The sequence below is a fragment of the Camarhynchus parvulus genome, chromosome 8, assembly GCF_901933205.1.
Source record: "Camarhynchus parvulus chromosome 8, STF_HiC, whole genome shotgun sequence".
Lineage (NCBI taxonomy): Eukaryota > Metazoa > Chordata > Aves > Passeriformes > Thraupidae > Camarhynchus > Camarhynchus parvulus.
Window position 1 is genome coordinate 21455546 of NC_044578.1, and position 130151 is coordinate 21585696.

Here is a 130151-nt window from a genome sequence, read left to right on the forward strand (position 1 = left end):
CAAGTAAATTTTACTCTGAGGCTTTCAAAGTTCACAGGAAGGTTTTGTCTGAAAGGTCATAGAGGAACCTTAAGTTTAGCCACAAGTGCTGCAAGAATCTTGCTGCACAAGGAGCTAGGAGATAGTGATCTACCCAGGTTACAGTTATCATTCTCCAGTTGCACCAATTTCCTCTCCATCAGGGGTAGAGCATTTATGAAATCCCTAAAGCCTGTGTGCAATATTTATTCTGTTAGTCTAATTAAAGGTATTACTATGTACATAGTTACTGAAGCTGTCCCCAGTGCTGCTTCACATCATAAATAACAGATGTGAAATATTCTCCTATTGGGACAAGCACTAGTATCATGCTATTATGCTATCTCTTTAACCATTACATCACTTCACTATTTCTAAGGATTTTTCTTAAAAGGAGAGACAAAAGTACCATGAAAATAATATTAGTCTGGGACAATTAAATTTGCTAGATCTTCATGGGACCATATAAAGACATAAGCATTTTGAAAATGTGAAATTACACAAGTGAGCAGTACCAAATTTCTGATGTTTAATTGCATAGGACTGTCCCAAAGATTAGTCCATGAAAGATGGGGGAAGGGCCATATGTTTCCCCAACATACTGGCAGCTCCCTTTTCCCAATTTTATCCCTAATTCTAAAGCTAGCCAAGATACTCAAATAAAACATCAGGTTCTCAGAGATCTTGTTGAATAGTCCTGACTTGGAACAGAAACTTTCACAGCCCACTCAACAGGTTCTTATTTGGAGGGCAAATAACTGATAACTGAACCTCACTAGCACAAGGCTACATTATTGCTTCTCTCTTTTCTCAAGACCTATTATCCCACTGTACTGGAAATTTTACAGTTTGCTCCTTACAAATCCTCAGTATAACTCATTCTCTTCACATCCCTGGAGATTTTTAGAAATTGGACCATTTATTCCAATATTAAGCCAAGAAATTTAATTTCAGTCTACAGACAGACCATAATGTGACTCCCCTTACCCTGTTCCCACTTCTTAAAGATGTAAAAGATGGTTCCTCTTTCCAGGCATCATCAGTCCTCAATTAAACTTTTCAATCTTTCCTTGGAACCACATCTTCCAGGCATTTTTTTCAGGAAAAAGTTTGCAGAGAAATTAGAATGTTTCACATATGATTGACACTCTCAGCACCCGGACACTTGGCAGTAGAAAAGAAAAACTCCTCTAGCAGAAGTATATCAGAACTGAAGAAAGACTCGTAGACAACAGTACACGTCTCCTTTCTCACTGCAGACCAATGGAATGGAACAAGAGACATGTCCCGTGGTCAAGCCTGCAGGCATCATTGCTGGTCCCTAGGCAGTTGTGCTTTGGGACAGTAGGGATGTGCTCAAGTGACTCAGGCACTGTGGACACCGATGGCACAGGTGCATGATGGTGTGGATTAGGTCAGGTAGAAATGGGAGGAGGAGGATTACAGAATTGCAGCACTGATAGATGAGAAAAGAGCACTTCATAGACAGATTCCAGTGAGAAAAAGTTTAGAATGGTTGTGTGAAATGAAAACTTGAAAAAAAATGTAAGAGAGACTACAGAAGCATCAGATGATGTCTCAGCATAGATTAAAAATATAATTCAACAAAAGGAGGTGAGATATTTTGCAGGAATGGGGAAAATGGGCCAGTACATGTCTCAGAAAAAGGATCATGGAGGGATACCAATAACTGGCATGCAGCTGTTGGACCTCCTTTCCTGCTAACAGCCCTTTGCAACCATTAATGCCCTTGGTTTAGACAAAGATGGCATAATGACAGTCAGCTGGGCTTACCCCTGAAGCAACAGCCCTCTGAACCCAGGCACCCATCTTTTCCAGACCCTCATGTTTTAAGCTACCAATCTGGGCCCATTGCCTTGCTGTGACTCTGGACTGGAGTTCACTCAAAGGTGGATTTGTACTGGACCAGAGACTGGCAGTACCTGGCATGTCACTGGCCTTATTCCCCTCCACACAGCCAAAGGCACCTGTCCTGCTCCCCCTGCTCCCTGGATAAGATATTAGTGATGTAGCACATAGAATCCTTGCTAGCTTACTCTCAAAACAAGCTTTCCTACTTCCAGTATTGCAATAGGAACTGAGAGTTAGAAGTATCGAAAATGTCAATGCATTTTCCTTTTACAGCTACCAGGTTTTCTTCCCCTCCTTGTGGGTATTTTTCAAATTTGAAGGAGTTGGCTGTTTTGAAGGAAAATAATGTCTGAGAAATGCATTGTAAATTCTGGCAAATCACTATTAGTTCTTTTGTAGCCAGACCAGGATAAAAAGCCTTAAGCTTTTCATTGCTCTATTTATTTACTGAAATGTTTTTGTCTCTTGGTGGAGTTTTTGAGGATGAACATCCCATTCCTGCCAACATGCTCAGACAGCCATGTCCATGCAGAGCTGCTGATCCCATGTCACACCAGGCAGTCGCCTGCACTGCCATATCAAAACAAATAGTCAATTTTTTGTTCTCCACTTTGGTTAATCAAGATTTCTCATTTCTTCTGTTTTAAGAAATGTTCACAAGTTATATTTATGCTGCAGGAACTCTACCCTGTGTGATGTTTTTATATGCACAACAGAATGGGCCTCATCCAGGAGGCTTTAGACAACAAGTCACAGCAGTACCTGGCTGAATTCTTTCATCCTCTTGAAATACCACTTTGAAGTTTCTTTGTCCTAAGACAGCCATTGTCAGACTGCTTTTGCTTTCTGCCTCAAAACTTAGTAAAAATATAGAAACAAAAGAACAATAAAGGCATTTGTGATTTTCTTAAAAGCAGCAAAAACTGTTTTCCGGGAGGTAATTTTTTTCATCTCAGTTCTCTTTTCTTTGAGCCAACTTCTTTTTTTCCCCAGACTGTTAGAGTTCATAAAAAAATCTTCTGGCTTCTAGCAAACTTATGTTCTACTTTCATCTAGAAAGGCATAAATGTGTTGAGCCAAAACCACAGTATTCACCACTATTAGAAACAATCTGTGTAGGTTTTTTACATCCCTGTTTGCAGTGCCATGTACAAAACTCAGTACATAACCACAGCACTAACCTTTCCAACTGTCCACACACGTCATGCTCTGGGTAAACACTCATATATAGCAGCACTCTGTGCAGGGGTTTTTTATGACTGGGATCAAAATAGCTCCCTCAACTTGTATGTGTGAATATTGCCTTTATCATATAACCAAGACTCCAAAATTAGAATTACAGTGGGTATTTCTGCTGATCTGAAAGATTTAGCAGCTCTTTTCTCATAAAAAATTCTATTTGAAATAAAAAATTAATGCTCCCAAATCTAGTACTACTGTATACAATGTAGGAAAGAGACAGTAATTCGGTATCTCAATAAATTTTTTAAAAGAATATTGAGCCAAAAAACTCAATACCCACAAATGAGACATTGGAGAAAAATTTTAAAAGGCTGTGTGACATGTTCATTTTTGTATTGTTTTATATGGACAGACCTGACATTCAGTGCAACTCTGGTTTAGAAATCATTCTTCCCTCAGATGCTCTATCTTGAAGAACCTATAACAGCACTTAAACATTCAATAAAGTCCAAACATTTTGTGTAACTGGACTTCCCTGTCCTGCTCTCCCTCAATAAAATAATGGATTAACCATAAAATAGTAGAACAAGTCTTTTGTGATTTCTCAACTACATTATCTACAAATCAAAATGGGGGGAAATTGGGATCTCAGATTAAATTTCATGCATTATTTTCATGGAAATACATTGAACATCTTAATCTAAAAATCTCTCTTTTAATACAGATTAAACAAATATAAAATAATTCTTAAATTAATACATTAACTTCAGACTATGTATTTGAGTTCACAAAAAAAAAACTGATAGGAAAGCTAAGCTCCACCTTCTTCCATCTGGTTTGGTTTGTCCTGAAACCATTTCCCCTCTCGTCCTTTCAAATGCATTAATTCAATCACTGAACTGTAAAGGTCTGGCTTTATTTAACATCTGTGCTCTGATGCATGTATATAACTGGAGGATTGTAAAGCTTTTTGCTAAGCAGTGTTTATATTGCAAAGACCATCTTTAAATTTGTTAGGAATTTATTAGCTGTTGTCAGAGGTCACACACTAAACTGATAGGCTGGGGACAGAATCCATGCTCATCTTCTGTGCACACCACTGAAGAGAAAGTTTGATGGGGACAAATCATCACTTTAGGGACCTGGTGCAGAATTCAGACAGACCCGAGGCACTTTCTTGCTTCCTCTACATACCTCGCACTCTTGTAAGCTCAATTGCTGTTCCCCATTTAGAAAAACTAAATATTATATTCTACAACTTGTCTCATTGGATCCAAGGACTACAATTGAGGAAAAGGAAATAGGTGTCTGTTTGATTTATAAACATTACATACAAGCACAGGAACACGAGCAAAAAGAGAATGTCCACACAGAAAGCATTTCCTGCACTGCTTCAACTTTCCTTCAGACTGAGGCATTACCAGAATCGATGGGTTTTTGTTCTACACACAGAAATAGTATTTAATCATAATAGACTCCAAGTAAAACGTGCAGGAAAGGTGAAGTTATCACTGTAAATGACAACACTCAATCACACTCCTCACTAATTACAACTCCCGCTTCTGAAAATCTCCAGGCATTTTGAGAAGCAAGTCTCTTCCTTCCTGAGGGAATCTACATAAAATCTGAGTAGCCTGGTCAAAAAACATAGCATCTTTAACTATGCTGTATGTTCTCAAGGTTAAAGGGAGGTTGCATGGCACTAAGTGACATAGAGAAGCATTTTTATTCACTTGCACCTTGCTCAAAATTAACTTGTTTCCTATGTTTGCTAATTTTAAAAAGTTGGTCCTTACTAGAGTGAACTAAGCTTTTATCTTTCACAAGAAGTAATATAGAAATATGCCTCATAATGGTATCTGCAGGCAATCCAGGTTGCTGTGCTACATACAGAATGAAATAAAATGTTGTGGCAAATTAAAAAATATTTTGGAGTGTAATTTCAACTGTGTGAAACACAGAAAACTTGCTATTGGTTTGTTCAGTTACTGTCTGAGCTTTGATTTCCAGTGTTCTGGAGTGAAACTGAATACATGACTTAGTCACCTTTGAACATTCCAAGTAGTAATAAAACAATCAAGGAAAACTAGATAAATTAAATCCATTATTTTAGCTCCAAGGATCCAGTATTTGTTTTCTTCCAGGTAACTGCTCAGGTACTAGAAACCTGGGGACATGAGATGCTTGGTCTCCACTACAAAGGAAAAAAAGACCACCTTATTCAGTCACATTCCAAAGCTGTTACCTTTTATCCTAAATTTGGAAACTGAAACGAGATCAGTAATACTTTTCATCATTGTTTCTGGAAAAGGGGTTTTCCTTATGTGAAATATCCAATTCAATATTCTATCTGAATACATTTGATATGAAATTGCCAAATGATAGTGCATATGAGCACAGAGCAACTAAACCTGCACAGCAGAAGACAGAAGAGAGCATGGACTGGCATCAGAAACCCAGGCTGGAACGTACATCTTGGTTAATGTAACTTGCAGTTCACTTTTCAGGGGTGTGAAGTCGGGGGAGGAGAGAGGGTAAGAAGGTAAGAAGTTGGTGTGTTTTTAGGGGTTTGAGGGTTTTATGATTAAGGAATGAACAAACATGAGACTGTAGGTACAGATTCTTTGGCAAATGTAAACTCACAATGGTTCAGAAGAGAATAAGAAATCTTAGCTTCTTAACACATCCTTACACATCAGATGTGCATAACGTGGCAGAAGTCAGACATGAACCCAGGTGGCAATGAAGATTTTATCATGCACAATATGACATTAAATTAGCTGTGAGGTTCTCCAAACTGACGCAGGATAACATCTTTAAAACATTGATTTTATTGATGGCTGAGACTCTAAGAGTAGCCCCAGGAGTGAATGAGAGTGCCTGCACTGGTTTCACCTGAGGCAGCGGCATCATTTGACACCCTGCCTAAGCTCACCCTGACTGAGCAAGTCAGCACCCAAATACCCTGGGCATCCAGGGAAATGAAAGATGCAAGTTTGCAGTTTAGGCCACCTTAATGAATTTGCAAAGGAAAAGAAAAATTCATCACTCTGGGATCACAGCAAGCAGTGACCTTATTATGAAAGAGGGCCTGAGAGAACCTGAAGCAGGATGTCACAAACAGGCACATTTAGCCCTATCACAGCTCCCACATGAAACAAGAAAGGCTTGTGCAGAGCCTGTCAGTCCATCAGGGGTGCCTCAACACCTTGGGGGTTGCTGACCTCCCAGCCAGCTCTCAAACCACGAGAGGTGAGGGTGAGAAAGTTGCCAGCTTGCACTCCAGACTGGAGACTCTCCAAAGCTCTTTAAGCAGAAGCTGCACAATTGTGTAACACAGATGATGCTAATGGGAACCTCAAATGAGTCAGACTTATCAAAAAAAAAAGAGCAAATAGGAAATCTGAATGCTAATTCTGGAAACAGAGTACCTGTGGCATACACTATTCTTAAGCCTATATTTTGACATGTTATTGGAAGAGAAAGATAGTCCCAAACAGTCTTTCTCTACAGAGGGGGATGAAAAATACACATGGAAAGCAAAGTTGAAAAGAAAAAATTAAATTGGGGCTTTTTTTTAAGTATCAGCTACAGCAATTTTAATGCTATGCAAGGTTTAAGGAAAAAAAAGTTCAATTTCCAAGTTGAATTAGTCAGGTTCAATAGGGTATGGAAATTAAAGTCTGAAGTTTCAAATCATACTTAATGATACATAAGGCTTCTTCTTAAAAAATAAATTACTGCTCTTTGATAAATCTAAGAACTTTTCAAGCAAGAAAATGACCCTGTTAAAACACAGATATAATACTGATCACCCAGCTTTCAAATATTATCTAAATACACAGTGGGTTGCACTGGTCAAGTGGGAAGCCAGCTCTTTATCAAATTGCCTACCAGGATTCAAATAAGCATTACTTAAAGTAAACCAAAAAATAATTAGGTTAAGTCAAAGGGCTGCTAATTATTAGCAACCCCAGATATTAGGTTATGCAACATACTGAGAAATCTTTATTTAAGGCTCACTGGTTCCTCATCAGGCATTCTGTTAGGTGCTAATCAAGTAAGTCCTCACTAACAAAACAAGAAGTGTTACAACTTTAAAAAAAGGTCTTTAAGAAGAGAGAATTCTCGCTTAGTATCCTTAGGCAGCTGTTAAAAACAGGGTCCCATTTCTAAATCTGTGTTCTCAGCTCTCGGAAACAGCCACTGGTACTTTGTATCCTATACTAGAAAACTTTAGCCCTTAAAGCAATCTTTCACACATTGCTTCCTTACTTATCTATAAATATAATGAGCAATCAGCCCCCACAGTGGTGCCTTGCTGTCTGTCTAGAACTACTCCTCTATTGTAAAATGTTCAGACAGTGCTTTTGCCCCCTAATAAACAGGGCAGCAAAGCTTGCCTCTGAGAGTTTAATCTCACAATATCTAAACTGCACACTTACCCACATATCTTTATGAGCAGATATTTGGAACAGAAACAAGCTTTAGCAGACATCTGCATTTCAGCATTTCAAGCTACAAATCAGAAATGCACTTTTTGATGACCTCTCTTTATATACATAGAACAAAATACACTATTAATAAACAAACATATGCCCTAAATTCCCAGAGTCAGCTTTACAGCAAAGCTGTCCTTATGAACACAATGTTAGGTCTCCCTCAAAAACCACATTTGCTTAATAAAGAAAGCTGTGCAGCAGAGTAGATCTGCACCCATACCAGAATATACATCTATCAATTGGAGACTGTAAATGTACATTCACAGGCCTTGTGAGAAAATGCTTCATTTCAGTTTAGCCATCTGCCCCAGAGGGACATAGCTGTGGATCTCTTGTTTCTCTGGAGTTTTTCCATCCATGTTCTAAATCCAACACCTGCTTTAAATCATGCTGTATTGAGTCTACTAGAGGTTGAGAAAGCTCTTAGGAAGACCCTGACTAGCTTTAACTGCTGGAGCTCTTGTAGGTGGCATTTTAAAGAGTTACAATACCAGACACGGACATAGTTCTGAGTCAGAAGCTGGGACCAGCTACAGGAAGATGCTAACGGGCAGCCAAAATATCTGGATTCAGCAGGGCAGACATGCATTGCAGCTTTCCACTCCTTGCAGATGCATGTAGGAGAGGCACCACCTGTTTGCCCAGATGCTTACATGCTCCTTTCACAGAAAAATCATCAGCCAGCCAATCAACCCTGATTGTGTTATGAGAATTTTACAATTAGTGGATATTCCACATAGAAAACAACACCCAAACTTATTGTATTTCATCTAGCTGTAAAAATTACAGTTGCATCTGTGCTTAAAGGAAATAATCCTGATGAACCACAGAAGAATACAAAATGAAGTTATTGAAAATTTTCAGGGAAGTTATGCTCCCTCTAAGTTATTTTACAGCTTGACCTCCTTTTTTTCCAAAGGGGTTTCTCAACCCCAAGACAAGCACTGCTCTGTTGGCTTTACAGAGACTAGAATGACACTATTGCAGTCATGCAGCCCAAACTCTGTGACATTGTTCAGGTTACATAGCTGCCCATTTCCTTAGTTCCTGGTATTAAAAGCAACATAAGTGTGATCTAATGGAGTAATAACCTTGCCTTACATTACTAATGTAAGCAGAAATACCTAAAGAAAATACACCATAGATCAGCTAAACAAATCTTAGGCTTACTACACATAGTTCAATTAAAGTACCACTTAGGCAAAAGTTTGAGGATATTGTGTAGTTTAGGAATCTGTACAAATATTTCCAACTCATATAATGAAATAGGCAACTTACAAACAGATATAACAAGAACTAATTAATATATGGATACTTGTAGTTCATACACATTTTCTAGCTCATAACAGAGAATCTGAAATTAACTAAATGTATTGCTTTCCTTTACAGCAAACAACAATATGTGATGTTTAACTGGTATTTGGCTTGGGTTATTCTTGTATGTGTTGATAGATTGGTTCAACTTCCTGGCTAAAGCTTTTTGACCTTCATTTACTAAAAGGGGCTTGCATGCTGACATAAACTGAATGCATATCATTTCCTCTGCACTTATTTTGTATGTTTGTAATCAGTTTCTAGTTGGAGGGAAACTAACAACAATTATGGAGGAAACAGAGCCTTTTCTTTCCCAAAACCTGGTTTCACAAATACAGAAATATTCCATTTGCCTATTTGGGTGTTTTTATCCATGTCCCCTATATTTTCAGGACCCTTTTCTGTCATTTTTCAGAAACGGGATTCTGCTAAGTGGGAAAAGAATTTACTTGGTTCTGCGTTTGGGTCTTTAAAAATCTTTTTAAAGCCATCATCACCAAAGTGAGCTGAACACTAAATAAGAGTTAATTACCAAGAACATATATTTTCTTTCAGTTTTACATTAAAGACCCACAGATTTAACACACAGAGGTTGTTTGTCTTGCATGTTACACAGAGCAAGGCCTTCTTTGAATGTTAATTTCATATGCTGGTTTTTATTTGTTCCCATGGTATACACACACTGATGGCCAAGAGCATAAGTTTTTGCAGTTTTCTCAGACTCAGAGTTCCCTCCCTATGCCAGTAACTACCATATTACTTTTGCTTCACTAATTCATTCTGTAACCAAATTCCTCTATCAAGAGAAAGTGATCTTCCTGGGAAAAGAGTAATATGTGGATAAACACCACCTATTCAAGCTTTTGATTATTTCAAGACTACATTCTTAAACTTAACTTTATTTTGACCTTACTCTCAGTGTATAAAAATTCCATAGACAGATTTTAACTTCACAAATTGGAATAAACTTGCTTCCCCCTCCCCCCCCACCACCCTCATTCCAAGGAACAGCCACTAACTAGTTTCAGGTGCAGCTTCTGATGTAAAGTAATTGCACACTTATATTCTCTTTCTTTGTCCATACTGCAGAGGGAAGCAATAATTTTTTTTATTTCAAGTAGAACTGGTAAGGAAAAAAAAACCAAAAACCAAAAAGTCTCACTAGTACCAAGAAAAATTGTATGTATAATTGGATTGTCAAAAGTACACACCTTTCAGAAAGAAAGGCATGCCACTAAAGATTTCTCCTCCTTAAAAAGCTTTAAACATTTTCACATACTTTTATGAGTCCATATGGGCATTAAAATATCTTACCTGAGCTAAGGATCTGTGACAGCACCAGAAAAAGAAATCCTTGTGAGACAACCAGGGATACCAAGAGCACATACAGGAGGTGAGGGCACATTCAAACTTCCCTCATGAACACTTGTTAGGAATCACTCCAGCCTGCAATTTCCTTTGAAAAACCTTCCCCTAGTTTCCCTGTCCACATCCTTTAAAAGCCCAAGCCTCCTCTCTGTGTCAATTCTCCAAAACGCAAGCACAGTTAAATGAAGAGCCTGGGGCAAGACAGCAGAGCCTGGGTTTACCCAGGGAGGTTCTCCCCAGCACACAGAGCAGCAGCCTTATCCAAGTGTGAAGCCAGAACCTGTAAAACCTCCAACCCTCTTTCCAAGAAGAAAAGGAACCTTCCCCTCCCCTGCACCCACCACCCACGGAGATTCTCCGGCAGCAGGGCAGAGCTTTGAGGGAAACTAACAGGAACAGCCTACCTGAGTGCACCAGCTCTTCACGGGACACTGCCTGGACACCCTCCACAAAGAGTCTGCTGCTGGCTGGAAACTGGTCTGGAAGAGCTCCTGCCGGAGCCTGAGGGTGGGCTGAGCGCCGGTGCATCCCCTCAGGTCCCGGTGCCGCCCCTCAGGTCCCAGGTGCATCCCATCATGCCCCGGTGCCACCCCCTCAGTCCCCAGGTGCATCCCATCAGGTCCCAGGTGCATCCCATCATGCCCCGGTGCCACCCCCTCAGTCCCCAGGTGCATCCCATCAGGTCCCAGGTGCATCCCATCAGGCCCCAGTGCCACCCCCTCAGTCCCCAGGTGGATCCCATCAGGTCCTGGTGCAGCCCCTCAGGTCCCGGTGCTGCCCCTCAGGTCCCAGACATTCCCTCAGTTCCCCGTGCCACTCCTCAGTTCCCCGGTGCAGTCCCTCAGATCCCTGTGCCACCCCTCAATTCCCAGTGGCACCCCTCAGGTCCCAGGTGCCTCCCCTCCGTTCCCAGGTGCAGCCCCTCGGCCCTCAGGTGCATCCCCTCAGGTCCCTGTGCCACCTCTCGGCCTGGGCAGCTTCGCCCCGGGCCGTGCCACCTTGCACATCCCTGCTGCGGCTCCTCCAGGCTCTTTGCACACCTCTGCTGCGGCTCCCCCAGGCTCTTTGCACACCCCTGCTGCGGCTCCCCCAGGCTCTTTGCACACCCCTGCTGCGGCTCCCCCAGGCTCTTTGCACATCCCTGCTGCGGCTCCCCCAGGCTGTCTGCACGGGCACGGGGCCTCAGGGTTGCTCCCCGAGTAACAAGAACTGTTCCCAGTGGATGCCGGTGAGGCTCTCCCAGGCATCACCCTCAGTTCCAGGCCCGTGGCAGGGCTGTGGATGAGGATCTGTGCCCTGAGATGCCTCCCCAGGCTAGAGCCATCGCGCAGCAGGGCTTTGATTGACCACAAAGATTACTTTTTTAATATATTAAAGACAATTACAAAACCTAATGTCTCCTATACTGCAAACTGTTTAGCTGCCACATCCCTACTTGTGCTCCACCTGGTCTTGCCAGGAGCAGCTGTTCTCATAGTGGCCAGCTAATGGGAGATAACCAGTAAGCTTTTTCACAATGGGAGTTCATTCTGATATTAAACAGCAAAAAGAAATTACATTAAACAGCAAAAAGAAATTACATGGGCATAGTGCAATCTTAGTAATTTTCAGAGTACTTTCTGATTAGTGAAAATAATTTTATAATTTTGCCTCCTGAAAAACCACAGGTTTTTTGAGTGGTGTGATCAATCTTTTGAGTTACAGCAATTCTTAATTATGTCTGTAAAGAATCCGCATTGTCTAGCAGCTCTATCCTACTGTGGCTTTAACAAATATCAATTCCAAATTTCTTGAGCACTGTAAAAATGTTTCTGCATCTAATACTCAGCATCTGTCTAGGAAACATATCAATCAATCATATGATCACAAACAGCTGTTGCATTAGACTTTTAATCAGCCATGATTTTCAAAGGAGACAAAGAATGTTGGATGCAGTGATGGAAAGTTATTGCAGAGAATGCCCTACTTGGGAACTAAAAATCCAGTCTCAGGGACTCAGAGCTATACTAAGCATTGCAAAAGCTCTTCCTGCATACAGACAGTAGAGTTATCTGATAGAAATTGGAATGAACTACTATTACACAATGCACATACAAGCTAAAGTATAAAAGCTGCTCCGGGCGGGTATTTTGTTATTATATGTAAAAGGTATGTATCACCAGCTTGCACAAATTACAAAGAATAAAGTTGTTGCTCAGCAGTCATAGTTTCATAAATCTCATTAATGAGGGGTTCTGAAGCCCTGTTGGAGATATGTTGTATCTCTTTGCTTAGAAATCATTGATGTCCAAAAATGGCCAAATTCTCCTCTCAGTAATGTTAGTGTAAATCTGCATTAGCTCTGTTGGATTCAGGAGGTATTACAGGGTAGCTCCTGACTCATTTTCAATAGAATATGCCAGTATGAAATAGTAACATGGCTAACTCTGTGTTATCCATCTGACACAGAACCACAAGACTGAAGAAAATAAAGGCTACTTCTAGAATTGCTTTGGGGTTTTTGTTTGGGTGTTTTGGTTTTTTAATCCCTAACTCCTGGCATTCAACCACTATAAATAGCTTCATGAAGTACTAGAAAGGATATATAATGCAATCCCTTTAAAATACTTTTAAGTTCAGAGCCGTAAGGCATTCTAAACACATCCACACTGGGAACATCAGGCATGGTGTTTGCTCCACAGGCATCCTGCATAAGCTTTCCTAGTCTTTGACTTGATCCTGCCTCACCTCCTGACCCCTGCCTGACTTAGATTTTGCCTGCTGATGCCCTTTTTTGCTGAGAAACAGGAGCTGGGTGTCCTGGCATCCCTCTCCTGGACTGCCTGTGCCTGCACAGAGGGGATTGTTGCAAAGGCTGGAGCAGCTGCTTGGGAGCTGTTGTCTCTGAGTGAGGGAGAAACCCTGGAGCTAAGGTCCATGGGCAAACACTCAGCAGACATCATGTCAATCAGCAAGTGATGCAAAATTCCTGGCAATAGTCAAGAGCTCCAACTTCTGTCAAAGACCTGTACTTTTGCCTTCCTTCCTCATAGGCAGGTGAGGGCTTTCCTTCATTTTGGGCAGTCCAGGCTGCTTGAGGGAGCTCACAGCAGACGTTTCTTTGCCTGCCTTTTGCCTCCTTCTCCAGCTGCTCATTCTTGCTGTGCCCAAAGCAGTTCAGGGTCAAAACACCCTGAACAGCATTTTTTGACAAAAGCTTCTGTGAGATGGGCAGTGCAGACCCATCATACAATTGTATCCTGCAGCAAAAACATAAGTTTACTCTGTCACACTATGATTTGTGGATCCATCTAAAAGAATAGCTATGGGACCATGAGGTTCTGCAAGCCTGACATTGAAACCAGAAACAGTCACCCATGACAAATGTTATGTAGAAAGTATACAAGAGGAAAGAGTGGGAACCAGAAGTCTTCTCCTGTCTATCTTCCTGAGACAACGTTAGCAAATTCTTTTTAAGTGGTCAGAGACATATGTGCAGTGGGTTGACTCTGAGCACCAGGTGCCCACCAGTGCCACTCAGTCACTCTTCTCCTCAGCTGGGCAGGGCAGAGAAAATGTAATGAAAGTCTCCTGGGTTGAGATAGGACAGAGATCACACAGCAGTGAGCACTGTGACAGGCAGAACAGACTCAACTTGGAGAAATTAAATTCTTAGTAATCAAACTGGAGTAGGATAAGGAGAAATCTTAAAACGGCTTTCCCTCGGCCCTTCCTTATTCCCTTCACTCCTGATTTCTCTACCTCCTCCCTGCCAGCAGTGCAGGGTGATGGGGAACAGAGGCTGCTTTCAGTTCATGGCACGTTGTCTTGGCTCCTACATGCTCCTCAGGGGAGGACTCCTCACACTCTTCCCCTGCACCAGTGTGGGTCCTTCTATGGGATGCAGTCCCTTGGGAACAGGCTGCTCCACCATGGGCCCCAGGGGGCTCAAAACTCCTGTCAGCAAACCTGCTTCAGTGCGGGCTTCTCTCCCCATGGGGCCACTGGTCCTGCCAGGAGCCTGTTTCTATGAGAGCACAGCCTCTTTTGGGCATCCATGTGCTCTGTGTGAGCTCCTCCATGGGCTGCAGGTGGATCTCTGCCCCTGATGGACCTCCCTGGGCTGCAGGGGCACAGCTGCCTCACCATGGGCTGCAGGGGAATCTGCTCCAGTGCCTGGGGCACCTCCTGCCCCTCCTTCCTCACTGACCTTGGTGTCTGCAGAGCTGCTTCTGTCACATGTTCTCACTCCTTTTTCCCCTCTCCATATGCAACTGCAGTGTTTCCCTCCCATTTCCAAATACATTATCCCAGAGGCACTGCCACTGTTGGTGGGCTTGGCCTCAGCCAGCAGCAGATCCATCTTGGAGGTGGCTGTCATTGGCTCCAGAGAAGCTTCCAGCACCTTCTCAGGTAATATACCCCCAAAACACTGCCCCACGCTCCCCCTACCAACCAATGCAACACAGTGGATTGTAATTTAATTTCTGATGCTGTCTCTGCCCCAGAAAAAAACACAGATACAGGTGCCATAGATTCCTTCATATTGCAAACAATCATGTGAAAGAGAGATGGAAAACCCATGGGAATTAATGTTCATATGTCCTTCAAAGATTTTTCCTAAATAAGGTGCATTTCCAAACAGTTCCCAGACACAATGTTAATTAACATTGTAAATCAGACACATAAAATAAATGAAATAATAAATTAATAAAACCCATATGATTACATAAGCATGGAGTACAGAATGATTGCTTAAAAAAAGCAATAACAAAAAAGCCCACCAGCATTTCTTCAAGCCTGATTACCATGGAGCTGACATTACCTGCTCTCTTTGCTGGCAGAGTTCTGCTACCAGCACCAGTGATTGACAGAGTGCTTTCTAGAAAAAACACTTCATGCATTTCAGATGTGGTCTGGAGACTTCCATTTTCGAAGTCTGAGTTGCACCATTTTCACCTGCCTTGATGCCCTGCTTTGTGAACAGGTCAGCTCTTTATAATTACCATGAAAACACTTTAATGTACCAGAAAATGTTTTTCACTATTCAGCATCATGAATCAGTCTCACATCTTTGGATGCCATAAGTACAGCTAGGAGTGGGGTTGCTTGTTGAAAAGAAAGTAGCCAAACTAAGTGTCACTTTAAGCTTTTCATGATAAATATTGCCAATAATAAGCCAATAGGTAAAATAAACACCCTTGAACCCTGTCTCAATGTTTAGCATCAAACGTTTTACCTTTTCTCTTCCACCCTTACTAAAGGTTCAGCAAGATGAAAGGACTGAATGCCCTTTACTAGCAAGATACTTAGAAGTTATTAAAATACACAAATAGCTGTTTTCCTTCATGTCATGTGCTTAAATGTTCTACCACTGCAGATCATTGGCTACTAACTATAAGAAGAGATTAGTGAAGTTGAAGACCTTTAAATTCTTTAAAGTCATGCTTAATTCCCATTTCTGCTCCTCAAAGCAGCCCTACTGAAATAGAAAAGTAGTTTGCTCAGGCATCAGTCACATTCAGGAAATAAAATTCTGTCAAGTCTTTGGCACCTTTGCAGTACAAAAATGGGTCCATAAATTAAAAGAAATGTAGCACTCAGAAAATAAAAATGGTAAGAGAGCATGTGTACTTTTTTCCCAGGGAAATTATAATTATTCTAAAACATATCAAAAGAAAAGCAAAGAAAGGATGATAGGAATTGCCATAACAAACAAGATCCAAGATCTAGTGTCAAAGACAAATGCTTGACACAGAAAGCTAAAAGTTCTGCAGTAGGATAGTGTGAGGTGGTCTTTCCACTTTCATCATTCCTGGTTCTTTTTCTTAAATCAAATCACTTGATTTGGACCCCATCATGCCATTTATGTGTTCCCTGCCAATGGCCATTCCTCTGCATGTGTATCCTGAATGTTCTTCACTTCTACCTGCTGTTACCACTTCCAGCTAAGCCTCCATATTCAGCAAGAAATTAGCAGTGCTTTTATAGCTGCTAGTACTCACTAATAGTCATCTTGGAAATTTGTTACACCTGGGTTGCCAACACTATGAAACACATGTCTCTGACAGCCTCTTAATTCAGGCGTGTTCTCAAGAGAAGCATGTTCCAACAGATCTTTCCCTCTCCACGGTTACTGCCTGCCCACATTAATGATATGAATCAGCACTCCTGTTAACATGTCCCCCCATTAGTGCTGCTCCTCATAAAAATGTTTGGGTTGTTCTTTTTCTGGGTTGTTCTTTTTTTTTTTCCTTTAGGTAACACTGAATTTTTACAGCACATTTTTCCACAGAAAACTGCAGACAGTATCTTCTCCTTTCTGAGCTACCTAAATCTTACCTTGTATTTCTCCAGGGATTCATAGTTGAGATCTTCAGTCTTGGATTTTTATTCCATTAACTGAATTGAAACAGACATGTAAATTTAATGGATAGCTCTGAAAGCCCTAATTCCTATTCTGTACCCACTCTGCCAAACTACAGCAGCATCTGGCCCTGAGCACTTTGCACTTTGTAATGCAGCAGCAGCAGCTGTGTGTGGTATATAGCTATACAGAAATCTCACCTGTGAACACACAGACTTTGTTGTAGGATCAAGCAGTAACTGTACAGTGTGAAGGATGCAGTCAGAGATTAGCCTACCAGAGCAATGCCTCTCTCCTGATCCCATCAGTTATAGGTATTTATGTGTATATAAAATACTTTCTCGTACTCACATTTTTGTCCTGCTTCCTCTTTGATTGTCACAAAACAAGCCACATAACAGTGTGGGGTTTTTTTCTAAAATGCTTGCTTGTTCCCCAGGTACTGAAGATAACTTCACAGTCTTTCAATGTTTTTTATCTTAACACTTACCCTTGGTTCAAAGTATTATATTCCTCACTTTCCAAATAGCCTTTCTGTCTTATTTCCCAGTGACTTGCCCAGAATCACAGCAAAGACAAGGGCAGAGGAAGGAGCTGAGTCCTCCACCAGTGTTCCCTGGGGAGCAGATAACTCTCCAGGTCAGCCCTTGCTCATAGCTGGGGTTACTGTGCCTGGCAATAACAGCTCATATACACAGGAACCCCATTAGATGAAAGGCTCACGTTACCTGGAAAGGTCTTAACATCAGATTAGGTTCCCAAATTCCTTTCTCCTGGAAGCAAATGAATGTGACTTTATATCCTTAACTATTACTTAGCTGTGTAGACTTCAGGAATAAAATATAGACATACTATTTGCCAAACCTTAATTTAAAGGGTTCTACTAAGTAAAATTGAATTATTATAGATTAGTGAGTGCACAGATTAATCTTAGAGATCTCTGATACTTTAATGTGTATCTATATGTTCCTACTTCTACTTCCATTCCTAATAGATGTACTTGCATATGAGATGGGAAAAGGAACTGCTTTACTACAACTTAACCTTTTTTGTTGAATTCATAGAGAATGGTTTTTCAAGCAGGATACTCAGACTCCTCCCTCTCTTGAATCTTCACCAAAAAGGAAAAGCATAGGAGCAAACCTGTTTTAGATACAGCCTTCTGCATATGTCATTGAGACAACTGATCTAATAAACAGTGTGATCTGGCACCATTTATGTCAGTACAATTTTCTCAGCACTGACAGCACTTCCGTATTGCTCCAAATAAACTGGCTCAGGTACCAGGCTCTATAGCTGCTCTGTCTGTGCAGTCTGCTCAGGCAAAATCTGTCCTGCCTCTCAGCCAGGCTAATTAATTCTGATGAGACTGCTGGAATAGCATTGCTGCGCTGCATCTGATTCCTGAGCTCCAAGTGCACCGGCTCGGCATTGGCTGGGGAGCCCCTGTGCTGTGCTCCACTGCAGGACTGTCAGAGGCTGCATCTCACATTTCACATACAATGTACTCAGCCTCTTAACAGCATTCAAGATTTTTGGCATTTTTGCTCGAGCTAGATGGGAAATAAAAAGAAACTGCAGATCAGTGGGTGACTCATCGCTTCCCCTTTCCTCTGAAAGAGTTGACACCAGGTACATCCAGGAGGCCATGAAGGGTTTGGCACCAACACTGTGTTCTCCTCATCCATGCCAACAAAGATTTAATAAATATTTATTTATGTTAAAAATTTGCTTTAGTAGTACAATCTTGATATTTTTTTAAATTTGGGGGAAAATGTTAGTGAAGTTTAGCGCTCATAAAAATGAAAGATTAACCCTGGCCAGAACAAGGCTTGGTGCAAGTGGATCCTGTGTAAACTCCCACACGTCTCTGTCAACGTGCCTCAGCCAGGAGCAGCAGTGAAACGTGGCTACTGTCCCAGTGCTCAACCTCTCCCGAGGGGAGAAAGCCAAATCCGCTGAAAAGCTCACTGGTTCGCTTGATTGCAAATAGGTTTCAAGCCCACCAGAACAGCACATTTAATTACACTTGCCTGGTTTTGACAGTGTAACAGGTACTTGTGTGTCCTCCAACTACACTCATGTAATTGTCTCTCTCCAGAAATAAACCATGAGGCGCCAGAAGTTGTATCTCTGATGGTGGAGTTCGGGATTTTTTAAATTACGTGCTAATTTTTAGTCTACTGGTCTCAATCCTGATGTAACAGAAGCCAGTTCTAAGAGCAAATTCAGGTTGCTTCTTGCTTTGATCTTTTACAGGCACAAAAAATAATCCCTAGGAACAACTAATGCAGAGGAAGAGAGCACTGAAAAAGAGACAAATGTATGGCTCTGAAAAGCAGCATAAGCAGGTCAATAGGAATTTCCCACTGGCTGTTCAAATTGCATGTCTGTTTGCCAGGTAACCAGGGCTAACCACATTGAGTTTCCCCCACTGTGTACTGCTGGCAAGCAATCTTATCACTGAACCAAATTAGCAGGAAAACATATTCTTAGATTGCCATTGGCCAAGGACCAATTTAACAGTGGGCTCCAGGTAAAACTTGAAACAGATTAATATTTTTACTTTTTTTTTCCCTTAAAGAAGCAGAACATGAATGTTAACAGAGTCCACTACAAGTATACCCAGATCTGTTCTCCACTTACAGGGCAGCAGAATCCAAGAAGTGAATTGTTTCAAGACAAGTAGTGCGCCAAATGCACATTTTTATGTGGATGACCTGTTTTCCCCTTAGTTTTGGGGAGAAGAAAGAGCTTATTAAAGAAGGAAAACTTTCAGCTTAGAGGCAGTATTTGTGAGTATCAGTTTCTCTGGTACTGGGGAGAAAAATATGTTGAATATAATCTATTCATACTTGCTTCTCTTATTCAAATCCCAACTTACTGAACAGCAAAATCGTTGGAAATGATCCCACTAATTTCAGTTGATATAGGACAGAGTCCTGGCTCAGAAGAATGCTGTGATCATATTGACATCACTGGACACTTCTAAGCAATATTGCAAAAGCAGTTTGCCCATGGAACTGCTTTCCCCATGCTCACAATGTGCTTTATGGAGCAAAAACCCACACTGGGAAAACGCAGAGAAGGCTATAACTCAGGGAATTGCTTACGCATTATCCTGTTGGGTCAAAAATTTTGTTTTTCAAGAGAATGTGAAATGCATTGGGTTTAAAAAGCTCTCACTTATATAACAGTTGCCAAAGGGCAGCCTATTCATTAGCCAAGATATAAAAGTAAAAAGGCTGCTCCAAGGCCTTGAGGCAGCACAGTTTCTTGAGCTGTGCTTCGTAACAGCTGCCCTCCACAGTCTGGTTAACGTCATCTAAAATGCTCTTTAACAGAGGACTAGGATGACACACTTACTGTCACAGCATCCCCTCTTTGGACAGAAAGAAACATCTTCTCTTTCCAGAGCTCTCCTTTCCAGTGCTGAACTCTGACATACTGGGTTTGTCCTTTACCTCAAAGTATTCACAGCAGGAAAATTTGCTCTTTTCTTCTTTAATATAACCTTCTGCTCTCCTTAGTCCTTGATAAACAATGGATGCTCAGATATTTATTGTAGCACGTACTGCTGGCCCTGCACAGTTCAGTCCTCTATGAAGAGGCTGCTTTGATCTTTTGAGGATCAGGGGCAGCCTTGCAGAGTATTTATGCTGGAGTTTTACAGGACAGCAAGTAGGGAGCCAGCTTGAGGGAGCAAAGGGAGAGTGTGTTCCTTCCTATCAGATGATTTTATTAATTTGCTATAAAAATAATTAGTGCACACTGCATTTTTGCCTTAAATGCTGATAAAAAATTATATAATTGGCTAAAAAAAAGAGAACTCTTCCTCTCTAAATCTGGTGTGTCTTTTTTCCAATCTAGAAGTCCAGCAGACTAGCTGGACACCTGCATTTATTTCTTGCATACAGCCTGCTACCCTGCCACGGAGACATATCCTGTTCTCATTCCTGGGCTGGGTTATCCAGGCTACCTACTAACTGGCCTTTACATGTGATCTCAGCTTGTGAACCACTTCAGAGGAGCCATCAGCACGCAGTTGTAGCTGTTCAGAGCAGTTACCATCACATGGTCACTCGGTTGTGTTTGTGATGTCTCTCAGCCAAGAGTGTCAGGTTGCAGGGGAAAGTACTGGCTGGGATGTCTACTGTAGATCAAGGTCTTGCCAAGGAAACCTGAATAAACCTTATAAAAATATTCTCTCCTTCCTATTTATCTTAGATTTCTGAAGTTTTAACTACTTAATTTATCAAACTTGATTTATTTAAGTATTTACCTTGGATGCTGTTATACTTGATGGTTTTAAGCAAAGAAATAACTGATTCATAATGACACTTGGATGCAAAAACTTGCAGCAGGAATTAAACTAAACAAACTCCTGATTTATTTATATTTTTAGCTACTAGCAAAAGCTTAAATAGAGTGCTAGATGCAATTAAAAAAAAATGCAATGCAGAAAAGAACCAAAGCAAAACAAAAAATCCACAAACAGACAGAAGACCATCCCCACCTGCTCCATCAACCACTCTGGAGGAGAAAAGGGAGAAGAGATTGAACTGGCTGCTAATGGCATTCATCTGATGCCTCCAGAGCATTTCTTTGTGAGTGTGGGGCCACCTCAGTTCAAGCTGCCTTTCTCCTTCTCCCACAGTGCCTCCTGCCAGGAGCATCCTGCCATGCAGCTGGCACCACTGCTGGCCTCAGGACGGCTCTGCTTCCATTTGAGGAAGCTGCTCACTAGGAGGAGGTGCCTACAGGAAGGCTGTGGAATGTATGCCCCAAAAATGACATTTACAAGTACAAACAACCTTGTAAATGAGTCCTGATGTCCTCAAAACCAAACTATATTCATGGTGCTCAGCTGCTGACAAGCAGTTTGATTTTCAGAGCTATTGCCATGACAGCAGAACAGACTTTTCCTGTATGAACAGGGCTGAGACCATGATTTCACACATGTTGTCAGTTCATAGCTATGCCTCCCAACTCTGTATTAGACTAGAACAGCAGCCTCGGCTTCAAGGCCTTTAAAACTCAAAACAGATTAAGACCAAAATTTACTGTAGCCCAGACTTAACCACCTACTTGTAGTGTAGCCTGTCATGAGTTGTGATGTTGTCTGGGTACATATTTCTGTTGGGACAAGAAACCTTTTCTCCCTGTCTGGGTATAATGAGGAAAAAAAGACAAGTAACTCATATCCCCACTCTCCCATCTGTTAAAACCAAAAAAGGGGGAAACAGCTGTCTTGGAAAACAGCAGCATTTATAAAGCACATTATATAGCTTTGTGCTTCAACAGAAGATAAGAAAATGAGATAAGGTGCTTTTTAATGCATTTCTGTGCAACAGTGCACCGCTCATGACTTTAGAATTTTGAATTAGGAATTGAAAATTAGCAAGCCTGAAGCTAAAACCCCATCAGAAAGCTGTTCCTGCATGATGGAAATGTAGAGAACAAGATATCTACTTTGTGGCTATTTCTTTCCTATCTTGTATGAAACAAACTTTCAGAATAAAACCTCAGCTGACCAGATGATAGAGAGGCAGAAGATGTAGATGTAGATTTGTGTAGAAACGGGTCTTCAATGAAAATATGATGAGCATCATATCTGTAAGCCAATCAATTCAGTTGACTTGCTTCTTTCTCACCTCTACCTGCACAGGTAATCCCAAACTAATATTTTTTCTCAATAAAATTTGGAGTTTAAGTCCAAATATTAAGTTGGTATCTGTGGCATTGGTTTTACATGAATCAGTAGTTTTTCTGTCATCTACACATACAAGACCTAAAATATCTGCATTTTTCTCTGAAGCAGTAAAGCAGGGCCCATGGAATTGTGCACCATGCTACAACTGAGGCTGGTCACTGTCCCAGCCCTGCTCTGCTCAGCCTGCTCGAACACACCGAGACCGTGTCCATGTCCAGGGGCTGGCCCTCTCCTGCTTTGCCCTCGAGCTGGGCTCTGCTTCCCTGGCAGGGCAGAGAGCTCTTGCTGCTCCCTGCCACCCAGGATGGGGGAAAAGGGACAGGGAGCATGGGGACAGGGCTGGGCTGGAGATGGAAACAGAAGGCTGCTGTGGAAAACAGATAGCTCTTCAAGTCAGTGAAATACTGGAGCTTCCAAATCAGAAGAAAACCTAGAAAGCTGATACAATTATTCAGATGGGAAGAGATCACAATTCAGTAACTGAGCAAAAGCTACAGAAGGAAGAGTCTTCAACAAATTGGACTGTGAAGACAAGAGCAGCGCTGTCTGTGAGGGGGCTGTGAGCCTTGTCTGCCCTGCACTGCCACAGAAAGTCCTTCTGTGAGTGGAGCACAGCAAGGTGTTATTTGATAGTGAAAATGCCTTGCTCTCTTTGAAACAAGACATAACTCTTTGTGGAATAATTTACTAACGCCATTTAAGAAATTGAATTCCTGTTCTGTGAGAATTTTATTTATGCTAAATCAATATATGAAGTCAGAATTTCATTTTATTGCTGCATAGAAATTATATTAAGAAAGCAGCCTAGAAAAAGGAAACACTTAATGGTACTGAACTGTTTTAGTCTTGAAGTGGTACCAGTGACATAATGATGTATTAAAAATAATATATTTAAGTATTTCAGAAAATAGCAGGAGTAAAAGGAACTATAGTCCTAAACATAGAACAAGATATTGTTATTCTCAAAATGACATATTAACATTACAAAAATAGGATTAAAATTATTCATTATCCTTCAAGAAAAAATATTCAAAATTGACATTTCTTACCAAATGTCTGCATTTGGCAAGAACATTGTCTTCCAGTGGTAACTTTCTGTTGTCATTTTTTTACCATTTTTCTCTGCAGCTGAAGAACATGCACACTGACTTCTATTGTAATATCAGGAGAGCCAATGTATTTGGTAGCCTCTGATGCCAGTGCTGATTTAGTCTGTGACAACAGGAGTGCTCTGTAGCCATGCAGTCTCCTCCGCCTCACCTTTAATTTACTTTTTTGCAAATTCATCTCTGAAAACCAGCTTATAAAGACTAGCAGCTGCACTGCCCCACAAAAAAAAAAGTTAGTACAGGATCACCATATCATCCATGTTTCTCCAATTTTCCTTCCTTTAAGCCAAGCAGCTGCCAAATCAGCAGCTCATGGATTTCTGGCTGGGGATGGAATCTCACACTTGAGGCAATGAGCGATGCACACACACACACACACCGACACACCACACACACATGCACACCCTCTGTGTCTGAAATGGAGCTTGGTCCTGGGGAGACACAAGCTCTGCAGTGCTGCATAAACAAATGCCATCTTCATTACCTCAAATGGCTCCATGTTACTGAAATGGAGCAAGCTAGATGCACTGCAGGAGTGCAAGTGAGCAGAAGGCATTTGAAGAGTTTCAGCACAGCCTGCCGGGAAGCTCTGAAAATACACAAGGGTTGGCCCAAGGACTCTGTGGAGCACTGACATGTGTGAGCTCTGACTCCCAGCTGACTGCCAGGCAAGGTCAGGGTATCGGGGGGTTCATCTCCAAAAGCAAAAATTTGAGTCTGAGTGCTGAAACTGATCCAAAATAAACTTCCTTTTATTTTTCCCTCTGCGTGTGAGACAGTCACACTTATGGCTATGTTAGTACTGCCTGCCAGGGCACTACACAGATGTGGGATTGAAGAGACACCCAGCTGCAAAAAGATCTATGCCTATTCCTCTGAAAAAGATTTATTATCTTAATTTTAGAAAGTTTAGCAACGTTATGCATTGCTGATGCTGGCAATTCTGAGTCTGAGGACATAACTATTTAAAGCAAAAAATATTTAAAGCTATATTTTACTATAATTTGTAGTAAGTATGCTTCCTAAATAATTTTTTATCACTATAAAGAAGATCTTCGAGCATCAACTTGCACATTACTTTTGGAATCAGGTTCCTTCCTTTTGCATTGAAAAAACAGATTGACTTAGGCTTTTGTATAAAATATTCTCTGTTGCCATACCTTCCAAATAATTGGATTATATTTATTCAAAGACTTGAGTTTTTCTGAAGCAGAGCCGATGTACCTAGAAATGTTCTGTATTCTGTAACTGAAACGCCGTTTCTTCCGTTGTAGTTCTCCCTAGTCCAAAACCAGCACATTGGTCCTTGGCAAACAGTTGCTTTACATATGGAAAAATAGCTGTGGTACAGCTGTGTAGAGCCCTCAAGGAGTTTCTGATTTTCTTTTACAGGCAATCTGTAGAATGTACCATGTCAGAAAAAACCCTGGGCCTTTACAAAAGTAAGATTCCTTGTCAAAGAGATAAGCATTGGTGCTGGAGAGTTTTTCTGAGGAATGTCAAATATACAACTTGCTTAATGAAACACCTGTCTGGAGGCACCACTCACTTTACTTTCTTTGCTATGTCACACAAACAAACAGCTCACGATGGCAGGATTTTTCTTCCCTTTGTAACTCTTAGCTTCAGCACTTTCTGTGGCTCAGACCCACTACCCAGCACAGTTTGTGCCTCTCACACCAGATTATTCCACCCAGCTCTCCTGGCCTGCAGCAAAGCCCAGAACACACTGCCCGCCTCACTCCCCCAGCAGCCCTCCTGCACAGGGAGTGGCCTCGGGGTAACGCGGAGCGCAGGGCTGGGACAGGTGGGGACCCTCCGGGCCTGCCCCGACCCTCGGCTCCTGCGTGTGGCCACCGGCTGTGCCCAGCCCATCCGCCGGGGGCAAAGGGCAGAACGCCCTCCCTTTGCCAGTGGGAGTGAGCTCAGTGTCACCGGAGCGTGTGCTGCGGCAGCCCCAGCGGGCTCAAAGTGGAGAGAGCGGGTTTGTGGACACTGTGTGGGGGAAAGGAGCAGGCGCAAACATTCCCTTAGGAGCATCAGTCCAGCACTGGCAGCTGGGCTGTGGGAGAGCAGCAGGGCTTCTGCCCTCTCTCGGAACCCTGACTGCCAGGGCTCTGTGTGCTCGCCCTGTTTTGTGTTGCATCATAATCTACAGCCTCTGAAAAGGTTTTAATATAACGGCCTTGTTCATTCCAAGCACGAGAAACAGAAAAAACTAAACAAAAGCACACACACTTCACTCCTCATTGCAGTTACCTGACTGAGCAGAATCTTGCGTAGACTCTGAGGTCCTTCCTCTCCCCCATCTTCCCACACTGGATTCCACTAACACAGCACTGCAATTTTTACATACCCACCTTTATGTCAGCATCTACTCAGAAAATTGTGGGAGCAATGTAGTCCCTCTGGTCACATAAGCACTTGATTACCTTTATTTGTTGCTCAAAGTCCACTGTCAGCTCATCTGTTGCTTAGCTGTTTTTATCGTGGACTTCAATTTTAAGCCATTCTCCAAGAGGGGTTTGCTCAGCTTGAGGCAGTGGTCAGCACATTTTCTGTGGTTTAGCTGTACTTCATGAGATAAACATTTTTCATCTTACTTTGAGACTGTTTCTCAACTTTCAGGCTATGCAAAGCCAGTGTGCCACACTATTGTTCTTGCCCTGACAGAGCCAAAGCAGTTCCTAGCAAAGCCTTCTAGCTCACAGTTTGTGTCTCACCTGTAAAATGTTTTACCACGTTCCTGGGGAATGTGAGATTTATCCTACAAGTGAATCAGCCAAGTGACTGTGCAGCATCCAGCATAAGGACCATCTTCTGCAAGCTCTGTGTCACCCCCTCATGGATGTTCAGGAAACAAAGGACAATAAAGAAGGCAAAAAAGCATCCCTGGCACACAAATGGAGAGTTCCTGCAAGCAATCAGAACTTCTAAACTGTGTTAAGACAGGCTCCTTCAATCATTGAACTGGGATTTAATGAGGTTTAATTCTACAATATGTTCTTTAATTTGAAAATAATTAAAAGCCAAGAGCTCAGTTTACCTCCTTGTGACTGTAAGGAACTTTACTGCAAAAGTGGTTCACGCTAGGCATGTGAGGGCAGTTTCAATGTAAAGCTCCATTTCTCTAATAATGAAGACATGCATGGAGGAAAATTTAAGGATTTCTCTTTCAAAGTACATGCACAAATCAAGAGTTAACTTGGCATTCTTCTCTTTTAATAAATACCAGCAAAAGAACATTGAAATCATTCTAGAAAATAGTTAAACAAATCATAATCACACAAGGTTTTCACAGTCTAGGTGCTGCAGGAGCCTAATAAATATAGGAATCTTTTTTCAAGGAACTGAAGTATATGATTGCCCTCAGATTTAAAACAAGAAACATTTGGTGTAATTTTGACTTGGGAAACACTTTCAGTTATTTTTAAAAGTGTGACTAGTTTCTGTCTTCACAGCCTTACATTAGACAGCAGCACTTAGTTTTTCTAGGTGAAAGAGAGGTTTTACAGTTGCCAAATCTTAAGCAAAGGAAAATAAATTTATTGTTCTCTGACATGCAATGAACACCAGTGAACTAATCTGCATCCAAGGGTCTTTATACTTTTGATCTTCAAGGTATGCTAAATTTACAATTTTATTTTTAGCTCCTCTAAAACTAGCCAACAGATTTTGGGCCTACAATATCTTTTAGATTATCGTCCCATGTAGTCCCTAGAGCTTTCCTTCCACACATGACCCCTTCAGCTTTGCTAGTTTATCACCCAAGACAACTCCTTGCTGAAGAGGGAGTTCAGCTGACAGCCAAGGGGAATCCCCCTGCTCTGTGTCTGCTTGCTGCCACTTTCTGAAGCAAAACTGCCAGCAAGCACTTGTCTGAGCTGATAATTGTGAACGATATATTTGATCTAGGCTAACAGCACAATTAAATCAGGGCTTTAACCAAGTGTGACTGTACATGTTGTTTAGACAGATCTCTAAGTAATTTCAATTACGTTTTGTAATGAGAAATTAGGAATGAGCAGTGATAAACTTGGAGCAATGAATCTGTTGTGTGACTGTTTCTTTGATGGCTTCAAGCAAAGTAAAATGAAGCCTCTTTCCTCTGTTCTGAAAGAGTTGTGACACTTACCTGGGTACACACACAGTTTTAGAAGAATTAAATGATGTGTTTTCCTACTGACATCTGTAAATTTTATCCACGTATGGGACAGCACAAGATTTTATACATTTAGAAGTAAATGATCAGTTTGCATAGTACTAAAGAGTAAAATAATTTTCATCTTGTCAACTATTAATTACCTTTTTTATTTGTGTTGAAAACAGTAGGCTAAAATCCAGCAAGAAATAGAAAAAATATCAAAATTGTAACATACAAAACGTCATTCTGAAAAAAAAAATATATCCTGTACCAATTAAAATCTACAGGTAAAATTATCAAAGTATTTTCCAATTCTGAAAAGAGGTTGGAGGCATTCATGGAAGTAATCCTTTAAATAAATGTAAGCATAAGAAATAGATATGCAGCACTCAGTATTTTAAGCTCTAAGAGTAAACAGGATGTGTTTTCCACCAGAACTGTTTCAATAATCAAATGCCAATCTCCAAACTCCTACAGGAGTATCAGATTAATATATGTGGAGCAATAAGGACACCTTGAGGACACTTAGAAAAATGCAAAAATTTCAATTCTGCATTAATATGGGAGGACTTAAACATCCTTTGTAAGTTGGAATTCCTTGGAATTGCCACATGATGTAAATTATAAGCTCCTAAAACTGTTTGGCAAACTCCCACAAGTCCCAAGAGTATTATTAATGCTCCCATTAGTCCTGAAACACTAGAATATATGCTTACCTACAGGTTCACTTACTTGCTAGTAGTTTTGAGGATAGACCTGTTCTTGCAACTCAATAATCTTGTTCCGAGTTGCTTTTTTCCTTGTTACAGAAATAAAAAATTTTGCTTCGCTCTCCTCAGCATAGTATTACACTGTACATGTTTTTAAAAGGCAAAGTATAAAAATAGGGAAGCTTTCTGAAGAAGTACTAAAGGCAAATCTACACAAAAATTAAAATTCCACAGTTCTTTGTCACTCTCTGCAAGTTTCAAGTATTCGTTTAAATTTGTACCTTTCAAACACCAAAAATAACTACAATTAAAAAAAAAAAGTGGGAAGAAGAAGAAATCTTATACCTCCCATCTTGCTTAAGATTTTTTGCAGGCAAAAAAGCACTTCTTTTAGTCTAGCTCTAAGTTAGAACTGCAGTTGTGGGGCCATTTGTAGAGCTTTCTGTTCCCTTAGTGCTATCTGCAGCCTTAGAACCACCACATATTTCAGGTGGTTCAATTTCCTCTGGCCGTGGTGGGGCAAGATCAGTTGTGATCAAATCAGTTTCCTGATCTGATTTTCCTACTTCACTGCAAAATTCAACTTTATCTTCCTGCTGGCTGTTCTTCTTTATTTGTCCATTCTGTGCAGGGTAGGTACTGGCAATGGTGTCATACAGAAATTGGTATTGTTCCTTAAAAATAAAGACAAGAGGTTAGTGTTAATGGAATGCTCTGAGTCCAAGAATTAATCCTTTCTTTCTTTTTTCTCTTACATTTTAGAAACGTAGCATGCAGTTGGACAAGCAAGACTGCATATGAAGCACTTCCACAGTTTTTGGCATAGAGAGTGTTGCTCCTATGGTTTATTCTGACTTCATGTGTAGATAACATCTCTGAAACTGTCTGCATCAGATATTCCAAGCTGTCACTCAGTGCCCTTTTGGTTCATAAAATACTAAAAATGTGGTTTTTAGAGTACCTAAGTTGCAAACAACATGTATTATACTGAGTCTGGAAGGTCATGTAATAACCTGCCCATACTGATGACACCAAGGTCCGGTTTGTGGTAACTGCACAGTGTGTGCCACAGTTCCTCTGGAGTGACTAAACAAAACAGTCAGTGGCTGCCAGACTGCACATGGAGTTCATCTCCCAGCTGCAGAAGGGACACTGCATGTACATCATGAACCACCTGCAGGAACAGCAATTTATGCCATTTGTAATTTGATACTGTACCCCCTTTGCCAAAGGCAGTACAGAACTGCAGCTCTGCATATCTCAGACTCCTTCATTCCTATCAGCAAGCGCCACTGCCCAAATGGTGGAATGTGAATGTTCTGATTAGAATCAGTGCTCCCTATACAGAAATTATGCCCAAGGTTATGGGGATATTAGTGATCGTGGTAAGTAATCTCTTTTCTTATTCTATTAATTAATAAGATTTACTTACCAAGGTGGAGACCATTCCCAGCCTGGTGCGACGAAGTGATTTTACTACTTGGAAAACATCTATTACTTCTTCTGTTTCTGCACTTTCCAAAAGGGTCATTAAAGCACAAAATACACCAGTCTGCTGTGATCCATCACTAGAAGATGATGCAAAATATACATGTAAATTAACAAAGTAAAATCAGAAGTCTTCTGACTAAATGTTAGATATATTTTTAAAACTTTCTACTGAATTATATTTCCAAAGCATTTTTTACTGGACTGAAATTGTCACAAGTATACCTGTAGGATTCACACAGGACATAGTTTATCCCTGAAGTACCACTTAAGGGAAGAGGGAAATACAAAATTTGAGACTTACAGTCTCAACTATTGTTAGTAGGATTATCTTCTGGTTTAGATGGGATGCAAGGCTATTCCTGGAAATGGTCCTAGAAAAGTGCACTTGTATCCTGAAGTGAGAGATGATCCTAAAAACTCTACTGGATATTCACTAGTGCATCCTGCAAGTGCACTCTCATCTAGCATTTCCCCACAAAATAGGTGCACCAGCCAAGAGGAGCTGCTCATAGCACCTGCTCTGTGCCCACACTTGCCCAAGAAAAGTGTGCTTTCTTTTCATCACTACAATCCAAAAGGCCAAGCTTGAGCAATCCAAGGAATTTTCTTGGTCTCCAGACACACAGAAAGGCTTGTGAGAAAAGGTAGGCATCCCAAAATGATGGTTGCTATGTATATCCAGAACTTAGAGCTAGATGAATGTGTGTGCTGAATTCAGACCCACCAGCAGTGGACAAGCAGTGGGACACTGCGGGCTCTCCTGTTGTCCTCAGTGACTGGTCTGGCTGGAAGTTTTTGTTTAATGTTGAGAATCATGCTGACTAAATCTTTAGGGGTTTCTGGAACATCACAGCCACTCCATTGATGGTACTGATACTGATACACCTTCTGAGTTTCTTTTGTCTGCAAAACAGCAGTGGAGATGTGGTTATTGTTCAGGATAAAATACAGATCCACACAGTAACTCTATTGTTGCTGATTAACAAAGGAAGAATTATATTCCTGAGGAACTGCAGGGTGATAGTTCTGCCTCATGAATATGAGGTAGGTAGACATCCAAGCTTTGTTCAAAGTACAAAAGACAGCTGATCTCCTGAGACTCCCCTACCACCATCTCAGCAACTCACTAAATAGAAAACTTGAGATAATTTATAGCATTTCTCATGATTGACTGTTGGTCTGGAAGAGAAAAATATTTCCATTTCTCAGAGCAGGAATTCTTAGAACTGCAGTAGGAACTGTTTCTTCTCTTTCTTGAGGCTAAGTTTATAAATTTAGTTTTAAATTTAAAAACTCCTTGAAAACTACATTTCAGAATTTGCAAAGAAACTTTCACCTTCAGATGTGCAACATCAAATGCACGTATGGTATAGTTAGGACCAGAGCTGACATCTGCCATTTGAACTTCTATGCCACCATATGTTTGCTTTCCTTCTCCCCAGTACTGTGCACAGAGTTCCTAAAATGGATAAAAGTACAAGTCAGTGATTAGCACTTAAATTCTTTTTTACTTTGCATTCCACGTGCACCTAGAGACTGTACTGACTTTAAAGCAGTTCCATGGCATTTTAAAATATGGCATTTTAAAATATCATACACTTTTACCTGAAAAATTCATTAGAAAGTAAGTTAAGTAGGTAAATGATAGGGTAGAATATACTGGAAATGCAAATTCCTTATCCTATGGAAAACATTTGAGCAAGGGAATGAAAGAGTGCAATGCAGTGTTTTGTTTGCATGTAGAGGATATTCAGTGTGTCAGTGTGCAGACAATGCCCTCACCTGATCTCCCTCCTTCAGCTCTGTCAGCATAACAATGACTTTGACTTTTCTTTGGAACACCATTTGCCAGAAGTCAGAGATAGTTTCCTGCAGTGGTCCCTGTGTTGCAATCATGGCTTTTGGACCCCAGTAACCCTATAAAAGAAATAATTGTTTTCTTCAATTCATTTGAAATGTGATTGTCAAACAATACAACTCATCATTTAAGAAATACCCCGTGAAATAAATTAATGCTGTTTGTTTATAGGGAAAACATGCCTTTCACAGTAGGCATGGGTCTTACAGGAATTCTACTACCCAAGTGACACTAACCTCAGTCCTCCTAAGAATATCACTTCAGACTGACAACAAGATATATTGATGCTGCAGTGGCTGAAATTTCACCCTGCCTTTTTTTGAAAAGCATATTTTGAAGGGGTAAAACATTCTGTTTTACACATCCATTTGATTTTACCACTAAGAAATTGTGTTTATATCACACAAAGTTAGTGCACCAGTCACACTGAGATTCCTAAAAGTAAAGCAACATTTACCCTGAATAGGTGTCCTAACTGTGCAGCATTTCAAAGGATTCAGATAAATGGAACTTAGCTAGTAATTCCATTAAAATCAGTTACTTTATTTACGGCCAATAATTGTTATTCTTTGGATATATAATGACACCAAAAAATTGTTGGCTCCAATTTTCACTGGTAGGGTTTGGTCCATGTGAATAACTATAGTCACATTTCACTAACAGGGACAATATTAATCTGGTTCCACCTGTAGACAGATGCCCACTAATGGAAATGTATGTTATCATGAGGCCGGCTGAAGGCTAATGGTTTTAAACATAGATGGATTTGCCAATTAGCCATCAGTTCCATCTCCCTTATTCAACTGAATTCTTTTCTGTTGTGATGCCAACAAGAGAATAAGAGTTTGAGCTCAAAGCTTGTGAAATGCCTATAGTGGATCCTCTCAATACATACAGTTATGAAGGAAGCATTGATGTATTTGCTGGATTCCTCACAGTCGCTGTCCTCATCCGAGGACTCATCTGAATCATGCTCAGCCTCCTTACTGCAATCTTCTTCGTGCCTGATGGGCACCCGGTTAAAGTCATCTGTGTGAGACAAAGTGTCACCGGTTAAAGTCATCTGTGTGAGACAAAGTGTCACCGGTTAAAGTCATCTGTGTAAGACAAAGTGTCACTGTCACAGCACATGCTGTGGGTACGGCATTTGTGGGGGCCAGGGAATAGAAAAGACCAGTCCTTTCACAATTGACTGCAGAACCAAGGCCACCTTGTTTGAAATAAACATTCTCAATAACTCACACCGTAAAAACTCATCTCTTCTTTTTTAATCACTCTAAGAAGTTTAGAATTTTACAGTGTTCAGAAAACTAATCAAATACTACTCTATAAAGTGATATGCTCATTTTTTCAAAATTTTTCTAATAGAAGAAAATAGATAAATTAGGCAATGGAAAATACTTACAAGGAATTATGTTGGCATTCCTATTTTTGCTTTTATTTTCATCCCGATTCCCAATGTTCTGTGTTCGCCACCCCTTATAGGAAGGCAATCGCTGAAGAAAGAGGATATTTGATATTATACTTGATTAAAATGGTTCTTGACATCATTGTCTCCTCAGGACTCTCACACCCAGTCTTCATCTTGCAGTGCCTCTCTCCTTACTTTAGTTCTTTAAACTTTGGTAACATCTGAACTACCATTTAAAAATGCCTGCTACATCATGTACAATGGCACAGGAAATCATGAACACACACACAAGTAATCATTCTGTGAGCTCCATCCTTCTTAAAAATATTAACACCAAAGCAGAAATAAAACTTCATTAGCATATAGCTTTTTTCATGAAGGAAAGAAACTTTCTGTGCTAGAGAAATAAAATAGCACCTAAATTATTTATTACCTGAGGTATCTCTCTAGCTCATGACTATTGTGCAAGGCAATTTTTAACATAAGTGGGAAGGAAGGGCAACTGGAAGGCAAAGCTTATTTACCTGGAACTCTGCCTCCAGCAGAGAAGGCTCACTTGGGTGGTCTTTTCTTTTCAGATTGTTAAGGGAGGAATGCAGTTCTGAGAGACTGATCTCTGTTTCTCCATACTGATTGTATTCCACCAGTGCTTGATGAATAAGGATGTACTGTGACTGGTGTTTCCCATTTGAAGAGTTTACACATGAAGTTATTAAAGACCAAAAAAAAAATATATATCACTTTTTAAAATCATTATTAAAAGCTATTACTCCTGTGATAATATCATAAGTGTTATTAATATTCAGCATATTAAACAGATATCAAATTCAAGTGTTAAAACTTTAAAATGCTGAAATAAATTAAAAACATGCAATGCATCAGTCCATAACTTTTGTTGTACTCAACTCATATGAAAATTGCACTGGGGCAGATGTATTTTAGAATTTTTAAAATCCAGTTTGACTCTGTAAGCTCAGTTTTGCATTTATGAATTGTATGCCAAAAAGCTGTTCTCCTTGGCTTCCTCATCTAAAGTCTGAACTTAAAAAGTTGAAGTTCCTAAAATCGAAAAATTATGTTGGAAGATTTTTTCCCCTCTTAATACTTCTCAGAGCTATATTTTCTAAGAACAGCTTCAACTGAACTGAGCAATGCATTTGTGAGAAATACTGCTGAAGCCCTAGAACAGGAGAGTGGTGACAGGAGTTGCAGGGAGATACCTCTACTTGGACCATGAGGCATCGCTGCCGACGCAGTTTCACGATGTATCCATAAACATCCACTCTGCCCTCTGCGTCCAGCCCCTCCAGCATGGCATCGATCCCGATGTATGTCCCCGTGCGCCCAACGCCGGCACTGCCGTGCACACAGGGACTTGGTTATCCACAGGCAATGCCATTGATTGGCAACACAAACAATCATGAGGTTGCATTAATATCTTTTAATGAAAGCAAGGCCAACATGGCCAAATATGGTGCTTATAGCCAGAGCAGCCCAACATTGATCTGACTGTTTTTCAATTCAGGTTTTATCAACCTGAATTTCTTTCATATCCATCAGAAAACAGGCCTTGTGTATCTTTTGCTGCCTCATTTTCAAGTGTTTATGCCACAAAATCTGGGATCAGACAAAGACTTTTGCCGGATCCCTGTTATAAACAGCTTCATTTCAATCATTTAACATTACCAAATTTTTGAAAGAATAATATCTATTTACCTGCAATGAACCACGATTGGACCACTAAAAAAGTTGCTGAGGGCGTTAACTCTGCGTCGGAGTTTGAGAAGGAGATGTGGATCCTCAGGGACTCCATGATCTGGCCAGCTTGTGAATTGGATATGAGTGACATCTCTTCCAGCTGTCCTTTCTCTTCCCTAGAAAAGTGAAGTATGGTCTCTTATATATATCAATCTATATACACATTAGTATGTGTATACAGATGTAGACAGAAGTCAAAGTGATTAGATTAAAGCCCAAAGTACGTGAGTCTTGAGTGGACTTTGGTATGTTGCTGCTAGACTAAAAGAGAGGACATAAATTTTGATAACCATGATTATAAAACTAAATTAGAAAAACCCCTCAATGACATTCCTTTACTGGCCAAGATTTCATATGCCTGTACAGGCATTTTTCCATTAATTAACCTCAAAATTCTTACTCATAGTTGAGTTATCCAGTTGTGGCAGAGCTATTCATATAGTTGTTTGCCATTGTTTCAGTAATTATACATCACTATTCTACCAGAACTGCAGAAGTCTCCACTTTCTTGCCATGGACCACTCTTCAATTCCCCAACCAATATCCATTTTATCTTTATTGATATGATGTCAGCTAAACAAAGAGCAGACAGTTCTAAAAATATCAGCCCTCAACCTGCTGCAATCCCTGATTTCTAATGTCACATTCCTTAAGGGACAGAGCAATGCCTTTGTAAATAGGTAATTTTTAACATCCTGATCTGCTCACTGACCACACAAAGTTACAGCTTTCTTTTAATCAGACCACTTCCTGAGTAAATTCTAATGCAATATGAGATAACAGAATAGGAATTTCCACCTGTAATCATGAATCAAGCTGGGCGGATTCTACTGCTTTGCTGAAGATCTGCTGGCAGATTTACTCTTTGAGGCTGAATGCTTTTAGCTATGATTTAGGCACCATTTATTATCATTGAAATTTTTTTGCAAAGGGCCTGAGCTGAGCATTTAGCCTTTGATGGCAAATTTTGTTTTCAATTACACACAGGGCAAATAATGTGACTTCAGATGTGTGAAAGAGAGCAATTAACCAGCCTTAATGACTTACACATTTTGAAATGGTGATTTTAAAACACTTATATTTATAAACACACTTGAGATTACCAGAATTTATGATTGTCCCACTGTACAATTATCAGAAGGGTAAGTAATGGTTACCAATGAGTTGCACAGATTTTAGTTGCAGAGGGTTATGATGAGATACACACAAAGCAGCAAATTTTTTGTGTTAGAAAACAAACTAAATATATAAAGACACTGCAGTGTATATATTAATTTTTTTACCACTTAGCAGCATATTAATAGTATAATCCTAAATGTAAGTTCCAGAGGATTAAGGAAAAATACCTTTTGAAGTTGGGAAATACATATCTCACTCATATTTCTTGCAAGAAATTACACCTACATCTAAGTTTTCCCTTAAGCTATATGATGCTTAAGAAAGACAGCAGAGCATCTTCCATTGAGAGCTGACTCTTCTCTCTTAAAATACAGACTCCAAATCAACACTCTAGTCAGTCTCACACTTTTGAATCTACTTACATTTGTGATGTGCAGTTTCTGAATGACATAGTCTGGACATGTTTTACTTTCATAGATCTTCACAATGATGTCCCCATACGTTGCAGTCCCGTTCTCCATTGATGGCCAGTACTGGGCACATTTGTTCTGTGAAGAGATAAGTTAAGTAAGTGATGTGATGTGGTGATGGGGCAGAGAACTGAGAGCTAGAAAAAAGCCTAATTTTAATAGATGGCAACTCAGTTTTCCAACTTTTCAGTTCCAAATATCCACCAACTCAGGTCTCTGACCTAAAATTTATGGCCATGGAATTTAACTTCAGATGTATAGTGGGGAAAAAATCCTGTACACTAGTTGAAACAATGAAGACTGACTGCTTCTGTTGCCTGATGGCTGGAGAAATGTTTGCAGCTACTTCCATGCCTTGTTTTTCAGTCTTCACTGAGAGCTGCTGCTCCTGCCTGCCTATAACATCAGCTTGGGTGTGCTGTAGATCTGCAGGCTGTCAACATCTTTAACTGCAGCTAAAACAGCATATCCCCTTCTTCCTGCTGTACCTGGAATAAGGAACAAAAGCAGGCCAGAAGCACCCAGCCTTTCACTTAAAAAAAGGCAACAGAGGTAAAATATTCTTTCTAGGATCTACTGAGGGCACGGCCAGGTTATCAGAATAGACAGGAGAAAAATAGAAACCATACCTTTTCTGACAGATCTATGAGGAGCTACAGTTCTACCTTGAGCCCTTTTCTGGATTAATTAGCTGTAATTTGGAAGTTCACTCTCTGCTACATACTGCTGTGACTAAAGTGATATTTTCTGGTAAGACTGGTAATTTATAAGGCAACACTGTTTTGGCATGCTTTCCAACACAGGTTCTGCCACAACAAGAGAACAGCAAAGAATGAGAAGTACTTAAGAAGAGTATGTAATTCAGCACAGCACAGCAATCCACTCTGTTTTCAAGAAGGAGGGAAAGATAGAAGGAGGAAAGGATGGGTATTTCTCACCCTCTTTCCTTCCTCACAGCGAGTCACCATGACAATAATGGTTGCCTTCTGTTCCCAGATCATTCTCCAGAAATCATCTGTGGTTTCATCCTTGGGGCCTAGAAGGAGATAATTTAAGGGACTTTTTCAGAGTGCAGCCACATGGAAAAACACCTGCATGCTTAGCCAGGCAATCTGAAGAGCTAACCAGAGATCATACAAGTAACAGTCATACACTTGATTTCATTATGGCTGCTGCCATTTAAAGACTCTCATCTGTATCTTTAGTGCATAGCTATGAAATCTGAAAACTTCTGGTGTAAAATTATACAACATGAGAAATCTGTCTTTGAACCACAATTTATTAATTGTCACAAAATTCCCTAAGCAAAAACTCATTGAGTAGTTTGTCACATTAAATTTCAAAATGTGAGATCTTCTTTTTTCCTTTAAGATTACTAATAGGATTTTACTACTCTAAAAAAATGGAGGAATAAGATGATAAATTACCTTGTGCAGCAATATATTTTCTTGGTTCTTTGAAGCCCTGTGAAAAGTACATTGTTACCAACTTTTAGAAAGAAAGCATCAACAACATAAAAGGTTTGCAACTTTAAAAATAAATTCAATATGCAACAATTCAATAATACCAAATACATTACAAAGGTGAAAGCAACCCCAATGGAAATCCTCTAAGGTACTGATGCTTCAAATGCACAGACTACAGGATTTCTTCCATAGTGTCCAAGACTTTTTTAAAGTAAAAGTCACTCACATCAATATAACTTGCATTGATATAGTCTGATCCTGGATCTCCTGGCATCTCTGAGAGCTCAACACGGTTATGGTCATCTGTTTAAATAATTTAAACCAAAACAATTATATTATCTCAAGGCAGTGACAAATCAAACATATATAAACCATGTTAAAATTATTACAAATACTCACATGGAAGAATATCAATGTAACGGTTTTTGTTCTGATTATGGGTCTTTTTGGCCTCTTTTATAGAAAATTTACTGAAGACTCTAGGAATACTCTGTAAAATACAAAATTTATTTTATTAGTTAAGGCTAGATTTAAAATTGTCAAATGAATATGGAAATAATTTGGAATTGCTGAATCTGGAAGGTAACATTGTACCTCATAAGATATTACTTCATATATTTCTTATATCTAAAGTTTAAAAAATTCTTCTCCTTAATATAGTTGGTATACATCTCCACAATTACATATTATTTATATCCCCATGGCTATGCGGTAAGACAAAGTTTAAAAATATGTATTAAAAGGCACTTTAGAATGAGAGGTACTTAGACTGCATGCTTTATACTTTTGCTGAAGAACAGCTCCAGGAAAAAAAGAGTATTTTCATCTTACAATGGGGGGAGAGTGGTAGCAAAATTAACTGAGGACTATTTGACCTTAACTTAGACTATTTGACCTTTCTAGATTATTTATTTATTTATTTCTAACTAGTACAAATACAACAGTACATGTACTTCTAACATGCTCCTGGACGGAATTCTTCCAACCACTTGGATAAAAACCTGTGGTATATTTTGAGTGAAGGACAAACCTGAAATTCTTCCAAGAAGAGCCTTCCTTCATCTGCAATCTTCCTCTTGTATGTGTCCAGCAATAGCTCTGAGGGTATTGGCTCTATGTTGAGAAGTTGCTTGTCATCATCTTTAACTGTGTAAATAAGTCAAATGTTTATTGTTACTGATGTTGAAAATGTCCATTGCACTTCAGTAAACGTGATTCTAAAACTGCCAGATAAATTAACATAAGAACTAAACTCTTTCTTTTAACTTGGTGTATTTATTTTTATAAAACTGGTGTTGCCTAAGGCAGCTGTGAGCAAACAGGCTGTGGCAATAAGAGAACTTTTCCAGCTCTGCTGTCTGACCGGAGACACCTCTGGAGGAGGCCACATGCAGGGACAGCACATCAATACTTTTGCACAGTGGTGACTGCCATATCAGGGCACAGCAACTGCCTCAACAGCCACAACAGTTCCACAGCCTTGCCTTCTGCCTCAGTTCTGCTCAGTCATTGTCAGTGATTAAAATAGAACAACATGTATCTCCTAACTTTCCACATTTTCTCCAATTTGTGTTCTGAGTTGCAATAATCTGCAATATCAACTTGAATGAAAAAATAACAATTGAAAAACTTTTAACACCTCTTACTAGACATATATTAATTTTTCATTTACATTGAAATGTTGTGTCTAAGCAAATGGATTTGAATGTCAACAAAGTCCTACTTCCCATTTAATGTAGTTAGTTTCTGCAAATTTTAGTGCTCAAAATTATTTTTTTCTTGAAGCTTTCTGGTATTGACTGATCCTGTCCTTCTTCACAGGCTTTGAAATCTTGTGCAAAAAGGTGCACAAAATTTTCAGTCTTTGGGATTTGAAAGTCTTCAAAACTTTTCAGTAAAAAATAACTGGCTAATGTTCAGTCTCTTGTTTTGGAAAAAGGTGCACAGAAAAGGGAAATTATGTTTGAAACTAGATTTTATTCTGGACTTATTCTCACTGTTAAACATATCACAAACATTGTCTGGGATAACTAACTGGGTTTTTAATTGACTAATAAATAAGAACTTTTCAAACACTGATGAACTTTCAGTTCATTCAAGTATAAATACTTCTTTTATGCATTTACTGAAGTATTTTTGTCCTCCATATAAGGTGTTATCATATTGATATCTGTAATCTGTGTATGCAACCTAGAATGCAAATAACCCAAAGTCGGTAGCAAGACCTGAGACTAATTTTATTTCCATTTGCTAAATGGAAATGAATATGAATTGCTAAATATATAAAAATACTCACTTGCAACAAGGTTCACGCCTTCCGAAGAATTGCTGTAAGAAGCAAAAGCACCTGTAAATGCTTTGACTAGTAAGATATATATAATAATAAATTAATAAAATCATGAAACAAGAGTGCTGTCTGTGAAACAAGAGTGCTACACCTGGGATTATGCAGAGGTTGTTGGGATCCTTCTCCACCTGCCCTCCTGCCCCAAGGCAGAGAAACAAGGTGACCACATCACAAACCTGTAGTGCCTGCATGACTTTGCCTATCTCACCTACAACAAACGTGTGTTTAATTTCTTCACTGAAGTGACTGCTCACACCATCTTCTCTTCTCTTGCTAGTGACAGAAAACTAACACATACACAAAATACAGTAAATTGAAATGCTAAGTAGCCACAGGCATCAGGGAATGCAATGGCCATCCTTCTATTGCCATCCTCTGTGCTACAGAGCTGCTGAGCCATCGAGAGGGCACTGTAATAACAACACCTCCCTGAGCTATTGTTTAGGGTGAACAAGTTTTTAAAAGAGTTCCAAGAAAGTGTGGATTATTTTTATTACTTTTGATTTAAATCATGAAGGAAATGTTCTCCAGATATTTCTGATTTTTTTTCCACAAAGCTAGGGACAAGTCATTTTGTTCTGTGCCCCAAACAAGGGTAGAGCAGCGAGATTTTAAATCTATTTCACTATATTTGTTTTGTTTGGCAAACACCAAAAAATTAGTTTCTTTTTAAATGATTTAAAGGTAAAAGGATGTCTTTTCCCAGGATTAATGAAACATCAAATTTGTAACATTTTGTCACTACCCACTGTGAAATCTTACGGAAAAACCAAAAGCCACACCCATGCCCCTTCCATTTATGTAAGAGAGGGAGACAAACATGAAGCTTACCTAAGCTTTTTTTGGTGAAGATCATAGATTTTGTACAGAACCAGCAGTAAAGCAATTACAGTCACAATGATCAAGAATACCAAGAATATAATCAAGGCTTTAGAATTATCTACCAACAGAAAAAGAATACATTTATTATTTTCAAATTACTTTATAAAAAAGAAACATGTATACTCCCTAGAATCAGTGCTCATCAAATTTTGGCTTGGGGTCCTTTTTGAGAAAAAAACTAAACAGGTTTGAGTTTGCTATGCCAAAGTAGAGGAGGGAATTCTATGTTTTCATTAAGTAAACTTTTCCTTAAATTCTCCATGTCCACCTGTCAAAATGCTACAACTCACTGGCTCAGCATTACTGTGCTTGTCTCCTGCTCTGTGTGACCTGTACAGTTCAGCTCTCAGCTGTTCCTGATCTGGGAACTGGGAACCTCTGCCAAGTCACAGATGTTCAGCTCCTGAAATGCAGGATCCGAACACAGGAAAATAATCCAAAAGTGAATCATGTCAGTCAGAGAAATTATTTTCTAGTTGCATTTGAATGTTTCCTGAAGAAACCACAGCTGTGTAATAATTCTGAGTTATGATTAATGACTTGTCAACATGATCGGCTACATTAATACTGAATGGGATATTTTTCAAATGCAGATCAAATATTAACTATAAAACAGGAAGTTTGGATTTTTAATTAGGAGCAATTTAACTGAATTGACAATTTACAATTATTTATATTATGCTACAATCAAAAGGGAAAAATGCTGTACATATTTACTTACATCTAGTTTTTATACTCCCCACTGCTTCTGGCCCATCGTGTTCTCCATTAAAGACGAAGATCTGCATGCAGTGGGTGACAATAATAGAGATGTTCAGATATGACAAGTAAAAATTTCTGCATACAATTCTTAAAAAACAAATTACAATGGATTTTTCAAATACATCCATCTATTGACAACACCATTTACAGCAGTGTCTGCTGTCAATCTCTGTATGGACATTTATCGCGCAGCTCAGATTTCTACCCAAGTTACAGCAAGATCTGGATTCAAAAATATGGAGATGACAGGAAAAAGAATTTAGAAAAATAGGAAACACACTTAACAAAATAAAAATCAGATGCATCTCAAAATAAAATCAATTTTATCTTTTATTAAGCCTCTTAAATCTGAAAAATAACTGTCCAATATATAAAAACCTCATTTGCTGCAACAGTAAATATACAAATAGTCCACTGAATTTGATGGTTTTAGTACAAATATATGTATGGGTAGATAATTAATAGAAATTTAATTAAATAGGGTGTTTTCTTACATCTTTAACTTTTGGGTACTTTAAATGGTGTTAAAACACTTACATTGTTCAAATGTGTTTGTTTTGTCGTATATTTAATATTTATTTGATCTTTTATATTTCCTTAATAGAAATTCCTGTCAGATCTAAAAGACAGCTTGCAGTCAAATATTTCACACTGGTTTGTTTTTTAACTTGTGAGTTTTCTATAACTTGACCAGAGTCCTTTCATTACCAACTAAGCCCATAAGGCTTTCTCCAGTTTTTGGGAAAGAATTAAGCAAAATATCTGCAAAGCAGAAGCCAGGATTTAGAGGTGCAGAAGCAAATTCCTTCTGTAAGGGAAACTGCTCACTGAAAGTGGTGAACAAAAACCTTTAAATGGCACAGTGGTCCTGTTCTACTGGGACAATGCAAGGATCTTTTGCTCCTACAGGACCTCATCTTTATTTTTCATATACAAAGCTCTCTGAGCAGCATCTGTTTGGAAAATCCTGACAAAATATTGACATGAACCTGAGATTACTCAAGTTCCCTGATACTGCATTTGTGCAGGTAAAGTCAGAGAAGGAGGAAAAGACTGTGGGGAATAAGTGAAACTGCTTCCTAAAACTAATACACTGGTTACTTTCTTGCCTAAACTTTACTGAGAGGAGCTATCAGGATATAAGAAATATTCCTACTGGGCCATATGAAGGGAATCACACAAGACCATTGGTTTTGCAGGCACCCTCAAAAGGGTGAAATGCCTGACACAAGAGAAAATTTCAGGAATGTGAAGGCGTAAACAGAGGATGCTATATTTTGTATGGACACAAGGACTGGCTTGTAAGAAGCTGATGTAATGGCATGCAAAAGGATCTGAACTGCTTTATACTAATTAGGCCCTGAAGAGCCAAAAATCTTCATCCATTAAATGGAATATGTTTTAAAAAATAAAATATCAGTCCTACTCAAGAAACTGTTTTAATCTTATGGAAACCCCAAACTTCTCCTGAGCCAAGTACAAACAGTCTATTCTGCTTGAATTTTTCTTGCTGTTAGAACCCATGTGGAATAGCACACCAGGGATTATTTGATAGGTTAGGCACATGTGCATTTTAGTTCCAAAATAACAATTACATTTTTTACACCTGTGGCCTATAGATTAAAAATTCACCAAATTTGCCTTTTTCCCCTAAAATCAAGCATAATATACTTAAACAGTGAAAATGCAGCAATATTTTATATATTTTAATACAATAAGCTAACTTACCTTAAATGTATAGTTTGTCAGGTAAAAGAGATTTTCTCTTTTAAATTCACATTTGCTTTCCCTTTCAGGTTTTTCATCATTCTCCCAAATCAATATAAATTCTGCATGTGGTCCAAACACACTTTGGTTTTTGCATGTAATCTGGACAGCATTATCAGCTGTCAATATTGTTTTAATGTGATTCACTTTTTCTGGTACTGTAGACAGAAAAAAAGAGTTACTTGCTCTATTCTCATAATTTCAAACCCAACATTTCAAGCTGTATGTGCTCATGTCTGTTTCCTGTCTTCTCTCAATAACTTCATATATTTTCTTCCTTAAAAATTTCAGTCCCAATTTAATAAGTAACAAGATAAATAATCAACTTTGACTTAATCATGAGCTTATCTAAGTCGAAAAAGATGTGAAGTGGAACTGAAATGCTCTACTGACAGACTGCAAAAATAGTATGATGGCAACTCTCTCTTACATCTGACATCACTTTCTCGTTTGAGAAACATGGGGCAACAGACAAGACAGGAGAAAAAAAAGAGCTCTCCATGTGAATATTTGTTTCAAAGCTATTTTAAATTAAATTTCTCCCAGAAGTCACTACTATATTCTAATACTTAGAACAGCGTCCTTACACTTAAGTCTGGCTTCAAGCCACAAAAACTTTTTAATGATACAGAATCTGTTAAGTTTACGTTAAGTTTAATCTGTGGTTTCAAACTCTAGTTTCTTCTGTCGCAGCAAATGTTGCAGGTTTCAGACTGAGGGGCACAGCCAAGGGACCCTTCACTATGAGCTGGTAAAACCTTTCAGAAAGCAAATGAGGCAGACTTTGTAAGGCAACCTCATTTCAGTAGCCACATTTCAGAAGCCATATCTCAGTAGCCACATTTCAGTAGAACACCACCATGGAAATTTTCTACAAAATCATGTCAACTTGCAAAACAGCATATTGAGAAAAAATAAAACCAAAAAACTGCAGCTGATTTTTTCTTCATGTGAAGAGCTAAGACTTGTAAGGCTCTAAAAGCAAATCAAATATCCCAGGTGAGGAGTGGCAGGATATTTGACTTGTCTGAGTGTGAGGTTACATCATAGCTGATCATTTTTATCCACAGGGCAGATCTGTTAAGATTCCTATTCCACATGCTGCTGAAAGAGCTGTGACAGGGAGAAAGTGAACATTTCTGGAGGCAATGTGTTTGTTGAAGATGAAAACATCTTTTATAAAATGTAGGGGTTTTCCTGCTTCCAAGGACATGTGTTCCACTGTTATATTTTTCAGTTCAAGAAGCCATAAAACTCTTCCACATCCTGCTTGACTCGTTATGAACTGTTGTGACAGTTGAGAAGGTCTAATTAATACCATTAATTCATGATGCAACTTGTTCTTTTTGCAAAAAATAAGTGAAATGAGGTTGTTTGCATCCATAAACTTATATGGCAGACTTTAATCTTCACCTGAGTGGAATGCAGAAAATGGGGGCTTCAAAAGATAATATGCTCAAACTAGATTTTCGTAGAGAACAGAACCACAATCATGCTCATATCAGGGCTGCCTAAAAATTAAAGCCATATTTAAATTTGTATTACAGTGAAGTCTCAGATCAACCTGTTTATATTTATCAGTAAATAATTTTATCAGCTTTTTTTGTTTTGTGTGGGGCTTCAGGTGACAATTCTGATCCCTGTATACTTCAAACTATACATTTGAAAGGATAGCCCCAAAAAGATGCACAGACCTTTCTGTCAGCAGAAGGGTTGGCACACATTTTTTCATCTTTAACCTAATGTTGGAAGCTGTGTACAGGTACATCCAAACTAACTGACATCCATCACAGATAGACAGTGTTGGTGTAGCCTGGGTCTACTTCAAGCAAACAGGTAACTACACAACAGAAGCTTTCATGCCACAAAGAAAAAATTAAACTTTTTATTATCTTTTTGCTTAATTCAATTTTTTTTCTTTATATTGGGATATAATGCTTCCTAAAGACTTCACAAGAATTTCAAATAATGAAATCTTCTTTTTAAAATTATATATATAATAATCATATGAAGTGCATAATTAAAAAATAAATCAACATTAAGTAATTTTAAAAGGGACACTAATTATATGAATGTCAGTACAATTATTTTAATTTTAATCAGTTTCTTGGCTAATAGTAATACTATGTATAAAATACAATGAACTACACTAGGAAAGTACAAATTCTTTGTGTTAGTATCAGCTTAGGTCATAACAGTTAGCAAGCAGATTTACCTCCTGCAGCTGTTGTAAATTCACGGCTTTCACTGCTACCTTCAAGCCTGTAATTGTGTTTGTTGGTTGTATATGGAGTCACAGATACAGAAGCTCTGGTATAAGGTTTAAATCCATAGAAACTATAATGAGTTGTGTTGATTTCACTGTGATGAAACACTGAAAAATGAAATTAATGAAATTAATGAAATTAATTAAATCTGTGTTAGGAGCACAGGAACTCTTACACTTTATCAGAGCTACCTGAAACCACTGTCACGTGTACTTCTATTTAATTACCTTAATCTGGTTGCTGTGCTTTGCTTACCAATGCTAAGTGAAGGCTCAGGAAGAAGAGGAAATACATAAATACATAGAGAGTATTTACATATAAAGATTCACTGAAATGTAAGATGGCCTAAACAGCATATCCGGAAGGAGTGGCCATTTAGCAGAAGACAATCCCCTGGCTATAACCATCCAAACTTGTTTATGCCTAACTGCCATGCATTTGTGCCAACTGAAGAGTAACAGGGCCATGTCCTGACATGGTAAACTGAATAACTTCAACTGAAAATTCAACGGGAACAACCTTAAATGAAGGAAATTTTAACATTTGTCTAGAATAAATTGCAGTGTAAAGAGATTCCAATAGGACTTGACTAGTGCATTATGCCTGGTGCTCTGTAATTATGTACATGCAATGAATTATTTAATTACTTACCTTCACCTTCTACCAAGAAATTCACAATGTAGCCATTTATGGGACCATTGGAAGTGTCCCCAGGTGCTGTCCAATTAACTGCTACACCTGTGGTATTTGTATGTACTATTTCAAGCTTTTGTGGTGCTCCTGGAACTGTTGTAAAAGAAAAATAACAATAATTTGCAATAAATGAAAATAAAATTATTCCTCTTTTGACATATTTTCATTAATTAGATTAAATTTCATCTGACACTAAAGCAAAATACCAACAACGTGTAATTTTTTTTGTACTCTATTTCGAGCAGGTATACATAAGTATAAACTGAGTATATGTAAAAACATCATATTAAAATAATTTCATACATTTAATTAAGTCAGGACAAGGTGAATACAGCAACATCACATTTTACTAAAATTGTCCAATGTCTTCAAATCAAGAATTTAAGACTTGTCTCAGACTAGGCCTGCACTTTTTTTCGTATGTGCATCTTCATTCAAAATTCCATACAGGTGACCATGTTCTCAGTCTTCAAAACAACAACAAAAATAATCAGAGTCTCTGACAGAAGGAAAGAAAGGCTCAGGCTGGAAGACTGAGAGGGTGACTGCAATGAAACAACAACCACTAAGGCAAGAGAGCAGGAAGGAGGAGCTGAAGGAGAATCTGAGTGTGGCAGAGAATGCTGCTCAAAGCGTATCTTTAACCCCAGGAAATCCAAATAATGGGTTTCATAGTAGGAGTTCCCAGAAATATGTGGAACGTAAACCAAAAGCATTACACTTACCACCATAGTCTGTATGTATGGTGAAGCTTTGGTTGGCAACATTGTTTTCATAAAAATGTATGGATCCAATGCAGTCATACAGACAGTTTGGCAATAAATTTTTCAGCACTTTGCAAGTTTGATTTTTATCTCTAGACTTTGAATCTGTAGACACAAGAAGAGCTTTATCAATATTTTTCACAGCTCCTAAAGTATGTAGCACCATTCCCTACCATATTTATTCAATATAATTTGTAATAAATGATCATGATATTCCAAACAGAAAAATATACAACCTGATCCAATTACAAGATTTTAGGTTCTTACATACTAACTTAGTTTGCATAGACCTTTACTTTTCATCAGTAAAGGTCAAAATTCGACTTTCTAAGGAAACAGCTTTCCTACAGAAATCAGAACATGTCATGGGGAGTCTGGCAGAGCCCTGGAATGGCTTCCTAGCTCTTCAGCTCCCCGAAGCAGGAAATCTCCAGCCCCAGACATTCATCACCCGTTTTTCTGGGACACATGAGGCCATTCAGCATCCATATCTGCCCTATCACACGAGGTGCCTCTAAGCCAGCATGTCCTCAAGGCTGGCTGACTCCAAGAGCAGAGAGCCTGGCCTCACACCACCCAGGAGCCTGCACAGCCACTGCCAAGGCAGCCTGCAAGGGGTCAGCTCACAGCACAAGCACAGACTGCAGCATTTCCAAACTGCTCAGCACCCTTTCAGAAAATCAAACAGGACCTCAAAATCTCCAGAATTTGTGCAACTTTTGAAACTGCTGAACTCAGCAAAAGAGGTCTCGGGGTTTGAACTTTCCCAGATCTGCACTTGTGGGGATGGTAGTCCTCCAACTGGCAATCCCAGGAATTCTGAGCTACCCTTTCCTCAGACTGGCACTATTAATTTAAATCTGCCAGTCTTTCACCAAAACACAACATCAACAATGCTTTTAAAGAGAAATAAATAAACAACCCACGTTCAGAATGCATTGGATGGAATGAATGTGATGTCCCATTGCAGGTGACAGTCACGTTAGCACAGGCAAGTGAGCTACTCCAGCATAACAAGGCAGATGTGTTGGTTGGGTCCTCGACTTTAAGAGATTCCCTTGGGACTGGAATGGAAGAATATTATACATCATTGTGACATTGGCTATACTGAGTCTTTAAATAACAGTTCATTTATGTTTTTTGACTTGTTCTGCAATATGAAGATACAATCAGCATAGAATAAAATACAAAGAATTTAATAAGAAATGGAAAGCAAAAATTGGAAAAGCCTTCATGAGATAAAGACACACAAATTATTCAAATAATAAATTATTCAAATAAGGTATTCAAATAATAAATTAATGTTTTAGTGCAGACATTCAGCATAAACACCAGCTTTGAAGTGTTGGCTGGTCTTGCTATTGTTTACCACAATGCATATGGCAAATGCAGTTAAAGTTCCCTTTTTTCTTTAGAATGAAAAAACTATTGTTTGTTTTCATTGTTTCTTTCAGAAAATACTGCCAAGTTTTATTATACAACTCCAGAACAGCTTGCAAACCATGGACAAAATATGAAAACTTTCTGTCTCATTCTCTGAAAAGCAACAAGAATAGACAAAGAAACCTGGGTAAGCTGAATTACTGCATGTAAAATAAATTTAAAAAAAAAGAAGAAAAGAAACTACTAAAAGCCTTGTACACCTACCTTCTGGAACAAGAAAAGAAGAAGAAGTACCATCTGAACACCTGCCATTTTTAACTTGGACAGTGTAATTCCGGCATTTCGGAAGCTCTACTGAACGGTCGCTGAAACTCACAGTTCTGCCTCTGTCATGCCCCAGAATAATATATTCTGTGTGTTTTGTGAGATTTTTCAGGAAAACTTCAGCCATGTTTGAGTTGTTCTTAGAGTCTTTTATATCTTCGATAATAGCTAAAAGAAAAGCTACTGTAAATGGAGGCGAAAAGACCAGAATTGTTAAATAACTTTAATTTTACTTCTTCCAGAGCTGGAAGACATTTTATAAAATAACTAATTACCAATTTTATATGCTAATTGATCAGTTGGGTCTTTTTTGCTGATTTATCAGCTTTATCAATTTTCTGTATTTGAGTTTACTATTTGGTCACATTTCAAGACTGAAGGAGAATAAGGGGTATGGTTCTTACCACAAGTTGCTTCAGGTATCACTGTGGTAGTTTCTATAAAAAAAGAAAACAATATGAAGGTCTGTCTTAACAGATTGGGTATTTTTTCCACAAAGCATTGGAAAAGGGTGACCAGTACTGCCCCAAACTCTTTTTTCAATATATTCAATACAAGTAAATGTATTTAGCACTCCTCTCTCATTGGAAATAGGGAAGAAAACATCAGCTATACATAACACCATTCTTTAACTAGTTATTTTAGGGATCATGTGTCTTTCACAATTTGCCAATGACATCAATGAACTAGAAATCAAACTGGTTATTAGTAACACTTCTGAGTACAAAATTACACAAGAATATTCCAAAATCACATACTCTCATAGCAGTATGATAAACTACAGCAGTTTTCCAGGATATCTATGCTGTGGAATGGGTAACTGAGTTGTATAAAATGTCACCAAAGAAACAAAATTTACCTGCTTTTTGCACTGCCATCTTACCTTTGGAAAGAGATTTATACAACAGAGCAGATTATTTAGTGACTACTTTTACACTGGGATACCCAAAATAAATTTTTGCTGCTATTTTCTGTAGAGAAGCTTGAGCAAAGGACTTCATCCTGAAAACAGTTACTGAATATATCCCAAGGTAAAAGTGTCACTAAAACACACCAAAATCTAATTTTTTTCATAGAAGGTAGGCCCTAGATTTCCTGCCTTCAGGCTGGAAGTCATCAGCTGGATGGTGGCATTAAGCAGAGGGCCAACAGAGGGACCACTGGAGAGTCACCAAGTCTGTAAGGGGCAGAACAGCCACAAGTAAAAGCAAGTTCAGTTTGTCAAAGAGCAGGCAGCAGCCTACAGCCACTTGAAGGACAGTTCAAAATGGAAAGTGTCCAGCTTCTGGATGTAGTTTGCACAAGCACATACATATATTTAGCTGACCTGACTAATTCCTTACAGCCCAATGGCAACTAAAATCACTGTAAGTGCTTGCCCTACTGGATCCCAAGAAAGTATTACTGCTGTGTGAAACCAAAGGGAAGACACTGGAAGACAGAGAGGCACACAGATCTCAGATGTATTCACTTTTTTTCTGCTGCTTGGGCAAATTTCTGTGAATAACAAGAGAAGTACTGACACAAAAATTGACAAATTTACGCTCCTGTTATATGCCACTGTGTAGAAATAATTTCTGTTTTGCACTTGCTTGACAAGTAACAAATCTGGTATCTTGAATATTACTCATAAACAGTTAGTAGGGTTCCTAAAAACATCCTTAAGTTTAATGCAATTGTGTGTCTAATTTGTAAGCTTAGGTTAAAAACACTCCAAATGAATTGCCTCATTCAAATCCATTTTCTGTGCATGATGTATCAGAACTGTGGTAACTGTGTGCAAGTTTGTCACCTATTGTGTAAGTGGAGCTGGGAGTGGGGCTGATCCCAGTGCTTGCTGGCATGTTGACTGATGAAGTGGTGCTGTGCAAGGATGTTGAATTGTAATCATCTGTAAGAAAATAAACAACATATCAGCATTAAAAAGTGAAATTCATTCTTTCATATGGCTTTGTCATCAGAAATGTCCTACACTACAGCACTTCTCTGTTTTTGTTTTGTTTCTTAGGGGATTTTTGTCATCTTTAGAGAAGACTGCTGAAAGAAAAGTGATGTTAATATATTAAATTAAAAAAAGAAGAGTATTTAAATAGAAAGCAAATTTTTAGGAGTATACCACTTACAAATTAATTTTGCTATGTACAATGACTTTCTTTTGGTCAACAGTTAGTCATAATTCCAGATGAAGTCAAAATAAAAATAATATTTCAACCTATGAACTGGGAAAAACTAGAACATTTTGCTATATTCTTACAATAAAACACAATTATGAATAGTGCTTGTGTTGTTTCACAAACAACAACTCTAGGGTAGTGCTCATTTGCTGGGTTATGTACCTTGCTCACTCATTGTATTTCTTACTATACTTCATTATTTATCCCCCTGTTTATAAACCACTGACCAGTCTGTATATTCTCTATTAGGCTCATTCCTACTGCTCTTGCTTTGGGCCCAGCCTTGTTGGCAGCAGCTGGCGTTTTGGTGCTACTGTGGTGACTGCAAGACTCGGCCCTCCGATACCAGGTCCTGCACGTTATCCTGGCATTGCCACCATGCCAAAGCACAGACACCTTTTCCATTTGATCAAAATGAGCTGGAAAGGCTACCCTGGTGCTGAATGACTTCGTTTTCCCCTAGAGTTTTGAGAGCAGAGCGTGGCTGCTAAGGGGAGAGAGCAAACCTGCAGGAGCATCCCCGAAGGCAGAGGGAGTGCGTGCGGTGGGGGCAGCGGAGCCGCTGCTGCGTGCCGTGCTGCTCGGGGCCGTGCCGTGCGGGGAGAGGTGCGTGCTGTGTGCGAGGCTGGCACCTGCGGTGAGAGGGACAGCAGGGTCGGTCATGCTCCATCCGGTGTGCCCGGCCGAGGAGGGACAGAGGGACAGAGCTGCCCACACCACCAGGGTGCAGTGCTGCAGCACTCCCATACTGAGACGCTGGGAATTTTTAACGAAACAAAGGCACATCAAACATTCAAAGTGCAGGGGATTCAACAGGTGTCAGACGAACAACCAGTGAGTGTTTTTTTGTTATGATTGTGCCTTTCATGCTAAATGCTGTGTTTTAAAATATACCTAAATACATTACTCAAAACCAGACTTGTCGGATATTCCTGCCTATTAAGACAGCATATTTCATTTTGTTGGGTGGATGAAAAGGCATTATACATTCTGTGAGCTAATTGTGTGTGAGAAAATGAAAGAAGAATTTGTCAAGAAAGAAAAAAAAAATCAATGCAATTCTGCCATGTAAATTGTTTCTTACCAGTACCAGGTGTGGTCATTGTAGTCTCCTCCCCTGGAAAAGAGAGAGAAAAAGCGTAACTTAAACTTTCAAGGAATTTGCCAAAAATATAAAGACACGTTCCTTCCTCCCAAATATCGGCTAAGCTTTCCCCAGGAAATTACACATTCTTAAGTTATATTTAGTGGATATAGCAACAACCAGATGCCCAAAATATCAAGTATACAGTCACAGAATCACAGAATGGTCTGGGTTAGAGAGAATCTTAAAGATCATCTAGCTCAAACACCCCTGCCATGGCTCGGATGCCACCCAGCAGATCAAGCTGCTCAGGGCCCCATCCAACAAACTTCCAGCCACCTGTTTGGCTCTTCCTTCCTCCTTCTTTTGCTCTTTTTCTACCAGATCTTTCCTACTATGTTTGCATCTTGGAATTTATTTATCTCTTTCTTGTGGCACATGTTTTTTCAGATAGAACTTCTCTGTTTATCATTTCTCTTGTTACTTCAGCTTCACTACATGGCACTTCACAACTGCTGTATCTTTACTCTTGAAAATAAACTCCTTCAACCTTTAAAGCAGAAAGCCAGGTTTATGTGAGAAACTGCCATACTTGTGAGGGATACATAAGTTCATGTATCAGCATCAAAACCATGTCCCTCATTTCTGACACAGAAGATCAACATAAGCAGATACCCTGGGACTCCAGAGATTTTCTCCTTATCGACCTGACAAGCAGCAGCAGTGTTGGCTGCTCAGTGGCCACCATGGATTCTGCACCCTATATGAACAGTTCAGATCGCTGACAACAGCCATTCAAAACACACAACCAGTGACGGCAATGTCACCTGCAGGGAGTGAGAATTTCTTGGTGCTCAGACCTGTCATGAAATGTGTCTAAGCCATGATATGAATATGAATGTAAAAGCTAAAGTCTTGCAAATACTTTTCTAGTCAGCAACCGAATTTGTTGTGCACTGTACATTATGCAAGATCTCTTACTACAACTGACAATTTGGAAAGAGCCAGTAGCCTGATACATTACAGAAAAAGTATCAACAGAAGTCAAATGAAGTTTGGCTAAAAACAGTAATGCAGTATGTATTTATTTACAGAAGTGGGGAAGGGTGTTGCCTAAAATCTGGTCCATGAGATGAGGATATGGGTCTATGAGGTTTGCCTGAAATCATATTAAACTATCAAAAAAACATTGCTCTTAATTGGAAGAATGTAAGTTCTAAAATGTAGCAAACTGAAAACAGATTGAATAACATGGGTGTAGAAGCCACTATATTAACCACTATATTAACAGGTCTAGCATGTTAATTCATTTATATCTATATACCTTCATTGAAACACAAAGCTACAGAATCTTAGCACGTGAAGCTTCCTAACCTAAGGGAGGTTACAGATAAGAAACAAAAATATAACTCATCTTTTGAGCTTTCAACGTACCTTCAGCATCTGAAACCTCCTGTCTGCAACATTTCTTTACAACAATTGCATGATCTATAAATACATGCATTAAACTGCCAAGGAACCCTGTAAAAGTAACATTCATATCCATTTGTATTTGCCATAAGCATTAAGTTTTCGATGTATTTTCATGGTTTTGAATTCAGTGTTTGAAAGCTGGCAGTTAGTCATTCTAAATTCCATAATGTGATTTTCTTTTTTCAAAAGGCTTATTAGCTGAAGAATCAATTATTCCCCCTCCTTTTCCAAATCTTAGTTTGGTTTAGCACATCAAATATACCTCAAGCCAAATATTAACTTTCTGTGAGCATCATTACAGATTAACTTTCACTTAGAAACTTTTCCTAGAACCGAATAAAAGAAGTTGCAGAAAAGTTAAGCTCTAAATTAAACTCTGCCCAGATTAGTGAAACATTCAGAAATACTTTTCAAGCTATTTACTGATCTGTGATGCAAACATAATAGAGACAAAATGATACACATCAAGATTGTCTCTTCCAAGTAAAGTGAGATAATAAAAGATCAGGGGATCATAAGCTTGTCAGTGTTGTGTTGCCTCATTAATTTCCTCAAGCTTCCTGCGAAAATAATTTTCCCCACCCTCCCCCTTGTAAAGTTAGAATAATGCTAATAGCTTAAATAGAGTGTAAGGTTTATTGCTCACTCCCAGTGAGCATAATCATAGAACTCCAGGTTAGAAGAAACCTCAAGAGATCACCTGGTCCCACTGCCTTGCTCAGAGCAGTGTCTTAAAACAGTATGGGAAATAATAGTCTGAGATTGCCCTTTTTCCTGCCTATAACTAAGCACTATCACTTTAACAGAACTTCATGGCAGTTTTATGACCTTCTAAGTATTTCAGGGGTCTCCTGCTCTCCTGTGATTCCCTTCCCTGATATGCTTTATTATAGCAATGGAATAGGATGCAGTTGAAAAGAATTCAATAGGTGGCACCAGAACACTAAAAAATCCTCTCGAAAAGCAAATGCATTTCCCCATGAAACCTTTTTGAGAGATACTGGGTAAAATGAAGGAAAATCAAGAAGAATCTCAACACTCCAGACTCTGTTACTCTGAGATTAACAGGTATATTGCTACTACTAATTTTCCAAAAAATGTCCCAGCACTAACAAATGTCTGAGCTAAGCTCAGGCTACCCAAGTTAACCTCAAAGACAAAACTGTTTGCTCATGTTTATATTCTAAAACATAACTCTAGAAACACGAAAGCTGAAATCCAAAAATATATTTAAAATGTAATGAGGATGTCCAATCCCCCAAACACATGCTGTGCAGTACGAAAGTTTGATGATTGCCAAACTAAGCAAGTTGGTCTGAGTTTAAATGGGAACTACCCCAAAACTTTTCTCAGAGCCTAAACTGCATCCAACCATAAGACATTCTTAAGATGATATGTGTATGATAACAAGGATAACATCAGATAACCCATATGGAAGAATTAGAGTATAAAAAAGTTCCTACTACTGTAGTAAGTTTTTTAAGCTTCCCTCTCCCTTCTCTTGATTTGGCCATCAGTTGGTTCCTGCTGACATACCTAAAAGATTTCAAATGATCCATCAGTAATGTTTGAGCAGATCTGGCGTTAATCACATGCCCTGGAAAAAGGTATAACCAGCAGCTCATCCCACAGGCAGATGGGACCCTGGCTAATTGCTTTCATTCTCCTTCCTACCAGTCAGTGGACAGAATGCAGCTGCTGCTTCAAAGAAAGGTTTGAGATGCCAACAAAATACACCTAAAACAAATGAGTTCATCACTCTTTCTCCTGAAAGCCCAAAGATGTACTAGCCCTGTGAGTGAAACATGGGAATACTGTGTTATGAAGTACTTTCGATGTTCAAAAAGAAGAGCAAATGGAAAAATCATGAAAGAATCCAGGCCACCAAAACAAAAAGCCAACCTCTCAAACCCCTAGGACAGGAGGCTCTCTGGGTCACATCTGGAGGTACAGGAGCTGCTGCATCACCTCTGCAGTACTGACTCTGCACTCACTGCAATACTGTGGTTACACCTGTATAAGAAGTCCAGTTGTATAAGGAGACAGCTTTTTGCTGTCTTAGAAAAATGTTTTCACTTGGCAGGACCGAGAACTCAACAGAAGACAACTGACTGGGACCTACAATATGTTAAAAGACAAAAATGTGTTTCAAGGAAGTCCAGGGTGTGATCTACTTGAGCAGCAGGAAGAACCAGCACACATTTCCTGTGTGCATGTGCTATTAATAACACAAACTCCAGCTGATAAGATGGAGATCCTGTTGAATCAGCATGAAGAGCCTAAAAATGTTATCATGTTTAGAGGGGCAGAAATCCATTAGCTTATGACATGAAACATGTCTTTTAATTCCATTCTGCTGTTTAATTTGCACAGTGAGTAATGGACCTGGTTTTGTATTTCCTGCTGGACTGGCCAGGAGGGCCAGGAGGCTACACCTGCATGGAGCAGCTCAGGCTGTCTGCTCTGAGCACAGGATTGCTGCAGGACTGCATTCCTCCACACACAGAGCACAGAACAATGTGGGAAGGAGGATGCTCTTCTGCTAATAGTGCATTTGGTGTTTTATCTAGCCTGGTGCCATACCAGCTGGCTCTTCACATCCAGCTGTACTCCTCATGTCTTTGCCAGAGCTGGGAGGGGGCAGAGGAAGTAATCCTTCCTCTCAGCCTCGTGTCTGTAAAACAGTTGGCAGCCGCGTTTTGCAGCCAGGAAAAATGCTTACTGATTCTGCAGAGCTGCTGCCCTTTTCCCAGGATCTCTCCAGCCTTTAGTATATTGGACAGACCCCAGCAACCCCCACCAGGCAGCATTTTACACCAAGCAACCAATGTAAGTCCAGATTCTGCCTTCCCTCTTTTCACAGCTGAACGGCACTGCTTCAGCAGGGTCAGGGCTCTTCACATCTGCACAGAAAGCAACAGGATGTGGTCTACTTGTTCAGATGGAGTAAAGCTCTTTGAGGGGGTCTCCTAGCAAACAGCACAGACATTGCAGCTCCCCTGCCAGCCAACACTAAATTGCAAAAAAAAGAACAGTTCCTGGTGGGAGGTGAAGGGTGAGTAAGGCAAGGAGCCTCACAAAATGCTGCCAGCCGCCCTTTGATTTATTTTTAAACTTCAAGTGGGATAGGATGTAATTCACACCTGCTTTAAAGCTCCCTTGTGCTGCCAGAACCAGCTAACGAGACCTTAAAGCAAATGAGCATCAGGCCAGAGATGTTACAGTTATTTTTGCTGAAAACACAAAACTGAGGGATCCATTGCTACTTTACAAACAAATCCGGGCAGACCTAAGAATAAACTAACAAACACTTAAACATCTGAGTAATTCTATACCACAGAGGACCCCTCAAATTTTATAGGTGGGATCACATGTGCTGAAATGCTTTCATAGCATAGAGACTACAGAATTACACTTCATTCTTATCTCTAATTCTGGGGAAGAAAAAACGAATAATATTCCCAGTTTCTGGATGAACTGATGCTTTTTGAAAATCGAGTAAAAGAATGCTATATAGACTTCATATTAAAAATATGTGAATTTTTTCATGCTCTGAGTCCAAAAATAAACTACTCATTTGAGTTTACAGTGTAGAATTTTCTCAGGTGACAGAGACATTTCTGAGGGTCCTAAAATAAAAATATATTCTTGTGATCATTGAAGATGAAGCCATCAAATCACTTCTAAGTTATTAATTGTCTAATTGATAAAGTCTTCATAGCCCTAGAGCAATCATAGAAGTTACAACTAAATAAACATTATAATTTCTTTTCCACAGGCAATATTTACAATATTTATTTTCACCAGAAATTAGGGATAAAATGTTGAAACTGTAAATTTTAATCTAACAGAAATTCTAAAATGTTCTGATTAAGAAATTCCAATTGTTTGCTTTTGATATCTGGATTTTATGTCCATTCTGACTTTTCAAAACGATAATTAAAATAGTTTCCATCTGATTTCTCAAAATATTCTTTTTTGCACAAGTTCATTAATAGTTGCCTCCCATAGCAACTCCTTCACACAGTGCATCCCTGCCCAAGAGCCTGATCCTGGCACTCTTTACTGTCCCTTTAACCTTTGGCTGAGGCATCATCTGAGAGTCAAAGGCCTTTTTGTTCCCAAGCACCTGCCAGTGCTGAGGGTTCACTTGCAGTGGGAAGGCGTGGTCTGCCTGCAGAGCCCAGCTCAGGAGTGAGAGCTGCTCTGACTACAGCCAGTGATAGGATGTGGTGTTGGGCTTTCGGTGAAAACTGACCTCTGAAATTAATGCTTGCTCTAGATCCCTCTCCTTGCTGTCCACCTCCCAAAACTAGAGTTATCCCTATCCTCCTCAAGTTCAGAGTCAACTGTGAGATGAATCAGCATTTACAGCTATGGAGAAGGCGAAAAATTCAAATTAGCCAGCAATCATGTACAAGGGGAACAACCAGAAGAAAGGGAGGGAATTAAGAATTTATAACACAATGTTATAAATACATACAAGGAGGAACACAATGTTACAATACATGTTGAATATTTCTGACCATTAAAAAAAAATATTTTTCTAGTTCTGATTATGCAAAATAAACACAGGAGTATAACTTTTCCAAAGGAAAATAAAAACACAGAGCAAAAGAGAAATTTCCCTGAAGAAACATTAATTTAATGGAAGTAATACTTGTTACCAATGATATATAGAATTTCTAAAAACCTTAAACCTGAAGTAGAACAAAAACCAAAACCAGCAAATCAAATTCTTTTTGCCAACACAGTTCCTGCAAACCTAAAATAAATACCCAGGACTATTGTGTGTTTAGCAGTCAGAAGGAGGGGCTCTCTATCACTTGCACCATACTTTAAATGACATTTTCAGCCTTCACAGGACGGCTTTGCAGTAACCCACTCATACAGCTACAGCTAACGACGCCTTTGCTGCCCTGTGGTTTCTCTCATGCTGTTTACTTCTGCCTTTCTTCTACAGAACCCTGCTCAAAAGGAAGAGGGTGCAGCATACTGTGGTTTTGAGCTTAAGTGCTTCCAAATGCAAACGGAGTTACCATAGCACCCACATGCCCAAGCAATCAGACTTATCTTAGTGCTAAACCACTTCTCTAGTGCAGTCATGAAACATCCCTATTAAACTCCTTTTCATCACATTTGCATTTGTAATTATTTTCAGTTGTACAGGTTCATTAACATGATACAGTGAGGGGTGGCAATCTTTGGGATGAAGTCCAAACTGCTTTGCAGGGAGTCCTTGTCACCATGTGAATTGTCTGCGAGAGAGGAAAATATCAAACCCTGATGTAACAGTTCCTTCAGCTGTGAAATGCTGGGTACTCTCCACAGTCATTAAGAAGCACCTTTGCATGAGGAATGAAAGATTGGCTGTGATATTTGTTTGGCAATTTTGTGCAACATGCAAAAAAATCTGTGTTAATATTTGGTTTGCCCTTTATATATTTTCAGTATTTGTGCACAGAAAGTCTTGAGCCAGATTCATGTTGTTCCCATGCTAAACTTCTCTGCTCCCCAGGGCCAGTCCCCCTAACTTCAGTCATGACTTTTCCAGCCCTGCTGGATCCTTCCTTGGTCTTCCTTTCCCCCATCTACCTTGAACAGAAACACTTGCTCACTTGCTCCGTATTGCTCTGCTTAATGGCACTGACAGAATGCTTCTGGATTTGCTGAATGTATATTGTTTATGGCAAGCAGGAGGAAGAAAGAACTTACACCTATTTTATCATCCTCTCAATTTGTACTCCCACGGTTTTTGCAATTGATGACTCTATTGGTCACAGGAAGCTGTGAAGAACAGCAGAAGGCAGCTCAGGTCTCAAGAGTTTTGATCAGAAAAAGAGGCTACAGCTGAGCAGCCTGCCTGACTGACTTGATGAGAGTGTGAGGCAAGGGGCAAATTTAATTTAAGGCCCTTCATTGGACCATGGCTTATTTAAATATCTGACTCGCTTCTCTGCTTCTCAGAGACGGATATCTTTGAGTTTCTTCAAGATTAAAGCATTATCTAGTTTTCTGCATCTTCCTGATTGATTACAACTTTTTATGTAATTTTGCCAGCAATAGAAAATGGGTCCTTTGCTCTAAAAAACAAAATCAACTCGGATATACTTCTCTAAACTGTCCTGAATTAGCTCAAATTCAAACCATAAACAGTTTAGTACCATTTGAAGAGTAGGGGAGGCTGCAAGTAAATGATGCTTAAGGTCTAGTTTAACCTAAGTCTTTCTGTGAGTCTGGGATTCTAAGATCAGCATTTTAGCCACTGATAACATAAAGCCTGTTGAAATCAGAAATACCTTCTGTTTCTCAGAGTTCTATTAGCATGAAATCTTGGGTCAACAGCTCTGTACTTAGTGGGAGCATTATGTCAGTGAGGACTCTAATCAGTGATTTTCAAAAAGATTCAGCTTTTAAAAAGAACATTTCTTTCAAGAACTGACATCTGCCTGTGAGTTATTCCTTTTCATAATAATATTTTTCTCTGATCCGCTGCTATGTTAAACACCCTACCAAACCACTTGTTTGATTGCTATGCACTGCAGATTTTTTACTGATAAAAGATATATAACTGTACCACAGGAGCTCCACGGTTTCACTTTGGCCAAGGATGGAGGGCAGGGCAAGCAGGGCTGCATGGTGGCACAGACTCAAGGCAGCAGGACCAGAGTGTGACAAATGACAGAGCAACAGCCCACCAGAGAGCAACTCTGAATAACTGCTGCAAAGGTGTAGCAGCACCGACAGCACCTGAGTGTCATATCCCTCAGCTGCAGCAGCTGGGGACAGAAAGAATCCAGAGCCCCCAAGGCTGCAGTCACAGATCTCCTCTGGCCTAGGGACACAGGTGAATGTACAGCTGCAGTTCACAGAGCTTTTCCCTTCAACAAGGTAATTCAGTACTGCTGCAAAAATCACACTTTTCAGACAGTGCTGTGAAAGCAACATCTCTGGTACCTCTAGGAGATGGCAACTGGCTCAAAGGAGTGCTGCTCTGAGTGATACAGTGATGTTTGGTACTTCTGAAACAACCCTGTTACAGAGCCAAATGCTGGGGGCTGGGGGATTCAGATGCTGTCTTGGATGAGAACAGGTCCCATGGTTCAAATAGGCATATTGGAGTCAGAGTGAAGATTTGAGTGAGGATCTGCCTTTATCTACTTACAAAATTAAACATTACATTTTAATGGAATTATCTGATGATTGTGCAGTTCAGGCCTAAAGAAAACTAGCTGCTCTATTCCACAGCAGAGAGTGCATGAACCATTGCTCAGTACCTCCAGTCACAGTGCTGGGTTTTATTGTGCCCAGTTACTCTGCCTGCACAGCCTCAGCCTTTGAAAGAGTCACAAATCAGAATAAAGATGTGGCACAAAAATTTCCTTTTCCAGTGATCTGTCATTTGTATTTCTGTGACTTCTTGCTCCAAGCTTAACAGGACCCTCAGCAGTCCCTGTGCTCCATGAGGTGAAGTCCCAGCCTCACATCTCCAAGCAGCAATGCTCTAAACTATCCTGCTAGTCTCAGTCATCTCCTATGACCCAGATTTCTTCCAGCATGAAGAGAAGATCCTAACCAGCACTGGCTGATAGACAACTAGCTTCTGTTTCTTGAAAGGATACAGAGTACAGAGGGAAAAAAATCCTGCAGCTCAGTGGAGAACCGTTCCCATACCAACTCTGCCTGCTGGGCAGCTTCCTCACCCTCCTGGGGCTGCCAGCTGCAGCCAGCAAACTCTCTTTGTTTCAAGGAACACTAATTTTACTTGGCTACTATCTTCACTTTTTCTTTTTCCTCCGGACATTCAGGCCAAAATTTATCAGAATTGAATATCCTTCATCAAATATGTTACTGAATAAAATTTTTATTGTCCATAAAATACTCTGACAGCCAGGATTCACTGACCAACAGCTAAATGAACTGCATTCTTGTTAGGGTGCAATTTAAAACACAGTAATCTATACACACAAAATGCTGATAGGAAGCATCATGTAAGGGTCAGATTCTACAAGGATTATTCATGCAAAAATCATTTGAAAAGTAAATCATTCAGTGATGCATATCATTATCTTCCAGAATACTGCCTGTTAAAATTTATCATTAATTTTTTAATTATTTTCCCTGGAGGTGTTTAAGAAAAGGCTGGATATGGTATTTAATTCCATGGTCCAGCTGACAAGGTGGTGTTACATCATAGGTTAGACTCAATGACCTCAAAGGTCTTGTCCAACCTAGTTAATTCTGGGATTCTGCTTCTGAAAAGCAGAAATTACACTATTTAAATTAATCAAAATGTCCTATATTTGATGTGTGACCTGAAATCTATCTTATTCTCAGCTACAGTGAAAAAAACTGGAACTGTGACCAAGTCCTACCCGGGAATTCCACTTTTTACTCACTTAACTGCATGAGTGGCTCTATGTACCCTCCATGTCTGTGTCTCTCTAACGTACCATGAAAAGTGGAGATAATGGCATATTGCAATTAGAAATTAATTTAAAATTATGAAGTTCAGAGACAAGGGATCTGAAAGTGACATAAAAAAATATGCCCACATCCGTCTGATTGCATAAACAGGAACAGGCTGCAAAGAGAGAAACTCCTTGAACTTGAGCTCCCCAGAATGCCCTGCACACACTTACAAAAGCCTCTCACTATCTCAAAATCTGGATTGCAAAACCTGGGCTCTATCCCTTAAGGGAAGCTGAGCAGCTGAGCAGGTCAAGAAGAGGCCCTTACTTCATGTCACATCAAAAGCAATGATGAACAGATTTCAGAGGAGAGCAGAGTCCACACAACTCTGGAATTCAATAAAAACATTAAGTGAAAGTGATTTCTTGATCCCCTCTCCTCCTTTATTTTTCTTTTGGAACCAGATCAGTAATTTTGGTACCCAGCACTGGGCCTTTCACTGCATTTTAAATGTGTTCTTTTTTTTTCCTCTTTCTCCATTTGCTATTTTCATTATAACAGACAGGAGATGTGAGATCCAAATTTAACAAACCACCTGATAATCACAAGCAAAGAGAGGTGAAAACAGTTCATCTAATTTTTCTTTAAATCCTATGCTGATGACCCTTTTCTAAAAGACTGTATGCTGAATGTTTCAGGAAATAGAAATAAAGGCACAGAACAGAAGGACTCCTCTCTGCTCATAGGGATTGTGGTGTCCCATATTCCAGCAAAAATCTAAAGCTCATGTTCCTCAAGATTTGAACAAGACTGATTTCAATATCTCTTTAAATAATTCAAGGCAAAAAGAACATAAATAGTCTGTGCTTCCATCTTTTGCCTGTGGAAGGCAATTTTCATTAGCATTCCAAGTTTCCTTTTTTATTATAATTTTTATCTTGAAAGTATTAAATGAATGGTCTCGGAAAGAAAAGAAAAATCAAAGGATAAGGATGCTAGACAGGAATTTATTTAGGAAAAGAATTGTATGGACCTTTCAATGTATAGGGGCCCACAGAAAGCCCTCAGGCCAAAGTTAAGAGAACATCCAATTTCATGCTCCAAATAATTTTACACTCTTTATATAGGCACTGCTATTCACAAGCTGGGACATACCACAGACCTGTAAACATTTCTTATGTCTAATAATAAGAAATGTGTATATGGCAGCATTACATATCTGACAATAACAACTCCCACTTGGAGGTGGGAGGTCAGAAACCCAATTGGATTTGTAGCACAAGTATCAGTTTGTACACACACATCCCCATAGATGGAGCAGTTTGGAAGCAGTGTGTGTACTGTCTGCTGTGATGACAGATGGAAAAGCTGAAGCAAAAAGACCCAAGTATGTGCAAATGTGGGTAAGGCTATTCTAAGTCTATATTTTTACAGTATTTGGTTGAAATACTGGTGAATGCATGGCCACATCAACTGGTAAAATTTACTGCTCTTTCATTTTTAATATGGAAATATATAAGTTTTTTTTTCAGTTGTGTAGACTAAGGCACTTGAAGATATTATTCAGTACCTATTATTTTACACTTCATATGTATGCCCCACAAATTGATAATACAAACAAACTAAAAAAGACAAAACCTTCTGGTAGGTGTTCAAGGAAGCACCAAAATTTGTTACTTGTCATTTACTTCAGTAGGAATTAAGTATAGCTTGAAAAAAGATCATAGTCTGAAGAAAGATAATGTGAATCAAGAATTCTATAGAGTCTGGCATGTAACAGATCTCTTAATAAGCCCCCAGCAGCACACAGAAGCAGGAAGTGGGCACTGACAGTGCTTAATTCAGCACTGAGCTCTGTTGGCTCAGGAAAGCATGTGAGTCTTCTCTGTACCTCCATTTGGTGCACAGAGACCAACTCAAGTGTGGGATCACCTGGATTTCCATGGGCTGCTCTGCACCAGCATGTAAACTGTTTGGAGTACTTGGATAAACTGAACTATGCTCAAAGCCCTGCACAACCTACAGCACCCTCACTCAAATTCTTTTTCAAATTTTTCAGTATTCATTATACTTGATGCTGAAACAGAAACTTTCAAGGTAGTTTAATTAATATTAAAAATATGAAAGACCATTTTTAATAGTGCCCAACATTAGCAAGGCAACTGAGAAAAAAAAGAGACTGCAGCATTTTAGTCAGGATTATCAAGAATACCCTCATGAGCATAAGCTTTGAAAAATGTACAAAAAAATAGAACTCTAGTTTCTGGATTTCCATTTTGCCCCATAAGATCCTTCTATAGGATATTCCATGGTCAAGGATGATGGTCAAGAAATTCCATGGTCAAGATGCTCTGCTCATCTGCTGATGAATAATAAATTCTGCCTTGTTAACACAATGTGATCTTTCTTTCCTTTTGGATATAAAATATGTTCTTTATATACATTTACATAAGCAAGACCCAAAGAAATTAAGGACAGACGAACATTATCTGCAGTGACAAGAGCACAAAGCAGTCTGAAATAATGCAATGAAAGATATGTCCAACTGTTTTTAAGGTTGACAGGGTCAAAAGAAAACTTTACAAAGACTTTTGAACTTTCAAGAAAATAAGGAACACAATGATCAGAGAATGGAACCCTCTACTAAGGATATAATGTGTTTTTGTTTGGGTACTAACAGCCAGTCCTCCAGGGCCACAGCAGATGGTGTAACAGAAAATTGAATTAAAGGCTGTCAATTCATTTTTGGCACATGTATGGGGTCAACAGCCACCCCACAGGAACAAGATTCTCTGATGGAGACAGAACTTATTAACAGAATTGTCTAATGAATGCAAGAAATGCCACTAAGGTCCACAACATCTCCTACACCGAGCTGAGATCTCCTTGCTCAATCCCACATCATGAGTGATTTGGAACTGGGAGATAGAGGAGCTGAGATGAGCAGCTGATGGCTCAGTGGGATCCCACAGCACTTGGTATCATGAGGAACTTCTCACATTGGAATCACTGCAATCTACTTGACCATGGCTTTGGTCCACATTACATGAGGAATACCGGCCTCTTGCCAGAGCATCGGCCCTCCAGCCAGGAGTGCAAGTGCTTTTACTTGTGCAAAGGTGCACAGTGCTAAAACAGCTTAACTGCCAAGCTTGTTTTGTCTCTCAGTTTTAAGTTACTGGCAGCTGCTAATGAAAGTCATCTTTTACCTCATCAAAGTTAATGAGCTTTGGCACTGCACTCCTGAATGTGGCTGTAAAAGTCCTGCTTCCGCCAGTAGTTGTTACTGCTTGTTCAGGGGCCTCTCTGCTGGCATTGCTGTGCTGTGGAATCCTGTCCTTTTTGGCTATGACTCATCACAGTCACTCAGCCACACAATCTAACTCTCTTTTCAGTTTAAATCAGCTTCAGGTTAGATTTGACTGGCTTAACTAGAGGAGGGTTCCCATTGTCTTGTTTCTGCCTTCAGACCTTAGGGGACAAAGCTGAGAGCCAATGCTGGCATTTATCCATTAGTCAGCTCTAAGTTTTGCTTTGGCAGAGATATAGAGACATCACATAAAGCAGATAAAACCCACTGCAGTCCACCATCTCAGCAGGAAGGGGCAGGGGAATTATTTTAACACTTAAAAGCAGATAAAACCCTTGCTACATGTGTTTGGTCTGTAGTATAAGTTTGACAAAATGTCTGCCTCTGTTCCTTCCCAGGCTCTTTGTTAATGCTGACACTGACAACAGTTTATGAAGCATGGCTGACACATGAATGGGATCAGAGAGGGGGCTTGGGGCAGGCGCTGCAGGGCTCCAGTGCCTTCTGCACATCCACCCAACAATGCTACTCTCCGTTGTGCAGCTTAAAATTGCAAAAGCCATATGTGATTGGCTGCTTTTGGCCCTCTTTTTTGCCTCCCTGCCAGCCAATGGAGGAGCTCCTGACTCGATGCTCCTTCAGCAGTCAACCTCTGAACTGCAATGGCCCCACGTTCAGGGGGCTGGTCCCTACCTGCCTGGCCCCTCATTATCTTATCATTGCGCATCTGCTTACAACACACTCAGGAAACACAACTCTGATGATGCCTCCACAGCACGATCTGAAAGATGTGCTCAGTCTAACTCAGTAGTCAAAACCTGACATGTTTCACTAGGACCTTACAGCTGCTTCAGACTTGCCACCTAGACTGCCATTTAGGAAGTCTTGACAGTTTGCTATCTCCCTGCCAACTTGATCAGAAATTCTGAAATTCAGAGGTGATAAGATCACAAGGATTAGTTCAGTCTTCTACAGAGACAGCAGTTCAGATTTGCTTGCCTAGCAAGCCTGTGATGCATAACCATATTACTGTGTTTATCTTCCTGGTCTTGACCAGTTTTCACTGGGATAAGGTTTGGCTTCAGGTAAACTAAGAAGCTCAATTAAAATTTGTATTTCTTTTCAAGTGACATACTGATTTCAGAAGAATTTCCAAAATAGACCCACTCAGCCCTGTTTAATAATTTATTGCTAAAGTTCAATTGAAGTTGCTAACATGATAGAGTAATAAAAGGAGAATACCTACTTCCCTGGTCAATAATGTCATCTGAAACATGTATGTATTTAAAAAATCAAACCCACAGTTGAATTTTTCAATAATTTTAAGCTGCATATTCAACATCTTTGGTACAAGGGTAACAGATATAGGAACTGGCAGCAAATAATGATTACGGATGTACAAGGAGAGTTGCATTAGCTACCAGTTTTGTGAATTTACTCCTGTTCACCTGCAAACCTAATACGGCAGAGAAGCAGTCAGAGCTGGTTTTGCTCCTCCTCTGCCACCACCAGGAAGAGTTGCACGAGCAGAGGGTTAAGCTCCCAAGGCACACTTTCAACTGTGCACAGTATAAGGCATATCAAGTATAACTTTTTAATCTTTGCTGTTTTTTAACAGTGTTTGGAACTAATGGGCTTATTTCAATTTCGATTTCCTGGTATATGGCAGTCAGCAAGAACTAAATGGTGTGACAGGATGTGGGTGCCTGAATTTTATCTCCATTTAGCAGAGCACTGGTCTGCACTTAACAAAGCAGCTCTCCGCTTGCATTGCCAGCAAGCACCTTCCCATTCCCAGGCAAGGCTGCCTGTCAACCCACAAATGAGTGAACTTCCTCACTGAGCTAAGGGGAATGGTGGCAATGTACAGAAGCATTAACACTTCAGCCTACATTGTTTGAAGACACAGAATTTTGCAAAACTGAAGAACCAGAAAGTGTAGTTGCCCTAATGATTCATTTTTTCTTCATTTTTAGAGTGCTTTTTAGCTACAACACACAGCACAGGCAACCACTACAATGACACAAACTTCGTGGTACACTATGAGATGGCAAATATCTAAGAACAAAGACTGTCATTTCCCTTCTGTGAGCCCTGCACAGAAGCCTCAGAGACTGTCCTGGGCCAGGATGAGCCAAGCTGCCCAGTACAAACATCCAAAGTACTTTTTTCTTTTATCCTTCTGCTATTACTATTTCAAGTATTTTTAAACTATTGAAACTTCATCGGTCTATCTAAAGTCCAAAGAGCCACCATTATTAAAACGATTGCCTGGCTACCTCTACCACAGCAGCTGATGCTCAGGCAGCTGTTTGGTTTTTTTAAATTGGAATTTCATATTCATAAGTCCTTCAAGAAATGTTGGGTGAATTCCACACCATTCAGCTCTGAAACTTACTTCCTAAAGACAGCATCCACAATTTTTTTTTAATAAGCTTATTCATAAGCTTTTCTTTCCTAAAAGAAAATCTAGCATTAGTTAAAAAAAAAAAAAACTAAAAAAGAAGGCAAAAGGTCCCATTTCTGCTCTTCCCCAGTGCTCCCAGAAGCAAACACCTTGTGCTGTTAAACTGCTGGCCCCCCTCCTCACACCACTAACTGATTGTAGCCAACCCTGCCTTCTACTGTTGCCTTATACTTTCCAGCACGGAACAGGAATCTCTCTGGGGCTGACTGCATGAAAACTTGGTAAAAAGGCACTTTAGTCTTCAGTTTTATTGCTTCTAGTAGTTTTTAACAATCTAGCAGACCCATTGAGTTATTCACAGCTCTTCTCATACATTGGAATAATTTGTTAATTAATTATGGTTTATAAGATTTCCTGAATTAATTTCTTCATTTTGGTAATAATTTGAATTTTATCTACAGTAGTAGATATTATCTTTAGTTGGTATCCCTTTAGATGGATTTTCATCTTCAGAAAACCACTACTACCCACACAAACACTCATAACCCAGCCTTTATTTTTTTTCTCTGGGTTTACTGCTCCCTCTCCATTTAGCCTGAGGCACACACTTGCACAGTGTGTTGTCATAATTTCCTGACAGGTTCTAGGATTTCAGTTTATATTTGTATACTTTCTTTCCATACGTTCTAAAATGCTTTCTCCTACAGCTAACTTTTAAACTCTTGTCCCAGAGAAGACTAGAGCTCATATTCTGCAGAAATAGCACTGGGGATTTCAAAGGAGATGTAACTTTTATTGTTTAAATTACACCCAGAAGATATCATATATACTTTCAATACATTGCATTTATGTAACATACCCACATTTCTCACTTTCTAAGTGTGCATATATTTTTACAATACTAACTTCAAATACTACTTATAATACAGAAGCTCTTCATGGTATATCTCTGCCACTGCCTTTAACTGTCCAAGCAGTCCTTTGGTTAGGTATGCTGGGAGCTTGATTCAACTGAGTGATTTAACTCTGTTTCTTCGTATGCCCAATTTCCAGTCTAACTTAATGGTGTTTGCAGTGAGATTCTACAAATGTGTGCCTTGTCCTCATAAAGAAGAATGCAAACTCAATTAATGTGCACTCCCAAGCACTGGGAATGGAGGATTTTTCTGACCATTAAAACAAATCACTGCATCTGCAGATTGTTACCTGTGCTTTTTTAAAGTAGAATATATCCTCTGTGAAAAGGCATCAATTAAAATATGACATTAAACCAAGTCATAAGGTTTTTTTTAGGTAAAAAGTGGTGACTTACTACAGCAAGAGCAAATCAATCACTGGAAAAATTGCACACTGCCTAAGAGTATGATGAAAGGCATCCAAATGGCCTCAAGTTCCATCCTTTATGCATCAGTAGAAATGGATGAATATCACTACACCAACAATCCCAACAGTGTTTCCAAGATTGCAGGTCCAGATCAAGCACCTGACACCAAAGCGGAAGCACCTCCATCTGCCACACTACATGAAAGAAACCTAAACCTGCAGAAGAGATGGAAGCAGCCACGTGTGTCAGGGCGACTTCCTGGACAGCCAAAGGGCTGAGAGCCAGGCAAGGATGTCACACTATACTCCTCTCCTACCTTATTGTTTTTATGGGGTTTTTTTATTTCATAGTTTGCATTATTAAGCTTTTTGAAAAGATCCTTATTAATACAGTTTCTCTCAGCAACATTTAAAAATCCCTTATTATTAAAGAAAAAAATTATCTGCATAACAAAAATACAAATACTAGAAAACAGCAAAAATCAGTTGATTTCAACAAAGTTGCCCTAACAGATCATAAATGCCAGTGGAAAGAAATACAGAAAATTCATTCTGTTTAATTATTAATCTGCTGACAGCACAAAGGTAGTGCAATGGACCTGGGTGTGTCCTTGAAATGCCTCTAACCTTTTTAAGCAGGGAAGTGGTCAGAATTTGTTTTGCAGAAGACGAACAACCCCTGCATCTCCACAGAATCCTTTGAACCTCCCAGATGTGGAAAATCTGCCCACTGTGGTGTTTAAACTTCATTTTTATTTCTGCAGCAGGCAGACAACTCCTATCCAAATTCAGAAACTAAGCAATCTTTTTTACTTCCTCTGTTTTCCTCATAACAAGGCTTCATCTGTGAAGAAGGCACAAGCTGGGCTGGTGCTTGCCAACTTGATCATTATATTAATAAATCCATCAAAAACAATATTAGAAAGGCTCACCAGTAAGACTGCAAGCACTGGACAATAAAACAATATTAAATCTAATTCTTTTTAGCAAAGAATCATCAAAAAGCTGAATTTCAGAAAGAATTTTTTATATTAAAACAACAGCAGGAATATGAAAAGCAAATGTATCATAAAGATAATGAGTAGAGAGACCAAGGTAGCATGTATTTGCAATCAAACTGGTTTCTCCTCCAGCAACCGCATTAAAAAGCATCTAGTGGTCAAGAAACATCTAACATTTCAAAAACTCAGCATCACACACTGTCAGCCGTTCCCAGGATTATTATGAGTGAAATCTCCTGTCTCTATATGACAAGAAGTCATAGGGATTTGGGTTTGAGCTTGTTTTTGAGCCAAAAGCTTTGAAGCACTTTTTGTTCTGAAATGTGGCATCACAATGAATTTTGTGACAGATCATTTCCCTAATGATCACATTTCCTGTAGTGAGACTTTTCATCTTCCTCTATGACTGCACCAACACTGCAACAACACACACTCTGCAACACCTTCCACCTCCAGTGAAAAGGCTCTTACAGTCCCTTAGATTGAAAGAGGACTCAAAGCAATGTGTCACTCTGACTTAAGTCCTGGATCAGGACTCTGCATCACCAGCATAGCTGTTTTGATTTGGGGGTTGGTCTTATTTCACAAGAAAGGTACATGGTAACTTCTATAACAATCTGCCTCACTAAGACCTACCATCATCCTGATCATGTTAATTCTCATTTGCATTTTCCTCCTGCAATGCCACAATAATTCCAGATCAGAAAATAAATGGAGCTGCTAAACATACTGAGCCCTGCTATAAAATTACTGAGACATCACCGTTATTTCTCTGTCTTGATTTACTCTTGCTCATGTTCATTAAAAAATGCCACCGTCTGATCTGACCCAACTGCCCAAGCAACCCTTTTATTTGTGCTCAATTTGATACCTCTGACTGGAATTAGACAGAAATTTTCTGGAAGAAGGATTAATGCCCTCAAGTCCTCCTGCAGTAGTCTTTGCTGAATTTCACATTAAGTTCTTGTGTCCACCCTTACTTGGACGACAAGTACTTCATGCAGAAGGTTGACCCAGGATTTCTACAACTGGCTGAGGTGATGTACAGGCCTCCTACCATGCTGCTGATTGACCAACAGGGTTCATTAAATTAATGGTTCATTTCATGCATTAATCAGTGTTATACTCTCAGTTTGGGTTGTTCAATACAGCTTTTTGCTTCAGTTTGCTGCAAAGTATGTGACTTCCTTTATGAAATTACAGTCACAAACAATCAACTTCAATGTCTGGATTAAAACATGCTCCTTTTATTGTCTTCACTTCTGATCCTTTTTTTTGGCTTCTTACTCAGCAAAAGGTCCAGAGCATTTCTTTTTTGCTCAGCAGCTTTTCAAGTGACCTTTTGAAAGTCAGCTGTCAGAATGATTCTATTTACCACAGAAATAATAACTTTTACTTGATAAAATGTTCTGAGCTCTGTGGAACAGTAAGATATTTAGAAAGGCACACTGAATTCCACTTATGAAAAAGAAATATTTTATATCATCTTTATGAGGTGACAATTTGCTATGATGAACAGGTGTCCCAAGGTTCTTTTATTTTGCATTTCCTTTAATAAATAATGTTTGCCAGCACTTACTGAAACAAATACGTGATCTGATTTCTGCAAATATATACTTTTCATGGCTTATGAATCCTGAATGGTGTCTGTGGGGGAGCCGGGCCCAAGAGATCAAGCCTTGTGTCTCTGGCATGATAAATGATGTAGTTTAAATTCTCTATAAGGAATCCCAAGGAATTTGACCAAATTTAAACTAATGAATAACTCTGCTTTCTTAATGGCACAGATTTAAGTAAGTAAGACACTGAAACATTATTAACACTGATTTTAAAGACATGCTATGTTGTCTTAGGCAAAACTCTCACAAACATGAGAGCTCATCCATGTAAGATCTTCTGAAAAGGCACTATAATCCTTTCTCTGAGAAGAATTCCTCCCCCTACACCTATAAGAATTGCCTATACTCTTTCTTAGACTGGAAGAATGAGAATGTTCTGCCTACACTTCTTGGAAACTGTGCCTAGGCCTGTATGTCTGCTTTTATCAAAATATCCATCAAAGGTCAGGTAACTTTCTATACTCATCTAGAGACAAAGATGCTACCTATCCTGATGAATCAGTTCAAGAGTGCTTTTCCCTCAAAACAGATCAGACACAATCACTAAGAAAATGAAGTGCACTCTTTCCATGACTGCTTCCAAGCGTGCTCAGAATTACAATGGTAGCAGATTCCACAGCTTCTTCCACTGTGGCACTCCAATCAGCTCTGCCCTGGCTTTGGAGCTGGGGGCAGGGGACAAAGGGCTGAGCAGGAATCAGTCAGGAAGGGCTAACTAGACTTCTGCACTAGTTCTGACAGCTATGAGTATGGGACACTGAGCACTAGTTTTGAGAAAGAAGAAAGACAAAAAAGAGAAAAGGGCAAAAAAAATGCTATCACTGAAGAAATGCTGGAGATAAGCCAGTAGGTTCTCATCCTCTTTAGACTAATGCCAAAATGTGATTGTGTCTGCAGTACCAATTTACTTCTTTCATGAGAAACTCCCTGATTTACTGAGAAAGAAAACAATGACTTTTTATAAAGTAAAAAGCTTTTACTTGCTAAAGTGTTTTGAGCTCTGTGGAACAGGAAGATATTTAGAAAGGTGCAGTGAAGTCCATTTATGAAGTAGAAATATTTTGTATCAGCTCTATGAGGTGACAATTTGCTATGATGAACAGGTGTCCCAAGGCCCTTTTCTTTTGCATTTCCTTTAACAAATAATGTTTACCAGCATCAGGGCTGCTTTTTATAATAAAATAAAACACACATAAGCTGTTTGAAAGTCATTGTCAGGGAGCAAAGGCAATTACTCAAGAGCTGGCAAATATCCATTTGCCCCAGTCCTTTTCCTTTCCTAACACTGCTGAACACCCACAGAGAGGTTTCATACCATGATCACAGACTGCTCTTTTGTCCAGCTTAGAACACGGCTCCAGAGCAGGTGGTGAAGATGCCTTTCACCTGCAGAGCTGATTCTGTGCTTGAGCCATGGAGTGAGGGAGGCAAAGAGCCATGACAACACAGAGATCTCACAGCTAAGAAGGGAAATGGTGGCTTAGGTAACAGAATGAATATTCCAGCTCTCATCACAGAATTCTTGTATGATGTTACATAATGTACTCACACTAAATTTTACATGCAGCAATCATTAATAATTGGTCCGTATTTAACAGGTTCCTAATTATACCGGTCTGACTGACAGAAGTGGTGACCTTTCAAAACTGAAAATTAATCTGAGACAAGCACTCATCTCCTTAAAGCACCCCTAACTTCAGTTAATTTTTCTGATTATTAGACTGATCTTCTCTTTGGGCCATTTTATCATCACAGGTATGAAAATCTATATGTATGTTGCACTTAGCTAGAGAAGATCAGCAGCAGCAGCTTCAAAAAACATAAAAAGAAACAAGTATTTCTAGTTGTAGAAAGTTTCCAGTAGCAATTCTGTAAATACGGCCTGAACTGTACATTGAGCAACATAGATATAAAACACTGAACAGGTTTTCATTCTCTTCACAGAAAAGAGAATCCAGTAAAGGAAAAACCTCTTTCTGAAGTTCTGAAGAACTTCTTTCAGTGAAGATACTGATTGCATCCACCACCACTGCAAAGATCTGGTATCAGCCATATGTCAGCTTTATCACTCTATCATTGCAGTGCTCTTCAAACACTACCTTAGAGATCTAAAGCAATTTTTAAAAACGTGTGTAGGGTTACTGTACCTGCTTCCGTCCCCCTACAGTTACTCATTATCTCGAGGAAAGGCTGTCATAACAGACAAAGATCAGATTTTACTTAAAGATTATATTTATAAACAGTTATTACACACATATTACACAATACAACTCCATTCAAGGCTCTGTTTACAGCTGTATCTTATGATCAACTGCATTTGCAAACAGAGCCATTCCAAATGCATAATATTTTATAACAAAACCTTTTCACTCAAACTTGCAGCCATCTAGAACCTGAAAGTCCTTATGACCCTGAAATCTTACAGTGCAATTAAAAACAACCAATTCCACAAAAACCAAACAAACAAAAAACAAACCAAACCCCTCCAACCCTCTGTAGTGTTCAGCAGACATGTGTAAAAAGATATTCTGTACTGTATTACAGATCCAGGTCATATTTTAATTAATTGCAGAGCTTGAATCTCCAGATCTTGCATCTCCAGAATTCACCCTCTGATAATCAGGAAACATGATTCTTTTCTTTACAGTCTAAATAAATCAGTTAGGTCAATTACAAGTCAAAATAATTTATTATTGTTATTACTATTTATGAGCACTTAGATATGAAAGTGCTGAATGCAACCTGAAATTTTTTTGAACTGAATGGAACAGAATGTGGAACCTCTTTTCCACATCCAGATGCTGTTCATGTTAGCTTATCTCCTGCAGGCAGAGCAACAGCTACAAGAACTGAGAATCAGGAGGGTGGGATTACATGCTCTCCCATACCACACAGTGAATGTGTGCCTGTGTTTGTAACACATCATCCACACACTCTGTTGTTTGTTTACTGTATTTCACTCACTGGTGGGAGAATGCAATATGTTAATGAAAGAATTCAACAGCTGGAGAAAATAATCATTGCAAATAAATATAGTGCCTTTGTATGTGACCTGATTTTTTATTGCTTCCACACAGCAAGAGAAGAGCTACCTTTTTACCCACAGTAGTTTTATCATTAAGCGTTATCCCAGGAATACTTACACCAGTTGTTACTATGTATAAAGGTTTTAAGAGCACAATGTGATGATATGTGCAATACATGGGCCTGCGTAAGACAGTTTATCTTGAATCCTGGGAATAATTTATTGCATGTTGCTTTGAATGAGGTGTTGTATGTCCCTTTCTCAGAAAAGGAAATAAATAGCACAGGGGATTATGCAAGTTCTCTGGCTGGCCACATATGCTGCTATCACTTTTTCCATTATCAGTCTTTCCTTTCACCTCTATAGCATTCCCTTTTAAGAAATATCCATGCTATCCAGAATCAGATCAGAAATCCTTCGAGGACAAGACCATACTTCATCCTACATTTGTCCAGCACCTGGCCCAGCAAGACCACAGCTATGGAAAATAGCCCTCCTATAAACAGAGCAGTAAGACAGTCACAACCACACAGAGGAGCAGCTCCTTCCTGACTTCCCAAGTAGCTCTTTCTTTCTTTTCCAAGTATTCAGAAAAACTTTTAGAAAATATTAACTTGCAGCTGAACACCACAATTTTTCCCATTGTCTCAGTGACCAACCCATGGAGGTCCTCTGAAAATCTGATCATTTTATTCTATGTAAAAACAGATCCCAAGTGTTTTGGAGCATAGTCAAAGCCAGGGATATCTCTTCCAAACAGCTTTCTCAGAGACTTGGAGTTCAAAGACCCCCAGTAGGTTTAAAGGAGAGGGAAAAAAAAAAAAAAAGCAAACAAAAAAAACCAAACTCCAAACCAGCAAAACCCGAAAGATAAAATAAATTCTGTAAGACACTGAAAAGCCTTTTCAGACTTTCCACTGACGTCAACACTGAGGTGAGACTCAGGTGAGCAGCAATTCTATTGTGAAGAGAAGCAGAGAGCATCAGCTGCAGTGAGAGCAGCTGAAAATGGCATTTCTGACATGCATTTTGTTATGAAAATGTCTTCCTTGCTTGGTGAAAAGTGTGGTTTTTAGAAGCCATGGTTTGCAAGCAGTCCTTCCCTTGCCATTTAAGGCACCCTCCTGCAATGACAACACACTTGGATGACATCCACATTGTGAATTATTTTCTTTCCAATATTAACACAAAAACTTCAACCAGCTACTGCATCAAACACTCGCCTATTTATTCAGGGCAGCGCAAAACTGCATCTTAGCAGGCCATTGAACCCAGCATTAATTACAGGAGGAAGACAAATGCAGCTGTTGCTTTTTTATCAACTTTTGGAATAATTGATGCACATATCTTGGCATTTTTCTCCTGAACTGTTCTGTGATTTATAATTAATTTAATGCATCATGTGTGGATTCAAAAGGCATCTGTAGGTGAGTTCCAGAACTGTATGCTTCTATAAATAATATCTTACTACATAATAAAACTTAACTATTTTATCACTTCAAAATCCTCTTGGCCAAACCAACCAGTCTGCAGAAAAGTAAAAAATGCTAAATTTGGCATCCAGACAACACAGGATTTTATGAAAGTTTCATATCTGAGTATTACAAAGCCTTGATCCGTTACTGTCAAGGTTATATAACTCTTTACAGAATTCACATTCACTTCCTTGAGCCGCCTCCCTTGTATTCAGCACCATTCCACTGTAAACCTTCTAACCTGTAGAGAGGAAGCTGACACTGGGTTAAACTGTTATTATTCATACATTTTTTCTAAGAGCAGGAATATTGGATGTCTCTCAGAAACATTTCTTTCTGTCATTTCATTAGCAGACAGACAGGAAAATCAGAAATGCTACTAATGTCTGCTAACGCCTATTTCTTTCTGCTCTTTCACATCTTTCCCTCAAACTTTAACCACATTTCTTACCTCAGACTAAGACACCAGACTGCAGGTGTGTGCAGGATGTAGAAAGATCTTTCACTTCTGTTGAGGTAGCACAGCTGAGCATAGCAGCATTAATGAAGCTGCAAACCAAGCTTTTTTCTGTACTTGTTAAGCGGTCTGAGATATCCCAAATATTACCCTTCCACTCACACACATTGCACAGGCATGCATATTCACAGACTGCATTTTGGGAGGAGGGACCTTGTGTACTGCATACAAGAGATCTAGGGCAATAATCTCTTACTGCCATCAAGGACCAAGTAAAAAAAATTCCACATAATTTAAAAAATGTATGTTTCATCATTTAAAGTCTTCCAAGAAAGTATGACATGAATAAAGAAATCCTCCAGATACTCTATCCAAAACTCATTAAAACTGGAAGATTTCTCTAAGATGTATACACAGGTGATTTTGCATTCTTTTGGACATCAAAGGTCTATGTTAAGAGGTTAATCAAACTGCTGCAGTAGCAGCACTGGTCATCTTTCCTTTGGTTGTGTGAGTGTACGATTTTACATTATATGCTGACAAAGTCAACTTGGCCTGCACTTCTCTAGAACAGTTGTGCAGGTTTATAACTGCTACCACTGAGACTCCTAAAACACCTAATTTACTAGACAGGCTTCCTATTGTATTTACCCTTAGGTGTGGAGGATTCTCTACAACATGAATCCTTTTGCAGCTGTGGCCTGTTTAGCACACCTCAGCTCATCCACAGACACAGGAAGTAAAAGGCTGATGATCCTGTCCTGGTGTCTCAAGAACTCATTGACCAGCCTCAGATGTTTCACCCAATAATGGGTAAAATAGAGACTACAGTTGATGTGATCATATTTCACAGAATTTCAGATTTACTAAGGTTAAGCACAATATGGGTTGCTCTTACTCAGCACAAAACTATCAGCTCTCCACTGACAATACCTGTGCCTTAGGACTGAGAAAAAGGTATAAATTTATGTACAAGTCATTTGCCCCATACTTTTGCTTTCTTTGCTCAGATACTCTACCCAAAATACTCTAATGCACAGCCAGTTTCATCACATGAATTGGTGGTAGTTTACATGTTGCAAGACACAGGCATACCTGTAAATATTTAAGGAATCAGGACTCTACATTTTTGGCAAGGTAAGTGTTACTATCTTCAATTTGACAGATGATGAAACTGAAGTCTGGAGAAATGAAAGCGACACTTCACACCAGGAGTTTCTGAGACAGCCTAGACTGCAGCTGACTTCTGTCTCTTAGATCTTATTCTAGAAGCCTGACTCCTCTTTGTTGTTTATCTTACCCTATTTTTCCCCTTAACTTACAAGCCTCTAGAAACAGTTCAGGGCTTAATATTATCTTAAATATTCAATTCAGTTTTGCAGTGTATAAGATTACCTGGAAAGGCAATGCTAGCCCTATATTTTTCTAACATCTCAGCTGAGGTTCTGTATTATACACTTCTCTGAGTGTAAAAATCTTTGAACTCATACAGGACATATGCTCCAGTTAACGAACTACTATTTCCTTATATATTTTACAAAGAGCTTCATTGTATGGCTTCATTTTTCTATTAGACAGCTATTTTGATTATTTCTCTTACTGTCAGGAAAAGAATCTATTTCAAAAGGCAATTAAAAATATTCCTCCGCGGCGTCCACATTTTTCAAACAACAAAAAAGTCATTCATGCCCTAAAAAAGGTACCTCTAGAGCTCTTTGCAAGGCAGTGGGATTATGAATGAAGAACAGACAGATTGTGAGAGAAGTCTTTGAAACTAAAGAATAGAAACCTAAGCAAGCAGGCCAGCCGAGAAGGCACTGACACAGAGGGAATAACTGCAAGAACAGTACTGCAAAGTAGTGGTATAAAAGAAAAGAAGTGGATCCTGTTAGCTATACAACACTATGGATAATATAAGCTAGCAGTGAAGTGCTCACAGCTAGTTTCTAAAATCCTGGCATTGAAGGCCCCAAACTGCTTTACTTGAAAGGGAAAAAAGCCTAGAAATAGATAAAATGCTGTAACAGTTACTGAAACACCAGTGAAAAAGACCTGTTTGCAAGTGCATGGATAGCCTGGAAATACAACAGGACATGCAGGCTAAAAGAACAGTCAAGTTGCAAGGAAATAAACAACTTTTGTAACTGTATCTGTTATTTTAATCTTTATATTTACAGGAGGAAGTCAGAGTTTTGCCCCGCCTTAAAACTTCTCACCTTTTTTTTTTTTTTTTTGCACAGAAGTGCTTCAGGGCCTAAACTGAGCTTTGTGAGGCAACTACTTCCTCCAAAATATACTGGATGCCCTTCATAAGTTTGTCTGAAAGAAAAAGCCTGCTTGATTTCTGTAGTATAGGACTTAAGATAAATCAGTGTGAGCGATGGGTATCTCAGGAGGATGCAGGAAGCAGCAGAGCTCGGGGACAATCGCTGTCTCACAGGCAGAGTGGCAGTCAGTGCCAGCAGCCAGCTCGGGGAGCCCATCTGCTCTGAGCAGGCACAAACACCCGGGCCAGCCCTGCCTAAGCCATGCACTCCTGTAACACACAGCCTCTGCTGGGGCTCAGAGGAACTCGCAGCCACTGAGCTGAACTCTTGGTAGCAAGCCCGGTCCAGCACTTCACACCTTCCTGCAGCACTTCTCACTCCTCTGCTGTTTTGGGTTCCATCTCTGCAGCCACCCCCGTGCTGTGCTCTCCCCACTTTGGTTCTCACCCTGGGACTGGTAGCAGAGGAGGAACAGCCTCCCAAAGAAGGCAGAATGAATAAGTCTGCCCTTCTCTGACATGCAGACACTTCAGAGATACTTGAGCTAACTACACCAGGTAGTTGACTGAGTACAGAAAGTCGAGCCCTGTCAGCAGACTTCAGCGTGGGTGAATTTCTTCTGCCTTCCTGGTGGACCAGATTTATGCTTATGAATATTAACTGTTAAAGTAGACAGAGAATGTAAACAGAGAACAAACATTTCCATGGCTTGCTGTTCTCCTACTCTCAGCAGGATACAGTAAATACCACAATGCAGCTGCACAGCAAAGGAAAACAGAATATATACAATGTATTCCCATCATCAGCGTGGAGACTGCTGCTTGTTTAATGCATACACATGCTACTGGACTAGCAGGCAGTTCTGAACATAGGTCATGGGAGTCAGAAAAACAGAGCTTGACTCCTGACAGCACATTTGGAAAGTCACTTCATCCTGTTTCCTCCCCACATTTCTTCTGCCTTTTTTCATTATATATGCAGTATTTCTAACATGCTTGCTGTTGATTTGTTTTTCAGAACCTTAATAGACAAATATAAGTTCACCAAATTGAAAGTAAAGGAAGCGGTTCCAATTACCTAGCCACCAACAGCTGGACTCTCTTTAGAACTGGTCTCTGCATGACAGGTTTTTTTGCTTTATGTCTACACTGGTAAAATATTCTTAGTATATCAATATACTGATGTGAGTGAATAAAAATGACTAGCCTTTTTAAAAATTACATGTCTTTTCCCTACTATGTAAGAAAGACTCACTAGTCCAGAACCAATGTCTCTTGTGCTGTCTGCATCAACAGATACACCTACAGCACATCCACAACACAGCCATCTGCTTGTTATGTTTGAACAGGTCTAGGTTAATGAGTAAAAAAAAAAAATCACATATTTAGTCCAAATCTGTATCGAATTTCAGTCCAGAAACCAAGCTGTTCAGCCAGAGTTCTGCTGAGATCCAACCAGCTTGTGTCCTGCCTGTAGCTTAGGTACGACACCATAATGAAACTGAACTGCTTCCAGTTCAGCAGTTGTGTCTGGCCAGCCCAGGGAGCGAGCAGAGCTGCCAGCGACCTGCATGCACACCACTCCCTGCCTCCATTCACTGGGAATAAAGCACTGGGGTGGTGCACAGCGTGTAAAGCAGGCCATTTGTTGTAAATGGTTAAGAGGTCCCTGAGTGCAGGACTCTGGGGTATGCATTTCTGAAACCCTCAAGTGCGCCACTACAACAAAAAAGAACAGTCCCAAACAGAACCTGCAGTGGGGCATCTCTAAGAAGACAGCATCAGTGGCGATGCTCTTCACTTTCTTCTGCCTTAATATACATTCTCCTGCCAGAGCAATTCCCCTTATACTTTATCCCAGACATAAAATGAACCAATATTACTTAATCCCACTGCTTAAAAAATTCAGTTGGCCAGACTCTTTCCAAGGGTATAGACTGACCTGTGAAAAAGATTTTCATGGAAAGTCAGAGCCATAGGATAAGCTATCTGAAAAGAAAATGCAACACTCCCAGCTGGAAATTTGCACAGCTCTTGAGCACGGGGACTACATGACCAGAATTTCAGGTGTGTACTGGTTTTGACTGGGGTAGAGTTAATTTTCTTCACATTACCTATCTTGGGGCAATGTTTGGATTTGTGATGAGAAACAGGGTTAATAATCCAGAGATGTTTTTGTTACTGCTGAGCAGTGCTTACTGAGGGAGGAGATTGTGGGTGCACAACAAGCTGGGAGAGGACACAGCTGGGACAGGTGACCCAACTGCCCAAAGAGATATTACATATGGTATCATGCTCAGTTTTGGGAGCTGAAGGAAGGAAGAAGTGGGGACATTCAGAGTGATGGCATTTTTGTTCCCAAGTAACCATTACATGAGATGATGCCTTGCTTTCCTGGGGATGGCTGAACACCTGCCTGGCCAGAAGAAACAGTGAATTAATTCCTTACCTTTGGTTCTTCTTTACCTATTAAACTGTCTTTATCTCAACCCATGATTTTTCTCAATTTTACTCTTCCACCCAATCCCATTGGGAGGCAGTGAGCATGCAGCTGTGTAGGGCTGAGTTACCAGCTGGGGTTAAACCACAACAGTTCATTTTGATGCCCAACATGGGGCTCAGAAGGTTCAAGATAGCAGCTTTGATTGGAATGTGTTAGATGGAATTTCTAGCTGTTATTGCTCTTTGGCTGCTCCTGGGCTTGATGCCTTACAGTACATTAATGCAGTGCTCATCTGTGGCTGCTTTTTGCTTTCCCTCTGTTGTGCTGCTGATCCCCTCACTGCTGTGCTTGGGGACATTTTGAGGACAGCCATGGTGATGCACAGGGACTGGCAAATGGTCGGGGCATCATTGCTGTTTCTGCGCTGCTGTACTGGACATGCTGGAACTCCAGAGTGACCTCGAGTCAAAGGGACTGTGACCTGTGGGTGAGCCCACGTGGGAGCAGGATATCCTGAAGCTTCTCTGGCCATGAATAATTCCATGCCAAAGCAGGTACATCTGGAAGTGCCTGTAGCTGTGGCTGTGTCAGTGCCACAGCAGGGGCACCCCTGAAGGCCTCAGGGCCCAAGGGCAGCTCCGTGCTGCAGAAGGGACACCTTGAAGCACCAGCGGCTGTTCATGGGGCTCTGCTGGAGCATCTCCAAGGGTGTGGCCATGAACAAACCCACAGCAGAGCAGGAACAGCCTGCAGGGACTGCAGCCAGGAGCAAGGCCAGGCCGGGCAGGTTTGCTTTCTGAGGGGACAGCGGCTGTGGGTGAGGCCCTGCTGGGGCAGGTCTATCTCCAAAGGCACTGAGGCCCATGGACAGGACTGTGCTGGAACAGCTGCCCCTCAGAGCCCCTGTGGCTGTGGATAACCCCATACACCAGCAGGTGTGTCCCTGAAGAGACTGCCTCATAGACAAGGCCCCACATGGAGTACATACAACCCTAAGGGACTGCAGACTGTGGGTAAATCCAAGCTGGAATAACAGCAAGGGGAAGAGTTCATTGCAATGGTAAACCCAATAGGGAGTGGGTAAGAGATTGTAGAAATACCTTGAAATTGTTGTAACTCATTATTTGAATTGCATGTTACGGGAATTACTATAACAAGAACTATCCAAACCTATGGAGGAAAAGCCTCACAAGGAACAGAGCAAGTGCATCAGGAACCCAAACTGAGCTGGCTTTGGTGCCCAATAACCACAAAACAAACCACTTTCTCCTGTCCTGAGCGTCACCACAACACAGAGCCCAAAGTCAGGGACTAAATGGACTCAATGGACGTGTGATGGACATCTTATGAACACTTTGCAGTGGTATCTGTGTATTACACTAAAGGATGAGAAGTCAGGTGGTGGTTATCTACCTCTATTATGAACACGGTTTTCAGCACAAACCCATACTAGCTACTGTGTCCAAAAGTAACACTATCCCAGACAAAACCAGTACAGAAGCTTAATACTTTTAACCTGGGAAAAAAAAAAAGTCACACCCAAAGCAATTATTTAGTTTCCTGAAATAAAGGAAGTGGGTCAAAACCGGGTGAAAGCTTTTGAAAGCTGTCAAATTGCTAAAACTTTTGTGGAGGAGGGGGGAAAATGATCTAATGGAAACAGTGCTTGTTCTGCAAGCATTTCTTCTTTCTAAAGGGAAGCAAAGGTGTTTTTCTGATTTTTTTGTCCTGGCTTAGGGGTTTTGGGGGAAGGGCTTTGGGGTATTGGTCGGTTTTTTAGGGTGTTTGACTACCACTACATATCTCTTTCTTATCAGAAAAATTAGTTGGATACATGCTCTTTATTTGAGGGATTTACACAGTGAAAAGGCCTTTGTGCAGACTCTAACTTCTATTTTGTTTGGTTCAATGTAGTTTGATGCTCTTAAATATGGCTTGGTGATTACAGGAAATAAGTGATGTTCTATAGGATGTCTGAGCTTGTGGAGGAAGTAAGACAACCTTAAAATTTCTCCTGCTAAGTTTTCAAAATCACTAGGTACAATAGGCTGCTGGAAAATAATTTTAGTAATAACAAACGAAGTCCAAATGCCCATCAAACACTTACAATCAAGTGCCTGAAAAGTGATTGCCATAAAACCAAAGCCTACACCACCCTTTCAGAATGCTGCTCCTCCATTAACAAACCCCTCCCCAGGAGACTGCCCAGTGTCCCTTGGCCACAAGGCAGAGCAATCTGCGCTGCAAATATGAAGTATAATGGTTCTGCACCCTGAGAGCAGATGCAATCTCTGTGTCAAACTACTGCATAAAAACAAGGTCTATGATGTTGTGTACTTGATACTATAGCGTAGTAGAGAGGAGTTAAAATATTTCCTTGAGGCTCTTCAGTTTAGAAAATGTGGAGATGAACTGGCTCAAGTTAGACTACTGTGTGTGAACAGAGAAAAATAACTATTACTTGAAATAAAATGCTACTACCCATTTATCTGTCTTCCAGCCCTCTCTGTCAGCTAACATGTTGACTGACTGTGGAGGTGGCTGAGAGAGCAGACAGTAACCTTCCTTTTCTGGAGAAAAGGTAGCAGTGGGAAGTCTCAGAAGGACTTAGAAAATGGAAAGTAGGACAGCAGATTTAAAAAAAAAACTATAGGAAAAGCAAGAGATTTTGTTCTCTTCCTCTACAGTGCAGCATTCACTTGTTTTCTCATAATCTCCAGCAGCTATCAACCAGATTTATGCAGTGCTGTCTCTGTTCAGAGACTGGGAGGGACAAGAGAGCTAATGCTCAGGCTTCAAATGCTCTTCTTAGCTGGTTATCAGCGAAAGGCAGATCATTTTGTTGCTTCCATCAGTATAAACCTGGAGTTACTATAGTGACATGAGGGTAGAAGTATGAATAAATTAAATGTAAATGAAAAGAGATTTCAGCCCGGCATATAACTGGCTGCCATTTCAGAAAAAATATTTCAAGCCACTTTGTGTCTGCCATCAACTATCCCAAATTGCATTACTAGCTAAACTGATGGAAGATACATATACATAAAATGTTGCATTTTCTTCTGAAGAAAATATTTTCTTGAACAGGAAAAAAAATATTTTCTTTATATTAAGTATTACCTCAAGACTAATTGCTTTTCTTGCTACTCTCTTTATCTGTAACATCTAACATGTTTTGCAAGATCATCCTCTTGAGCTCGATCTTTCTCTTAAAAAGTCAAGCAACAAATTCACTAGCACTAACGTAATTAAATATTCCAAAGACTATTTAAGGAGCAATTTTTACAAAGTAAATAAATAATGTTTTAGAAAATGAGTAATTTATCAATAGTAGAGATTAATTTACAACTTTTAGAACTTGTTACTAACCCTACTGCAGTAAAAAAATCAAAACTTGAGGAACTGTAAGCAGATTCTGTGATCAGGGAGCGGCTAACATTGATGGGAAGACTTTTTTCTTGAAGGATTTAAATGCAGAAAACCAGTACTACATCACGAGATGAAGCTGAACATGAAAACTACATGGAACAGGTTTATATAAGAGACCTAAATGTATTCTTTCTCAAATTCAGCTACAAATGTAGTTGTATTTTTTAAATGGTCCGTCTGACTCTCACATGGGACCACGTGGGAGACATTTTAGCTTCATACATGATGCACCAGTCTTCCTGACCTAGGTTCTTACACCACTGCATACAATTGTATTCTAATTTCTGAACCAAGATGGTATTTCTGCACTTTGCAAAGCTTTCCACTGGTTTTACATCTACAGAGGATATTGAGGGATCAAAATGAGAAAAAGAAAGATCAGTTGCAACCTACCTTTGAGAAAAGCATCCCGTCCCAGAAATGCAACACCAAATGCTAAGAGTTTAAGCCACAAAAACATGGTTATTTCTGGAAATCAGGCGTATCCTTATGAAACAGCATGTGTCTCTCTCTGGAAAGCAAAATAAATGTTATCTGTCTGCAAAATAATTTCTTCACAAAACTTGAACCCAGAAGGAGACTAACTAGGCACATACATTGCACTGCCTGCTTATCTGTGAAGGAGTTGCTTCCTCTGTTACCCTAACTAACCACTTGCAAACTCGCAATGCACTGTCGTGATGTCAGAGACAATTACTTCTTCAAAAAAACTTCTTTCAGTTTCCAGGAAGTCAAAGGGGTTTTTCTTAGGTTCCTGCAGTAATACTTAGCTTCCTTAATTCAACTAAAGTAGATTATTTTCAGCTATTTCTCCCCTTGTACTTAGGAGCTACACAAGACTTCACTTTTCATAGGACTGGATTTAGCAAAGTCATTTTTTTTCCCTTCATGTGCACTTTCCTGCACTCATTCACAGATTCCCATATATGTTTCTTCAGATTTCTGTTGAGAGAAAGAGAAACCCTAACCATGAGTCACCAAAACACTTGTTCTGACAACAAGGCCTTCATAAAAATGCATCCTCAGATGAAGTAACTGATAATTAAATGAAAACCATTTAAACATGGGGTTGAACTAGATGATCTCCAGAGGTCCATTCCAACCCTAACTATTTTGTGATTTGGTGGGATATATTTCTGAATCTTTCTACAAGGATGTTCTTCTGGGTATGACAGTCATACCCAACAAATGGATAGAGGCAGTCCAATTCTATTTTCTGCAATGTTTAGAATTGGAGAACTCAATACAATTCTTTACCATGATGGTGCAGGAGGATTGTTGTCACTTTCATGGACTTAATACAAGGTACAGCAAAGACATTTTCCCTCACTGCGTGCACTGAGGCAGTTCTCAACAACTTGGTAACAAATGTCCCTTATATAGTAGATTACGAGGGGAAGAAATGTTTGATTGCTTCTCTTATTGAAGATCTCCAAGGTTCTAAAAGAATCAGCAGAACCCTGTCATAAGACAGATAAAGAAGGGAAGAGAATACCTTTGTGCTGCCTATTCATAAGTCCTTCAGAGGTTTCCTAACAACACACAGGAAAAAGTTGTAAAAATTCACTTAATAATTCACAAATGACATGACTGAATCAAACTCCTCAGCAGATTAAATATATTTTCTACAATTTTGAGTCAAGTCTTACAACACAGAACAAAATCCTAGCTTTCATTAAGCAGTATGTCTCCATACAAAGTGGCTGTAATAATAATTATATAGTAAATGTGTTCAGAACAAAACTAATCCAATGATATTGCTCTGACACTCCAGAGACTCTAATTTTGATATAAAATAACCTCATCATCCTGGAGTTGTCACAAATTAAATTTGGACTATAGCCATACACTGCCTGCAGCCCTGACATCTTAGTCCCTTTTATCCTAGACAAAAGCAGGACACCAGCATGGCTGACATGTGCCATCTGATGAGCAGTGTGCCTGACAGCCTGTGAAGAATCTCTCATAAACATTCTCAAAGAGAACCAGGCTCCATTCCCACCTGACCTTCCCCAGTATTTTCATACAATCTCCACTCAACTCCTCTAGTTGCGACCCCAAGACAAATTCCTGCAGAGTGGATCTTTTCTGGCTGTGTGATATTTACAGAACTTCCACAGCACGGAAATATTGCACCATACCCTATCTATTATTTAGTGAGAACATCACACCCTCCAGTGATCCCACTGTTCTAGGTATACTGCTAACCATAAACCATCAGCTGTTAAAATTAATGACCAAAGTTACAAATTTACATAAGAAGGACACAGAACTGTTGGAGCAAGTCCAGAGGAGGGTCACAAAGCTGATGAGAGGATTGGAGCACCTTCCCTATGAAAACAGGCTGGGAAAGTTGGGGCTGCTCAGCCTGGAGAAAGTTGTGGGAAGACTTCGTCTGAAGGGGCTTTAGAGGGAAGCCAAAGGACTCTTCATCAAGAATTGCAGTGACAGGACAAAGAGTAACAGCTACAAGTTGAAAGAAGGGAAATTTAGGCTAGATATTAGGAAGAAATTCTTTAATGTGAGGGTGGTTACTGGAACAGGTTGTCCAGGGAGGTTGTGGATGTCCAAACACTGGCAGTGTTCAAGGCCAGGTTGGATAAGGCCTTGGGCAGACTGGTCTAGTGGGAGATCTCTCTGCCCACTAAAGGAGGGTTGAGACTGGATGGTCTTCAAGGGCCCTTCCAACCTCTAACATTTTATGATTCTGTTAGAACTCGTGAAGTCTTTTTCCAGACATAAACTGCAGTCTTCTTTCCCAAGGTTAAACCCAAAACTTTCCCTTTAAGAGAAGGGGAGAATTAATTTACTCCACTTGCACATTAAACAATGGATTGTTAAAATAAATCCTTTCTCAGGACAGAGGCTGAATTTTTAATTGGCCAACATGATTATGTCAGCATGTAACTAGTGCAGTATACTTTCCCTGTCCTGGAAAGAATCAGTCAGAACCATCCATTTGTACTAATAAGGGTTTCTAAAACAACATTAAAAACGCACAGCTACTTAAGTTACCCATTTCTTTGGAAGTCTTTCTCTTTTGTACTCATCCCCCTGGGTAACCTGGGAGGGAAAGTCCAGTTCTCTCACTGCTAATAAGACCACAGCACCGGAGCCAGGACCTGTGATCCTCAAAACACTCCACACACTCATCTATGTGCATAGCCTCTCATAAGACATCAGACAAAACTGCTGTAGGTTCTCAGTGACTGATGTTAGACAGTGCAAAAGCTCTGCCCGTATCCCAAAGAGTCCTAGAGCTAGCTGAGAGACACCAAGGTCTCTCATAGCCTCCACAGTCCCTGCAAACTTGCTTTCTACCAGGAGGTGTTTTTGTTAGTGGTGCGGCCCAGAGGCGTCAGACTGCAGGGTGTGACAGAGAGAGGGATGGAGCAAGCACACATGCATGACACTTCTGCCCCAGAACAACTCCACCATATGCTAATGCAGCTAAAAAATACCTTACTATTTCTGGGGAGAAGCCAAGGAGCTGCTTCCTATTCCAGTGACGCGCAGAGCAAAGTAGAGAACATCCATAAAGCTCACCACTATTTACCCTAAAGGAAGGGAGAGCATGAACTCTTCAACCATGAGATATTACTCTGAGATTCCCTTTTTCTACTCCAAGAGTGTTCCCCAAACCATTTCCTATCTCTGCCTGGTATTACTGAGCCAGGAGGAAATAGACTGGAAAGATTAAGGCAAGGCAACAGTAGCAGTAACCAGAGTATAAACAGCACCTTGATACAGCCACAAGCCAAATAAATCTGTGTCTCAGGCTGGATTGTCACAGGTTGCCCCCAAAGATTGGCCCACCCTGCATCTGCCACCAGATACCAGCAGCCACACTTCCCCTGCATTCTGACACCTACAGGGCCTGTGCCACCCACAAATGACCATTGGTGCTCACTGTGTTCAATGCCACACATTAAACACAGGAAGCAGGACTGAAAGATGCCAGTGAAACCTCATTCTGTTCTCTCTTCAGATGTTTTCATGCTGCTCAGTTTCACCCTGTGTTCATTTCCCTAAGAGTTTAGCCAGATAACACTGCAGCATTCACATTCTTCACACAACACAACTTCCAAGTCCAGATTATTAAAGTCATTATGGTTTCACTTCGGCATCCATCACCAAGAATTTTAACTGAGATTTATTTGGTTTTTGGAGGGTATAATGGCATGGAGGGGGAGGATTAATTCAGGCAATGGTGTTCTTCATTGGTACCTAAATCTAATGCTGTTTTGTGTTAATGTGTTTACAAAATGTAGTATGAATTAGTTTTCTCAATCAATGCATTCTCAAGAACTCACCTGTGTTTTCCTTTTGTTCAGAGGCCTTGAAAGAATAAATTACAATGCATGTAACTAAATAAAAAAATAAATTCTCTATATACTCTATACATCATTTGTATTTAAAGTAATGCAGATTTCTTTTTGCATAATTTCCCTTGCACTGAAGTCATCTCATATGACTCAGCTCAGTTACAGTGATGCTCAGCACACTGCATATCAAAATTTAGCAGTTCACAGAAACTGAAGTCACGTGCTTTTGCAAACACTAAGGGACAGAGGATATATTTATCCCAAGGGCAACTCTGTTTAAATCAAGGGGGCTACCTGCATTATGCATTTTATCCAGTAAAATTAATTTGACAGTCTTACTGTGAAAACATTGTTCATGCTAGAGAACATATCTTATAACAGTCTTAATGTTTCACTGAACATTTGTTAAGGAATCTATTTTTTACATACTTTTTTCAGGCTTGTTTTCAATTGCCAAGAACTATTTCCTGAAGAAAGAAAACATTTCTACTTAATGTGTCATATTGGATCAAATTATTTTAAGGTCAAGAGTAAACAATAAAGCTCTTTGTGCAAGCATACTGCTCTGCTGCTATCAACCCTCAGGCAAGGATGATTTGACATCTTCACTTCATATGTTGCCTGCATGATCTGTGCTGTACCTGCTCAGGACAGAGAACGTATTCTGGTATCCCTGAGGCACTCTGCACAATCTGGCCCAAAATGAGCAATGAGCCTACAAGAAGCTCTTGGAAATGCCATGCACCTACTTCTTGCTTACACATAAAATCAGTGCAGGATAACAGTGGGCTCAGTTATTGTGAAATGAACGTTCTTGAATAGCTCCTTTTAACATGCCCACTTAGAACTTGCTACCCTTAAACAGTGTCAGCATACCCATAAGTCCTGGGATTTGTTAGATTTGTGCTGAACATCTGCTCTGCCTCCTGGTTCTGAATGAGTGCTGGATGCCGAGAACAGCTCAGGATTTAGCTTTGTATAAGGTGTTCAACTATTGCCCAGTGAATGAGATCATTTGATATTATAAAACATCAAATAAACATTTTAACCCACAGCATCTTTTCTTTGTATCCTTCCATGATTCACCTTGAAAGGGAAAATGAAAAGAAGGTATGACAATTAATTGAATATTTGCTTCCCCTGGACCACTTCTTGAAGTCTCATTCTGAGGAGCTCTTCAACAGTGGCATATTTTTTCCTCCTCTTAGTCTGATTCTGCTTTCCCCCCACAGTTTCATTTCCTAGTACCAACTTCTGGGTTCTATAGGCACTCATATGACTGTCTCAACAAATGAAGAACCACAATTTTAAAGGGCAGTGAGCTGAATTCTAGGCAGAGCATTGTCCTCTGAACAATCAGGCTGAAATTCAGGAATACCACCCCAGCTGGAGGTACTAAACAAGCTCCCTCTGTGCAGGGTCTCCCCTACCACCTTCACAAAATGCACCATCCCTTCAGCTGATGGCCTAGTACTAGCTAATCTATACCTGCTGGTTAATTTTCCCAAACTATATGCAGAATTATTCTTAATTACATAACACTCTGCAGTAAATGCTGTCTTACCTGCACCATAAAGTCACAGTTGGGCCATGTCTGCAGAAGGCCTGACAGAACACAAGTAAAGCAATAGTAGCACCCGCCAACACAAAAGAGCTCACACAGAAAAAGAAGAAAATGCTTACAAACAGTCTTTCTCAAAGTCTTTACATTCTGGTTTCATTGCAGATCACCGGGTATTCCCTTATCTCTTGAACATTGCTTCCTCTGTGCCCTGCACCAAATATAAAGACCAGTCTGTTTATTCTGAAGGTGATGCACAGGGCGGTCTTTTTTTTAATCTTTTTTTAATGCTCAACTTTAGCTGAAGCAAGCCAGGACCAGAGTCAGGGTAGGCTACTGAACCCATGTTTCAGACTATCTTCCTACAATACGCTATTTCTGAGCTAATTGTTCTCTAGTCTCTGCTGTAAATGAGCAGACCAGCTCGCTTTCTAGGAGTTCTCTGTCCCCTTTTCTGTTCTTCCCAAGCAGGAATCTTCTGTGATTTTAACTTCTGTTTTCTTTGCTTCTACCACTGTATCGTGCTTCCACCCAGACTGCTCCTCACCTGGGGTGCCAGATTGACTGTCACACCCTATTAGCTGTGCTCTACAAGCTGTCCTGGTGTTTATCTGTCTGTCAGATGACAGTGCTTATAGCCAAGAGTATTCGTGTGCATTTTTCCAATAAAACACAGGATTACGGCAAATGTTTTTCTAACATCCCAGCTATGATTGTTTTGGATGGACATGAAGTCCCACAGCTGATTGTAGTCATTACTGTATAGAAGCACAAAATGCCTTTGAGCAGGGTATTTATAAGCATAAACCACAAATCTTTACCTAGAAGGCTGGTCTGCTTACAGTGATGCTGTCGGTCATCTTCTGATAGCCCATCTCCTGCCCTTCTTCACATTGGGACATGAATTTTCTCTCTGGGGCTGTCCAAAAGGCTTAGAGAGATGTCTCCAAGAAGCATGTGGCAGGCATTACTTCTTCCTCACTGGCTTGTCAAGAAACTACTGCTATAAATCTACAAGAGTCTGGAAGATTTCTATAATCTAAACTCACAATAGTCATCTTTGAATTTGAAACAGTTAGGAACCCAAACTGATCCCACTGATTTATTTACCTTGTACATCAGGGTCTGTATCTCCCTCCCTCAGTTTCCATGTCTCTAAGCCATTCAGTTTATTTGTTTCACACACACTACAAGCCATTCTAAAATGTTGCAAGTTCATAGTGCTGATAATCTGGAAAAAACAAAAGTCTGTATAAAGATGCACTGGATGTCTTGGTTTATTCTCACACTAAAAAAACCAGAATATTTAGAGAAAACAATAAATTCTAAACTTTAAAGTAAAAGAGTAATGCAGAAGTCATTCATGTAATTGAAAATATTTCTTTATCACTTCCTGTTAATGGGCTTAACTAGAGTCAGCTAACAGAGGTGCAAAAATATTGGATATTTACCTTTAAAATAACAACCATGTAAACAGTAGACTTGTGCACAATAAATTTTGGCAGAGTCAAGCAAATATTTGAGTGATTTACAACAGGTAAGAGAAAAGACAGCACTGGGAAGTCAAGCATTGAAATAAATTTTTTTTTTTTGGTATTTGGGTTTTATAGATAATTTCTATTTCACTATAGGACATTTCATAATAAGCACTCAAAGACAATTAGCACAAATTGGCTCTTTTACCTGGGTCACAAAGCCCAAGAAGAAACATATTGGTGAGGCCTTATAAACACATACAATCTGTGCATACAGTGCAATGGAAGAGCCAAAAATGACCAAAAAAAGGATGGTGGAAGGGGAGGAGGGGAGGTTGGTAATCCCATGCTGTGGTATTCCCCAAACACCTGGAATTCTCAGAGCATGTAAACCACTGAATCACAAGAGAAGCAAAACAGTATCAGATTCATTTGTTTCAAGAAAAAAAACCCTTCCATGTTTCTCATAAAACAGGACCCTAAGAAACTCCACAATTTCACAACTGTTTTATAATATGTGCTCGTGTATACACTGCCAAAAATCCAGTCTCTATAAAGAAAAAAAGGCAAAAAACCTTAGTATCACTGTTGTTTCTTAAGTTTTATTCTAAAAAGTGATACAATGCTGGCAATATAAATTATTAGCAAGAATAGCTCATTTTTCCCATTCCAAGCTCAGGCTGATATACTAATGTGGTAATGTGCTCTCACTCCCCAGATCAGCATAAAATATTTGCACATCCTCTTTCTGCCTTACAGCAAGTGTTACTTCCTACACTTAGTACGTTAGGAAATATCACAGAAGATGAAACTTCATGCAACAATTGTTTAGCAAGAGTCTCTGTCTGTTTTTGTCTTCTTCTCATAAGAAAATCCTCTTCAGAGTTTATGAGATTCTGTGTTAAAAATACAGAGCCATCATTTAAAATTGATTTTGATGCAAACCAAAAATAAAATGCCAGTTCCCAGAACAAAGTCAGTCTGTCAAACCTACAACCTGGTAAACAAAATGTAAGGCTTTTCCTTGAGACAAAGCTATGCTGAGCAATCTGAACCTCATTTTAGTTTCACAGCCCAGCTTAATTTTCAGTTTACTGAGGTTCAAAAAGTTGCTCCACTCCGATCAATAGAGACACTTTCTGGAGGAGTGAATTTTCTGAGAGACTTTACCCACTCCATCAGCACACTGTCATTTTAGGTGGAGGAGACCATGGAAAAATACAGATTCACAAATAAATTTGTGTAGGAAAAGCAAATAACCTGTTCATTTTCCTTTCCTTCTACTGCAAACAGGAACAAATTAAAGACAGATGATAGCAAACAAAACATGACCTGCCTGCCACCCACTGTCCCTGATCAAAGAATCCTTGGTGCTATTCCTTGCTCTCAGAACATTCCTTTCTCCAAATTTCCTACATCAGTCTGAAAAAAATCCTGAACTGTCTCATTATTTTTCAGTTCACCCTCTTGAATCATGAATCTGTAAGGTCAGACCTACATACACTCTATTCTAGCTGGAAACACCTTTCACATACTGCCACAATTTTTGGGCACCAAAATACCAGTCCAGAGGAAAACAAGCTCTGTGCATATTTCTGCATGAGGAACACGAGCAGGGTGAGAAAAGAGAAGTTCAAAAACAAGGTGGGAAGAGCTTTCCTCTGCTGCTTCCACAATGGCCTCTGTTCTACTCCAAGAGGTAACAGGAAGTAGAAAAATTTGTTTTGAGAAAGCCTGGGTTGTATACATGTCCTAGCTCATGTTAGAAAGTTGAGGAGCTGAGAATGTACATATTCTTTGTATAACCATATAACCATGGGATCTCTCTGAAGATCATGCATCTATTCTTATTTACCCATTTTAAATAGTTCTGTGCTTTCATTAACATTCAGACTAATTAAGGGGCAAAATAGTTTGGTTTTCATGATCTAGAATAGTTAAATTATGTGAAACCAGTTTTATAAATTATCTACCAATAATCCAAACCATCTACAACCATTTATTGAACAAGTAAGAGCTCAAAAGGAAAAACAAAACCCCAAAGTCCTGTCAAATAGATTACTTATCTTGAATACCAGCAGATACCCACTTAAACTACTGACAGTACTTCTTATGCTGTATTTGTAAAAAATGTATGTTGCTGAAGCAAGTTTTGTTTAACTTCAACATTAGATATATTTAATAACTTTACTGTTGTGAAAGGTCACCAGCAGAGTTTTTCAAGATTGCCAGATTAAGACTATTAGACCAAATAAAGCTATAACTGAAAAACAATAAAAATTTCTGACTGCTGCTTCTTGCTCTTGCCTCAGCTTGGCCCATAAATCGCTGCTGCTCTCAGCTTTCCAAGCTGGTTTCACTTTGTGGCTCCTACATGATAATTACCAAGGCTCAGAAATGGTGCAGAGCTGCAAAAGTCATAACTGAGGAACTGAATATAACTTTATCCATCTAAGTGAAATTCCAGCTACATCAGTGAAGCCACAATTTCATTTATGTTGTCTCTGGTAGCTCTCTTTGCAGATGGACTTTCTGGAGATCAGCTAAGGCATTTTGATGTGGCCCACTGTGGGTCCCTGAAGTAAGGAATACTCTGGAAGCTGAAAACAGCAGTGTTATATCCTGGCCCTCAACCCCCAACCTCAATTTAACACACTGAAACACTTGAGGTGAGTCCATGGCTTCTTACCTTTGGATTGTTTGGATTAAAGGATTGATCCTTTGGGGACAACCTATCTGATATCTCAGCTTTCATTCTGTACATCAGAGGTACCAAGCTCCTTTTTACCAATCTGCCTGCCACAGGTGCCAGCGCTTTCTTACAGAAAGCAGAAAAGTACAGAGACAGATAAATACCATGTATATTCTCATCTAAAGACTATATTACAGATTTGGCAAAACCTTTAGAGTCAGATGCCCTAGGTTTTCCTCAACTGATAAGCTGCTTTCTTAGCTCTTGTCACAATCACTGGGTGATTTGAAGCTTGCACTGAACTAATGCATACCTGACACTGAATCCCAGGTGCTGCAGGACCTACAAACCCTGCTCTGGGGCAGGGGAGATGTTGCAGAAGTGTGCAGACATTTGAAATTCTGTCTAGTCCAAGTGCTGAGAGCACACCTCTCGCTCTTCCTGGCCCCTGGCTGCTCTTTCAGCTTGTCAATACCTCCCTTTTGACATGACAGGACTTTTGTATGGAGCAAAATGATCCAATACACAGCTCTCCCAAAAACACTTTTGGGCAGCACCTTTAATGGGACGCATTTTGTTTCAGTGTATCTTGGCTTGTACTTCAATCACAGATTTTAATCTACCTGTGGTATACACAGTTACCAGTATTTCTTCCTCCCCTTACCTGCTGAAGTGTGAGGTCGAGTTTTCTATGTTTAAAAAGATATAGCTGTCACTTTATGGCTGTTTCTGCAGGATTATGTGGAATAATTTGAACACTTTCATCATATGATGACAGACACTGCTAGTGCAGAGATTTGTGTTGTCCTTCTCCTAAGCTGGGGACAAGCACTGACAGAGGCTTTCTTTTCTCCCCAGCTGTCGCTGGACATAGCAGTGCTCAGGGAAAGGCACCCTTTGGCAGCCAGCTCTGTGCAGCACACTCGTGTTCTGGTCAAGCAATGCAATTGTGAGTGGGAGGGAAGGAGAGGAGAGGGAAGAGGAGAGCAGAGGAGAAAAGCAGATCATGGAGCAAGAACTGGTGGTCACTGAGAGCTCTGCATATGCACGCAGGATGCTGGTAAAAATCTCAGCAGAGAAAGCACAGACACCAGTACAATGCAATGTGCTCTTACTACCTCCAGCTCCACCTAGATGTCAGGCTGCTGTGCTTTCCCCTCAGCTCTACAGGCATTTGTGAAGTCCCAAGAAGTGTTCAAAAGGGCAATGATCCACAGGATTCTCAGTATATCTCTAGGTACATACAGGAACATGTACATGAGCATGTAAGGATGGATGAAGTTGCAGACTAGTTGCCATTTTTCAATGGAAGCGTTATCAGGCAAAGAAGATCCTTTAAATGTTTTGTGTTCCATGCTGCACAAAAACCTTTCAGCATATACTTGTTTTAAGCAGCTCATACTGCCCAGCTCAGCAAGGGTCATGTTCAAATTTGCTGCTAAAATTAATGTCAATAGCATTTAAAGGGTCTCTTTTTGGAAGCTTTTAGCTCTAAGAACCAGAGCAAATACATATCTAGCAAGAGACACAGCAACTTCGATTTATAACCTGACCTTGAATTATGGGAAAGTATTTTATAACATTCCAGATTTATGATTTTATTTCCTGGAGACCCTGACCGTAAAAATGAGGCTGGACTTAAAGAAGAAAGCACACTTCTGGTTTTCTTAACAAGGTGTCCTTGAGCTGTGTATCTTGTAACAAAAACCAGACAATCTTTTAAGAAATCTATGTTCTTCCTTAATTGTCTCATAGCTAAAGGCTTTAAAACCAAGATGAGCTATGTACTTCCTCACATCCACAGATGCAGAGACACTGAGCACAATTCTAGCTTTTATTATGCACGTTTCTTGAGAGTATGATATTCTTTTTCTCCAAATCCAAATTTTACAAGTACCTTTTCTCTTTCTTGATTTGTAGCCTACACAATCTTTGCATCAGAACATTCCCAATTTTTCAAATTCATATTTAAAAATCCATTCTTAGTTTCAATAAAAATTCAGAGGTAAATGCTTTACAGTCTTATGGACTCCCTTTTTCAGCCATGTGTAAACAGACCACTTGTCCTACAATCATTAAAATTTTCTAGAACAGGATTTCACTACAGAAAACTCAAATGTAACTGTTATTCACTTGACAGCCCAAACTGATAATAACACATATGCTTATACTTAATTAATCCTTCTGTTTAGGAGTCAAGACCAAAACCTACCTTTAAGTTATTGCATTCTTTTCTGTTACAGTTTTTCAACTCTCACTCATCTTACAAAAATACAGGGAATGGGAGCACAAAATAAAGAAGCAGAGAAAGCAGCTTCAAAAATTGGAAGTTTACACTTACTTCCCCTTTCCTGGTTTTCAGGAGTAACTATAAAAAAAGCTCAGATTTATTTTATTCTTCTCTTCAACGGGTTTCTGGGAATAGAATTCAAATTATCAGAGGTTCTTTCTTATTTAGGGCCACTGACTGACCCTAAGAAAAATGTATTGAGGCATTAGATGTATTTGTTTGAAATACTTGATATTGAAATTCAAACAGTTCTTCAAGCAGAATTCCTAACAAGAAGGATTTGTGACAGGGAGTCTACAAGATTTACTTTGAAGCAAGAAAATGTGTGTTTAAGAGACCCTCGTACCTTCAAAAGAACACCTCCTTCAAAAGGCCCCACCTCCCAGCTGTAAGGGATTTTCAGAAGTTAATGTATTTACATAAAGTGGAAAGACTTGCAAACTGTACAAGGCAATTACTGAAAACAGTGGTGTAGTATTGAACAAAATGGTCCTGATTTTACTTGGGTTTTTTTTTCAAAGAAATCCATTGTTTCTTTCGTCAACACTAAAACTATAGAACAAATCCTATAGTTCTTACTGAAAAAAAAGCAATTTTACAGACTTCCTGCTGGTCTTAGGTAGAAAGAAATTGAATAGTCCAGTGAGGTGAAAGACAGAAAGAAAAGGAGCTTGAAAATACAGTCCATATGAAAGAAAAATTGTATTTAAAATGCACCAAATAAACACTAAAGACCTATTACCACATATTTGAGCAGCTTTTTCTGACATTTATATGATTATACCTGTGTCTATTTAGACACATATATATGCTTGTATATTCATGCACCATTCCACACAGAGCTATCCAGATGAAAAGCCTTCCCATCCTTCTTAGTTTTAGTTAGAATACATTGAAACCAACACACTCCTTGCTATCATCAGCTAAGGTTTCCCCGAGATAGGACTCCATGGTGTCTTATGCTTTAAATCAGCTTTGTGAACCTACTAAAATGATATTTCAGGAAGAGAGGGGTAGAACAGTCAGAAGACAGACGTAAGCCGCAGGTCTAGCTGGGTAGTGCAAAGTGATCCATGCATTTATTTTGTTGGGGTTTTTTAATTTATTTTAAAAAGATTTTTTTCCCTTCTAGTTTATGAACAACTTTTGCCCCCTGAATACCACCTTTATGTTTCTCCTTATCTCTGGAATCATCCTGAAGATGTTTCAGAGAGAGGGCTAGAGATTGAAAATTATTTTTGCAACAGAGTAGGACTGGTAGAGCTTTTCATCAACATTGCTCTGGACATGATGCATGAGCACATGCACACCCCAACCACCACACGTCCCATGAAATTCTTCCCTGATCCATAACTGCCCAGTATCAACTGAAAAAAGATTCCACACTGCAAAACATGGCAGAATGAGTGTCTGGTGTTTTTGTATGGGAGCTCTCTAGACTTCATCAAAGAAATCTCTTCCCACTAAACACTGCAGAATCATTCAGCCTACACACAATAATATATTTTAATCTGGCAATGCTTGTCCGTGTGGTAAGAACACCCAAGAAGTTAGATAAGGCTACACAATATCTAAATTCATTTCCATTCACCTCCTTTAACAGGGAATCTATATTTAAATAAAAAATTATATTTTTGAAACTACCTTAAATAATTCAAATAGTGACCATCAATCAGTTCCCAATAAATCAATCACTCTGGCTGAATGCTTGAGACTCTTTAAAATCATGTTGTACATTTCAAGGGGAAAAAACATACAAATCTTTTTCTCTACACATTCACACAGAATGTATCTCCACTCAGCAACTTTCTGAACCTCAGTAAATTGAAAATTAAGCTGGGATATCAGACTAAAATGAGGTTCAGATTGCTCAGCATATCTTTGTCTGAAGGAAAAGCCTTAATTTTTGTATGCCCAGCATACAAAGCTGTGAAAGAATTAAGGCTCTGTAGATGTAAAAACTACATATTTGACCAGGAAGATTACAGACACAAGCATCTCCTGATTATTCTCAGCATAATGAATAAGACAGCTCTGAAATTCTAGGACTCTGAAGTGACATTGGTTCTTGTAGACACCTAAATGGCAAATTCTGAAATTTTAAAAGCAAAGCAAAGGCTTCCATTTATGCCACTCTGGGGTGATTCTATTTCTTATTTATATGGGAGTCTGAAACACTTCTGCAGTGAAACATTCTTTTTAATATGAGGGTTTCCTCCAAACATAGAGCCTACTGCCACCTCACCTACTACTAAAACTGAACTTTCAGAGTCTGGAATCACTGCAGTAAATGCAATGAAATCTTCAAGCCATTCCCCAGTACTTAGACTTTCCTCTGCTGGACTTGTAAAGCCTTCTGCTGTATGGTTGCTGCGCAGAGCCTGTGATTCAGTAACATGACTGAAAACCATGAGCCTAAAAACATTTAACTGAGCTCTGGGTGACTACAGAGGAAGAAGTAGAGCCTCTAAGGCCTCTCCATTTCTCCACATGGATATTAGTGCAAGCTAGAGTACACTAACTCTAGCAGCTACAGCCTAGATGTATGCAGGAGCTTTTCCTCTTTATATGCCTTGAACAAACCTTAGAAATGAAACTTCACCACTTTTTCCCCACTGCTACCTGCAGCTGTTAGACAACCTGAGACACATCATGGGGTGCAGGAAAGGACTGGGTCACCTCTGTATCCTCTCTAGGCCAAGGCACAGACAAGGCTGTGCACAGACTGCAGCAGAGGCCCAGTCATGCCATGCCACTCATGGCTCTTGACCCTGGCGGCTGAGGATGCCTCTTTGCTGCTGCCTCAGGGGTCAAGCAAACTGCTGGTAGGTGTGGAACTAAACCACTTTCATTCTCAAGTAGGAGTCAATGTGTTCAAAACATGTTCCTGCAGAGAACTCTAGGGGTTTTCCTTGCAAAATTATTATTTAGGTCAGTTTTCTAAAACAAACAGGTTCTTTGACAAGGTAGGCTGCAAAACTGCTATGAAGATTTGAAAGCCAAATAACAGGATAACACAAACCTAACCACAGGCATAAGCATATTTTCACACAAACCTTTGTCAGTAGCAACCTTATCAGATACTGTCTGAGGAAGGGGAAAGTTCCCACAGCCAAGTCATCCCTTTATATATTTAACCTGCAAACTTCAAAACAGCAATATTTTATATAGAGGAAGTCAAGGTTACTGTAAAGAGTCAGGTTTCTGAACTCCTTACCGTCAGCTCCCCTCCTACCCTTTAATTCACATACCTATTGACACAGGTTTCTATGCTGCAGAGCCTTGTTATTTCTTCAGTATCATCAATACTTATAACAACAGGTGTTTCACATACTGCAGAGCTGCAAAAACAGAAATGTGAGAGACTCGGAAGAAAACACTGATATCAAAGATATTACAATAAGAGGGGGTAATTCATACTTGGAAATTTCAAGGAAATGATAGTGCTTTACCAGTAATGCTTCAGAGCAGTCCCCAGGGTAACAGCACACATTCCTGTTGGGGTTTTTTCCTGGAGTATATGGGACATAATACGCACATGATGAAAAATATATCAACCTGTTGCTATTACAGTCAGTTTGCACAACATCCCCACTTGACACTGTAGCACAACATTTATTTGACATATGCAGGTGAGCCCCTGAAGCTTGCAAGGTGAAAGCCTTATCTTTTCATCGCCATGTCTGTCCCTCTTCTTCCCATGTGGGATTCATTAAAAACATGGCTGTAGGAGCCAGCAAAAGGGCTGCAGTGCTACACCTGCAGCTGGGAGCAGACTCAGCATGAGACCCCAGGCAGCAGCACTGAGAGGGAGCTGCTGGCATGGGCAAAATGCAGGAATGGCTGTGTACTGTCACAGCTTATTTCATAAAAGCAGAGCTGGTTTTGTTCTGAAGGTGAAGAGGAGTCAAGTGGCCAGAAAGAGGCAGAAAAAGAGTAATTTCTGAGACTCTCAGTACTTTGCATACAGTGCTTACCCCTACCTCAAAAAGGGGGAGAAGTGAAATGGACAGATGAACTGCTGTAATGTTGTGGATTCTAGGACACATATCTACAATCATCTCTGCTGTTAAGAGGAGGATCTCAGGTGGCTTGGAAGGGAAAGATCCAGTAGGGTGCACTGACAGAATAAAAGCTATTACTTCTTAGGCCTTTACTAAAGACTTTCAATGGATTTAATTTAATTTCAAGAGTGTTTTGAGAGCCAAGACTGTGTAGCCTTTTATCAAGGGTTACCATACCCATAAGCATAAAGCCTCTTTTTTTAATGTATCTTTTGAGGTTTTTCAAAGCAATGATTTTTTTCTTTTGAGAGACTTCTATTACAGCCTATGCCATGCTCTGTGAGAAAGGTTTAATCCATGCTGCTTCTGCCATTACCCATAGTGTCAAAAAAGAGCAGTGCAAATATTCACAATATCCTCAGACAGAAATAGAGAGAATACTTCTGTGCTTTCATGGTAGCCTAATTCAGTTTTTTTCTAAAAAAAAAAAATCCAGGCATTTATTTCAAAGATGAAATAGGCAGCTGCTCAGAATTGCCAAATTGATAATAATTTGCCTTTATTTTTGATTCCAGCAGCTCCTATCAGACCACATATTTACTAGAGCAAACTTTTCTAATTAACATTAACTGTATACAAATGAAGTTCCATTTCATATTGAAAATATTTATTTTTTAAGTCATTCAGCTCATTGTTGACATGACTTCAAAATAGCACAGACAGCAGTGAGGCTCCCCTTTAAATGCTGTTGTGATAGCAAAAATCCTGTGCCTTTCTGCAGAGCCAGAAAATACTCCCTGGGATAGACAAGGATCTTCCAAAATGTTCTTCTGAAAAATCTTTTGTTCCTCTTTGTTCTCCCAGACAAAGTTTGACCCTTAGAACTTTTGTGCCGTAACCACAGAAATACAGAGCCAACTCCCCGCACAGGAGCTGTGAGGGAAACCCACAGGGAGCTCTCCCATGGTGGCCCAGGCTCCACGGTTCACCGTTGTAAGCATAATTATTGTCAGAAATGCACCTTTTCAGTCTATTCCACTTCCAGGACAATGACACCCACCACCTCTGACCTATCTTTGGATCACCACTGCTGTTATTTCCCATCTCACCCCAAGGAGAATTTCAAACAAGCCCGGGCTGAAGCACAGTTCGGAGCCGAGGCTGCCCCTTCCTGCAGGGCGGCTCCGCTCGCACCCCGCTCCCAGCGCCTGCAGCCCGGCCCGGCCGCGGCTCTGGCCGCCTTCCCTGCCCACTCCTCCCCAGGCTGCTGCCCTCCCTGCCCGCTCCTCCCCGGCAGGCCGGCCCCAGGCCGCCTTCCCTCCCCAGCAAGCCGGTTCCAGGCTGCCTTCCCTCCCCAGCAGGCCGGCCCCAGGCGGGGGCCAAGCGGGAAGGGTGCCCGGGGCAGGGGAAGGCGAGGCGGGAGGCGCAGCCATGGCCCCGCATGCAGCCTTGTGGGCAGCCAGGTTCCGGACATTTTTAACCCGCCGTAGTGGTGCCTAGCTTCATAAGCTCTGCCGGTACTGGCAAGTGAAGTGTTTGAAAGAAAAGCAGAACTAATCGTGAATTCTGACCTTTTTTCAAGCCTGTAAGAGGCTCTACGTTAAATCATACAGAGATCCCCCCCTGCAGAATTACCTTCTGCAGAGGAAAACACAAGTCCCTACGAGCTACCAAGAGAATGGCAAAAAAATGAAGGAAAAAAAAAGTGTTTGCACTGCACGAAGGCTTGACAATAAAAATTCTTCCCCCTCTAAAATGAGGAACTGCCTGAGACAAGACTCACTACTCTCACAGCCACATGACAAGCAAGAGAAACAAGGAACAGAAATACCAGAGACGTGATGTAAAGTGGTGGATAGGCTAAAATTAGTTAATGTTCTGATTTCTTTTAAAAAGGGAGGATAAGTTCTATTTTTATTTTTTTTAATTACACCAAAAATCCTAGAGGTCACTGGAAAGTGGCAGAGCAGAGGTTTTTAAATCTCTATACACGCATGTACTAACACAAATACATGTACACGTAAGTGTTTAGGAGCACTAATTAAAAATTGATTGTACAAAGTAAGGAGAAAAACACCCAATTCACCTTCAGAATTGTATCAGAATAACATCAAGAAAATTTAAAGACTACCTTAGCTGAAGCAACTTCTACTGTAGTCTTAAGGGAAAGGTTGCCATTATTTCTCATTCTTCCACCCCATCTTTTCTAACTCTTACCTTTCCAAATAAAGCTTTTCTTCTTCCTATTGAGGTATTAATACTTTCACTACAAGAAAGGAAATTCTTACTCCTTTTTCTCACTTTTAGTTTAAGCTGGTGTTGCTCAGAGCTGGAATGAAATACAATGAAAAGACTGAGTAGAAAATTAAGGTATTGTTACAAGTTAGAAAACTGATTAAACCACCTTAAGCTATACACAAAGCAGCAGCACTTAGATACAATGCAGAGGACCACAGGTTCAGCTCCTCTGGCTGCAAAGTTGAACTATTTTCTTTGTTGTATCTTTCTTGATCTTGTCAAGTCTAAATTGAGACAGAGCTGAACTTTTCTGATATAGTACACTCAGTTTTCTTCAAGTGAATGTTGAGCTGTGAAAGGATATGAGTTGTTGTTAGCCTACACAGTTTAAAATATACTTACATGGCTCCCCACTTCCCCTCCCTGCCTGCCTGGGTGCACAAATACACTGATGACGTTACAAACTTCTTTTGGGAAAGGCAGCAATGTGAAGAATCATAGAGAGGATGTAATAAGGGAGGAGGCACTGTCATAGTGCAGAAGACTGGAAAGAAGACAGCAAATAGTTGCACTGGGGAAAGAAAAAAAAAAAAAAAAACAACTCCTTGAAATGAAGCCGTGTGCTGGGGCTGGCAGTGATGGAGTTAATTGCTGCATCACAACCTGCACCTTGCCAGCCTGCAACTCAAATGGTGCTGATAGCACACCAGTGTTGGAGGTGTTGCTCAACAGGGCTTGCAGGGCGTCAAGGCTTTCTCTGCTCCTCAGCTCTGTGCCCCACGGGGCTGGCAGGAGGCTGGGAGCAGGCACAGCCAGGACAGCAGCACGGGCTGACCAAAGGGGTGCTGCGTGTCACATACTGCCAGCTCAGCCACAGGACTGGGGTTTGGCCCCGCCTCAGTACTCCCTCTTTGGAGGCTGACTAGGCACTGCTCTGCTTGTGGGAGGTCAGAAGTGACTTCTTTTTTGGTCAGTTTGTGTCCTCCTACCCTTTCCCCCTCATTTTAAAACTGCTTTTATACTGTGACGCACACATTTTCTCACCGTTGCTCTTGTGATTCTCTCCTCCATGCCACTGTGGGGGAGTATGTGATCTGCTGGCTGGGGATTTGCTGGCTGAGGTGATCACACCATAAACTGAGAATAGGAAATAACCACAACCATAATGACAGTGAAATTATAAATTAACCTGGAAGTTACAGACACAGAAACTATGGCTTTTTTATTGCTGCAGTTTCTTTGGCACTTTTTTAAAATTAATATTTGCTCTACCTAAATTTTCACATGGGTAGTGAGAGTTATTAAAAAGGACACTTTCTTTATTCTTTTCTCCTGAATATTGAAGAGATTTTTAGGAAAATTAATTAAATATACAGCTCACACTGGCTATCTCTGAATGTGAAACCTCCTATAGCTGCAAAAAAAAAAATTACTTCCATTAAGACAGGCCAAATTTAGGAAAAAATATGAGCTGGTCTAAAGTATGTGTTCAAAATAGGGTCATCAGAGTGCTACACCAGCTGAAGCTGGGGCTGTGTTGCAGACTTGGCCAGCAGTCAATAAGCTCACCCAGAGAGCGTGGCAGCAAGCTGCCTCTAGCAATATTTTAATATTTATTCATCTTTACATACCTTTTTGTTCCCATATTTTTCAGGCTGATGGGTGAAATTCAGGCTGCTGAAGTCAGCTGTGGTGATGTCATCAGAGTGAAACTGTCAGTGTCAGAAAATGGCTGCAGCAAGAATCATAGCTTGCAGACATAATTAAAACTTCAGTACAAAGTTCATAACTTTTTCTTCTAATGTAAGCAAATAGGGGTTTTGAATTCAGAGAGAAAAGGCCAGGATTTTCAGATATGTGTGATGGTTTTCACTGCATACCCACCAATTTGTGTACAAAGACCTTTTGCTATTGATGCTAACAGGAGCCCATCTATCTTTCTCAGCATGACAGATCCTACTGCATCAGAAGGTGCTCCATTTTCAGGAGGAAGAGTCCCCACCGTGCTGCAGAAGCCATGCAGGTGTGCACCCTGCTTTTCCTCACTTAGGCCTTTCTAGAGCACTGAAACAAAAGGCACTCAGACCCATAAAAGCATCCAAGGCAGCTGCGCTGCCTGACACTCTGCTGATCTGAAGGCTTTATCAGTGAATCAACATCTGCAGCCTGAGCAGCGTGTGCTACTTAGCAGTCATAGCGGCTCATTTGGAAAGAATTCGGTTCCTAATTATAAAAATTGAGATTTCAAAAGTGTTTGCCTTGGGAAGTACAGCCACAGAGACAGTGCATGGGAGACCTTCAAGTTCAACACGTTTCAGTGGAAACTCTGCCTGCTGCCCTCCTACATACAGGAGAGTCTGTGCACACTTAAACCACAATAAAAGGATGCCACAGCACTACCTTTGCTGCTCAATAGTAGGTGGATTGAGAAGGTGGTAAACTCGTGCTAGATAAGGCTCAATCTGTGTTACAGCAAGCAGATTTTTTCCAAATAATCTGAATTACCTGGGGTGAATTCAGCCACTGGCCCTGGCCTTCCCACTGCAGAGATAAAATAGCAGCTGCACAGCCTACATCTAAACTCTAAATGCCTGATTTAGAGTATTTCTGCTGTTCAAGCTGTGGGTCAGCAGGGAGAGCTCAGCAGGGTCTCTCATCCCTTGTAACACTCTTCAAGAGCTCTTGTTCTACAGCTTTGCTTTGAAGGAGTAAGAATGCCAGAACTAAGCCCATTTTTCCCTTTCTGTCTGTTGGGATAACCAGAAAAGGCTCAGGAAATTCTGGAGGCCAAGATAGATAGACAAAATGCTAAGAAGAAAAAAGATACTTCAAAAAAAGCCAAAACTCCTTTCTCTGCCCTCTCTCACTTTGGTAACACCTCTCCTGCCCCCATCACCAGTCACCACATCAGCTTCTCTTTTCTAATTAAATGAGTCTGGAGCTGACTTGGAAAGAAAGCCAGCAACTATAACACAGAGAAGTTTCTTACTGGTTTGTGTGATGAAGTAGGAGCCTGTTTGGCCAGTCCATGGCTTAACCTACTTTATTTTAATGAATTATCCATGAGGTGGGATACATAGAGGTGCCATGTCAGCATAGTCTGAGGTCATCGTCAACATCATCAGACAAGCTTTCAAATTAGCTCCAAGTGGCAGTACTTCGTGTGGAGTCTAACAAAATGTGTATGAGCACCAGCCAAAATAAATTATCATCTTCTCCCCTGCAGATGTGTGCCAGTACCTGCCTGATACCATGAGGGCCAGCATGGCATGCCACCCCACTGTATGGAAACCAGCCACAAGGAAAATTATAAACTGAGACCTTTTTTAAATTCAGAAAAATATTAAAAGTGTGAACTGTGACATGTGCAGCTCAAATGATCTGCCTAAGGAATATATTAATTTTTTTACAATGGAAGAACTTTATAGTCTCTTGAAGATTGTATCTTTTTTCCTTAAAAATTCACCATATAATTTTCTGTGAAATATTAATTAATAGATTGTAAATGTCAAAATTCAGATCATTAGTGATGCCCAAATACTATAATTATTGAGAACTGCTCTGAAAATTCAAAGGGTCTCACCCATAATGCTTTCAGCCAAGTCCAGAAACTGTAGCAGTTTAATTTGCCAGTAGTTTTGCAACATTTCTCACAGTAAATCCCAAGTGAGATTTGCTTGACGAGACCCTTTGCCTGGAAAGGGATTTACTTTTGATGTCTGAGACAAGCCTGACATTTCCACTTCCTATTTAATTTTTAAGTAACTTCTGCTTTAAAGTTGTGAGCTCAAGTTTCCTGCCCCAAGTAAACCAGATCTCTTCATTTTTTACTTTCATTTTCCACTTCTGCTTTTCTCTGCCAGTAATATCACTTGTAGCTGAATCGCAGCTGCAAATGGCTTCCTAACCCTACAGTTTCCACATTTTCTGCAGAATTGATCATCACTTCTTTTGTGTCTGAAAAAAATAAACTTCAAGGCTATGCATTAAAATCTTCTAAAAACAGTGCCATGTCTGCTGTCCTGCAGTTAGAGTGAACCTCTGGTTTCAGTGCTGGAGATGAGCAGGCATCTCACACAGCTTCTGGATGAAGAAATAAACTCAGTGTTTGAGAAATCAACTCAGTGTTTGGTACATTGTAAGAAAGGCGGAGCTTGAGTGAAATTGACTTTTGACTTTGCAGTAGCACAGAAACAATAGAACAGAAAACAAAACAAATTCCTTTTCCAGGTCTCAGTGCTGCAGTCGTTCAGGGCACTGCCAAAGACAATAATAGGACCAGAGGGTTCTCCTTCCATTTTCTTTCAAACCTACAGCTATTTGGCAGGGAAAAAAAAGACTTCATAGCCTACTTCATAGACTACTTCATGTAGTACACATTTCCTCATCAGGATCAAGTAACAGCCCAGCACAGCAAAGTAGCAGCATGACACAGCTGTCCTGGGAAGCCCCAGAAAACAAAAGGCCCTAGAATAAGAGCCATTAACAGAGTACCAAATTATTTTTATATAAAAGTATTTTATGTATAATATGTGCAGAAATCATATCACATGTATAAATATATAACTATGTGTACAAAATTGCAGCATGAAAAAGTTTTGGTGATCTCCAGTCCTGGTAGAGCTCTATCAAGAACCTGTAATAAATATACTTTACTCATGCTGTGAGGTATTTTTGCACAAAAAATAAGTCTATGTTAATTATGCAACATGACATGTCCCTCTCCTATGCAATGGCTGACGTACATGTAACGGGGGATTTTTTGGGTTTTTTAATGAGGATTCAGAAGATGAACATGCTGCTTATTCCTGCAGTAGCTCACAAACCACTCCTCCTGTAGGGAATGGGATGTGCATTTACAGCCACGCACAGGCATTCATTTGACTGTTGTGACTTGAAAGTAAAACCTAGCACAGCATTCATACCTTGCAACAGTCTGGATCTTAGAGCTAATCCCAGAGTTTCTCAGTCCATCTTGTCCCCACTCACCTCCATCATGGTAGATTACAAGGCAGAGCATAGCTCAATCACTAAATGCTTTTTAAACTTTAGTCCCCAATGAATTCATTCCTCTTGTATTTTTTTAAGTGAACACCCTAATAAGTAGTGTTAAGAAGTAACATTAAACAGAAGCGTACAAGCAGTTCTTGGTGTTCAACCAAAATTAATTGTTAACTGAGCTTGATTCTTCACTTTGAGGGGAAGTTTTATTTAGAGGAAATGCCAAGAAAATATTTTTTCCCTCAGTTCCTAGACAAGATTAACTGTATTCTTCTTCAGAAATAAGAGCCTAAAAAAGAAAAAAAAGAATCCCCATTAAAATACAAACTATCTGAAGTGCTCTTTTTTTTTGCCCCAATGTGTTAATCAGAGTCTTCAAGTTCTCTGTGACCCTGAGGAGGACATTCCCTTCAGCCTCACTGCTGTGTTTTTCTGACTGCCCTCCCAGGCCTGTGTGCCCAGCAGCAATCCAGGCACAGCCAGCTGGGTTGGTGCAATCTGGAAGCTTGTTGCAATAACACACAGAACAAAAAACACAAGGAAGAGCCTGGCAGCTGTATAAAACTCCCTCTGAGCTCCAGTCTCCACAGAAGTTCACCAGCCCCAGCAAGCAGCATGACCAGCCAGTCTCAGGGAATCCAGCAGCTTTTGCAGGCAGAAAAACGTGCCAAGGACAAACTGGAGGAAGCCAAAAAAAGTAAGTAGTTGGCCTGGTTTTACTGTACTTCTCAAGTGCAAGCCCTTCAGAATTACAGTAGCTCACAGAAAAAGATTATTTCATCTGAATACATGCACTAGTGCTGTGCCTTGACTGCAGCCAGGCACTTACTCAAAGCTGAACATTCAGAGTTTGCTTAAAATCCCCTGTGCTTGTGTCTACGTGCACATGTGCCTTATTACATTAAAAATGTTTTCTTTGTTATATTCATCCTGTCAGCTGCATTTGTTCTTCCTTTATCTCAATGTTGTTAATGCCATTACTGCCTTGCTATTTAAATTAAAATCTTACATGCCTTTGGCTGCCAGCTCTGAAGTACTAGACTCCAAACTCTTACTTTTCTTAATAGGTTTTGCTAAGATTTTTTAGTCTTCCTCTTTACTTGCAAAATCCAGTAACTTGTCTCCTAATTGAAGCTGGGCTTCAAAAATTTTATGAAAACTAAGGGGAGACTTCAGCACCCTGATAGTAATCAAAGTCACAGTAAAACCATGAGCACTCTCAGTACTGTAATAGAGCATTCACAGAAGTTTTATTACATGGTACAAGCAGTTATTCTCCTGAGTGCAGGTACAACCACATGAGTCATTGACCTGCACTAGCACTGAAACATTAATACTGTTTTTTGGCGTGATCTTGCTTCAGAAACCAGCAGCAGCATGCAAAGAAAATGGATGACAATGATGTCATGTGGAGCAAGAGTACAATTAAAGGAATATTGTTTTCCAGGGAGGAATGGAAGCTAAACAGAATAAATTTGTGTAGTTTCCATATCCCTTCTCCATATGAATCAGCATTGTTGCATGCTCATTAATCTTTAGTGTGATGTATCAATTAGTACAGCAGCACACAAAAATAAATAGAAAGGCAAGTCCCCTCCCTAAGTACCCAGGCACAGACTGCGCCTTGCAGACACAGTAGAGATTAAAGCAAATCCTCCCACCTTCATAAAACAGTACTCTCAGGCAGAAACCTGAAGGCAAGGGACAGTTAAGTAGTGTTTTGACCTCTTACACAGCCAAACTAGGAGCTCTGGGAGGGATGGTTTTTCCCTTCTCATGGAGGGCAAAGGAAACACACTGCCCCTCAAAGGAAGAGAGCACACTACCTGGAAAGGCACAGCCTCAGTGGGAAGAGAAGGAGTTTGGCCTGAACACAGACTGCAGAATCAGGCCTTAGCTTGAAGTGGATTACTTTTGGGTTTGGCGGGTTTTTTTTGTTGCTTTAATTTCATTTGTGTTTGTTTTTAAAACCAGAAGAGTCACTTTAGCTTTTTCTATAACAGTCAGTTAAAAAGGGAGCTTCATAAATTAAGGAACTCCAAAAATGAAAAGAGTAATTATAACATAAAATTGATGACCAAAGATGAATGTCTTGCAGAATCCAGACAGTTATGGATGCTTTTACTCTGCTCTGCAAAAGACACACTCCCTTGTCACCACCTCAGCCTCACTTGGAGTGCTTGTGATAAGAACAGGATTTCTTACAGATAAAGTATCTTCAGACCCCTCTGAGTCAGAAACTTGAATTAAACCACTACCAGTGTTTACCTCAACACTAACACACCAGTAGGAGTTATTAACCAGCTACAGAAAAACAGCTATTAAGAATTTTGCTATCAGTAAAATTATTCAGAGTAAAAATATATAATCACTATGGCTTTCTTTTCTATTACTTTTAAGATCACAATTTTTTGCATTTATAAAAATTATTAAGCAAAATTAACATTTGAATACACAAATTTAAACATAAGAAAACAACCCAGTGACTGTGAGGGAGCAACAGGCTGCCCAGAGCTGGGGAACCTCCATTCTCAGAGACATTCAAAACCCACTGGATATGGTCCCAGTCAAGCTACCCTTGCTTCCATCAGGGAGTGTATCCTATAGACTCCTTCCAGCCTCAGCACTTCAGTGTGATTCCATGAAAAACCTCAAGAATTTCCAAAATTAGCACATCAAGGGCAAACAGTTTAAATAAATCCACCCTGGATTTTGTTCTAAACCAAGCATTGTAGGTAATCTACCAGTATAATTCTACCTAGACAACCATGACATTCAACAGTACAAGTAGTTTTCAGAGAAGCTAAAAAGCAAAATTAAAATGCCCGTGTTGTTCCTAATTTAAGTATTTTTCATAGCACTGTCACTACACCACCTTAGATAACTATGCCAGCATAAGGTAAATACTGTGGGACAAGGGCAGAAGGAATTCTTTTAGAGGCAAGTTTGGCTATTCTAAGTTGGGGTTACTTCAGCAGTCTCTTCCCCACATTGATTCTGCATTTAGATCAAAACAAAGGATTGCAGAGTTTGAGCATAAAAGCTAAGCTGAAAGGCAGCACGTGAAATGCAACAGATCTGTGCAGTGCAGTTGGCTGACCTGTGCACACACAGCTGGGTGGAACAAGGAGGGAGGTGCTGCCTCACCCCAGAGTGGGCAGCTCAGATCCACCTGGCTCCAGCTGGGACCAGCAGCTGCTGCTCAGGGCCTGCTCTGCAGCTCTGGGCTGCCAGGGGAAGCACTGAGCCCTCCCAGCCCTGTGACCTCCTCTGTCACCCCAAGCAGGCATTGCACAACAGCACTGCACCATGGGTCTGGCTGCTGTGCTGGCACTGGGACAGCAGCTGGCAGCTTCTGCCTGGGACACACCAGGAACAGGCACTCGCAAGGAAATGGGACTAGCAAAACTACCCTGATGCAAAGCCTTCCGTGTTTACTGTTGATACTCACATACCCAATCCAAATGTAGTGTGAACACACATAATATTGTATATAAACAGTTAATGGGCCTAGGTTTTGCTGACATATGTGCAGTTGTTAGTAATGCAAAAGCCACTTGAAGTAACTGAAAAGATTAGCAAATAAAATTATATTGATACACACAAAACAAAACAAAAATATAATGCTAAAGCTCCTCTACACATGCTTTTTCTTACTCCTTGCTCAATACCCTTTTTCCTGGCATGATATCATTAGCTGATAACATTTATACATGAAAAATTATTAATATTTTAAATAATTAATTCAATGAACACATGCAAGGCTGAAATTATTAGATTGATTAAACACAAGCCAAACCAGTCTGCAATCCTTTGACCATTTGAACATGGTTCTGCTTTATGTATCATTTTTACTTTAAGCACAATTTGGATCCCAGAAATAACTGAGCATTGTCAGTGCCAAGACATCAATTCCTGAAAATCCTTTTGGGTAAAACAAGGGAAACAAATGTGTCATGAACACTGGGCTTAGCAAAACTCGTTCTCCTATAGATATTTATATATTCCCTTGAATTTCTCATGCCTAATAAAAAGAAAACTCAGATGAAAGATTATAGAAAATCAAATTAAAACCAAATGTTAATCAAAATAAGATATTGTAAACAGAATTATATCCATGGCACTCTCTTGGACAATATCCAAGACATATTTTATCTACTGAGAAAGCTATACATAATGCTCAGCTGCCTCTATTCTATTTTATTAAAAGTACAAAATCGTTTTCTCACAATGCACATCTCCAAATCCCATTTTCCAGACAATTTAGCAAAGACAACTGAAATGGTTCTATTTTAAGAAAATATGGTTAATTTTTGGCAGCTTCTTCAAATGACTTGATTTCTATGCAGAAATTCAGCTAGGAGCCTAGATGATATGTTTGAAAACAAAACTCCAATTTTAGCATTGAAGTTTTTGGAAAGTAAGATAACTTAGTGTTTGAACAAATTAGAATGCAACATTTTTGCCTCCTACTGTCTTTCTTACAAGATCTAAAAAACTCCAACAACCTAGAAGACACCAGTTCTTGTGGATCTAACCAGAGCAAAGTGTTTAATGAACATCACACAAATACCTAGAAAGAAGAATACAGCCTTTCTCTATGCTAATTACACCTTGCCATGTTAAGCAAGAAAATCCAATACAGTGCTGACTGGTCACAGCAAGTTTTTTAAAATTTGGCCAATTTAATACCATGCCTAAAATTTTATAGGCTGTGGACAAGGCAACCAGGCACAGCACAGCTGCTTTGCTGCTCCCCATCTTCAAGGATGGAAGGAGGGACAGAGCAGCAATCCTGGCCCCCACAGCATGACCTTTGTGGCAAAAATCTCTTCAAATTTGGGGCTTTCTGTACCTCACCTCTGTGATCCTGAGGAAATGTCATAGTGCCAGGCTGGTTTGCCCATCCTCCAGCACTTCTTGCCCTCTTTTTCCATGATTTTGGCTGAATTTCAGTGCTCCACCACCCTTCAGTGTGTAAGGGTTGATGTCAGCTTGGCTGTGCTCTGCAGAAAGCCAGCCTGGCAGATCAGTAAGGCTTTGAAAAGGGAGTCCTGTACTGCACAGCTACAGTAGCAGACAAGTGGTTAACAACAGACTGATTAATTAATTTTGGTTTGTCCCTAGTGGAACAGCAGGTTAAGCTCTAGTTTCTGCTTAACTTAATCAGGTGCAGCATATGCACCATCGCATATGTTGGCAGTTGCCGATTCTGTCCACAACGTTGTTGGACTAGCAGTAATTTACTCACAGCTTTTCCACTTAATTAAATAGGAAGCAGCAGGTTCCTGCTGTGCCAATCCTAAAGGCATCATGGAAAATGAAATGGCTGCCACCCTCCAGTGACACCCTATGTATTGTGCCTACTCCAGAGCACTGTCAAGAGCTGACACGTATGTATATATATACTCTTTGGTTCACTGTCTACATTGTCAGAGGCAACTGAACTCGTTTTAATCTCTCTCCATTTTCTGCATTTTAAATGGATATATTTATCTATCTGGTGGCCAAATATGCAACATATTTACTACAGATGGCCCCCCAGATGGAATTTGAAATTAAAATCCCACTGATTCTGAAATAATTTAATTTGCTATAGATATCCAGTTCCTCAGCTGGTGAAATTGGCAAAGCTTCATCGTAGTCCCCCTGACTGCCAGCTCCAGAGAATCACCCCCCAGCTCAACTCCTACAGAGTGGAAACTCTACAAAAGGCTGATCAGCTCCAAATTTGTAGAGGAGAATAAGGGAAACTTCAAAATACAGACTTGAACCTGGTTCCAAATTTTGTAGTCCAGACTTATGTCAGGCTCTTACACAGATCTGTCTGTTCACTCATCCTGGTCCCAACACTTCATACAGTGAGTGGCAGAAGCTGGGGTAAATCAGCCTTTTTCAAAGAAATACAAATGGTGGAAAAGTACCCACTAGGTTGAAAACAACCTCTTTATACATAAGTACAGTGGCTCAATGGGAGAAGGACTCTGAGAAATATAATTTCCCCCACATGAGAGCCCTGCACTGATGGACTGGGAGTCAATAAAGCTATCTGGCTCCTCAGCAGGCTGCTCTTTCCTGTAGAAAGCCTGTGTACATGCCACCCCCAAGGTTCCACAATAAGCCAACAGTCCAGGAATCAAGACTTAAAAGGTAACTCCCATGTTGTGCATCTCTCTGCTTCTACTCACCCATCTGCAGATAATTATTTTGAAAGGAGCAATTAGCTGGAGAAGTAATTTCCTGGTGAATCAGGTATTTTACCCAGGCTTTCGCTGAATCTCAGATGTATTAAAACAGTCTTCCTCCCAAGCTTCAGCTTCCTCATTATGCCATGCTCAGTGGGAGCAAGTTGCTATATGACACACCTGATAAGGCTTGAGAAGCCCAGCTCACATGTAACCAAACCAGTGTAACAGCCTGGAGAAAGAAAATGAGAAATATTTATGTTCATCTTCCTAGTCTAGACAGAGAATGTTTCCTAGGATTTCAGGAAAGGAGGAAAGGTATCTTTTGTCTTCTGTGCTTGAATTAAGAGCTTAAAACAAAAAAAAAGGTGGGGGGTACTTATTGCTCAGTGGTGTTAAATAGGTTGTTGCCAAAACTAAATAAATTAGTGTGCCACAAGAGATCAAGATGGCTCTTTCAACTGCCTAGGCCACCACTCTCACATTCTAGTGATATCCTAATTTAAGCAACTAAGCAGTTTTTCAGCCACTGAAGATATTTCTCCGGTTAAGGGAGCAACCTTATTCCCCCTGCTCCTAAAATTCTAGCTGTACAGCAGAAAGAGACCCCAAAAATCAGCACCAGCCCAGGTATCAAGTATAGCATACCAACATTCCATGCAAGAGGTGTACACTTAGAAAATTACTGTTTCCTCACAAGGTAGTGTAGCAGAATCCTGAGGAGCTCCATGCAACTTTACTGACTTTAAAAATGACAGAGAAGCCCAGAGGAGTTTTATGACAAGCTTGCCAGCTCCTTCATGTAGAACCTTAAACATGACATTTCCATCAAACCATTTACTCTTGTTCTTTACATGACAACCCTACTAGATCCAGGAAGGACCTTATGTCCAGTCCTGCAATGACTTACATGCTCTTGATTTGACAAGCCCATAGTGTTTTACCTAAAACAAACTATTCACAGCAAACAAAATTAGGTATGCAAGCAAGCCCGGTGAGAAGGAAGACTCTAGTTTTCACTACACCCTGAAATGTCACCTTACAGATCACCACCTTGTTTAAAATGAAAAGAAAAAAAAATTTAATCCCTTTCATGGTTTCTGTGCACTGGCAAAGAATTGACCTCCTTCTCTTAGTCACCCACCTCTGCATTTACAAAGGTTAGTAGAAGAGGGTAGAGGAAGAAAGGACAAAGCTTGAAAGTTGCAACTCAGTTTGGTAGTGGTTAAGACATCTTGCATTGTTTTGGATATCTGCCAGCTCTAAGCAGAATCCAGTTGGTGTGGGATGAAGGGATTCTGGCAACCAATCAATACAGGAAATCTTACAGAATAACGTCTTTTCCCATCCGTGACAACTAAAATCTGTTATCTGGCTGCTACTATTGCTGATGAAGAAAAGATAGATATTTATTTAAACACCAAGCTGTGATTAGAAAAAAATGCATTTGTGTTGCAGGAAGATGTCTACTTGCAGAAGGACTTCTGTTGTCAGCAAACCAAGAAGCTCTTCACTTGATGTGTGCTTCTGCACAAGAAGTTAGTCTCAGAAGAAGGGTACTTGCATGACTGGCTAGCAGTCAAAAAGTATTCTAAATAAATCACTTTGTCTCTTTTGACCATTCTTGTGCAAATAAATCCAATGGACAAGACTTTCAGCTAAGTCAGTGTTCTACTATGGCAGCTAAAATATCTCTGGTTTGGAGAGATTCATCGTTGGGGATACGGGGAAGGTATGAAATAAATGCCTCTTTCTTGCCCCTCTAGGAAAGGGTAAAAGGCTGAAGCAGGCTAAGGAAGAAGCCACAGCTGAGATAGACCACTACAGACTACAGAGGGAGAAGGAATTTAGAAACAAGGAAACAAACGTAAGTAAGAAACCTGTGTGTATTCTTTTGTCTTACCAAACTGTTCAATAGTAAACCAAATTTCTTCCAAGAGTATTGCCTGGAGACTCCTGCAAACCAGTGGGGTCATACTGATCAAACACAAGGGTGTCATCTACAGTGTCTATATGCTTCATTTGGACTTTTTCACAGGCTTTCAATGCATTTGTAGAAGAAATTGTGGACATTCACCACTAAAATGGTCCAGATTCCATATTTGATTCATGTTTATGCAAATTTTCTCATACTATGAGAGGCTTTATATCCATCCATAATTAAGAACAACAACAGAAAAATAAATATTGAGGATAGAATGACAATACGCAAGATCTTTTTTCAAAACATGCAAAAATTTTTGCCTGGATATCAAACAGTTTTGCTTTTTCACTCATTGAGGTCACCTAACTCTAGAGATGTGCAGCCTAGTTCTGAATTTTCTTGTGGCTTCTGAGCCAATGTAATATTTTAGCAGCTTTGAAATGACACTAGCATAAAACATGTATGGGAAAAAAAAAGGGAAAAACCTTCAAGGTCAGCAAAAATCATAAACTAAGCAGAGCATTGCCTGCATTCTGAGAGAAAAATGTCCCCAAATTCAGAAGCTGAAGAAGAGAGGAAAAACACATAGAAGTGTAAAAGTTTACTATCTCAAATGACAACATTAGCGTGAGCCGAGAAAGTGGGTCTGCAGAGGTTCTTCTTAAAATTATAATACTTTTCTTGAGACTTTTCAAAAGTATTTAGTGGCTGGATAACATGCAACCATCTGGGATCTCTAGAAAGTTACTTTCCCCAGTGGAAAAATTCAGTTCCATAAATCTGGTCTAGGCTGTACAACCTTTCCCACACACAACCCTCGCAACATGTCTAAAAGTTATAATAAAATGTCAGCTAAAAATAGTTATTATAGAAAACTATAATCCTTTCCCAATACTTATTATTATGTCTACAACCTACATTTGTTCCAAACTGAAAAATGGTTTACATGTGGATTATGGACAAATGTCTTACTACGTTGCCAGGTACTGATAGACAGAACAGGGAAGGTGGCCTGTGCAAAAGATCCTTTTCTTTCTTTTAAGGGCTAAGTTGGGCTGAAACCACATGGAAAACAGAGTTAATGACCCCTCCCTTGTTTCTGGTTGTGCTCTAGGTACCCCACTAATATACCACAGGTTAGCTCCACCTGCTAGTCCACCCCAGAGAACCGTGGCAGAAACAAGAACAATATGTTACTTATTCCTTTCTTACTCTGCCAGCATGCAGAAATGTCTTCTTCTCTCCACATGGAATTCTTTAGCTGGAAATCAGTTTCTCTGCTGGTATCTGAAGGACTTTTCCATAAGGGAAGAATTCAAGGGATGTTGGGGCAGTGGGGGAGGAGGGAGCAAAGTCACAGATTTGGAACGTGTGCATCTGTTTATAACATAACCTTGCTAAAATGTTCAGTGAGTCCAGAGTCAATTAAATTCTAAGCGAATGTCCTGATATTAACTGTGCCAGAAGCTGTCTGGTATTTCGCCAGATAAGAAAATGTAACATTAAGACCTTGTCTGAGGCCTGTTGAGGGTTATACATCACTAACTGCTGAAGACATTTCAAGTACTCTGAAACTGTAATTATGCATTTTCAGGAAGGCTTTTCCATGTTTGGTCCTTAGCTGCACTCACAGGCACTCTCAGTGAGGCCAAACGAAGGCACACAGTGATAGAACTTAGTTGCCTAGTCATTAAAATAGAAAACAAATTAAAATGAGCCATATAAAAGACAAAACATGCACAATGTTTTTCCCACAGCAAGCTGGGAAACTTTCATTACATAGGGAGATTCCCATTGCTAATGAGCACATGAAAGTTGCCTTTAATCCTGTTTTTATGCCTGCAGTTGAACCCAGATCAAACCCTCACTGTTCAGAAGCACTATGATGTGTTTGTGTTATGCTTGTGCTACATGATGAAGAAAAGTACAATAAACATGGTTATATATAACCTCTCATTTTGCTCAGAGGTCTTCTGCTTTTCAGGTAATGGGCTCCCAAGGTAACCTCTCTGCCAAAATAGAAGAGCAAACAACAGAAGCCATCCGAAACCTCACAAGCAGCTACCACAGGAACATGGAGAGCATGATGAAAAAGCTCTTGAGCACAATATTTGACATCAGCCCTGAAATTCACCCAAACTTCAGACCTGCAGTTTAAGATTCATTGATGTGCTGTGTTTGCAAAGCAAAGTAGCCTTCTTTCTTGATAAGCATAAATACTTCCTCATGTATTGTTTCTGTATGTGTGAGAAAAAAAGAGCACTGAAGCCAAAAGCACACAATTTCACACAGGCTTTTGATGTGACAGGAATTATACAGGGTTTCACAAGCATTTGTTGGAATATTGTTTCCTGTGGCTAAGCCCCTGTCATTTAGGCAGGGACAAGTCAACAACAGCAAAATAAATGATTATTTGACACCAGCAGGTTTTCAGTGGGAGTCTTTGTTCCTTTTGTCTTATAAAATGTTCTGTACTTGGATATTATGTTGCATAAAGTCTGTTTATCCTAATCTTTACTGCACTTCAAGTCACATGAAATAGAATATCACAAGAAACAAAAATGGAACATTTCTGGTTTTTTGTGACACATGGAGTGGTCAGGTTATGGACCGTACAGGAACATTTGATTTTGGTCAAAAATAATAGGTCAAAGCATTTTCAATTTTTCTATGCTAGCTTAAAGCAAAATGTAGTTAACTTGTACAAAACTCTGCTTAAATCCATACTTAAATTATTATACTAAAATTTAACTACACCACAAACTTTATATAGCTTTGTTAAGTCTGAAAAATGAGAACAGGCATAATCATTATTTACAAAATTGCTATGGTGCAAGGGGCAGGCTAGCACATGTATTAATTCCATACAGTTACCCTGAAAGCATAGGAACCCAAGGGCTCAAACTCTACACCAGTTATGCTAAATCCTGAATCCACAGGTTGGCCACCAGAAATCACATCAGCTACACCTCATTTCTGTTACCCTAAGTGACCCTGGGTAATACTTCTCTGTGCAGGAGCACAGATTTCCCTTGGAATAAATTCTACTGAAGTTGTGAAAATACAATATGATCTGTGCTCTCAAGGTGAAGCCCATTCAGTCTGATGGGAGGCTGATGGGAGGCACTGATAAAGTGGGGGTCTGACACACACCTGCACTGTGAACTCCTTTAATGCCTTGTCTCCACTACAAAATTACACCAAATTAGAAGCTTGAGAAATGGCAATGACTAGCAAACAGTAGCCATGATTTTCAGTCCACACAGAGACAGACAAATCATTTCCATTTCACAGCAGCTAGTCATAGGCAATCTCCTGTTCCAGCAAGGTTTACACAGTTGACATGCTGTCATGTGTAAAATGACCGTAAAGCTGTAGTCAACCTAATGTCAGCAAACACGAGTCCTCAAGGCTGTGCCTGGATACCACATAATCTCCAAGCCCTGATTGTTACAGTCTCCTGTGCTTGATTATATTCTCTGGGGACCCAAGGATGCTGAGGAATGGGAAAGAAACTAGAAATCCTATTGATACCAGCTGAATGGCTCATTTATTTAGGAGGGCTTTGAATCACTGTGTGATAGGTTTTGATTTACTGAGAGGATGAAGGCACTCCAGTGCCAGCCCATGTGCAGGACCCAATGCAGGCACCTTCCTGCACACCTGGGGACATTCAGGGCTGTCTCACAGCCCCGGGGCACATACCTACAGCCCCAGTGCAGTGCTCAGCTGTGAAACACAGATCTGTGAGCCTAAAGAGTCCCCAAGGTGGACACTAACACCTCACAGGGTCTCACTGCAGTGCTCAGACTGCTCCGTTCCCTCTGGGCTACGTCAGCACCCTTGCCTCCAGCTATCACTTCTAAACATACAGAAATGTTGCAGGTTCAGCTGCAGAACTGAAGCAATGGGGCTCCCATTGGCAGCTGCATGGGATAAAACACCCCCACCCCACTATGGTGAGAGCAGCAACCCAAGTTACATGAAATAAAGGTTTGTCTTCCTTGTTACCTTGCTTCTTTTGATGACAATCCCTCTCTCCCTCATTCTTGCCAAAATCTGTCTTCTCTCACCAAGTGCTCCTCTTGCAAAGCCTTCAAGGCTGTCTGTACCCTTCTGATCCTAATGGCCAGGGACACATCTCTTATTTAAATATCCTCTTTCCTGCAGTCACAGCCATGACCTGCCTGTATTCTTGTTATCACCTGCATACCTGAGGTACACACTTAGGTTATGAAACTTTTTTGAACATGATTATGATTAATTTGATAAGATTAGGTCTTTGATCTCGAGATACAAATCTGAGAGCATTTACTCTCCTCTACATTCAGTCCTACTTCTGGCCATAAAAAAAGATTGGTCATACCATCACTTTTAGATGTACAGAGGTAAGGGTCAAACTAGACTTCATATAATTTGGCAAGATTATATTCAATGAAGAGCGTAAATTACCAGCTGCAGTAAGGGAATATTGGGGTGCCAAGAAAGCACATGCTGAGTTTTTAAGGGCACAAAATACCTTGTATGTGACCGTTACATACTCATGATAATGGCAAATAATTTTTCCATGCAAAAGGAAAAAAAGGACAAATAATTTCTTTCTTTTTTTTTTTAATGCATAATAGAAAGGTAAAAATGGTTACTCTGAATTAGCAGTCACCTCTCAGGGATGATTACAAATGCCCTTTCATCTCTTGGGGATATTCCCAGACCCCCAGGAGCCCCCACAGTCCTCACAGTGCCCTGACACTGTATTACCTAGGACGCACCAATGCAGTTGCCAAATAAAATGGCACTATCCTACACGTCACAACAAAAACAGATTTTAAGACACAGAAAGCCACACACAGATAGCACTTACATAAACCTCCCTTTTTTGTTTTATAATCACCACTGAAATCAACTGCAAAACTCCCACAGTGTGACATATTAGGACTGAAACAACAAACCTGAGTTTCCTAGATTGGTCCAATTCTTCACTGGCTTACAGGACAGGGGTTAAAAAGGCTCGTTCTGTCTGGAAATGAAGACCTGTATTAATCAATAAATTCTAAATCTGCTGATTCAAGTATCTCAATTAACAACTAGGTCATAAATAACAACAACGGGTCATACCAGTGGAAAGTACAAGAACTGTTTTATACAACTCATGACATGGATTGGGCTGAATTTCTCTGGCTGTTCTCCCTCAAAATTCTCCTTTGAGTTATAATATATGAGGATGTAGTGATGTGGTTCCTATTCATGGGTGATGAGGGCAGATCTCTGAACTCATGCCAGTAAGACAGAATATCTTTCAAGTCTAAATAAAGTAAAATGAAACAGACATGAAGAGTTAATACTACACTCTGTGCTGAAGTTGTCTACTGACTTTCCCATTAATTTCTGAAGAGTTTGGAAGCCGAGGTTTGGGAAATCAGAACCAGATGTTAATCCATTACATGGATTATGATATTAACTGAAATTTTTCCATATTAAAATATACTTGGAAGTTCATGCAATCTGTAAAACATAAGTTGTTCTTGTAAATCATCATATGTAGGGTATAAGTGTGTGTGTGTGAAGTTTTAACAGAACAAAATATTTCAGTCCCTGACTTAAGATTTTGTAGCTCCAGGGCTGTGAGCAATGTTTCCCTCTAAGTTGGGACAGGATGCTCTGCTGTTTCAGAGCTCAGGAACCACCACAGGGCAGGTGACAACAGACTGCCATGACATACAGTCATGGGAGATGTGAACCTGCAGATCCATACTTTCACACACAGCCTTGCCCAGAAGCATTCTTAACTGCAGACAAAGCAGGAAAGATGTCTATGTGTAAGGATATATTGGGCATCCCTGCAGCAGGGGACAGGGTCAAACTTTGGGTACAAATTTGGGCAGGGTCAGACATCAGACTGAGTCTGGGGCTGAAATTTAAAGACCTTGTTAGGCTATTAAGCTATACCTTCCATCATTTGCAGCAGCACTGGCTGTTAGCTATACTGACAGGCAGGTAATACTGCCATCAATTAAAGACATGTGAACAGTAACAGTTCTTACAAAAGGAAGAATCAACCCTACCCCTGTGGTCCATCAACGGAAATACATTATGTTCACCTGGAACTTCTCTTAACTGGGTGCATCTTTCAACTAAGGATTTAGTTTTTTCTCAAAATAACAGCATACAGACTAATCAAATGTTGTTGAGACACAATTCTTCTTCAGCCTCAGCCACAAGTCAGGCTCACACTCTAGGATGTCCTCACCAAAAGACTAACTCATGGGAATGGTACCCATGTGGTACCTCATCATCGCCTTTTCCAAACTCTGGGGCAAAGAACATGACCCTGACTGTCCAACAACCCAGTGCAGAGCCAGGTGCTATTGAAAATAAACAGAAGGGGAGCAAAGGACACGGGGCAAAGATTTTGGGGTAACAGCAGCAATTCCAGGTCTTTTCTATTCTGGAAGGCCCCCATGGCCACATGTTGATTAAGTAGGAAATTTGAGCATTATGTAAAATTACATTCTGCTTCATGTATACCATGCATATTCTTCAAAATAATTTCCTCCAGCTCCTCATTGAAATAGAGGGAATGTCTGTTCCACAATACACAAGCATCATGTATTCCTGTCAGCTTCACTGTGGCCTGTCCTTCACAGATTTGATTATTCCACATTTTATGGTACTATAAGGCTCTTATACTCTGAGTCTTCCCCAAGGAACATTAATGCTTGTTAGAAGTACATGACCCAACCAGTATTACTACAAAACACTTGGAAAATGTTACATTGGAGTACTATCAATACACCCTATTGCATTTGCACTACATGACTGCATGTGGAAAATCTGATGACTTGCAAGCTTATTAACTTACTGAGATTTCTCATTCCTTTTATGAAAGATATGCTACAACTGAACTACCTGACCCTGGGTGATTCCTGGAAGTTCCTCTGGCCCCAGATCTGATTGATTTCCAGGGACATCAGACTCCAATATGCTACCAAATTTCCATATCACTTTTGGAAATACAAGATTTTTGAGTAGAGCTGTGCTCCAAAAACAAGCTTTCCACAAAATATGCCAGGAAAATTACCTCAAAGCTTGCTATTAAATAAACCTTGCTTTAAGAAACACAGTATTTATAATTCACCTGTAACAAACCAAAGAGCATAAATATTCATATAAAACAGATCATCAATGTCAATATAACCTAATTTGTATAACCTTCTCTATGTATTTCATGTAAATATTTATTTAACAATCCTGTGGCACTGATTTATGGTAGAAAAGAGACGAGTAGATAAAAACAGATATCTAACACAAATGTAATCTAACCATGTGTGTCTTTGGCAAATAAATCCAGCATTTTGTGTCAGTGTTGTTTCCATGCAGACTTACTCACGGGAAATGAGCAATCCCATTGCTGGCAGTGGGATGACTCATACCTGTGTTTTAAATGGAATAAAGGTGAAGTGTGGAGGCAGCTCCAAGTGCAGAAGTGAGATGTAGCAGCAAGGAGAGAATGCCAGGGCATGTGGGTGCTCAGAATTGCTCCTGTCATGAATTCTGATCCACGTCTCTTCTCCAAGGGTGGCTGCCCTGCACCTCACACCAACACTGCTGTTTCTACCAGCCCATGAACACACAGACTTTCCAACCACCTGGCTCCCCAAGCATCAGGAGGATATCTTTTACCTCTTACACATGGTTTCCCAGCTGTTAGCAGCAGCAAAAAATATTTAATAAATGAAATAATTGTGTCTTATAACAGATTTACACTTCTTAACAACATATCTACTAAGATGAGTTTCAAGGAAAAAACCAAAGTATTGTTTCCTCTTAACACTTAACTCCTCTGTCTGCATGTGCTGTGGGTAATGTTTCTTATGGCACAGGCTGCCAAATCCATTCAGAGTATTTTCCCTAATGCCTTTTCCATTCAGCTCTGGAGTAAGAAAATTAGCATTCAGCACTTTTCTCCTGTTTTTAAACCATTTTTCTTCCACATCCTTTGGAGTCACCCACAAAAGTGACATTGAGATAATAATTTACTCCAAGGTAAAGAGTCTGGAGAATCCTCACCCACTTCCATAAGTACACCTATTTCCAATTCCTACTAACTTCTACAATTTTGACTGATACATTTATATATATGAGCAAATATATATGTCCCATATGTATCCTTTGTATTCAAGAAGCTAAAGTAATATTCATTATTCAGTTTCTCTTTCTGAACATAAGTATTTACCTACCTTGGAAAAATAAACAAAAAACTACTTTTCTACTTTTTTGTGTCAAATTCAAACCTGAGTGCTTGAAAAAAAACAGTTTCCATTTAATCACTGCCTAACAGAGCCAATATTCACCATAAAGGATTTTAGACCTGTAAATTATTCCTTCCAAACTTTTGTTTATGTAGAACTATTGTGAGAAAACCACCAAAGGTTTGACTGTCAGCTGCTGGGAATCTCTTTAAGTCAGATGATACCAACAGTGTAGCAATCAACACGGTTTTATGAAAATCTGTGAGCTCTGCATCTGTCTCGGGCACTTTCTGTGCTGTTGCACAAAGTCCCAGCACGTCTGCTGATTCCATTGCTCCTACCTGAAACTAGATTCAGTAAGAAAAACACCTTGTGATGGAGGGGGTCACCAGCCTAACAAGGCACAAGAAAGATGAGTGCATGGTCACAGTTTGTGCCAGGTCTGTGTGCAGGCTCTCTGCTGCCCAAAATAGCCCACTGTCAATGACACAGGCTGCAGGGTACACCAGAGAACTAAAGAGAATTTCAAAGTGGGAGTGCCTCTCAGGAAAATTGGTACTTTCTGAGAAAACTTTCCATGAAAAGTTTTTTAATCAGCTCAAGCTTAAAATTGTGCTCTATTATTTTCAATGTGAATAGCTTTAATGAAGAGAACTCATTCTGAAACACACTGCAATACTCTCTGGACCAAGTCTGCTTGAACAGAACAAATGGATATATCCATGTTCAGTGAAACATGAAAATTTGTCACAGCTTTGATCTGCACCAAAATCAGCAATTCCACAGTAAAGCATGGTGTTTAGGAATGATTCACTTGTTTGACATGTGACTTGTTCAAGCACTAAAACCAACATTTATACTCTTTGGTGGTTAAGAAGGATGCTGTATTCAGAAGAAAATATGTTGTACACAGAAGCATGTGGACTTGTCAGCAAACACTGAATGCAGTCATATATACTAATATACTATTAATTGCTTTGTGGATAGTAAAATCAAGTCCCTGATGCACTTCAGAGTGAAAATATCTTTCTTCTCCTTGAAATGGAGAAAAAACTTGTATCCTACATACGAACATGGATGCCAGCACTCCTCAAAATCTTGTGTAGCTTTTAAATTAGACTTGAGATTCATTCTCTGTTTCCATGTGGAAAAGGTAAGATTAAATGTGTACTAGCTAAAAGAGCATGCAATTAAAATTCAAAGCATTAACAAAAATGGCACTATGCAGTTTACAGTTGACTTGCAGACATAAAGTTTAATGAGTCTCTTTGTTTTCTCACTCCTCTGCAACTGACTCCAAGTCTTTTAACTATTCCTTTGCCTTGTAAATTCAGGTCCATGTAAGGTGAAGATCAGTGTGAAGGTGCATGTAACCTAATGAGCTGTCTGAGTTTGTGTTTCAGTGCCCTGCTTCCCTTCAGCAGCTCGTGTAGGACTGGAGCATGCAGAGCACCAGCAGCAGCCAAGGGCAGGAGTCAGCCCAGGAGCTGGCACTGCAGTGCTTACAAATGTTTGTGGAGAAAAGAACAGCAGTGGCACATACAGAGGCATTTGCTGACCTTACAGGCTACTCCTGGTGTTCAGACTTCAGCGTCTCTATGGAAGAGCTGGGAATTGAAAGAGCAATGTTAACACAGACCTATAAATGAGAGGAGGCACACTCCAACAGCATGGGTTTCTAGGAGGTCCAGTTCTTGACTTAAAGCCTCAGGCTACTGCCCTAAGGAAATTGCTAGATGTACAATATCCAGCTCCTACGCACAGTGGGGGCTGTCACCAACCATTGAGGTACCCTATATTTTTTGTGCATTTGTTCTAATAAAACGAGGCAGAGAAGGCTTATTTACAAAGATCACACTGCTGACATAACTGAAAACTTGAAGTCATCTCTTCATAATTCTGTACACAGATTTCATCTGCCTTTCACAGGATCTCTGCTCAGATTAAGCATATGTATCTCATCAAGGGAGTGCAGGCATGCTGTAGTAATGGTTTTTTGGTTAGTCTCTTTGGCACAGCTACTAGTACCACTGTGAAGAGTGAAAAAACCCAAAAATATAAGGCCCTCCAAAACTTTCCTGGCTTATCACTTTCATCAGGCCAACATTCTTCTCACACAAAGTGCAATCTGCTTTTCTTTATGTCTAATGTGTACCCTAATTTATTCCCACCATAACCACCTTAATTTCCACTTAAGTTATGCATCCAGTTTCCAATATTCTCTAATTATTTTTCCAAATAATTATCTTCATGCCTTCTTCTCTAACAGGAATTCATCATAGACACGCATCACATTGCTTCATTTTCTTTCTCTATACTCCTAGTAATCCTACAAAAAGAGCATGGCAACCTTAAAACAAATTGTGTTTTGAAGCTACTACCCAACAGCATCTCAGTTTCTTTGTTTTCTAACTTCCCCATTCATCTTTTGCCACATTGTGCTACCAGCTCCTGCAGACAGGAACCATTCACCCTTCTAACCTCAGCTCCAAGTCCCACCCTCGCTGCAGTCCTGCTCCACGGCTCTGGTACCCAGGACTCATCAAACACAAATTATTCCTATTAAACAACAGAGTTTGTATGGGGTTTGATACAACCGAATAACTGAGGAATGTTTTAAACTGAGAAGCCACAGGTAATTCCAACTTGTCCCTCTTACACTTACTAGAAAGCAAAATATATTCCATGTGTTTATCCCTGTGGTGGAATTAAAAAGGCCCATTATAAAAAAATCTCATTTGCATTGTTTTTACTGAAAGATTTTAATTTAACAGGTCTGACCTGGATTAAAAATAATGACCCTCCAAATTCCAAACATTCTTCATGTAAATACTGGCTGTCCATTTATAGCATAATTCAAGCCTGTTCTTAACCTGTAGCTAGCTGACCACCACCTGCCATTAACAGCTTGTTCAAAGTTGAATCTAATTGTACAAAGAGATAAGGAAACCATCAAAGTTATTTCTTGACCAATCCATCATCTTTTATGCCCATCTCTAAGCATGCCACTGCACTGCTGGTAGGCTGACTAATCTCTCAGGTATATAAAGGGAAGGGACTTCTGCTTTACCATTACTGCTGGCTAATCCTATTAAAATAACAATATGTATACAATAATTAGATGTCAGAAATAATGGGTGCTGCTCTAGTCCTACCCTCTCCTTTTTTCATTTGACTCTGTATTTCAAGAGAAAATGATCCAGTGGCCTCTAGTTCTGACCTTTATCAAGTATTCCCGAGATCTGCAGCTCAGCTTTTCTAATCTTACCTTGACTTCTCTTCAGTGACCCCCCCCGTTCCCCGTTACAGACTTCCCCAATTACCTCAATATTCACAGTATTCCCTAAAGCACCGCTACATGGAACACTATTATCTCTTATCTATTTTATCTATTAACCTTAGGAACACGGGCAAGCTATTATGAGCAATCACTGTGCTTACAGAAAAAGGACAGAAAGGGGGCTGTGCTTAAAAGTGGATGAGGAAAATGTTTGCCATTTTGAATACATTTTGTGTTTTCTTCTAACAAAAAAATAACCAGATACTTCAGAAGCAAAGCCAAAAGTATCTCAATTAAGCCTCTCAGCTCTTCTGCTTTCAATGCTTATATTTTTTAAACATGTTTCCCCTTGATTTCCACACATTTTCTATTGCTCACTCTTCATAGAGAGCCTGTCAAAAGACAACAGCCACCTGGGGATGGAGGTGTCCTGTGTCCCTAACTCTAGCCCCATACCCTGTTTTCCAGGTTGACTGCCAGACTCTTAGGTTGGTGATGCTGTGCATTTGCCCAGGGACAGGAATAAAACTCCTGAAGAGCCAGCTGCTTCAGGAGAAATAGATAGCTTGGGAGAGAAGGAGCAGTCAGCTCAGGAAAGACAATAATAGCACCAGACAGCTAGAGAAGAGATCTGCAGGAGCAAAGCTCATCCCTGTTCATGTACCATCAGTAGAACCAGCAAATTATTTATTTGTTTCTCAGTCAAGAGGTTTAGGGCTTTTGGAAATCTGAAACTTAGAAATAACCTATGTAAAGACAAGATCAATTTTTCCTTACTCACTGGTGGTTTGTTTGTTTGAGGTTTATAAGTTGCAGATTTGCCCATGTGATCATATTGTGTAATATTGCTGATTTCAAATAAAAGGGGAAATAATTTGTCTGCTTCACAAACAAATTCAAAGCATACATTTTGATCTGCTGGGTTTTGTTACTGCTGTTTTGGGTTTTTTTTAAGGGAAAAAAACATAATCTTCCCTTTTTCAAAAAAGCTCAAATTTTTTGAAAGCAATCTGAGGGGGAGATCAGGGGCAGAAGTATAAAAATGCTCTGAGCACAGGGGCAAGGAGAAATCCTTCGGCCTCCACTGTGCTTTTGGAATGACATTTTGGAGGTACGGATCTTATTCCAGCTCCTCCAGAGACAGGAATACATGCCAAAACAATCAAGGCATTTAGAGGTGCTGAGCATTTCTGGTGAGAAAAAGAAAGTCCATGTATCGTGTGCTTTCCACGTGTAAAAATGTTGTTTAATCACAATTAAATTCTATTTTGAATTGTAGTGCAGAATGCTATCCCCGACCAGAATTCAGTGCTAATTCCATCTCTAATCAGCAGATGGCACCATGAATTCATCAAACAAGATAGAGACCAGAAAGAAGTATAAATTTATCCCCTAAAAGGAGGGGGGAAAACAGAAGGAAAAAAACATACACCCAACTTGACACACATAAATCAGGAATTAAATTCAGAGGGTGTAACTTTCCCCTCACGCCACCCCTCCAAAAATAAAACAGGCTGTGGAACACGCTGTGTGACACCCTGATGCACAAAGAGCAGCTACACCTATAATGTCCCCAGCCTTGCCCGGTCACTGACCTACATTGTCTCATGGCTGACTGTGAGACTGTAAAAAATAAAAAAAAATCAGAAATATCCCAGCTTTTCTTCTGACCTCCCCTTGCTCTGACCAGCACCTCTGGAGTACAAGGCCTCCCCTGGGCTGGAAGGGGGACCCAGGAGCAGCACAACAGGGAGCTCAGAGGAGAAGTTGCAGGCAAAGTTGCAGATGCTGCTGCAGCACAGGTTCAGAGTCACAGGGGTCTGAGCCCACCCAGGGAACCACAGGCTGAGAACAGGCAAGTGCACAAGAGTTTGCAAGACTTTTTTCTTCCACTCAAACAGCAAAATTCTACTTGGAATTCAAAGGCTGGTAGAGGCAGCCTCCCCATGTCCCTCACCAGTGCCCTACATCCCTGAAGGAGCACAGCAT

General features: G+C 39.9%; 2 protein-coding genes across 4 annotated transcripts; one reads left to right on the forward strand and one right to left on the reverse strand.

The window, feature by feature from the left end:
* Nucleotides 1-27813: 27813 nt before the first annotated feature.
* Nucleotides 27814-114766, reverse strand: PTPRC (protein tyrosine phosphatase receptor type C). Of its 3 annotated transcripts, none has more exons than XM_030953891.1 (29): nt 114713-114766; nt 100533-100622; nt 52299-52331; nt 49445-49477; nt 48981-49208; nt 48260-48397; nt 47295-47438; nt 46528-46662; nt 45825-45983; nt 43571-43767; nt 41802-41862; nt 41030-41138; nt 40148-40179; nt 38882-38997; nt 38251-38341; nt 38078-38154; nt 37813-37849; nt 37324-37421; nt 36338-36463; nt 34755-34912; nt 34259-34394; nt 33563-33712; nt 33033-33123; nt 32523-32656; nt 31552-31686; nt 31106-31228; nt 30494-30672; nt 29711-29846; nt 27814-28952 (listed from the first exon to the last, which is right to left on the reverse strand). In XM_030953891.1, exons 3-29 carry the CDS (start codon nt 52315-52317, stop codon nt 28680-28682), a joined length of 3315 nt encoding a protein of 1104 aa, XP_030809751.1. In that variant the 5' UTR covers nt 52318-52331; nt 100533-100622; nt 114713-114766; the 3' UTR covers nt 27814-28679. The 3 variants fall into 3 exon arrangements, with proteins under 3 accessions (XP_030809751.1, XP_030809749.1, XP_030809750.1); XM_030953889.1 differs by lacking the exons at nt 100533-100622; nt 114713-114766 and adding exons at nt 85332-85449; nt 85535-85600; XM_030953890.1 differs by lacking the exons at nt 100533-100622; nt 114713-114766 and adding an exon at nt 85332-85560.
* Nucleotides 109106-118791, forward strand: ATP6V1G3 (ATPase H+ transporting V1 subunit G3). Its single transcript, XM_030953893.1, has 3 exons — nt 109106-109221; nt 116476-116576; nt 118618-118791. The coding sequence occupies exons 1-3, from the start codon at nt 109140-109142 to the stop codon at nt 118789-118791; spliced, it is 357 nt and encodes a 118-aa protein (XP_030809753.1). The 5' UTR covers nt 109106-109139.
* Nucleotides 118792-130151: the final 11360 nt, after the last annotated feature.

Excerpts from the sequence above, each read along its gene's own strand:
- PTPRC (XM_030953889.1), bottom strand. The coding sequence starts at position 85,398 with ATGTTTTTGTGGCTTAAACTCTTAGCATTTGGTGTTGCATTTCTGGGA. Across the intron at positions 48,398-48,980 it reads TTCTTTTCTTGTTCCAGAAG|TCCCAAGGGAATCTCTTAAA; the intron begins GTAGGTGTACAA and ends CTTCCATTCCAG. Across the intron at positions 31,229-31,551 it reads AGCTGAAGGAGGGAGATCAG|GAACTCTGTGCACAGTACTG; the intron begins GTGAGGGCATTG and ends TATCCATTTTAG.
- ATP6V1G3 (XM_030953893.1), top strand. The coding sequence starts at position 109,140 with ATGACCAGCCAGTCTCAGGGAATCCAGCAGCTTTTGCAGGCAGAAAAA. Across the intron at positions 109,222-116,475 it reads ACTGGAGGAAGCCAAAAAAA|GAAAGGGTAAAAGGCTGAAG; the intron begins GTAAGTAGTTGG and ends TTGCCCCTCTAG. Across the intron at positions 116,577-118,617 it reads TTAGAAACAAGGAAACAAAC|GTAATGGGCTCCCAAGGTAA; the intron begins GTAAGTAAGAAA and ends TCTGCTTTTCAG.